This window comes from Bombina bombina, chromosome 8, assembly GCF_027579735.1.
Source record: "Bombina bombina isolate aBomBom1 chromosome 8, aBomBom1.pri, whole genome shotgun sequence".
Classification (NCBI taxonomy): domain Eukaryota; kingdom Metazoa; phylum Chordata; class Amphibia; order Anura; family Bombinatoridae; genus Bombina; species Bombina bombina.
Window position 1 is genome coordinate 245,526,257 of NC_069506.1, and position 144,179 is coordinate 245,670,435.

Here is a 144,179-nt window from a genome sequence, read left to right on the forward strand (position 1 = left end):
TATATGAAACCAGAAGTGGATAAGGCTTTATGATGTAAAATCACTTCCATGAGGTGTAAACATAAAGGTTCTGTAAACATAAAAATATAATTAATGTCTTTAACAGACTGTGCTTAAGGCAGTCTGACAGCAGCACAGCCAATCAGATGATATACCACCACTCTTCAAAAGCATATAGATGTCTCACAACTGGGATAGCTGTTGAACGTTTTAAACATGCACATGGGGGTTAAAAATGTTTTACCGTATATACTTGAGTATAAGCCGACTCGAGTATAAGCCGAGACCCCTAATTTTACCCCAAAAAACCTGGAAAAGTTATTGACTCGAGTATAAGCCGAGGCTGGGAAATGCAGCAGCTCACGGTAAATTTCAAAAATAAAAATACAGGTAGATAACAATAAAATTGCTTTAATTGAGGCATGTGGAAAAGAGGGTCAACAAAAACAATATATTATCAGTATATTCAACAAAAACAATATATAACATTAAAGTACCAAGCTAAAACACAAGCATCAAAATCCTTCAAAACTGGATTCCTCCTCCTCATCTGTATGTCCAAACAGAGCTTCAGCTGTAGCTGGTGTGAGGTTATCATCATATACATTGTCACAGAGTTCGCAGTCATCACTATCACAGCTGTCGTCCTCATACAAAGCACTGTCTTCACTGCCATCCATAGCATTACTTATGGCACATTTCTTGAAGGCGTGCTTCACCATGTCCTCTGGAATGTCTTCCCATGCATCACGAACCCACTTTGCTATCAGTTCTATGTCAGGCTTCATCATATTTCCACCTTTTGTCAGTCGGGCTTGACCAGATGACATCCATTCGCACCACATCTTTCGAACACGGTCTTTGAAAGGTTTATTTAAACACACATCTAAGGGCTGTAATACAGATGTAAGCCCACCTGGAATAACGGCTAAAGTAACTTGAGAAGACTTTGCCAATATTTTTATGTCATCAGATGTGTGGGCTCTGAACATATCCCAAACTAGCAATGATGGTTTTTTTCTTTAAGGCTGCTCCTGGTCGTCCGTTCCAAACTTCTTCCAGCCACTTTTTTATTCCATCTTCATTCATCCAGCCTTTAACATGTGCGCGCACTGTAATTCGTGGTGGGAAATTGACTTTTTAGGCAAGGTCTTTCTTTTAAAAATAATGACAGGCCGCAGCTTAGTTCCATTAGCCAAACATGACAGAACGACTGTAAAATGGTTTTTCTCATTACCTGTGGTTCTGAGTAAAACAGTTTTGTCTCCCAAACTTGCCATGGTTCTGTTGCTTGGAAGATCAAAGTTCATAGGTGTTTCATCCATATTCCCAATATCTCCCAGGTCATAGTAATGGATCTTTCTTTGTTTTATGATGAATGAATGGAATGACATCACTTTTTCATCAAGGTCTTTTGGCAACTTCTGTGAAATCTTTGTTCTTTGCCGCAAACATAGGCCATACCTATTCATGAAGCCAGTACACCATCCTACTGATGCAACAAAATTTTCAATGCCTGGTGCTTTTAATTTGTCATATTTAGCCATTTGAAGGGCACGTAAGCGAATTCCCATGCGTGTTACGCAGTAACCATTTTGACGACACTCCATAACCCATTTATGCAATTCAGTCTCTAGAGCCCCATATGGAGTTGTTAAACCACGTCAAGCTTTTTTTGCCTTTGGAATCTTTTCCAAGTCAGCCTTCATTTTCCGCCACTCTCTCACTTGTTTTTCATCAACACCAAATTCCCTACTTGCAATACTGTTATTGCTTTTTTCTGCTCTTGACAAAACCTTTAGTTTGAAAGCAGCTTCGTATGACCTGCGTTTTTGTTTTGGTGCAGGATTAGAAGTACTGGGATCCATTTCTAACAGGAAAAAAAAAACTTAAAAAAAAAATGCCATACCATAAAATAAAAATATACCGTAAACCCAACTCTAAAAATACTGTAACTAGAGTACAATCAAAATAAAGCTCTATCTGCTCCCCCCCCCCAAAAAAAAATATAATTTGACAATATGTATGTGTATATTATATCATATTTGCAAAGAACTTTTATGTCTGAAGAAAAGAACTGCGGTGTCTTCAAGCAATGCTTTGCAATTGTGACACTACAAAAATAAACAATCATTTATTGTAACTGCTTACCGTATATATTGCTCATTTGCGTCCGGGGTTCATGCTAGTCTTTCATGCTATGAAACAGAGCATGCGCAGGCTCCTTACCTCTAGCGCAAGTCCTCGGTAAGTTCTTTTTTTTTTTGTTCACTGGAGTATAAGCCGAAGTGGATTTTTCTGCCCAAAAAGTGGGCTGAAAAATTTGGCTTATACTCAAGTATATACGGTAACTAATATTTTAAAAGAAATGCTGGCAATAAAGGACTAGCTTACAAGTTGATCGCTATTTTGTACTCCCGCTCATGCAATAACTTCGCTTTTTGCCCGGATTGGGTTGCGCTCGTATTACAAGTTAAAAGTTTTCGTGCAAGCAAAATCCGGTGTATGCAAAAAGATAGATTTTGCAATGTCATGATCACGTTAACGTATTTCGTCATAGACTTCGATGGAGATTGCAAACTGAAAAAAAACACCCATACTCGCATACTAACCCAATCGCATTTATTCAAGTGCGCTAAACCCGACATAAATTCTGAATATTTTACATTCCAATTTTCTTCACATACAGAACAATGTACTTTTTATTCTAAGTACATATATCTATATAAACCTATAACTGTATATAGTATTTTACATTAACATTATATATATATATTTAATAATAAGAAATAAAACAAATTATATATGAAGAACATAGAAATGTAAAATATGCGTAATGCCCATTGTGGTTCGCAATTGCTATATTTAATGCTTGTTATTGAAATATTAAATATAAACTATTAATAAAAATTATTTAAATTATTATACGTACTGTAAAATATTCTAAATAATCCATAGAATATATATATATATATATATATATATATATATATATATATATTTTACAGTATGTATAATAATTTTAAATAATTTGGAATATTTTTTAATAGTTTATATTTACTATTTCAATAACCCGCACTGAAGATAACAATTCTTCTTGTGCGCTAACCTGACCACGTTAGTCTTAAGTTGCGAACCCCAATGAGTGTATTTTACATTACTATGTTCTTCACATAGTAAAAAAGGTACTTTGTATTGTTAAATATTTATTTCTATATATATATCTTATCATGTTCATGTAATATATATATATATATATATATATATACACCTATATATCTATAGCAATAGATATATATCTATAGGTATACATATATACCTGTATATATATTTTTTTTCAAAAGGGGAGGGGGACCAAAAGAATAAAAATGCACCCGCCATAATAATATAAATATAGACAAATAACATACAACATATAGTCACAGTTCTGTAAGTCTAAAGCAAGTATCTATAAAGTCAATTTACTAATTATTTAAAAGCAGAGACTCGTATCTTTATTATGGGTGCATTCAAGTGTGTGATGTTTTATTTTTTTTAAAAGTGGCAGTTTCCTTGCTCTCTCAAATTAATCACGTTTTCCTGTTATCACTATAAAAGTAATGTATAACACTTAAAGGGACAGTTTACTCAAAAATGTTCCCCTCTTTTATGTGTTCCCAATGATCCACTTTACCTACTGGAGTGTATTAAATTGTTTACAAGTATTTCCTTTACCGTTATATTGGTATTTGAAAAAGCTGATTTAGCCTGTGTTATCCCCACCTATTCTGAAAGTTTCTGGCCTTAGGTCCAAGCTATAAATAAGCTGTGTAAGCACAGTCAGCAGAAGAAATTACACAAATTGTACTCACAAAGTATTGGTCTTTGGTTTATGGACAGATATAAGATAAAGAAGCATGTATATGTACACAATGTGATACAGTAATGAGATCTGATTATACCTACAAGCTCAACCCATTTTATTAGGTTGTGGCTTCAAAACACAAAACCAGCTATTAAATATACACAAATAAATCTTTAAAAGTAAATTCTCATACATTTTATACTCTGCAGTTGGTAAAAAAAAGTAATTGGAAACACATTAAGGGAAAAACTATTTTACAGTATACTGTCGCTTTAAGTAATTGAGTTTCACTTTAACAAATGGATAACTAGAGGGTCATATGACTCCTCAATTAAGAGGAGATTCTCCTCTTTACAATGAGGCGTCACTTTGGTATTTAGATTTAATGTTGACCATCAGAGACCTTCAAATGTATTTTTCTAAACTGTTTTTCTAATGGCTAACTCCTATTTTCATATCAAACAATAAGGAGGTGTTGTTTCAAAACTATTCCATATTTATCTTTTTAAACTGTTTACCTACACATTTTCACATCAACCATGCAATATATAGAGGGACAAATGACCACTAAAAAAAAAGAGAAAATTATTATTCATTTTTTCAAATTAAAGGGTTATATGTCCCTCTAAGTTAAGGGCATTTTAACTGCCCAGAAATCAGACTGCATATATGAAAAAGCCAGTGAGAGCATATGGCCCTACCTGCACACCTATGGGCACCCATATTAACAAGCAATGTGTTACAACTCAAACATGAGTGTGTATAAGTGATATCATATTAATGTATGTTTTGAACTGTTATGATATTACCAACAACCAACTGACTATCCATTTAGGTTGTACCATGTCAACTATAATCTTATTTACTGCATGTCATTTTTAGTCTGGGCTTATTTATTGATATCAGTTCTTTAGACAAACAAAAAAAAGTTCATTTCTGTGTACAGTAAAATACCAAAAGGTCACACAAGTTGATGTTTTTTCTTTTGTAACATCGTTTCATAATTTCTAGCAGCTACTTCTGCTTCCCAAGGTTCCTGTAAAACTAACGGGGTCCAGTGACACGCCGACACTCGTGCATCCTGTAAGCACACATGTAAAATATCCCTGCAGAGAGAAAGCAGTGTGATCAGAAGAGCAAACACACTCTACAGGAAAACTTTAACAAGAGTTTTATAGTTTTTTTAAACAATTATTTATTTTATTCAAAGAAGTCTCAGCAACTTCATGCATGACCTAAATACTATCATCAAATCTTAAGTACTCTAAATAACTTTAAGATTAATATATTAAACCAGATCACAATGCAATTACCGTAGGCTAAAAAACACACATAAAAAGCAACATTTGTGAATCAACTTTAATGTAGAAGAGGATTCAACTGTCCTAGATTTTGAAGGATTACCAGTTTGAAAGCTCCATCCAGCTGTCCCTCTCTCTACTGTCAACACCCGTATATTGTCATGAATCCGCCCACACACCACCCATTACTCCAATTTAAAAATAAATAACTTTACAATAACATAACAGCAAGACAAAACCCCAAAGAACAGATCTGATAATGTTCTAACAAGCAGCATTTTTTGTAACAAACAGGGGCCTCGTTTGATTTCAATTGTTAACGTGCAGTGCTTTATGTTGCTTACAGTCTTGCGCAATCAATAACGCTTCATCGGATATTGGTGTTGGTCAAAAAGTTTAACAAAAGAGCATTTTAATGCACCTGGTACATATATAACATGGTCTACTCTTATATAACATGGTCTACTCTCCAATGTGTTCTCATATTACAAGTTGGTGGATAGGTTTTACACTTTCCCACAATCCACTCTTATTTAAAGGGACAGTCTACACCAAAAGTGTTCTTATTTAAAAAGATAGATAATCCCTTTATTACCTATTCCCCGTTTTTGCATAACCAACACTGTTATATTAATATACTTTTTACCTCCGTGATTACCTTGTATCTAAGCCTCTGCAGACAGCCTTCTTATCTAAGTGCTTTTGACAGACATGCAGTGTAGTCAATCAGTGAAGACTCCTAAATAACTTCACGGGAGTGAGCACAATGTTATCTATATGACACACATGAACTAACACTGTCTAACTGTGAAAAACTTTTAAAATGCTCTGAGCTAAGAGGCGGTTTTCAACGGTTTAGAAATCAGTTTGAGCCTAGCTAGGTTTAGCTTTTCAAAAATACCACCAAGGGAACAAAGCAAATTTGATGATAAAAGTAAATTGGAAAGTTGTTTAAAATTGCATGCCCTATCTGAATCATGAAAGTTTAGTCTTGACTTTACTGTCCCTTTAATGCTTTTGAAAACCTAGTGCTTCCAATTCTGCATTCAAATACACCTTAAAATGCTTTAGAAATAAATGAAAAAGTCCACTTCCTGAATAAAACTTTTGCATTTGACCAGCTCTGGCAGACGCATTAACCAAATTACTTTAATGCCATCTCTTATAGGAATCTATTAGGGAGGGAAATAAGGCATCCCAGCTATAGAACTATATTACCACTTCAAAAAAAGCTTCCATATTTTCATTAGAAATCAGTTTTTGCTCGTTACCACCATTATGGAATGAAAAGGGTGACATCACTTTTACCTGATGGAATTATGTATCTGCTCTATCCAAATTGAATACCGAAGCGTGCAGCATACTACAGCTCAAGCGATAAATATTAACCATCCACTTGGTTAAAATACAAGCTGTATGGAGCGTTAACACAGCTGGCACCTAATATGTTGCGCTCCATACAGCTTGCATTTTAACCAAGTGGATGGTTAACATTTATCGCTTGAGCGGTAGTATGCTGCACGCTTCTGTATTCAATTTGGATAGAGCAGATACGTAATTCCATCAGGTAACAGTGATATCAACCTTTTCATTCCATAATGGTGGTAGGATTTTCAACCTTGTCCCAGCAAGGGGTTATATTCTTTGTCCGCAATATTGAATATCCTTTTTATGGGTTATGTTCTTTGTCGGCAAAATAATGCAAGTTAACACACTAGGGGGCATATTTATCAATGTGCGAGCGGACATGATACAAAGTAGCGTATAGTGTCCGCCGCACATCGATAAATGCCGACAGCATATGCAGTCTGCATTTATCATTACTAGGAGGCGGTCCCCTGCAGATTCTCAGCCAATCGGCCGCTAGCAGGGGTGTCAATCAACCCGATCATATTCGATCGTGTTGATTTCTGGCCGCCGCCTCAGAGCAGGCGGACAAGTTATGAAGCCGCGTTCTTTAGACCGCTGCTTCATAACTTCTATTTGTTTCAGGCTCGCCGGAAACAAGGGTCATCAAGCTCAATACGGAGCTTGATAAATATGCCCCTAGGTGAGTTTTAAAATGTTTTGAATGCATTAACACCTTGTTTGGGGCAATTTTCCAAGCCCCACCCACCTCTTGTCTTATTTAGAGCAATCTGGACTTGTTTCTGGAGTAGAAATAGCTCTGCTGAAGCCTACTAGGGACAGATATGGGGTAGTAATAGGCTAGTGAACTCTGTAGTGTACGCTAATAGTTTTCCAAACTGGGAAACTTTAGAATTAAAGGGTCATGAAACCCAACATTTTTCTTCCTATATTCAGATAGAGAATTTCCATTTACTTATGTTATCAAATTTGCTTTGTTCTCATGTTATTCTTCGTTGAAGAGATATCTAGATAGGCAGCGTGCAAATGCCTGAAGTACTACATCACAGGAAATAGTGCTGTCCTCTAGTGCTCTTGCTAATGTATAACATTGTTGCAAACCTGCTGCCATATAGTACTGCAGACACGTGCACACTCCTGAGCATCTTTACTTTTCAACAAAGAATAACAAGAAAACAAAGAAAATATGATAATAAAAAAAAATTAAAAAGTTGTTTAAAATTGTATGCTCTAACTGAATAATGAAATAAAATTTTTGGGTTTTATGTCACTTAAAAGTACAGGAAAAGAGGACAAAATAAATATAAAAATTATTCGGCTAGATTACAAGTTTTGAGCGGCTCGGTGCTAACTTGCAAGTTATTGCCACTGCTCACCTCCCTATAACGCTGCTATTACAGGTTTGCAAAAACCCGGCGTTAGCAGGCAATATGTCAGCGTTGAGCAAAATTGAGCTCCATACCGCACTCAAATACCAGCGCTGCTTTGAGCTGGTTTTACATGCTCGTGCACGATTTCCCCATAGAGATCAATGGGGAGAGACGGCTAAAAAAAAGCCCAAAACCTGCAATAAAGGAGAGTAAAGCTCCGTAACGCAGCCCCATTGATTCCAATGGGGAAAGAAAAAGGAAATTTATGCTTACCTGATAAATTGATTTCTTCTACGATACAACGAGTCCACGGACTTCATCCTTACTTGTGGGATATTATCCTCTTGCTAACAGGAAGTGGAAAAGAGCACCACAGCAGAGCTGTATATATAGCTCCTCCCCTCCCCTCCCCTCCACCTCCAGTAATTCGACCGAAGGTTATAGGAAGAGAAAGAAAAAGCTAATAGGTGCAGAGGTGACTGAAGTTGTAAATAATAAAAACCATAATCTGTTTTAAATTGACAGGGAGGGCCGTGGACTCGTCGTATCGTAGAAGACATCAATTTATCAGGTAAGCATAAATTTCCTTTTCTTCTACAAGATACGACGAGTCCACGGATTTCATCCTTACTTGTGGGATACAATACCAAAGCAACAGGACACGGATGAAAGGAGAAAGGAAGGGACAAGGTAGAGACCTAAACGGAAGGCACCACTGCTTGAAGAACTTTTCTCCCAAAAACAGCCCCAGAAGAAGCAAAAGTATAAAATTTGGAAAATTTGGAAAAAGTATGAAGGGACGACCAAGTCGCAGCCTTACAAATCTGTTCAACAGATGCATCATTTTTAAAGGCCCATGTGGAAGCCACAGCCCTAGTAGAATGAGCCGTAATTCTTTCAGGAGGCTGCTGTCCAGCAGTCTCATATGCCAGACGGATGATACTTCTCAGCCAAAAAGAAAGAGAGGTAGCCATAGCTTTCTGACCCCTACGCGTTCCAGAATAAACAATGAATAATGAAGATGATTAGTTGCCTGTAAGTAAAACTTTAAGGCATGGACCACGTCCAGATTATGCAACATACGCTCCTTCTTAGAAGGATTAGGACACAAGAAGGAACAACAATTTCATGATTAATATTTTTATTCGAAACAACCTTAGGAAGAAATCCAGGTTTGGTACTTAAAACCACCTTATCAGAATGAAAAATGAGATAAGGCGAATCACACTGTAACGCTGAAAGCTCAGAAACTCTTTGAGCAGAAGAAATAGCAACCAAAAACAGAACTTTCCAAGATAACAATTTAATATCTATGGAATGCATAGGTTCAAACGGAACCCCTTGAAGAACACGAAGAACTAAATTCAAACTCCAGGGAGGAGTAATAGGTCTAAATACAGGCTTAATTCTAGATAGAGCCTGACAAAAAGACTGAACATCTGGCACATCTGCCAAACGTTTGTGAAACAAAATTGACAAAGCAGAAATTTGTCCCTTTAAGGAACTTGCTGATAACCCTTTCTCCAATCCTTCTTGGAGAAAAGACAGAATCCTAGGAATCCTAACTTTACTCCATGAGTAACCTTTGGATTCACACCAATAAAGATATTTACGCCATATCTTATGATAGATTTTTCTAGTGACCGGCTTTCTAGCCTGTATCAAAGTATTGATGAACGAATCAGAGAATCCTCGCTTCGATAAAATCAAGTGTTCAATCTCCACGCAGTCAGCTGCAGAGAAATTAGATTTGGATGTTGGAAAGGACCTTGAATGAGAAGGTCCTGTCTCAAAGGAAGTTTCCACGGTGGCAGAGAGGACATGTCCACTAGATCCGCGTACCAAGTCCTGCGTGGCCACGCAGGCGCTATCAGGATTACTGAAGCTCTCTCCTGTTTGATTCGAGCAATCACGCGCGGAAGGAGAGGAAATGGTGGAAACACATAAGCTAGGCTGAACGACCAAGGTACTGCCAAGGCATCTATCAGTTCAGCCTGAGGATCCCTTGACCTGGATCCGTATCTTGGAAGCTTGGCATTCTGTTGAGATGCCATCAGATCCAAGAATCAGATCAGAGAATCAGTGAGGCAAACACCTCTGGGTGGAGTTCCCACTCCCCCGGATGAAATGTCTGTCGACTTAGAAAATCCGCTTCCCAGTTCTCTACTCCTGGGATGTAGATTGCTGACAGATAACAAGAGTGGGCCTCCGCCCATTGGATTATCTTGGATACTTCTATCCTCGCTAAAGAACTCCTTGTTCCCCCCTGATGATTGATATATGCCACAGTCGTGATGTTGTTCGACTGGAATCTGATGAATTTGGCTGAAGCCAACTGAGGCCACGCCTGAAGCGCATTGAATATTGCTCTCAGTTCCCAAATATTGATTGGAAGTAGAGACTCCACCTGAGTACAAACACCCTGAGCCTTCAGGGAATTCCAGACTGCACCCCAGCCCAGAAGGCTGGCGTCCGTTGTCACTATCACCCATGAGGGTCTGCGGAAACAAGTCCCCTGGGACAGATGATTCAGCGACAACCACCAAAGAAGAGAGTCTCTGGTTTCTTGATCTAGATTTATCTGAGGAGATAAATCCACATAATCCCCATTCCACTGTCCGAGCGTGCACAGCTGCAGTGGTCTGAGATGAAAGCGAGCAAACGGAATGATGTCCATTGCCGCTACCATTAATCCAATTACCTCCATACACTGAGCCACTGATGGTTGTGGAATGGACTGACGTGCTCGGCAAGTATTTAGAATCTTTGATTTTCTGACCTCCGTCAGAAATATTTTCATGTCTACCGAGTCTATCAGAGTTCCCAAGAAAGGAACCCTTGTCTGTGGAACTAGTGAACTTTTCTCTATGTTCACCTTCCAACCGTGAGTTCTCAGGAAAGACAACACTGTGTCCGTGTGAGATTTTGTCAGTTGATACTTTGACGCCTGGATCAGAATATCGTCCAGATAAGGTGCCACTGCTATGCCCTGCGGTCTGAGAACAGCCAGAAGAGACCCTAGAACCTTTGTGAAGATTCTGGGTGCTGTGGCCAACCCAAAGGGAAGAGCCACAAACTGATAATGTTTGTCCAGGAAGGCGAACCTTAGAAACTGATGATGATCCTTGTGGATAGGAATATGAAGGTAAGCATCCTTCAAATCCATGGTAGTCATATATTGACCCTCCTGGATCATTGGCAAGATTATTCGTATAGTCTCCATTTTGAACGATGGGATTCTGAGAAATTTGTTTAGACACTTGAAATCTGAAATGAGTCTGAAAGTTCCCTCTTTTTTGGGAACCACAAAAAGATTTGAGTAAAACCCCTGTCCCTGTTCCGGTTTTGGAATGGGACAAATTACTCCCATGGTATAGAGGTATTTTACACAGCATAAGAACGCCTCCCTTTTTATCTGGTCTACAGATAATCATGAAAGATGAAATCTCCCTCTTGGGACAAAGTCCTTGAATTCCAGTTGACACCCGTGGGTCACGATTTCCAGCGCCCAGGGGTCCTGAACATCTCTTGCCCAAGCCTGAGCAAAGAAAGAAAGTCTGCCCCCTACTAGATCCAGTCCCGGATTGGGGGCCGCCCCTTCATGCTGTCTTTGTAGCAGCAGCGGGCTTCTTGGGTTGTTTACCTTTATTCCAAGACTGGTTGGGTTTCCAGACTTGAGCAAAATTCCCTTCCTGCTTTGTGGAGGAAGAGGAAGCAGAGGGTCCTCCTTTAAAATTCCGAAAGGAGCGAAAATTATTTTGTTTACCCCTCATCTTAACAGACTTATCCTGAGGTAGGGCATGGCCTTTGACTCCAGTAATGTCAGAAATGATTTCCTTCAATTCAGGCCCGAAAAGGGTCTTACCTTTAAAGGGAATAGCTAAAAGCTTAGTTTTTGATGACACATCAGCAGACCAAGATTTGAGCTATAACGCTCTACGCATTAGAATAGCAAATCCTGCTTTTTTCGCCACTAATTTAGCAATTTGAAAAGCGGCATCAGTAATGAAAGAATTAGCTAGCTTAAGAGCCTTAATTCTATCCAAAATTTCATCTAACGGAGTCTCATCCTTCAGAGACTCTTCCAGAGCCTCAAACCAAAAAGCTGCTGCAGTAGTTACTGGAACAATGCAAGCCGTAGGTTGTAAAAGAAAACCCTGATTAATAAATAATTTCTTTAGAAGACCCTCTAACTTTTTATCCATAGGGTCTTTGAAAGCACAACTGTCCTCGATGGGTATAGTTGTACGCTTAGCCAGGGTAGATATAGCTCCCTCTACCTTAGGGACCGTTTGCCACGAGTCCCGAATGGTGTCTGATATGGGAAACATTTTCTTAAAATTAGGAGGGGGAGAAAACAGTATACCTGGTCTATCCCATTCCTTTTTTATAATTTCCGAAATTCTTTTAGGAACCGGAAAAACATCAGTGTAAGTAGGCACCTCTAGATATTTGTCCATTTTACACAATTTCTCTGGTGGTATCACAATAGGGTCACAATCATCCAGAGTCTCTAAAACCTCCCGAAGTAACAGGTGGAGGTGTTCAAGCTTAAATTTAAAGGACATAACGTCCGAATCTGTCTGAGGTAACACCTTCCCTGAGTCTGAAAGCTCTCCCTCAGACAGCAATTCCCTGACCCCCAACTCAGAACACTGTGAGGGTACATCGGAAATAGCCAAAAAAAGCATCAGAGGATTCAGTATTTACATTAATACCTGGCCTACTGCGTTTACCCTGTAACACTGGTAATTTAGATAATACCTCTGTAAGGGTAGTTGACATAACTGCAGCCATCTCCTGCAGAGTAAAGGAATTAGACGCACTAGAGGTACTTGGCATCGCTTGTGTGGGCGTTAAAGGTTGTGACACTTCGGGAGAATTGGATGGCATATCCTGATTCTCTTCAGACTGAGAATAATCCTTAGGCACACTTTCTTGACCTAAAATATGGTCTTTACAATGTAAGGCCCTTTCAGTACAAGAGGTACACAATGTAAGAGGGGTTCCACAATAGCTTCTAAACACATAGAACAATGAGATTCCTCAATGTCAGACATGTTGAACAGACTAGTAATAACCACAGAAGTCGTTTAAACACTTTATTTATTGCTTTAAATAAATTTTGGAAAAACGAGTACTGCACCTTTAAGGTATAAAAAGCGCACAATTTTTCCAAAACTGCTTTAAGAATGTTAATTTGCCTTAAAAATTAACTTAAACTTATTAATGGCTCCAAAAATTATTGCACCCCAGGAGTAAGGGGAGAAATGAACCTCTAAAGTTAACTTAAATCATAATAATGTCAATTTTTACAAAAATACCCCCTGCACCTCACCACAGCTCTGCTGTGGCGCCTACCTGCCCCCAGGGTACTTCGAAATGACTCGCCAACACTCCGGACCAGAGAATCACTGTCCAGGAGCAACCGGAGTTACTGCTTGCTGCTTCTTAGCCAGAAGGAAGTGCGCATCTGAGCGCGAGAGAACAAGCCCCGCCCCTTATGGCCGATGCCGGAGTAGGCCTAAAACAACCGCATGGTGAAGCGGTTTTGCAAAAAAAACTAAGTGGAACATAAACACCCCAAAGACATCCCATCAAGCCATACCGTTTATCTGATGTAATAAAAAAAAAAACGATCAACAGTTTTTGCTTCTCCCAGAGTGTCATATAATGCCCATTATAATGTATCAACTTATCAAAATAAAACAAGGTCTCCAGTAACACTCCTCTGTATAATAAGTCTACTGCTTACCACATTCCCTTACAGGGAAATAAATGCCAGCCAGTTCTGATATATCAAGTCTCCACAGAAATAAAAGGCTGCACATACCTCAATGCTGCTTGTAGCATGAAACCGCTCTCCACACTGAAGATGTCTCTTGTGTTACCTTCAGAAGTCTTGTGGGAACCAACATGGATCTTAGATACAGCTGCTAAGATCATTAACCTCAGGGCAGAAATCTTCTTCCATATCCCCCTGAGGAAAATAGTACTCACCGGTACCATTTAAAATAAAAAACTTCCAAGATGGACGCTAAACTGGGAGCTCTGCAATACAGTTTTACATCCTGCCTGTAATCTGCTCACTACACAGCCATCCAGCAAGAATTTCTACCTTAAGATGCAGGGGTCATTTGGCTGAATGGACTGCTATAAAAATTTTATAAAATATAACAGGACTTCCCAGTCTGGACCGCTGCGGGTCCCTGGCAGCTCCTAAGGAGAGGGATCCCAGTTCCCCCCCGGGGAACCGGGTAATCAGAGCATACAGTGACATTCTGCTCATTATGTGCAACATGGAAGAGGACTTTTACGTTAAAATTCAAGCTCTATTTGCTGAGTCTGAGCGGCAGATGCACCGCAGATTTGACCGGCTCATGAAACTAATGGAGGCCCCTGTGACGCAGCCTTGTGATCTCAGAAGAGTGGAAGTGACAGCTCCAAGCACTATGAACGGAGGCCCACTGTGGGATGCCAGCACACTTACCGGAGCCACCGATGTCGGCAACCTGGAAACTCCTGGAGTACTGGACCCGACTAAGATGGAGACAGCTGGGGCGGCAGTGGTTATTAACGCCACGCCAGAAATTGCAGAGGCCCACGAAGGTTGCTCTATTAGAATTACCCAGATGGCTGTCGCTTACCTGGACACAGGGGGGAGACCGGCCGGCTCCCCTGCGAAAGGCCTTTCGGGAGGGCGCTGGTTGCTGGTGGCCCGCTGTTGTCCCGCTGCCTCGGATCTCTATAGAGGTTGCGGCCTGGGGTCATGGCGCATGTTGGAGTGCAAGATGGATCTGATTCCTGAGGTGCCCGGAGGCCTCCCGGGCCTCGGTGTTGTTACAAAAGTCGGGGTCGGGTAAAAGTAAAAGGCAGAATGACATCCGTTGGCCTGACAGGCCTGACCTAACCCCACTTCTCTGAACTTGGAGTTCATATGCTCCATAGCGAACTGACATATCTGATGCCGCAATGTAATTAATACTTGTAATACTGCTGTGTTTCTGGGTTTGATGTGATGGGCCTATATTTATTTATATCTACATATGGATCATTACCCCATGAGATATAGAGAAAGAAGGTTAGCCGAAATAGATTTTGCCCAAACGTCAGATTGATTCATTTGATAGAGACTCTGAATGGAACCTGGGACTCAAGTAGGTGATAACAGTCCTCCTCCCCCCAATTCACATCCACTATACTGCAGGTCCGATAGAGGCCTGCACCCCCCCCCCCCCCATCAAAATGTAGTGCTCATTGAGACTCTGATATAGCTATATTAGAAATAGGGGAAAATGTAATATTTATAAGCTCCTTTTAGATAGCAAAAGTCGCTTTATTTTCGTTCTCCTTTGCTTTTGGGAGAAGTAGTTATTCAGCTCTGTAGATAAGCTATCATAAAAGAAAGTGTACAATTTTCACAGCTCTCTAGTATTTTAAATGTCTTCTGTGTATTATTCACTGTGGGATTGCATATGTGAAACTACTAAGCTATTGTTAGGACAAACATATTTAAAGGAGGCAACATAATTTTATTATACCATTTCTAAATTACCCCACCATTTAGAATTAGCTGTATATCAGCATAATAAGTTTGCGGGGTATTGTGTATTCTACTATTGTATTGTGACAGATTAGCACCCTACACAATACCCATATTTCTACTAATTAAGGTACCCCTAGTTTCTCACATTAGAGGTATGCATAATCTGAGGCTTTTTTAGAAGCCTATAGTATATCATAGGATATAATGGAATGTTACAGTGTATTTCTCTCCTTACAGATGCTTACTTTGTTTATGTTTTTTAATTTGTTGACAGAGATCTGTACTGAAATGTGCATGCTGGTGCTTAAATTTCTTACCTAGTTAAAGGTTCAGCTGAATGATCCATGGACAAACATAAGCCTGCATAATGTTTTATTTTGGTCAATGAGGCTAGGCTTGAACTCAGCTAGACGGTTGGTGTTGTTTTATCTGTCCTATTTCCATGCACTTATGTAAAAACGAGGTAATGCTCATGGCTTGAAGGTGTACAATTGGATTGAGTTAAGTCCAGTACCTTCAGATGTAATGACATGCTTGTTTAATTCATCTTGTAAAATTTCATATTTGTCAAATGGGCATGTTGCCATGATACTGCTTTATGAAGTTTTTTATTTCTGTTTGACACTTTACCTCAATAAAAAATTATTTAAAAAAAAAATAAAAAAAAAAATAAAAAACTTCTTGATTGAAGAAACTAAAACTAACACCTCACTTTACCTCTTCCTAGTATAACACAGGCAAAGAGAATGACTGGGGGTGGAGGGGAGGAGCTATATATACAGCTCTGCTGTGGTGCTCTTTGCCACTTCCTGTTAGCAGGAGGATAATATCCCACAAGTAAGGATGAAATCCGTGGACTCGTTGTATCTTGTAGAAGAAAGTTATGTTTACACCTAACACCCTAACATAAACCCAGAGTCTAAACACCCCTAATCTGCCGCCCCCGACATCGCCGCCATCTACATTACACTTATTAACCCCTAATCTGCCGCCCCCGACATCGCCGCCACCTACATTACACTTATTAACTCCTAATCTTCCGCCCCCAATGTCGTCGCTACCTACCTACACTTATTAAATCCTAATCTGCCGCCCCCAACGTCACCGCCACTATAATAAAGTTATTAACCCCTAAACCTAACCCTAAGTCTAACCCTAACACCCACTAACTTTAATAAAATTAAAATAAATCTAAATAAAACTTACTATCATTAACTAAATAATTACTATTTAAAACTAAATACTTACCTGTAAAAAAAAAACCCTAAGCTAGCTACAATATAACTATTAACTAATAGTTACATTGTATCTATCTTAGGTTTTATTTTTATTTCACAGGCAAGTTTGTATTTATTTTAACTAGGTAGACTAGTTACTAAATAGTTATTAACTATTTACTAACTACCTAGTTAAAATAAATACAAATTTACCTGTAAAATAAAACCTAACCTGTCTTACACTAACACCTAACCTTACACTACAATTAAATAAATTACATTAATTAAATACAATTAACTAAATTACAAAAAAACCCAAACACTAAATTACACAAAATAAAAAAGAAATTATCAAATATTTAAACTAATTAAATCATGCGAGCTCAATCCTATTAGTTGATTTTATCAGCCAATAGGATTGAAGCTCAATCCTATTGGCTGATTGCATCAGAAAATAGGATTTTTTTCAACTTTAATTCCGATTGGCTGATAAAATTCTATCAGCCAATCGGAATTCTAGGGACGCCATCTTGGATGACGTCCCTTAAAGGAACCTTCATTCTTCAGTAGCCGTGGAAAGAAGAGGATGCTCCACGCCGGATGTCTTAAAGATGGAGCCGCTCCACGTCGGAAGGATGAAGATAGAAGATGCCATCTGGATGAAGACTTCTGCCCGTCTGGAGGACCACTTCTTGCAGCTTGGATGAAGACTTCTCCCGGCTTCGTTGAGGACTTCTTGCTGCTTGGATGAAGACTTCTCCCAGCTTCATTGAGGATGGATGTCCGGTCTTCAAAAACTGTAAGTGGATCTTCGGGGGTTAGTGTAAGGTTTTTTAAGGGTTTATTGGGTGGGTTTTATTTTTAGCTTAGGGTTTGGGCTGAAAAAGAGCTAAACGCCCTTTTAAGGGCAATGCCCATCTAAATGCCTTTTTCAGGGCAATGGGGAGCTTAGGTTCTTTATATAGGATTTTATTTGGGGGGGTTGCTTGTGTGGGAGGAGGGTTTTACTGTTGGGGGGTTGTTTGTATTTTTTTTTACAGGTAAAAGAGATGATTTCTTTGGGGCAATGCCCCGCAAAAGGCCCTTTTAAGGGCTATTGGCAGTTTAGTTTAGGCTAGGGTTTTTTTATTGGGGGGGGGGGGGGTTTTTGTTAGGGCTATTAGATATTAGTTTAAATATTTGATAATTTCTTTTTTATTTTGTGTAATTTAGTGTTTGTTTGTTTTTTTGTATTTGTAATTGTAGTGTAAGGTTAGGTGTTAGTGTAAGACAGGTTAGGTTTTATTTTACAAGTAAATTTGTATTTATTTTAACTAGGTAGCTAGTAAATAGTTAATAACTGTTTACTAACTAGTATACCTAGTTAAAATAAATACAAACTTGCCTGTAAAATAAAAATAAACCCTAAGCTAGATACAATGGCCCCTATTTATCAAGCCGTCAACCTCAAATACGCTGGAATTCCCCAGCGTATTTGTGGCGAGGCTGATTCGCCTTAGTTATCAAGCCCTAGACACCGGCAAAAGTAGAATATAGTGACGTAAGCTTCGATCCACCGGACTCAGTCCAACACAGATCGATTCTTACGTCACTCCAGATGTTCCGCACACAAGTTCGGCACTGTGGCACAATCTGACTACTTTTGCTAGTTATCAAAAAACTAGCAGGTACGCTCGGCACTTTTCCGGCCCAGCGTACCTGGTTTTCAAACCGCCGCCCTGGAGGAGGCGGATCCCATAGGAATCAATGGGAGTCTGACCATAGCGAAAGTTCATGTTCGCTGATGCCAGATATCCCATTGATTCCTATGGGAGATGTCTGCATCTAACACCCTAACATGTACCCCGAGTCTAAACACCCCTAATCTGTCCCCCCCTACACTGCTGCAACTAAATAAAGTTATTACCCCCTAAACCACCGCTCCCGGAGCCCACCGCAAGCTATAATAAATATGTTAACCCCTAAATCGCCACTCCCGGTCCCCGCCGCAACTATAATATATGTATTAACCCCTAAACCGCCGCTCCCGGACCCCGCCGCCACCTACATTATACCTATTAACCCCTATCCTGCCCCCCTACACCGCCGCCACTATAATAAATTTATTAACCCCTATCCTGCCCCCCCTACACCGTCGCCACCTATAATAAAGTTATTAACCCCTATCCTGACGATCCCGGACCCCGCCGCAATTAAATAAATTGTTTAACCCCTAAACCACCGCTCCCGGACCCCGCCACAACCTATATTAAACTTATTAACCCCTAATCTGCCTGCCCTACACCGTCGCCACCTATAATAAATTTATTAACCCCTATCCTGCCCCCCCTACACCGCCGCCACTGTAATAAAATTATTAACCCCTAAACCTAAGTCTAACACTAACCCTAACACGCCCCTAACTTAAATATTAATTAAATAAATCTAAATAATATTTCTCTTATTAACTAAATTAATCCTATTTAAAACGAAATACTTACCTTTAAAATAAACCCTAATATAGCTACAATATAAATAATAATTATATTGTAGCTATCTTAGGATTTATTTATATTTTACAGGCAACTTTCAATTTATTTTAACTAGGTACAATAGCTATTAAATAGTTATTAACTATTTAATAGCTACCTAGTTAAAATAAAGATAAATTAACCTGTAAAATAAACCCTAAGATAGCTACAATGTAATTAATAATTACATTGTAGCTATTTTATGATTTATATTTATTTTACAGGTAACTTTGTATTTATTTTAGCTAGTTAGAATAGTTATTAAATAGTTATTAACTATTTAATAACTACCTAGCTAAAAGAAATACAAAATTACCTATAAAATAAATCCTAACCTAAGTTACAATTAAACGTAACACTACACTATCATTAAATTAATTAAATAAATTACCTACAAATAACTACAATTAAATTCAATTAAATAAACTAACTAAAGTACAAAAATTAAAAAAGCTAAGTTACAAAAAATAAAAAAATAAGTTACAAACATTTAAAAAATATTACAACAATTTTAAGCTACTTACACCTAATCTAAGACCCTTAATAAAATAACAAAGCCCCCCAAAATAAAAAAAATTCCCTACCCTATTCTACATTAAAAAGTTACCAGCTCTATTACCTTACCAGCCCTTAAAAGGGCCTTTTGCGGGGCATGCCCCAAAGAAAACAGCTCTTTTGCCTGTGAAATAAAAATACAACCCCCCCAACATTAAAACCCACCACCCACATACCCCTACTCTAACCCAAACCCCCCTTAAATAAACCTAACTCTACCCCCCTGAAGATCATCCTACCTTTAGTCATCATCCAAGGGGCGCTGAAGAAGTCTTCCATCCGATTGAAGTCATCATCCAAGGGGCGCTGAAGAGGTCATCCATCCGATTGAAGTCTTCATCCAAGCGGCGTCTTCAATCTTCATCCATCTGGAGCGGAGTGGAGCCATCTTCAGACGAGCCGACGCGGAGCCATCCTCTTCTTCCCGACGACTAATGACGGTACCTTTAAGTGACGTCATCCAATATGGCGTCCCTTCAATTCCGATTGGCTGATAGGATTCTCACAGCCAACTGGAATTAAGGTAGGAAAAATCTGATTGGCTGATTGAATTAGCCAATCAGATTGAAGTTCAATCCGATTGGCTGATCCAATCAGCCAATCAGATTGAGCTTGCATTCTATTGGCTGATCGGAACAGCCAATAGAATGCAAGCTCAATCTGATTGGCTGATTCAATCAGCCAATCAGATTTTTCCTACCTTAATTCCGATTGGCTGATAGAATCCTATCAGCCAATCGGAATTGAAGGGACGCCATCTTGGATGACGTCCCTTAAAGGAACCTTCATTTGTCGTTAGTCGTTGGGAAGAAGAGGATGGCTCCGCGTTGGCTCGTCTGAAGATGGCTCCGCTCCGCTCCGGATGGATGAAGATTGAAGACGCCGCTTGGATGAAGACTTCAATCGGATGGAAGACCTCTTCAGCGCCCCTTGGATGATGACTTCAATCGGATGGAAGACTTCTTTAGCGCCCCTTGGATGATGACTTCTGCCGCTCCGGATCTCTTCTTCAGTTCCATTGGTGGGTCGGCTGGCTGAAGACGGCTAAAGGTAGGATGATCTTCAGGGGGGTAGTGTTAGGTTTATTTAAGGGGGGTTTGGGTTAGAGTAGGGGTATGTGGGTGGTGGGTTTTAATGTTGGGGGGGTTGTATTTTTATTTTACAGGCAAAAGAGCTGTTTTCTTTGGCCCTTTTAAGGGCTGGTAAGGTAATAGAGCTGGTAACTTTTTAATGTAGAATAGGGTAGGGAATTTTTTTATTTTGGGGGGCTTTGTTATTTTATTAGGGGGCTTAGATTAGGTGTAAGTAGCTTAAAATTGTTGTAATATTTTTTAATATATTTTGTAACTTAGCTTTTTTTATTTTTTGTACTTTAGTTAGTTTAGTTAATTGAATTTAATTGTAGTTATTTGTAGGTAATTTATTTAATTAATTTAATGATAGTGTAGTGTTAGGTTTAATTGTAACTTAGGTTAGGATTTATTTTACAGGTAATTTTGTATTTCTTTTAGCTAGGTAGATATTAAATAGTTAATAACTATTTAATAACTATTCTAACTAGCTAAAATAAATACAAAGTTACCTGTAAAAGTTACCTGTAAAATAAATAAATATAAATCCTAAAATAGCTACAATGTAATTATTAATTACATTGTAGCTATCTTAGGCCTAGATTTAGAGTTGGGCGGTAGCCGTCAAAACCAGCGTTAGAGGCTCCTAACGCTGGTTTTAGGCTACCGCCGGTATTTGGAGTCAGTCAGGAAAGGGTCTAATGCTCACTTTGCAGCCGCAACTTTTCCATACCGCAGATCCCCTTACGTCAATTGCGTATCCTATCTTTTCAATGGGATCTTTCTAACGCCGGTATTTAGAGTCGTGTCTGAAGTGAGCGTTAGAATTCTAACGACAAAACTCCAGCCACAGAAAAAAGTCAGTAGTTAAGAGCTTTCTGGGCTAACGCCGGTTTATAAAGCTCTTAACTACTGTGCTCTAAAGTACACTAACACCCATAAACTATCCATGCACCCCTAAACCGAGGCCCCCCCACATCGCCGCCACTCTATAAAAAATGTTTAACCCCTAATCTTCCGCTCCGTACACTGCCGCCAACTACGTTATCCCTATGTACCCCTAATCTGCTGCCCCTAACACCGCCGACCCCTATATTATATTTATTAACCCCTAATCTGCCCCCCACAATGTCGCCTCCACCTTCCTACACTTATTAACCCCTAATCTGCCGAGCGGACCGCACCGCTATTATAATAAAGTTATTAACCCCTAATCCGCCTCACTCCCGCCTCAATAACCGTATAATAAATAGTATTAACCCCTAATCTGCCCTCCCTAATATCGCCGACACCTAACTACAAGTATTAACCCCTAATCTGCCGATCGGAGCTCACCGCTACTCTAATAATTTTTTTAACCCCTAAAGCTAATTTTAACCCTAACCCTAACACCCCCCTAAGTTAAATATAATTTTATTCTAACGAAATAAATTAACTCTTATTAAATAAATTATTCCTATTTAAATCTAAATACTTACCTTTAAAATAAACCCTAATATAGCTACAATATAAATTATAATTATATTATAGCTATTTTAGGATTAATATTTATTTTACGGGCAACTTTGTATTTATTTTAACCAGGTACAATAGCTATTAAATAGTTAAGAACTATTTAATAGCTAAAATAGTTAAAATAATTACAAAATTACCTGTAAAATAAATCCTAACCTAAATTACAATTAAACCTAACACTACACTAGCAATAAATTAATTAAATACAATACCTACAATTATCTACAATTAAACCTAACACTACACTATCAAAAAATTAATTAAATACAATATCTACAATTATCTACAATTAAACCTAACACTACACTATTAATAAATTATTTAAATAAAATATCTACAAATAAATACAATGAAATAAACTAACTAAAGTACGAAAAATAAAAAAGAACTAAGTTACAAAAAATAAAAAAATATTTACAAACATTAGAAAAATATTGGCTGTTCCGATCAGCCAATAGAATGCGAGCTCAATCTGATTGGCTGATTGGATCAGCCAATCGGATTGAACTTGATTCTGATTGGCTGATTCCATCAGCCAATCAGAATATTCCTACCTTAATTCCGATTGGCTGATAGAATCCTATCAGCCAATCGGAATTCGAGGGATGCCATCTTGGATGACGTCATTTAAAGGAACCATCATTCGGCGAGTAGGCGTCGGTTGAAGAGGTTGGATCCGCGTCGTTTGGAAAGAAGATGGCTCCGCTCCGCTCCAGAAGAAAGAAGATTGAAGATGCGGCTTGATAGAAGACTTCATCCCGATGATGGACTTCCGACTTCAGCCGATGATGGATTTCTTCAGCCGCCGCTTGGATCCAGACTTCAGCCCGAGGATGGACGTCACTCTTCAGCCCCCTGCTTGGGCTTGGATCAAGACATCGGAGGCTCTTCTGGACAGATCGGGACCCGGTGAGGTGAAGACAAGGTAGGGAGATCTTCAGGGGCTTAGTGTTAGGTTTATTTAAGGGGGGTTTGGGTTAGATTAGGGGTATGTGGGTGGTGGGTTGTAATGTTGGGGGGGGGTATTGTATGTGTTTTTTTTAAAGGCAAAAGAGCTGAATTCTTTGGGGCATGCTCCGCAAAGGGCCCTGTTCAGGGCTGGTAAGGTAAAAGATCTTTGAACTTTTTTAATTTAGAATAGGGTAGGGCATTTTTTATTTTGGGGGGCTTTGTTATTTTATTAGGGGGCTTAGAGTAGGTGTAATTAGTTTAAAATTGTTGTAATATTTTTCTAATGTTTGTAAATATTTTTTTATTTTTTGTAACTTAGTTCTTTTTTATTTTTCGTACTTTAGTTAGTTTATTTCATTGTATTTATTTGTAGATATTTTATTTAAATAATTTATTGATAGTGTAGTGTTAGGTTTAATTGTAGATAATTGTAGATATTGTATTTAATTAATTTATAGATAGTGTAGTGTTAGGTTTAATTGTAGATAATTGTAGGTATTGTATTTAATTAATTTATTGCTAGTGTAGTGTTAGGTTTAATTGTAACTTAGGTTAGGATTTATTTTACAGGTAATTTTGCAATTATTTTAACTATTTTAGCTATTAAATAGTTCTTAACTATTTAATAGCTATTGTACCTGGTTAAAATAAATACAAAGTTGCCTGTAAAATAAATATTAATCCTAAAATAGCTATAATATAATTATAATTTATATTGTAGCTATATTAGGGTTTATTTTACAGGTAAGTATTTAGCTTTAAATAGGAATAAGTTATTTAATAAGAGTTAATTTATTTAGTTAGATAAAAATTATATTTAACTTAGGGGGGTGTTAGGGTTAGGGTTAGAATTAGCTTTAGGGGTTAATACATTTATTAGAATAGCGGTGAGCTCCAGTCGGCAGATTAGGCGTTAATGTTTGAAGTTAGGTGTCGGCGATGTTAGGGAGGGCAGATTAGGGGTTAATACTATTTATTATAGGGTTATTGAGGCGGGATTGAGGCGGATTAGGGGTTAATAACTTTATTATAATAGCGGCGCGGTCCGGTCGACAGATTAGGGGTTAATAAGTGTAGGCAGGTGGAGGCGACGTTGTGGGGGGCAGATTAGGGGTTAATTAATATAATATAGGGGTAGGCGGTGTTAGGGGCAGCAGATTAAGGGTACATAGGGATGATGTAAGTAGCGGCGGTTTACGGAGCGGCAGATTAGGGGTTAAAAAAAATATGCAGGTGTCAGCGATAGCGGGGGCGGCAGAATATGGGTTAATAAGTGTAAGGTTAGGGGTGTTTAGACTCGGGGTACATGTTAGACTGTTAGGTGCAGACGTAGGAAGTGTTTCCCCATAGAAAACAATGGGGCTGCGTTAGGAGCTGAACGTGGCTTTTTTGCAGGTGTTAGGTTTTTTTTCAGCTCAAATGGCCCCATTGTTTTCTGGCCGCTTCCGTAAGCACCGCTGGTATCTAGAGTTGCAGTGGCGTTAAATTATGCTCTACGCTCCCTTTTTGGAGCCTAACGCACTGAAAACCCAGTCATTCTGTGAACTCTAAATACCAGTGGTATTTAAAAGGTGCGTGGGAAAAAAAGCATGCATAGCTAACGCGCCCCTTTGGCCGCAGAACTCTAAATCTAGGCGTTAGGGTTTATTTTACAGGTAAGTATTTAGTTTTAAATAGGAATAATTTATTTAAGTATAGTGTAGTGTTAGGTGTAATTGTAACTTAGGTTAGTTTTTATTTTACAGGTAAATTTCTCTTTATTTTAACTAGGTAGCTATTAAATAGTTAATAACTATTTAATAGCTATTGTACCTATTTAAAATAAATTTAAAGTTGCCTGTAAAATATAAATAAATCCTAAGACCTAGATTTGGAGTTTGGCGGTAGCCGTGAAAACCAGCGTTAGAGGCTCCTAACGCTGGTTTTAGGCTACCGCCGGTATTTAGAGTCACTCAAAATAGGGTCTAATGCTCACTTTTCAGCCGCGACTTTTCCATACCGCAGATCCCCTTACGTTAATTGCGTATCCTATCTTTTCAATGGGATCTTCCTAACTCCGGTATTTAGAGTCGTTTCTGAAGTGAGCGTTAGACATCTAACGACAAAACTCCAGCCGCAGGAAAAAAGTCAGTAGTTAAGAGCTTTCTGGGCTAACGCCGGTTCATAAAGCTCTTAACTACTGTGCTTTAAAGTACACTAACACCCATAAACTACCTATGTACCCCTAAACCGAGGTCCCCCCACATCGCCGCCACTCGATTAAATTTTTTTTTTTTTTTTTTTTTTTTTTGGTTTTATAAAACTTTTATTGAAATATAATTGCGATACAATAAAATGCAGATTCTAGAAACAATTGTACAGTTGGTAGGTGGGTGTCAGTGGCCTCACTCTTTGCAAGAGTCCATGGGGTTTAAAGTCCAAGTAGTCCCTGTATTGGGGCATATTAAGTGAGGGGGATCCAATGACAGCCCTCTTAGTTGTGGTAAGTTCCCAGTTTGTTAAGACTGTAGCGCAATTGGAAGATAAGTGAGTCCGTACGTTTCAGCTGCAACGTACATGGCTGTAAACAGTTATTAACAATTGTAAACAGTTATAAACAAATAACAAATGCCTTTCTGTCCTTTAGTATCGCCTTACCTGCCTATGTAACATAAGAGTAATGTATAGTGAAGGGGAAAGAGGGAGGGGAAAGGTAAAAAGAGGGGGGAAGGGAGGGGGGGGGGGGAGAGAGGGAGAGGGGAGAGGAGGGGAAGGGGAGGGGGGGGGGCGGAGGGAGGGGGTTGGTCTGGTCGGAGGCATTGTTCTCTACGGGGTGCCGGGCGGGGTAGAGTGTGACGTCTCTCTCAGGGTATGGGAGAGAGATTCCCAGTAGAACCGGACTTCGTGAAAGAAGGCTAGATTGCCATTCTTGAAGAAGGAATACTCTTCCCCCTCCAAGAGTTCCGAGATGTGGTGGAACCATTCCTGGGTCGTGGGGACAGTTGAGGATTTCCATTTCCGGGAGATGAGTGCCTTCGCACTATTTATAGTAATTTGTAGGAGTTTCCATCTGATCTTGCAGATCTTGCCATATTTGTGGTTCAGGAGGGCAGTGAGGGGTGTTAAGCTAAATGTTGGACCCATGAGCTCTTTAAGGAATCTCTCTACTTTCCTCCAGAAAGGGGAGATCACTGGGCAGTACCACCATATATGGGCCATCGTTCCCACTGCCCCGCACCCCCTCCAGCAAGTGGCGCCTGCTCTTGGGTAAATTTGTTTAATTCTTTCGGGTGTGAGGTACCAACGGAATAGGATCTTATGATTCAGTTCTAAGATTCTAGCTAGGGACGAGGACTTGGAAGTGCTATATAGAATCACCAGCCATTGCTCTTCAGATATTTCTCTTCCTAGTTCTGCCTGCCAGTGGAGCTTGTATGAGGGGGGTATTGCCATAGGGGTATTGTCCAACATTTTCTTTGCTATAGAAAGGGAGCTGCGGGGCGGGGAGCCTGACAGGCACAGCTTTTCAAATGGGGTCGGTTCTCTAGTTAGACTGTCCTTGTGGGGTGAGATTTTCAGGAGGTGTGTCAGTTGGGCATATTTGAGCCAGGAGGAGAAGCTCCCCCCAGCTATGTCTGTCATTTGTGAGCGCGTTTTTAGAGTGTGGTTAGAGACTAGGTTGGCAAATGGGGTTGTGTTAGACATGCCGCTTGGGCAATGCCTCTCCGCCAATAGGCCTCCCAGGAATTCGGCGTTGTGTGATATTGGTGTCATCGGGGAGATAGGGGAAGAAATACCCTTGTCTTTGGCTCGTATTACGTCCCAGGTCTTGAAAAGGTGGGCATAGAGTTGGGATGTCTTTGCGAGGGGTGGTCGGGCTGAGGGGCTGATCCAAGCTAAAGGGCCCAGGTTAGGTGAGGTTAGAAGGAATGAGTCGATAGATGCCCATGCTTTGCTATTTGTGTTGTCATGCCATTCAAGAACTCTCTGCATCACTATTGCCTTATAATATTGCTGGATCGAGGGTACACCCAATCCACCTGCTCCCAGTGGGGACATAATTACTTTTTTGCTAATGCGTGGTTTAATACTGCCCCAGATGAATGAGTTTAGCATTGACTGTATTTGGTGGAGGTATGTGTTTGGTAGGTGTATTGGCACCGCCTGCATTATGTAAAGCAGTCGTGGGAGGGCTGTCATCTTGACCGCCTGTATGCGGCCCCACCACGAAAGTGGCTTGTTTTGCCAGTTGTCTAGCTCTTTCTTGAGTCTGTGCATAATAGGTATGTAGTTATGTTTAAACAGTTTGCCACTATTTGGGGTAAGATAGACACCAAGGTATTTAATTTTGTCGTAGTTTAGTTTGTAGGGGCAACAATTCGCCAAAGCTGCAAACTGCTGCCTTTCAATGTTTATATTTAAAATCTCAGATTTCCTAGCGTTGATGAGGAAGTTGGAATGGGCACTAAATCTATCAAACTCTCCTAATAGGTGAGGTAGTGAGGTACTCGGGTGGGTGAGTAGAAGTAGGACATCGTCCGCGTAGAGTGTTACTTTATATGTGTTAGGACCTAGCTCTAATCCTGTAATGTTGGGGTTATTTCTGATCTGAGAGGCCAGGACTTCCATTGAGATGGCGAAAAGGAGTGGAGACAAGGGGCATCCCTGCCTCGTCCCATTTCTTATCTCGAAGCTGTCAGAGAGAATACCATTGGCCTTAACCCGTGCCGAGGGTTGGGAGTATAGGCTGAGAATTCTTTGGATCATTACCCTTCCTATGCCAAAGGCGGACAGACAAGAATGGAGAAATTCCCAGTCCAGCCGGTCAAAGGCTTTTTCAGCGTCGGTTGATATTACAATTGACGGTGCGTTAGACCGGCTGGACTGTTCTATTAGGTGGAGTACCCGGATGGTATTGTCTCGTGCTTCCCTTCTGGGAATGAACCCTGTTTGGTCTACATGGATGATTTCGGGAAGGATTGTGTTCAGTCGTGTCGCTAATATTTTTGCGTAAAGTTTGATATCAGAATTTAGTAGCGAGATAGGTCTATAATTTTCCACTTTTTGGGGGTCCCTGTCCGCCTTTGGCAAAACAATGATATGGGCTTCTAAGGTGTGTTTGGGCCATGGTACCTGCTTATCTATTGTAGCGAACATGGAGGTTAGGTGTGGGGCTAATAGCTGTCTAAACTGTTTATAGTATATGTTGGTGAACCCATCGGGCCCAGGGCTCTTGCGTAGTGGAAGGGATTTTATTGCTAGGAGTACCTCTGAGGTAGTTATTGGGGCTTCCAGGGTTTCTGATAGCTCTGGGGGGAGTACCGGTAGGGCGGCTTCTCCAATGTACTGTTCCCGCGCCTGTGGGGTGGCCGCGAGTGGGGGGCTCGGTAGGTTGTATAAGTTGTTGTAGAAAGACCTGAATTGGTCCACGATTTGGTGGCTGCTAAGGGCTTGATGGCCGGCAGAGTCGATTAGACTGTGTATGTAGGAGCTGAGTTTTTGTTCCTTGAGAGATTTAGCTAGGGAGGGGCCTATCTTATTGGAGGTAGCTAGGTACATTTTTTTCAGGAAGAATGCCTTCGTTTGAGCTTCTTTATAGATTAGTCTATTTAAGTCATTCCTCGCCTGTCTCAGTTTATCTGTTAAGTTCTTCTCTTGGGGGGACATTTTGTGCTGTAGCTCTATGTCACGAATGCTCTGTGTCGCGGACCTATATGATTCTCGGTATTGTTTAGTCAGCTGTGCTTTGTGTTTAATTATTTCGCCTCTAATTACACATTTGTGGGCCTCCCATAGGGTGTGCGGTGCTATATCTGGTGTATTGTTTAGTTCAAAATATTCTTTTAGTTTCTCTGCCAAGCGTGTGGACAACTCAGGTCTTTTTAGCAGTGATTCATCGAGCCTCCACACATAAGGGGAGAGGGGCCTATCTGACCAGTTTAATATGGTTGACACCATGGCATGATCTGTCCAACTAATGGGTTCTATGTCGGCGTCCCTCACTAGGCTGTAGGTGATCTGGTCAGTGAAAATATAGTCTATACGTGAGTAGCACCTGTGTGGGTTAGAGAAAAACGTGTAGTCGCGTTGGCCTGGATGTTTCACCCGCCAAATGTCTATCAGGGTAAGTTTGTGGGTGGTCGTGGTTATGTCTTGGATGGTTTTGAGGGGTACACTGCCTCGGCCTAGGGAGCAGTCAATGCAAGGGTCAAGGGCTACGTTCAAATCCCCGGCCATGACTAGAGAGCCCTTTTGAACCTGGAGTATCTTATTTGCGACTTTTCTGTCGATTAAATTTTTTTAACCCAATAGAATGCAAGCTCAATCTGATTGGCTGATTGGATCAGCCAATCGGATTGAACTTGATTCTGATTGGCTGATTCCATCAGCCAATCAGAATATTCCTACCTTAATTCCGATTGGCTGATAGAATCCTATCAGCCAATCGGAATTCGAGGGACGCCATCTTGGATGACGTCATTTAAAGGAACCGTCATTCGTCGTTCAGTCGTCGGCCAGGATGGATGTTCCGCGGTGGAGGTCTTCAGGATGCTGCCGCTTCGCTCCGGATGGATGCCGCTTGGATGAAGACTTCAATCGGATGGAAGAACTCTTCTGCCCCGCTTGGATGAAGACTTCAGCCGGATCATGGACCTTTTCAGCCCCCCGCTTGGGCTTGGATCAGGACATCGGAGGAGCTCTTCTGGACCGATCGGTGAACCTGGTATGGTGAAGACAAGGTAGGATGATCTTCAGGGGCTTAGTGTTAGGTTTATTTAAGCGGGGTTTGGGTTAGATTAGGAGTATGTGGGTGGTGGGTTGTAATGTTGGGGGGCTTGGGTATTGTATGTTTTTTTTTACAGGCAAAAGAGCTGTATTTCTTGGGGCATGCCCCGCAAAGGGCCCTGTTCAGGGCTGGTAAGGTAAAAGAGCTTTGAACTGTAGTAATTTAGAGTAGGGTAGGGCATTTTTTTATTTTGGGGGGCTTTGTTATTTTATTAGGGGGCTTAGAGTAGGTGTAATTAGTTTAAAATTGTTGTAATATTTTTATTATGTTTGTAAATATTTTTTTATTTTTTGTAACTTAGTTCTTTTTTATTTTTTGTACTTTAGCTAGTTTATTTAATTGTATTTATTTGTAGCAATTGTATTTAATTAATTTATTGATAGTGTAGTGTTAGGTTAATTGTAGGTAATTGTAGGTAGTTTATTTAATTAATTTATTGATAGTGTAGTGTTAGGTTTATTTGTAACTTAGGTTAGGATTTCTTTTACAGGTAAATTTGTAATTATTTTAACTATTTTAGCTATTAAATAGTTCTTAACTATTTAATAGCTATTGTACCTGGTTAAAATAAATACAAAGTTACCTGTAAAATAAATATAAATCCTAAAATAGCTATAATATAATTATAATTTATATTGTAGCTATATTAGGATTTATTTTACAGGTAAGTATTTAGCTTTAAATAGGAATAATTTATTTAATAAGAGTTAATTAATTTCGTTAGATTTAAATTATATTTAACTTAGGGGGGTGTTAGTATTAGGGTTAGACTTAGCTTTAGGGGTTAATACATTTATTAGAATAGCGGCGAGATTCGGTCGGCAGATTAGGGGTTAATAATTGAAGTTAGGTGTCGGCGATGTTAGGGAGGGCAGATTAGGTGTTAATACTATTTATTATAGGGTTAGTGAGGCGGATTAGGGGTTAATAACTTTATTATAATAGCGGTGCGGTCCGGTCGGCAGATTAGGGGTTAATAAGTGTAGGCAGGTGGAGGCGACGTTGTGGGGGGCAGATTAGGGGTTAATAAATATAATATAGGGGTCGGCGATGTTAGGGCAGCAGATTAGGGGTACATAGGGATAATGTAAGTAGCGGCGGTTTACGGAGCGGCAGATTAGGGGTTAATAATAATATGCAGGGGTCAGCGATAGCGGGGGCGGCAGAATAGGGGTTAATAAGTGTAAGGTTAGGGGTGTTTAGACTCGGGGTACATGTTAGAGTGTTAAGTGCAGACGTCGGAAGGGTTACCGCATAGCAAACAATGGGGCTGCGTTAGGAGCTGAACGCGGCTTTTTTGCAGGTGTTAGGTTTTTTTTCAGCTCAAACAGCCCCATTGTTTCCTATGGGAGAATCGTGCACGAGCACGTTTTTGAGGCTGGCCGCGTCCGTAAGCAACTCTGGTATCGAGAGTTGAAGCTGCGTTAAAAATGCTCTACGCTCCTTTTTTGGAGCCTAACGCAGCCTTTATGTGGACTCTCGATACCAGAGTTATTTTTATGGTGCGGCCAGTAAAACGCGGGCGTTAGTTTTTCGGGTCGTTACCGACAAAACTCCAAATCTAGCCGTAAGATAGCTACAATATAATTATTATTTATATTGTAGCTATATTAGGGTTTATTTTAAAGGTAAGTATTTAGTTTTAAATAGGATTAATTTAGTTAATAAGAGAAATATTATTTAGATTTATTTAATTAATATTTAAGTTAGGGGGGTGTTAGGGTTAGACTTAGGTTTAGGGGTTAATAATTTTATTACAGTGGCGGCGGTGTAGGGGGGGTCAGGATAGGGGTTAATAAATTTATTATAGGTGGCGACGGTTTAGGGGGGCAGATTAGGGGTTAATAAGTTTAATATAGGTTGCGGCGGGGTCCGGGAGCGGCGGTTTTGGGGTTAAACTATTTATTTAGTTGCAGCGGGGTCCGGGATCCGCAGGATAGGGGTTAATAACTTTATTATAGGTGGCGGCGGTATAGGGGGGGCAGGATAGGGGTTACTAGGTATTATGTAGGTGGCGGCGGTGTCCGGGAGTGGCGGTTTAGGGGTTAATACATTTATTATAGTTGCGGCAGGGTCTAGGAGCTGCGGTTTAGGGGTTAATAATTTTATTTAGTTGTGGGGGGCTCCGGGGGTGCCGGTATAGGGGGTAGAACAGTGTAGTTAGTGTGGGTGCTTAGTTACAGCTTGTCAATAAAGCTGTAAAAAAGCCGAAGAGCAGCGAGATCGGATGAGTGATAACTATCACAGTCCGCTGCTCATCGCCCCGTACTTGGTGCGCGGCTTTTTGACAGCTTTATTGATAACTTTGGCGAACGTATTCAGGTCCGCGGCGGCAATGGTAGGCGAGCTTAGGCGGGCGTATTGGGCCGGCGAAGGCAGGTAAAGTAGACGCGTTGATAACTAGAGGCCAATGTAACTATTAGTTATATTGTAGCTAGCTTAGGGTTTATTTTACAGGTGAGTATTTAGTTTTAAATAGGAATTATTATAATATAATAATTATAATAATAGTAATTTTTAGTTAGATCTATTTTAATTATATTAAAGTTAGTGGGTGTTAGGGTTAGACTTAGGGTTAGGTTTAGGGGTTTATAACTTTAGTATAGTGGCGGTAATTTTGGGTGCAGCATATTAGAGGTTAACAACAGTAATGTAGGTTGCGGCGATGTTAGGGACAGCAAATTAGGGGTGAATAATATTTAACTAGTGTTTGCAATGCGGGAGTACTGCAGTTTAGGGGTTAATATGTTTATTATAGTAGCGGCGATGTCGGGAGCGGCAGATTAGGGGTTAATAATTGTATTTTAGTGTTTGCGGGAGGGCCTCGGTTTAGGTTTTAATAGGTAGTTTATGGGTGTTAGTGTACTTTTTAGCACTTTAGTTATGAGTTGTATGCTACAGCTTTGTAGCGTAGCACTCATAACTACTGACTTTCAGTTTACGGTACGGATCTTGACGGTATAGGCTGTACCGCTCACTTTTTAGCCTGCCAGGCAAACTCGTAATACCGGTGCTGTGGAAGTCCCATTGAAAAAGGACTTTTTGAAAGCTGCGGTAGTTACGTTGCGTTACGGCCAAAAAAGTGTGCGGTACAGCTGTACCTGCAAAACTCGTAATACCAGCGGTAGTGAAAAAGAGCCATAACGCTGCTTTTTCCACTCATAACGCAAAACTCGTAATCTAGCCGATTGTTAGGCAATACCAAATAAAAGCTGCATATCGATACTATTTAGATTCAGCTAGTGCTATCTACGGCTTGCTACAGTTATAATAGCAAATGTAGACAAAATTACCTAAATGTAAAAAAAAACAAAGAAAAAATGTCCAAATTGCTCTAGAACTATCCTAAGTTTCCCTCCTGCAGTGAAATTAAAGATTCATGCACATTGTCACACAGGAAGGTCTTACCAGCAAAAAAGGTCATAAGCAAAGCCACCCATCCAAGGATATAGGACCACGAAAAACGCCAGTCACCAATACGCTTCCCCAGGAAATTCACTGTTACGCCAGTATAGATTGCCATGGCCAGCAAGACAAACAGTGCTAGAGTCAGAAACAAGAATATGTGAGAATGAGGAATAAAATATAATTAGGAGTTAAAACGGTTAATATAAGTGATATTTAAGAACATGTTGAATAAAAGAATTAATGCTTTAGAAAATAAGATGTGATAAGAAGTTAATATAAGTATCAGGGACATTTTCTCACAATGAATTGCCCCTTGAAGGAATGATGTGGGCTATTAAGCTAATTGTACGATAAGGTTATAGCAAACTATTGATAAAAACTTTATTTATAACTAATACAGCTGAAAGATGTAAATTTGCATACTGATAAAAACTTTATTTATAACTAATACAGTTGAAAGATGTACATTTGCATACTGATAAAAACTTTATTTCTTTCATGTAATTAACAAGAGTCCATGAGCTAGTGACGTATGGGATATACATTCCTACCAGGAGGGGCAAAGTTTCCCAAACCTTAAAATGCCTATAAATACACCCCTCACCACACCCACAAATCAGTTTTACAAACTTTGCCTCCAAGGGAGGTGGTGAAGTAAGTTTGTGCTAGATTCTACGTTGATATGCGCTTCGCAGCAAGTTGGAGCCCGGTTTTCCTCTCAGCGTGCAGTGAATGTCAGAGGGATGTGAAGAGAGTATTGCCTATTGAATGCAGTGATCTCCTTCTACGGGATCTATTTCATAAGGTTCTCTGTTATCGGTCGTAGAGATTCATCTCTTACCTCCCTTTTCAGATCGACGATATACTCTTATATTTACCATTTCCTCTACTGATTCTCGTTTCAGTACTGGTTTGGCTTTCTACAAACATGTAGATGAGTGTCCTGGGGTAAGTAAGTCTTATTTTCTGTGACACTCTAAGCTATGGTTGGGCACTTTATTTATAAAGTTCTAAATATATGTATTCAAACATTTATTTGCCTTGACTCAGAATGTTCAACTTTCCTTATTTCCAGACAGTCAGTTTCATATTTGGGATTATGCTTTAAATTATCATATTTTTTTCTTACCTCAAAAATTTGACTTTTTTCCCTGTGGGCTGTTAGGCTCGCGGGGGCTGAAAATGCTTCATTTTATTGCGTCATTCTTGGCGCGGACTTTTTTGGCGCAAAAATTCTTTTCCGTTTCCGGCGTCATACGTGTCGCCGGAAGTTGCGTCATTTTTGACGTTATTTTGCGCCAAAAATGTCGGCGTTCCGGATGTGGCGTCATTTTTGGCGCCAAAAGCATTTAGGCGCCAAATAATGTGGGCGTCTTATTTGGCGCCAAAAAATATGGGCGTCGCTTTTGTCTCCACATTATTTCAGTCTCATTTTTCATTTGCTTCTGGTTGCTAGAAGCTTGATGTTTGGCATTTTTTTCCCATTCCTGAAACTGTCTTATAAGGAATTTGATCTATTTTGCTTTATATGTTGTTTTTTCTCTTACATATTGCAAGATGTCTCACGTTGCATCTGAGCCAGAAGATACTACAGGAAAACCACTGCCTGCTGGATCTACCAAAGCTAAGTGTATCTGCTGTAAACTTTTGGTAGCTATTCCTCCAGCTGTTGTTTGTAATAATTGTCATGACAAACTTGTTAAAGCAGATAATATTTCCTTTAGTGATGTACCATTGCCTGTTGCAGTTCCCTCAACATCTAAGGTGCAGAATGTTCCTGATAACATAAGAGATTTTGTTTCTGAATCCATAAAGAAGGCTTTGTCTGTTATTTCTCCTTCTAGTAAACGTAAAAAGTCTTTTAAATCTTCTCTCTCTACAGATGAATTTTTAAATGAACACCATCATTCTGATTCTTTGGACTCTTCTGGTTCAGAGGATTCTATCTCAGAGATTGATGCTGATAAATCTTCATATTTATTTAAGATGGAATTTATTCGCTCTTTACTTAACCCCTTAGTGACCAGAGCACTTTTCCATTTTCTGTCCGTTTGGGACCAAGGCTATTTTTACATTTTTGCGGTGTTTGTGTTTAGCTGTAATTTTCCTCTTACTCATTTACTGTACCCACACATATTATATACCGTTTTTCTCGCCACTAAATGGACTTTCTAAAGATACCATTATTTTCATCATATCTTATAATTTACTATAAAAAAAAATATAAAATATGAGGAAAAATTGAAAAAAACACACTTTTTCTAACTTTGACCCCCAAAATCTGTTACATATCTACAACCACCAAAAAACACCCATGCTAAATAGTTTCTAAATTTTGTCCTGAGTTTAGAAATACCCAATTTTTACATGTTCTTTGCTTTTTGTGCAAGTTATAGGGCCATAAATACAAGTAGCACTTTGCTATTTCCAAACCACTTTTTTCCAAAATTAGCGCTAGTTACATTAGAACACTAATATCTTTCAGGAATCCCTGAATATCCCTTGACATGTATATATTTTTTTTTAGTAGACATCCCAAAGTATTGATCTAGGACAATTTTGGTATATTTCATACCACCATTTCACCGCCAAATGCGATCAAATACAAAAAATCGTTCACTTTTTCACAAATTTTTTCACAAACTTTTGGTTTCTCACTGAAATTATTTACAAACAACTTGTGCAATTATGGCATAAATGGTTGTAAATTCTTCTCTGGGATCCCCTTTGTTCAGAAATAGCAGACATATATGGCTTTGGCGTTGCTTTTTGGTAATTAGAAGGCCGCTAAATGCCACTGCGCACCACAAGTGTATTATGCCCAGCAGTTAAGGGGTTAATTAGGGAGCTTTTAGGGAGCTTGTAGGGTTAATTTTAGCTTTAGTGTAGTATAGTAGACAACCCCAAGTATTGATCTAGGCACATTTTGGTATATTTCATGCCACCATTTCACCGCCAAATGCGATCAAATTGAAAAAAAAGTTAAATTTTTCACAATTTTAGGTTTCTCACTGAAATAATTTACAAACAGCTTGTGCAATTATGGCACAAATGGTTGTAAATACTTGTCTGGGATCCCCTTTGTTCAGAAATAGCAGACATATATGACTTTGGCGTTGCTTTCTGGTAATTAGAAGGCCGCTAAATCCTGCTGCGCCTCACACGTGTATTCTGGCTAGCAGTGAAGGGGTTAATTAGGGAGTTTGTAGGGAGCTTGCAGGATTAATTTTAGCTTTAGTGTAGAGATCAGCCTCCCACCTGACACATCCCACCCCCTGATCCCTCCCAAACAGCTCCCTTCCCTCCCCCACCCCACAATTGTCCCCGCCATCTTAAGTACTGGCAGACTTTCTGCCAGTACTAAAATAAAAGGGTTTTTTAAAAAATAAATAATTTTTTTTTTAGCATATTTACATATGCTAGGGTGTAGGATCCCCCCCTTAGCCCCCAACCTCCCTGATCCCCCCCAAAACCGCTCTCTGACCATCCCCTCTGCCTCATTGGGGGCCATCTTGGGTACTGGCAGCTGTCTGCCAGTACCCAGTTTGCAAAAAAAAAGGGCTTTTTTTATATTTATTTGTCTTTTTTCTGTAGTGTAGCTTCCCCCCCACACAGACAAACCCCCACCACCTTGCTGATCTTTTTTTTTTTTAAAAAATATTAGGGCATTTAAACATTTTTACTAACTCATTTTCTGTAGTGTAGCGGTTCCCACCCGCTCCCTCCCCGTGCACGCGCCCGCCCCCGCCCTCCCGTGCACGCGCACGCGCCCGTGCGCGCCCCCGCTCATCCCCGCCCACGATCCCGCCCCCCCTGCACATAACCAGGGCCATCGATGGCCGCCACCCGCCTCCCGGTCCGGCTCCCACCCACCAACGCCGGGAACCACCGATCTCCGGTGCAGAGAGGGCCACAGAGTGGCTCTCTCTGCACCGGATGGCTTAAAAAAGTTATTGCAGGATGCCTCCATATCGAGGCATCACTGCAATAACCGGAAAGCAGCTGGAAGCGAGCAGGATCGCTTCCAGCTGCTTTCCAAACCGAGGACGTGCAGGGTACGTCCTCAGGCGTTAACTGCCTTTTTTTTGAGGACGTACCCTGCACGTCCTCGGTCGTTAAGGGGTTAAAGAAGTACTAATTGCTTTAGAAATAGAGGATTCTAGTCCTCTTGATACTAATTCTATACGTTTGGATAAGGTTTTTAAAGCTCCTGCGGTTATTCCAGAAGTCTTTCCTGTTCCTAATGCTATTTCTGCAGTAATTTCTAAGGAATGGGATAAATTGGGTAATTCATTTACTCCTTCTAAACGTTTTAAGCAATTATATCCTGTTCCGCCTGACAGGTTAGAATTTTGGGACAAAATCCCTAAAGTTGATGGGGCTATTTCTACCCTTGCTAAGCGTACTACCATTCCTACGTCAGATGGTACCTCGTTTAAGGATCCTCTAGATAGAAAAATTGAATCTTTTCTAAGAAAAGCTTATCTATGTTCAGGTAATCTTCTTAGACCTGCTATATCATTGGCTGATGTTGCTGCAGCTTCAACTTTTTGGTTGGAAACTCTAGCGCAACAAGTAACAAATCGTGATTCTCATGATATTATTATTCTTCTCCAGCATGCTAATAATTTCATCTGTGATGCCATTTTTGATATTATTAGAGTTGATGTTAGGTTTATGTCTCTGGCTATCTTAGCCAGAAGAGCTTTATGGCTTAAGACCTGGAATGCTGATATGGCTTCTAAATCAACTCTACTTTCCATTTCTTTCCAGGGAAACAAATTATTTGGTTCTCAGTTGGATTCTATTATTTCAACTGTTACTGGTGGGAAAGGAACTTTTTTACCACAGGATAAAAAGTCTAAAGGTAAAAACAGGGCTAACAATCGTTTTCGTTCCTTTCGTTTCAACAAAGAACAAAAGCCTGATCCTTCGTCCTCAGGAGCAGTTTCAGTTTGGAAACCATCTCCAGTCTGGAATAAATCCAAGCCTGCTAGAAAGGCAAAGCCTGCTTCTAAGTTCACATGAAGGTACGGCCCTCATTCCAGTTCAGCTGGTAGGGGGCAGGTTACGTTTTTTCAAAGAAATTTGGATCAATTCTGTTCACAATCTTTGGATTCAGAACATTGTTTCAGAAGGGTACAGAATTGGTTTCAAGATGAGACCTCCTGCAAAGAGATTTTTTCTTTCCCATGTCCCAGTAAATCCAGTGAAAGCTCAAGCATTTCTGAATTGTGTTTCAGATCTAGAGTTGGCTGGAGTAATTATGCCAGTTCCAATTCCGGAACAGGGGATGGGGTTTTATTCAAATCTCTTCATTGTACCAAAGAAGGAGAATTCCTTCAGACCAGTTCTGGATCTAAAATTATTGAATCGTTATGTAAGGATACCAACGTTCAAGATGGTAACTGTAAGGACTATATTGCCTTTTGTTCAGCAAGGGAATTATATGTCCACAATAGATTTACAGGATGCATATCTGCATATTCCGATTCATCCAGATCATTATCAGTTCCTGAGATTCTCTTTTCTAGACAAGCATTACCAATTTGTGGCTCTACCGTTTGGCCTTGCTACAGCTCCAAGAATTTTCACAAAGATTCTCGGTGCCCTTCTGTCTGTAATCAGAGAACAGGGTATTGTGGTATTTCCTTATTTGGACGATATCTTGGTACTTGCTCAGTCTTTACATTTAGCAGAGTCTCATACGAATCGACTTGTGTTGTTTCTTCAAGATCATGGTTGGAGGATCAATTTACCAAAAAGTTCTTTGATTCCTCAAACAAGGGTAACCTTTCTGGGTTTCCAGATAGATTCAGTGTCCATGACTCTGTCTTTAACAGACAAGAGACGTCTAAAATTGATTACAGCCTGTCGAAACCTTCAGTCTCAATCATTCCCTTCGGTAGCCTTATGCATGGAAATTCTAGGTCTTATGACTGCTGCATCGGACGCGATCCCCTTTGCTCGTTTTCACATGCGACCTCTTCAGCTTTGTATGCTGAACCAATGGTGCAGGGATTACACGAAGATATATCAATTAATATCTTTAAAACCGATTGTTCGGCACTCTCTAACATGGTGGACAGATCACCTTCGTTTAATTCAGGGGGCTTCTTTTGTTCTTCCGACCTGGACTGTAATTTCAACAGATGCAAGTCTCACAGGTTGGGGAGCTGTGTGGGGATCTCTGACGGCACAAGGAGTTTGGGAATCTCAGGAGGTGAGATTACCGATCAATATCTTGGAACTCCGTGCAGTTTTCAGAGCTCTTCAGTTTTGGCCTCTTCTGAAGAGAGAATCGTTCATTTGTTTTCAGACAGACAATGTCACAACTGTGGCATACATCAATCATCAAGGAGGGACTCACAGTCCTCTGGCTATGAAAGAAGTATCTCGAATTTTGGTTTGGGCAGAATCCAGCTCCTGTCTAATCTCTGCGGTTCATATCCCAGGTGTAGACAATTGGGAAGCGGATTATCTCAGTCGCCAAACGTTGCATCCGGGCGAATGGTCTCTTCACCCAGAGGTATTTCTTCAGATTGTTCAAATGTGGGGGCTCCCAGAGATAGATCTGATGGCCTCTCATCTAAACAAGAAACTTCCCAGGTATCTGTCCAGATCCCGGGATCCTCAGGCGGAGGCAGTGGATGCATTATCACTTCCTTGGAAGTATCATCCTGCCTATATCTTTCCGCCTCTAGTTCTTCTTCCAAGAGTAATCTCCAAGATTCTGAGGGAATGCTCGTTTGTTCTGCTAACAGCTCCGGCATGGCCTCACAGGTTTTGGTATGCGGATCTTGTCCGGATGGCATCTTGCCAACCATGGACTCTTCCGTTAAGACCAGACCTTCTGTCACAAGGTCCTTTTTTCCATCCGGATCTGAAATCCTTAAATTTAAAGGTATGGAGATTGAACGCTTGATTCTTGGTCATAGAGGTTTCTCTGACTCCGTGATTAATACTATGTTACAGGCTCGTAAATCTGTATCTCGAGAGATATATTATAGAGTCTGGAAGACTTATATTTCTTGGTGTCTTTCTCATCATTTTTCTTTTAGAATACCGAGAATTTTACAGTTTCTTCAGGATGGTTTAGATAAGGGTTTGTCCGCAAGTTCTTTGAAAGGACAAATCTCCGCTCTTTCTGTTCTTTTTCACAGAAAGATTGCTATTCTTCCTGATATTCATTGTTTTGTACAAGCTTTGGTTCGTATAAAACCTGTCATTAAGTCAATTTCTCCTCCTTGGAGTTTGAATTTGGTTCTGGGAGCTCTTCAAGCTCCTCCGTTTGAACCTATGCATTCATTGGACATTAAATTACTTTCTTGGAAAGTTTTGTTCCTTTTGGCCATCTCTTCTGCTAGAAGAGTTTCTGAATTATCTGCTCTTTCGTGTGAGTCTCCTTTTCTGATTTTTCATCAGGATAAGGCGGTGTTGCGAACTTCTTTTGAATTTTACCTAAAGTTGTGAATTCCAACAACATTAGTAGAGAAATTGTGGTTCCTTCATTATGTCCTAATCCTAAGAATTCTAAGGAGAAATCATTGCATTCTTTGGATGTTGTTAGAGCTTTGAAATATTATGTTGAAGCTACGAAATCTTTCCGTAAGACTTCTAGTCTATTTGTTATCTTTTCCGGTTCTAGGAAAGGCCAGAAAGCTTCTGCCATTTCTTTGGCATCTTGGTTGAAATCTTTAATTCATCTTGCCTATGTTGAGTCGGGTAAAATTCCGCCTCAGAGAATTACAGCTCATTCTACTAGGTCAGTATCTACTTCCTGGGCGTTTAGGAATGAAGCTTCGGTTGACCAGATCTGCTAAGCAGCAACTTGGTCCTCTTTGCATACTTTTACTAAATTCTACCATTTTGATGTGTTTTCTTCTTCTGAAGCAGTTTTTGGTAGAAAAGTTCTTCAGGCAGCGGTTTCAGTTTGAATCTTCTGCTTATGTTTTTTGTTAAACTTTATTTTGGGTGTGGATTATTTTCAGCAGGAATTGGCTGTCTTTATTTTATCCCTCCCTCTCTAGTGACTCTTGTGTGGAAAGATCCACATCTTGGGTAGTCATTATCCCATACGTCACTAGCTCATGGACTCTTGTTAATTACATGAAAGAAAACATAATTTATGTAAGAACTTACCTGATAAATTCATTTCTTTCATATTAACAAGAGTCCATGAGGCCCACCCTTTTTTGTGGTGGTTATGATTTTTTTGTATAAAGCACAATTATTCCAATTCCTTATTTTATATGCTTCGCACTTTTTTTCTTATCACCCCACTTCTTGGCTATTCGTTAAACTGATTTGTGGGTGTGGTGAGGGGTGTATTTATAGGCATTTTAAGGTTTGGGAAACTTTGCCCCTCCTGGTAGGAATGTATATCCCATACGTCACTAGCTCATGGACTCTTGTTAATATGAAAGAAATGAATTTATCAGGTAAGTTCTTACATAAATTATGTTTTATAACTAATATAGCTGAAAGATGTATATTATTTGCACACTGATAAAAACTTTCGGCTAGATTACGAGTTGTGTGTTAGGTTAAAAAAGCAGCGTTCAGAGGTCCTAATGCTGCTTTTTAATGCCCGCTGGTATTACGAGTCTTGAAGGTACAGGCTCACCGCTCACTTTTTTTGGCCATACTAGGAAATACCACAAATACACTTACTTAAATTGCGTATCCTCTTTTTTCAATGGGACTTGCATAGTGCCGGTATTACGAGTCTGCCAAAAAGTGAGCGGTAGACCCTCTCCTGTCAAGACTGGTACCGCATTTTAAAGTCAGTAGTTAAGAGTTTTACACTACAACGCCGTAGCATAAAACTCTTAACTAAAGGACTAAAAAGTACACTAACACCCATAAACTACCTATTAACCCCTAAACCGAGGCCCTCCCGCATCACAAACACTAAAAAATTATTTGAATCCCTAATCTGCCGAGCCGGACATCGCCGCCACTATAATAAATATATTAACCCCTAAACCGCCGCACTCCTGCCTCGCAAACATTAGTTATATATTATTAACCCCTAATTTGCCGTCCCTAACATCGCCGACACCTACCTACCCTAACATCTGCCGCCCCCAACGCAATCAGCCAATAGGATTGAGCTGGCATTCTATTGGCAGCCAATAGAATGCCAGCTCAATCCTATTGGCTGATTGCATCAGCCAATAGGATTTTTTCTACCTTAATTCCAATTGGCTGATAGAATCCTATCAGCCAATCGGAATTGAAGGGACGCCATCTTGGATGACGTCATTTAAAGGAACCTTCATTCCAGAAGAGCCGTCGGATGAAGAGGATGCTCCGCATCGGATGTCTTGAAGATGGACCCGCTCCGTGCCGGATGGATGAAGATAGAAGATGCCGTCTGGATGAAGACTTCTGCCCGTCTGGAGGACCACTTCGCCCGGCTTGGATGAAGACTTCTCCCGGCTTCGTTGAGGACTTCAGCCCGGTTGAATGAAGACTTCTCCCGGTAAGGTGATCTTCAAGGGGTTAGTATTAGGTTTTTTAAGGGGGTATTGGGTGGGTTTTAGAGTAGGGTTGGTTGTGTGGGTGGTGGGTTTTAATGTTGGGGGGGGATTTGTAATTTGTTTTACAGGTAAAAGAGCTGATTATTTTGGGGCAATGCCCGTCAAAAGGCCCTTTTAAGGGTAATTTGTAATTTAGTGTAGGGTAGGGCTTTTTTTATATTGGGGGGGCTTTTTTATTTTGTTAGGGGGATTAGATTAAGTGTAATTAGTTTAAAAATCTTGTAATTTGTTTATTATTTTCTGTAATTTAGTGTTTGCTTTTTTGTACTTTAGATAATTTTATTTAATTGTATTTAATTGTATTTAATTTATGGAAATAATTTAATTATAGTGTAGTGTTAGGTGTAATTGTAACTTAGGTTGGGTTTTATTTTACAGGTACTTTTGTATTTATTTTATCTAGGTAGTTATTAAATAGTTAATAACTAATAACTATTCTACCTAGTTAAAATAAATACAAACTTGCCTGTAATATAAAATAAACCCTAAGCTAGCTACAATGTAACTCTGCTTAGGGTTTATTTTATAGGTAAGTATTTAGTTTTAAATAGGAGTAATTTAGTTAATGATAGGAATTTTTATTTATTTTAATTATATTTAAGTTAGGGGGTGTTAGGTTTAGGGTTAGACTTAGGTTTAGGGGTTGATAACTTTAATATAGTGGCGGTGACATTGAGGGCAGCAGATTAGGGGTTAATAAATGTAGGTAGGTGTCGGCGATGTTAGGGCCATCAGATTAGGGGTTAATAATATTTAACTAATGTTTGCGAGGCGGGGTGCGGCGGTTTAGGGGTTAATATGTTTATTATAGTGGCGGCGACGTTGGGGGCGGCAGATTAGGGGTTAAAAAGTGTAGGTAGGTTGCGTCGACATTGGGGGCGACAGATTAGGGGTTAATAAATATAATGTAGGTGTCGGCGATGTTGGGGGCAGCAGATTAGGGGTTCATAAGTATAATGTAGGTGGCGGCGGTGTCCGGAGTGGCAGATTAGGGGTTAATAATTATAATGTAGGTGTCGGCGATGTCGGGGGCGGCAGATTAGGGGGTTAATAAGTGTAAGATTAGGGGTTTTTAGACTCGGGGTTCATGTTAGGTGTTTTCATAAAATGTATTTCCCCATAGGAATCAATGGGGCTGCGTTAAGGAGTTTTACACTGCTTTTTTGCAGGTGTTAGATTTTTTTCAGCCGGCTCTCCCTGTTGATTCCTATGGGGAAATCATGCACGAGCACGTTACACCAGCTCACTGCTAACGTAAGCAGCGCTGGTATTGGAGTGCAGTAATGAGCAAAATTTTGCTCAACGCTCACTTCTTGTCTGGTTTGTAAAAACCTGTAATACCAGTGCTGTCTGTAAGTGAGCGGTGAGCATAAACTGCTCATTAGCACCGCACAGCCTCTAACACAAAACTCATAATCTAGGTGTATATTTATAACTAATATAGCAGAAAGATGTACATTTGCATACCGAGAAAAACTTTATTTATAACTAATATAGCTGAAAGATGTACATTTGCATACTGATAAAAAACTTTATGAAATGCATAATGGTTGTGCCTGGTCCACACAGAAGAATACAAAATATAGCTGAACACTTTGGAAGAGCAAATGACAAAATGCATATTTGTGCAGCAACCAATCACCACATAGCTTTCAATAATGTACTGCTGTTTCTGAGCCTAGCTAGGTATGACTTTTTCAATAAATGATACAAAGAGAACAAAGTAAATTTGATAAAATAAGTAAAAGGTAGTTGTTTAAAAATCTATTACATTTGTAAAATTTTCATCTAAAAAATTACTTATGTTATGAATGTCAAAATTGCCATTTTAACAGACTTTTCAATTTACTCCCTATCAAATTTCTTTGTGCTCTTGATGTCGTTTGTTGAAAAGTACACCTAACTTGGCTCAGGAGCACCATATTCACAAATGGGAGCAAATTGGCAATTGGTAGCTATACACATATTCTTCTTGTCACCGGCTTACCAGATATGTCCAGCTAGGTCTTAGTGGTTCACTGCTGCTCTGGAGCTGACTGTAACTATGAATTTACCCCTTTGCAGGGGTTGAACACATAGGGCTTGATCACAATCTATGAGCCTTTATTTTAGTTGGTTTTCAGCCTTCATTTCAGCGCGATTACAAAAGCATATTTACGTCTATTTCCCGGAGTCACGTTCACTTATTTTAACATGGAGCCGAAAAGTTCTCTGCAATCTCAAACCATTTTCCTTATACCTTTCAACAGATTTTCGAGAATATTTTACACTTATCTAATTTGACACCTAAAGGCACATGATAAAGCCCCAAAATTGCTTTTTTGACATCTTTACAAAATTAGGAGACAATTTGAAATCATTCCAGTATGTTGTACATGTGCTAGTCATGCTGAAATGACCACAGGTGACATTTTAGGGGTGCACTTGCAAACATGGTATTGATTCATTAAAGTTCTATTCATCGCTATTGTATAGTCCGTCTGCAGTAGGCAGAGCACACTTTTACATACAGTATGTACAGTATAAGTATTGAGTACATGATATTCTGTACAGCTAAGGGGATCTCAAGTGAAAGTGAGGTCAGGACCCCAAGATCTAGAATTTTTTATATAGTCATTTGTATATAGACATGATGGGCATTTTGGGCATGTTTGCTCAAGTAATATATTGACACTTTTAATTAGTTAAAAAGTATTTGCCTAGATTACGAGTTTTGCGTTATGAGGGGTGCGTTGCTAACTTGCAGTTTTTTCTCACCGTTCACTTTCCTACAGTGCTGGTATTACGGATTTTTATCAACCCGGTGTTAACAGGCAAGAAGTAAGCATAGAGAAAAATTGTGCTCCATACTGCACTCCAATACCAGCACTGCATAAGTGAGCGGTGAGCTGGTTGTACGTGCTCGTGCACGATTTCCCCTAAACATCAATGGGGAGAGTCGGCTGAGAAAAAGTCTAACACCTGCAAAAAAGCAGCGTAAAACTCAGTAACACAGCCCCATTGATTCCTATGGGGAAACTAAAGTTATTTTTACACCTAACACCCTAACATGAACCCTGAGTCTAAACACCCCTAACCTTACACTTATTAACCCCTAATCTGCCGCCCCCGACATCGCCGATACCTGCATTATACTTATTAACCCCTAATCTGCCGCTCCGGACATAGCCGCCACCTACATTATATTTATTAACCCCTAATCTACTGCACCCAACATCGCAGACACCTACATTATATTTATTAACCCCTAATCTGCTGCCCCTAACATCGCCGCAACCTACCTACATTTATTAACCCCTAATCTGCCGCCCTCAACATTACTGCCACTATTCTTAATTTATTAACCCCTAAACCTAAGTCTAACCCTAACACCCCCTAACTTAAATTTAAATAAATCTAAATAAAATTAATATCATTAACTAAATTATTCCTATTTAAAACTAAATACTTACCTATAAAATAAACCCTAAGCTAGATACAATATAACTAATAGTTACATTGTAGCTATCTTAGGGTTTATTTTTATTTTACAGGCAAGTTTGTATTTATTTTAACTAGGTAGAATAGTAACTAAATAGCTATTAACTATTTAATAACTACCTAGCTAAAATAAATACAAATTAACCTGTAAAATAAAAACCTAACCTAAGTTACACTAACACCTAACACTACACTACAATTAAATAACTTACCTAAATTAAATACAATTAAATAAATTAAATACAATTAGCTAAATTGCAAAAAACAAACACTAAATTACAAAAAATAAAAAAATACAAGATTTTTAACTAATTACACCTAATCTAAGAGCCCTATCAAAATAAAAAAGCCCCCCCCCCAAAAAATAAATAAAAACCCTAGCCTAAACTATCAATAGCCCTTAAAAGGGCCTTTTGCGGGGCATTGCCCCAAAGAAATCAGTTCTTTTACCTGACAAAAAAATAAAAACAACCCCCAGTAAAACCCACCACCCACACAATCAATCCCCCAAATAAAACCCTAACTAAAAAAACCTAAGCTCCCCATTGCCATGAAAAGGGCATTTGGATGGGCATTGCCCTTAAAAGGGCATTTAGCTCTATTGCTGTCCAAAGCCCTAATCTAAAAATAAAACCCACCCAATACACCCTTAAAAATCCTAACACTAACCCCCGAAGATTCACTTACCGGGAGAAGTCTTCATCCAAGCGGCAAGATGTCCTCAACGAAGCCGGCAGAAGTGGTCCTCCAGACGGGCAGAAGTCTTCATCCAGACGGCATCTTCTATCTTCATCCTTCTGACGTGGAGCGGTTCCATCTTCAAGACATCCGGCAAAGAGCATCCTCTTCAATCGACGGCTTCTATGGAATGAATGTACCTTTAAGTGACGTCATCCAAGATGGCATCCCTTAGACTCAGATTGGCTGATAGAATTCTATCAGCCAATCGGAATTAAGGTAGAAAAAATCCTATTGACCTTGCATTCTATTGGCCAGATGTCTTGAAGATGGAGCTGCTCCGCATCGGAAGAATGAAGATAGAAGATGTCGTCTGCATGAAGACTTCTGCCCATCTGGAGGACAGTGATGTACAGTCACTAGAGGCAGGTGAGGCAGTGCTTCACCTCTCATATGGGCAAAAATAAATATTTTTTTTTTATTGGCTTTAAAAAAATAAACAAAATTGCTATTTTTTTCCCCCAGCATTTTTTTTTTTCACAACTACATGTTGTGCAATGGAGAGGCACAAGCAGGTCTGTCCACCATTACACAACATGCTGCGCCATCTACTGGATGAAAGTCGTTAAGATCATTGCATGGCCCATTATCTGCTTATTTGAGGCAGTCCCATTTGGGCTGACCCAATCCAGTGAGAGGCATTAGTAAGTGGAATTTAGGGTTGGGGCTGGATGTTAAATCATATAAAACAAAACAAAAACGGAAAAAAAACAACTTTCATTTATTTTATTGCTGTCCTGTGAAGCTGACAGCTTTGCTAAAGTGAAAAAGAGAGTTCTGTTCTTCCCCTCTAAGTGCAGTGGAATGTTCCACTGTCACTTCCTGAATCCTTACAGAGCAGGAAAGGGAAAGAGGCAGAGAGAGCAGTGTTTCAGCCACATTTTATTGTAGTAAGTGCTGAAATGGATTCTGTTAGTGAAAATGATAATTTAATGAATGTGGTTTAGTGTTTTTGTTGAATTGCGTTCAGATACAGCTGATTAACAGGGGGGACAGTAAATAAGCATAACCCAATACTTACAGGAAGTCAAAGGGTCAATTCAAATTTTAATCCATAATTTAAAACCAAGAGTTTGAAGTTAAGTGTGCAGTGTCCACATTATTTAAATTAAAGTTTTTGACATTGAATATTGCTAAGCCTCCCTTTTTCATGGTTATTTGATTTAATTAGGTCCAAACTCCATATATGTTATGTCTGTTCAGTCAGAGGATGCAGTATCTATTTTTATTTTTCTCTGTGTCTCCATTTATTTAAAGACTGCTGTTAACTTGTAATTCACAAATCAATTGGAAGTTGTTGCATTGTGTTTTTAATATGTGCTGCTTTTATACAAGATTATATTAATAAAAAGGAGATAATGAGTCATTTAAAAATATATGTAATTATTGCAGTTAAATGTTTTTAGAAATAATGCCACTGTAAAGTAACTGGTTAAACACATAGTCAAAAGGAGACATTTAAAATTAAACTTTCATGATTGAGGTAGAGCAAGCTATTTTAATAGACTTTTCTAGTTATTTATATTTTGAGAATTAGCATCAACTGTTACTGGCCCCATGTCTGCAAATCAAATTAGTTTTTGAAAGGAACATGAAAGTCATAATTACATTTCCATCATTCAGATAGAAATTGCGCACAAAAAAAAAAATCCAAAAAACTTTCTATTTTACTTTTATTATTATGTACTTCATTCTTTTGGTATCCTTTGGTGTCCTTTGTTAAAGAGCATACCTAAGTGGGATGTGCACGTAAATATGAACACCATATTGCAGCAGCTGTGTTGGCAGTATTGATAACTTTGTGTAAAACTTGCATGGTAAATTATTTCTATTTTTACAATACAGTAGTGAGTAGAGAAGAGATTGTGTATCATTCTAATTGCTTAGTAACTAGCACTGTGCCACAGAACTGTGTGAGTGTGTATGTGAGCAGAGTGTGTGTGGGTGTCAGTGAGCAGAGTATGTGTGCTTTAGTCTACAGGTAATCAATACATTTCCGATGAGCTGGTACTTTAGTGCAGTGTTTCTCAACAATGGTCCTCAAGTACCCCCAACAGGCCAGGTTTTCATTATAGCCAAATCAGTGCACAGGTGAAGTAATCAGCTGATCAGTAACTCAGTGGTTACTAACTTGCTCTCACCCATCACCTGATTATGTCACCTGTGCACTGGTTCAGCTATCATTTAAACCTGCCCTGTTGGGGGTACATGCGGCCCTCTGTACATGTGTTTCTCCGGCGTATCATATCTAGTGCCTCACCAGCCTCTGACCTCACTGCACATCACTGCTGGAGGACCACTTCTGCCCGTCTGGAGGACCACTTCTGCCGGCTGCATTGAGGACATCTTGCCGCTTGGATGAAGACTTCTCCCGGTAAGTGAATCTTCGGGGGTTAGTGTTAGGATTTTTAAGGGTGTATTGGGTGTTTTTTTTTTTAGTTTAGGGCTTTGGGCAGCAATAGAGCTAAATGCCCTTTTAAGGGCAATGCCCATACAAATGCCCTTTTCAGGGCAATGAGGAGCTTAGTTTTTTTTAGTTAGGGTTTTATTTGGGGGGTTCTTTGTGTGGGTGGTGGGTTTTACTGTTGGGGTTTGTTTGTAATTTTTTTTTCAGGTAAAAGAGCTGATTTCTTTGGGGCAATGCCCCGCAAAAGGCAATTTTAAGGGCTATTGATTTAGGCTAGGGTTTTTTTTAATTTTGATAGGGCTCTTAGATTAGGTGTAATTAGTTTAAATATCTTGTAATTTGTTTTTTATTTTCTGTAATTTAGTGTTTGTTTGTTTTTGTAATTTAGCTAATTGTATTTAATTTATTTAATTGTATTTAATTTAGGTAAGTTATTTAATTGTAGTGTAGTGTTAGGTGTTATTGTAACTTAGGTTAGGTTTTATTTTACAGGTCAATTTGTATTTATTTGAGATAGGTAGTTATTAAATAGTTAATAACTATTTAGTAACTATTCTACCTAGTTAAAATAAATACAAACTTGCCTGTAAAATAAAAATAAACCCTAAGCTAGATACGATGTAACTATTAGTTATATTGTAGCTAGCTTAGGGTTTATTTTACAGGTAAGTATTTAGTTTTAAATAGGAATAATTTAGTTAATGATATTAATTTTATTTAGATTTATTTAAATTATATTTAAGTTAGGGGGTGTTAGGGTTAGACTTAGGTTTAAAGGGTTAATACATTTAGAATAGTGGCGGCGACGTTGGGGACGGCAGATCAGGGGTTATTAAGTATAATGTAGGTGGCGACGATGTTAGGGGCGACAGATTAGGGGTTAATAATATTTAACTAGTGTTTGCGATGCGGGAGGGCCTCGGTTTAGGGGTTAATAGGTAGTTTATGGGTGTTAGTGTACTTTTTAGAACTTTAGTTATGAGTTTTATGCAACGGCTTTGTAGTGTAAAACTCATAACTATTGACTTTAAAATGCGTTAGGAATCTTGGCGGTAGAGGGTGTACCGCTCACTTTTTGGCCTCCCAGGACAAACTCGTAATACCGGCGCTATGGAAGTCCCATAGAAAAAAGCCTTTACGAAATTTACGTAAGTAGGTTTGCGGTAAGGCCAAAAAAGTGTGCGGTACACCTATACCTGCAAGACTCGTAATAGCAGCGGACGTAAAAAAGTAGCGTTAGGACCTGTTAAAGCTGCTTTTTACCTTAATGCACAACTCGTAATCTAACCAATTGTTTTTTTTTTTTTCAATTTTAAGAGAACCATTTTCCAGTTTGGCAAGATACAACTCACTGATGCAATTCAAAGGAAATAAAAATAACTTCCCTTTAAGGATAGGACACAGTCTTCCTCATTCATTCCCCTTGCTGAACTCCCAAACTTGTATAAGAACACAGTGGTGCTAGCTTCTCTTCTCCACCTGTGCCTCGATATGGACACCCTCAAAAGGAAAAGAAGCCACAATAGTGTAGTACGTATGGCAAAATGGAGACACTAAAAGGAAGGAACTCACAGATGGCTTAAATGGATATTTGTTTTTTATATTTATCGACGAGGATACATTCTTTACTTCAAATCCCATGATTTCATACAAAATCTCTTTTTAAAATACTCAATCAGATACATACTACACTACTGAAGGTTGTTTTCCCTTTGAAGGTGTCCATATCGAGGCATAGGAGATTATATTGCTTGGTGCCAAGGAGAGGTCAATAGGAGCAAAAATAACGGAAAAAACAGATTGCGCTTTCGTGATTAGGTTTTAAAAAAGACGCGCTTTCATGACCAGGTTTTTAAAAGGATGTGCTTTCATGATGGGGCTTTCAAACGAGATCTTGCCTTTGTGATGTAACGTTAAAGCAGATTCAAGACTATGGCCTCTAGTTATCAAGGTCTGGCGGACCTGATCCAACACTGTGGATCACGTCCGCTAGACCTCGGTGTATACGGCGAGCAATACGCTCTCCGTATTCAGCATTGCACCAGCAGCTCACAAGAGCTGCTGGTGCAACGCCGCCCCCTGCAGACTCGCGGCCAATAGGCCGCCAGCAGGGGGGTGTCAATCAACCCGATCGTATTCGATCGGGTTGATTTCCGGTGATGTGTGTCCGCCTGCTCAGAGCAGGCGGACAGGTTATGAAGCAGCGGTCTTTGTGACCGCTGCTTCATAACTGCTGTTTCTGGCGAGCCTGCAGGCTCGCCAGAAACACGGGGCATCAAGCTCCAATCAGAGCTTGATACATATGCCCCAGTGGGTTTTCCAGTTCTTGTGCCTACATTATTGAACACTCTAACGGGTTTGCCCCTTTGTGACTGGAAGTTCAATAATGTAACTGCAAGAACTCGAAAATTCACTGTTGTCAACATGTTTTGACTTTGCGGTCATGAAGAAGCAATTCCAACCAGTCACGAAAGTATGTTTCTTTTTGAAAACTCAATCACAAAAGCACTGTCTTGTTTGTACATACTTTTTTGACTACAACATTGCCATGGAGCAATTTCATGGTTTATAGTGTGAGAACTGTTGAAATCCCTTATAGAAGATGACATAAGTCCTTCTAATAGAAACCTGTAGTCTTCTTCTTGATTGCAGATATATATCTCAACAAACTGGAAAACATTCTTTTAAAATCAATACATATTTAAAAAAAACAAACATACTTTTAAAACATTAAAAGTGTCAATAATGCTATTAGGCAAACATTCCAGTATACGCATCATGTCTATATGCAAATGGTATTCAACCTGATACGATCGGGTTGATTGACACCCCCTGCTAGCGGCCGATTGGATGCGAATATGCAGGGGGCGGCATTGCACAAGCATTTCACGAGAAATGCTTGTGCAATGATAAATGCCGATAGCGTATGCTGTCAGCATTTATTGATGTGCTGCAGACATGGTCCGCTATAGCGGATCATGTCTGCTCGCACTATGATAATTTGGCCCCCATGTGTTCATCTAGGTTTCAGTAGTGCATTGCATTGTTTAACTATGCGTTAAACCCATTTGCAGGTGCCGAAAAGATAGTTTTAGTGAAATAATAAAATGTTAAGCATTTTTTGGATGTTTATGTTCCTTTAAAGGGACACTGAACCCAATTTTTTTCTTTCATGATTCAGATAGAAGCTGGCCCATTTTTGGTTCACAACCTGGTTTGTGCTTGCTGATTGGTGGCTAAATGCACCAACCATTAAACAAGTGCTATCCAGAGTGCTGAGCCAAAAATTGTCCAGCTTCTAAACTTACATTCTTGCTTTTCAAAGCCTTGGGTGCACTAACTAACATCTGGAGGTTGCACAGCATGGCAGTGCTAAGTCCCTCACATAATAGACTTCTATGTGGCTTGCTGGAAAACTATTCTTTGCACAGGGTCGCAGTATGGATATTGCACCCTGAGCTATCAATAGTGCTCAAGTTGTTATCTATGTTATGTATGTCAATATTTAATATTACAGATTGAAACAGTGCATGTTAATGATATGTATGTCAGCATACAGTAAATTGTACTATTTCTACTGCTTCAAAAATGACATCTAATACTAATCTGGGCCTCCATTACATATGCAGCGTTGCCCGCAAAAGCCGGCAACGCCAGATTTTACGCGATTTTGGTATTATATATACGGCGTAGCATACAAGTTACGCGCATATATTTCACCCTTCGGACATATTTTTTTTAACCATAGACTAACATAGAACAGACGCGCAATTTGGTATCCAATATACAGGGAGTGCAGAATTATTAGGCAAGTTGTATTTTTGAGGATTAATTTTATTATTGAACAACAACCATGTTCTCAATGAACCCAAAAAACTCATTAATATCAAAGCTGAATATTTTTGGAAGTAGTTTTTAGTTTGTTTTTAGTTTTAGCTATTTTAGGGGGATATCTGTGTGTGCAGGTGAATATTACTGTGCATAATTATTAGGCAACTTAACAAAAAACAAATATATACCCATTTCAATTATTTATTTTTACCAGTGAAACCAATATAACATCTCAACATTCACAAATATACATTTCTGACATTCAAAAACAAAACAAAAACAAATCAGTGACCAATATAGCCACCTTTCTTTGCAAGGACACTCAAAAGCCTGCCATCCATGGATTCTGTCAGTGTTTTGATCTGTTCACCATCAACATTGCGTGCAGCAGCAACCACAGCCTCCCAGACACTGTTCAGAGAGGTGTACTGTTTTCCCTCCTTGTAAATCTCACATTTGATGATGGACCACAGGTTCTCAATGGGGTTCAGATCAGGTGAACAAGGAGGCCATGTCATTAGATTTTCTTCTTTTATACCCTTTCTTGCCAGCCACGCTGTGGAGTACTTGGACGCGTGTGATGGAGCATTGTCCTGCATGAAAATCATGTTTTTCTTGAAGGATGCAGACTTCTTCCTGTACCACTGCTTGAAGAAGGTGTCTTCCAGAAACTGGCAGTAGGACTGGGAGTTGAGCTTGACTCCATCCTCAACCCGAAAAGGCCCCACAAGCTCATCTTTGATGATACCAGCCCAAACCAGTACTCCACCTCCACCTTGCTGGCGTCTGAGTCGGACTGGAGCTCTCTGCCCTTTACCAATCCAGCCACGGGCCCATCCATCTGGCCCATCAAGACTCACTCTCATTTCATCAGTCCATAGAACCTTAGAAAAATCAGTCTTGAGATATTTCTTGGCCCAGTCTTGACGTTTCAGCTTGTGTGTCTTGTTCAGTGGTGGTCGTCTTTCAGCCTTTCTTACCTTGGCCATGTCTCTGAGTATTGCACACCTTGTGCTTTTGGGCACTCCAGTGATGTTGCAGCTCTGAAATATGGCCAAACTGGTGGCAAGTGGCATCTTGGCAGCTGCACGCTTGACTTTTCTCAGTTCATGGGCAGTTATTTTGCGCCTTGGTTTTTCCACACGCTTCTTGCGACCCTGTTGACTATTTTGAATGAAACGCTTGATTGTTCGATGATCACGCTTCAGAAGCTTTGCAATTTTAAGAGTGCTGCATCCCTCTGCAAGATATCTCACTATTTTTGACTTTTCTGAGCCTGTCAAGTCCTTCTTTTGACCCATTTTGCCAAAGGAAAGGAAGTTGCCTAATAATTATGCACACCTGATATAGGGTGTTGATGTCATTAGAACACACCCCTTCTCATTACAGAGATGCACATCACCTAATATGCTTTATTGGTAGTAGGCTTTCGAGCCTATACAGCTTGGAGTAAGACAACATGCATAAAGAGGATGATGTGGTCAAAATACTCATTTGCCTAATAATTCTGCACTCCCTGTACAGCGTAAGGACATACGCGCGCAGAATTCAGAAAATCTACTCCATTCTCATCTCGCCACATATTGCAGGCGCAGCAACCCTTGCACTGACTAAAAAAGCAACGTAACTCCCTGGAAGCCTTAACAAACACATACATTTAAGCAGCATCTCAAGGTTAAAGGGACAGTATACTATGATATTGTTTTTTTAAGGTTTATTTGTGTATTTTAAATAGTTTGAAGCCACAACATAATCAAATGGATTGAGCTTGTAGGTACTGTATCACATTGTGGACATATACTTGGGAAATCATAATTGTATTACCTTCATCTCTTTATATATGGGTTTATATATGAATTTTGAATAGCGTAATTATGTGTCGCATTTTTATATGAAATAGCAGTTAATTTTTACGAGTGTTAGCCTAATTTGCATAAAACTACTCTTTATTGACACTTTCCGTGAAGAAAATACTGGCGTAAGTTACTTGCAACGACTAAAATGTGTATTTGCGCACATTTCAGAAGATCGCTAGTTTGTCCTACTTACGCCAGTTTAGCATCTAACGGCGCAGTATATGTAATACCCCGATGTGCGACGTGAAATTACGGGCGGCGCGGGTTCCCACGCTTGCGCCGAAACCTGCGACGTATATGTGATTGCGCCCCTGGTGTCAATTTAGACTGTGCTACAAGTGTGTCTACACTACAGACTTCAAAAAGTAACTAATTCTGTATGCTATTTAAAGAGACACATAAGTCAAAAATAAACTTTCATGATTCAGAAAGAGTATGCAATTTTAAGCAACTTTTCAATTTACTTCCATTAACAAAATGTGCACAGTCTTTTTATATATACACTTTTTGAGTCACCAGCTCTTAAAGGACCAGTCAACACAGTAGATTTGCATAATCAACAAATGCAAGATAACAAGACAATGCAATAGCACATAGTCTGAACTTCAAATGAGTAGTAGATGTTTTTTCTGACAATTTTAAAAGTTATGTCTTTTTCCACTCCCCCTGTACCATGTGATAGCCATCAGCCAATCACAAATGCATAGACGTACCATGTGACAGCCATCAGCCATTCACAAATGCATACACACTTATTCTTGCACATGCTCAGTAGGAGCTGGTGACTCAAAAAGTTTAAATATAAAAAGACTGCGCACATTTTGTTAAATTAAGTAATTTGGAAAGTTTAAAATATCATGCTCTATTTGAATAATGAAAGTTTAATTTTGATTGAGTGTCTCTTTAAAGGGATACTGAACCCAAATTTGTTTCTTTCATGATTCAGATAGAGCATGCAATTTTAAGCAACATTCTAATTTACTCCTCAATTTTTCTTCGTTCTCTTGCTATCTTTATTTGAAAAAGAAGGCATTTAAACTTTTTTCTTGGTTCAGACCTCTGGACAGCACTTTTTTATTGGTGGATGAATTTATCCACCAATCAGCAAGGACAACCCAGGTTGTTCCCCAAAAATGGGCCGGCATCTAAACTTATGTTCTTGCATTTCAAATAAAGATACCAAGAGAATAAAGAAAATGTGATAATAGGAGTGAATTAGAAAGTTGCTTAAAATTTCATGCTCTATCTGAATCATGAAAGAAAAAATTTGGGTTCAGTGTCCCTTTAATGAGCATGTGCAAGTATTCACAAAATACACGTAAATGCATTTGTGATTGGCTGATGGCTGTCACATAATACAAGAGGAATGGAAATATACATAACTGAAATTTGCAAGAAAAAAATCTACTACTCACTTGAAGTTCAGACTAAGAGGCCTATTTATTTAAGCGCGGACGGACATGATACGATGTAGCATATCATGTCCACTGCACATCGATAAATGCTGACAGCATACGCTGTCTGCATTTATCATTACACAAGCAGTTCTTGTGAACAGCTTGTGCAATGCCGCCCCCTGCAGATTCACTGCCAATTGGCCGCTAGCAGGGGGTGTCAATCAGCCCGATCGTATAGGATTGTGCGGATTAAAGACCACAGCCTCAGAGGCAGCGGATATGTTATGGAGCAGCGGTCTTTAGACTGCTGTTTCATAACTACTGTTTCCAGCAAGCCTGAAGGCTCGCGTGGAAACAGGGGCATCAATTCGGCCCAATGTGCCATTGCATTGTCTTTTTATCATGCACTTGTTGATTATACAAAGCTACTGTATTTATTAGTCCTTTAATTACATTTACTGTTAAAATAACAATAAAAAATATTTAAAGGGACATGAAACCCACAGTTTTTTCTTTCATGATTCAGATAGAGAATACAATTTTAAACAACATTCTATTTTACTTCTATTATCTAATTTTCTTCTGTTTCAAATATCCTTTGTTAAAGAAATAGCAATGCACATAGGTGAGCCATTCCCACGAGGCATCTACGTGCAGCCACAAATCAGCAGCTACTGAGTCTACTTAGATGTGTTTTTCAACAAAGGATATCAAGAGAGTGAAGCAGATTAAATAATAGAAGTAAATTGGAAAGTTGTTTAAAATTGTATGCTCTTTCTAAATCACGAAATATTTTTTTGGGTGGTTTCATGTCCCTTTAAAATCTATTACTAATGCAGCTATAACCTTTAACCCCTTAACGACCGAGGACGTGCAGGGTACGTCCTCAAAAAAAAAGGCAGTTAACACCTGAGGACGTACCCTGCACGTCCTCGGTGTGGAAAGCAGCTGGAAGCGATCCTGCTCACTTCCAGCTGCTTTCCGGTTATTGCAGTGATGCCTCAATAATGGAGGCATCCTGCAATAACCTTTGGTAGCCATCCGATGCAGAGAGAGCCACTCTGTGGTCCTCTCTGCACCGGAGATCGGTGGCTTTCCTCGTTGGTGGGTGGGAGGCGGGTGGCGGGCCATCGATGGCCCTGGTCATGTGGAGGGGGGCGGGATCGTGGGCGGGGATGTCCGGGGACGTGCGCGGGAGCGTGCACGTGCACGAGGGTGCGGGCGCGTGCACGGGGAGGGAGCGGGTGGGTGCACGGGGAGGGAGCGGGTGGGAATCGCTACACTACAGAAAAAATGTGTCCCAAAATGAAAAAAAGTGGGCCAAAAACATTGTTAAAAAATGTTAAAAAAGCAATCAGTTAGGTGGTGGGGGTTGGTCTGTTGGGGGGGGGGAAAGCTACACTACAGAAAAAAAAAAAAAAAAAAAAAAAAGAAACATTTTTTTTGCAAACTGTGTACTGGCAGACAGCTGCCAGTACCCAAGATGGCCCCCAATAAGGCAGAGGAGGAGGGTTAGAGAGCTGTTTTGGGGGGGGGATCAGGGAGGTTGGGGGCTAAGGAGGGATCCTACCCAGCAGCATATGTAAATATGCTTTATTTTATTTTTTAAAAACCTTTTATTTTAGTACTGGCAGACTTTCTGCCAGTACTTAAGATGGCGGGGACAATTGTGGGGTGGGGGAGGGAAGGGAGCGGTTTGGGAGGGATCAGGGGGTGGGATGTGTCAGGTGGGAGGCTGATCTCTACACTAAAGCTAAAATTAACCCTGCAAGCTCCCTACAAACTACCTAATTAACCCCCTTCACTGCTAGCCATAATACACGTGTGATGCGCAACAGCATTTAGCGACTTACTAATTACCAAAAAGCAACACCAAAGTCATATATGTCTGCTATTTCTGAACAAAGGGGATCCCAGAGAAGCATTTACAACCGTTTGTGCCATAATTTCAGTGAGAAACCTAAAATTGTGAAAAATTTAAAGTTTTTTTTTTATTTGATCGCATTTGGCGGTGAAATGGTGGCATGAAATATACCAAAATGGGCCTAAATCAATACTTGGGGTTGTCTACTACACTACACTAAAGCTAAAATTAACCCTAGAAGCTCCCTACATGCTCCCTAATTAACCCCTTCACTGCTGGGCATAATACACGTGTTGTGTGCAGTGGCATTTAGCAGCCTTCTAATTACCAAAAAGCAACGCCAAAGCCACATATGTCTGCTATTTCTGAACAAAGAGGATCCCAGAGAAGCATTTACAACCATTTATGCCATAATTGCACAAGTTGTTTGTAAATTATTTCAGTAAGACACCTAAAGTTTGTGAAAAAATTTGTGAAAAAGTGAACAATTTTTTTTATTTGATCGCATTTGGCGGTGAAATGGTGGCATGAAATATACCAAAATGGGCCTAGATCAATACTTTGGGATGTCTACTAAAAAAAAATATATACATGTCAATGGATATTCAGAGATTCCTGAAAGATATCAGTGTTCTAATGTAACTAGCGCTAATTTTGGAAAAAAAAATGGTTTGGAAATAGCAAAGTGCTACTTGTATTTATAGCCCTATAACTTGCAAAAAAAGCAAAGAACATGTAAACATTGGGTATTTCTAAACTCAGGACAAAATTTAGAAACTATTTAGCATGTTGTTTTTTGGTGGTTGTAGATATGTAACAGATTTTGCGGGTCAAAGTTAAAAAAAAGTGTGTTTTTTTCCATTTTTTCCTCATATTTTAAAATTTTTCTTTAGAAAGTCCATTTAATGGCAAGAAAAACGGTATATAATATGTGTTGGTACAGTAAATGAGTAAGAGGAAAATTACAGCTAAACACAAACACCGCAAAAATGTAAAAATAGCCTTGGTCCCAAACGGACAGAAAATGGAAAAGTGCTGTGGTCATTAAAGGGTTAAATGAAGCATTCTTCAAGTTAAAGTATATTGCCACAATGCCTCTAATTGAGAAGTCAATCACAAGCCTTGTCAATTTGTCAAATAAATTATCTACATAAAGTATATACTATTGGTACATTTTGTAGACTATAAAAATGTGATAGATCTGTGAATTACATTTTTTGCCGTACATGGCATCAATATCCCTTTAAATGTGAAATTTTTAGTATTTTGAAGCCCTGTACTTTTATGAAAATATTACATTGGTCCTTTACAATGAATTACCTATTACAATCAGCCTAACACAATGCAAGTATACTGCTGGCATCACATACAGAATAAACCAAGATTTCAGCTATCTAAAGATATTAGCAGAACAATAAAACAGTATAAATCATTAAAGGGACAGTAAAGTCTTGAAACTTTCAAGATTAAGAAAGAACATGCAATTTTAAACAAATCTCCTTTACTTCTGTTATCAAACGTGCTTCATTCTCTTGGTATCTTTTATTGAAGAGTAAATCTAGGTAGGCTCATAAGAGCTCAGGAGTGTGCACGTGTCTTTAATACTCTATGGTAGCAGTGTTTTACAACATTATTTATAGCTTTGTTATACAACATTGCAAAACTCTGCTGCCATAGAGTACTAAAGTCACGTGCACACTCCTGAGCTCTTATGAGCCTACCTAGTTTTACTCGTCAATAAAAGATACCAAGAGAATGAAGCAAGTTTGATAACAGAAGTAAATTGGAATGTTGTTTAAAATAACATGCTCTATCCTAATCATGAATGGTTAATTTTGACTTGACTATCCCTTTAAGCATTAGAAATATCTGCCCTACTGAATGAAATAGCTGTTGCAGGCAAAGTTTTACACACAGTGAAAAATTACTCCTTTTAATGATATAACTCAAAAGTGAGTTAGTTAATATTACTTAGAATATCATACCTAAATAGATTCAGGAGCAGCAATGCTAGTAGCTAGCTAGTGATTGGTGGTTACACAAATATGCCTCTTGTCATTGGTTCAACCCATGGGGCCAATTTATCTAGCCCGAATGCTTCTAATTCCGCGCAAGCCTTCAGGCTTGCCAGAATCAGGCGTTAAGAAGCAGTGGTCATAAGAATGTGCAGGGGGCGGCATTGCATAAGCATTTCACGAGAAATGCTTGTGCAATGATAAATGCAGACAGCGTATGCTGTCAACATTTATCAATGTGCGGCAGACATAATCCGCTACAGCAGATCATATCTGCTCGCACTATAATAATTCAGCCCCCATGTGTTCATCTAGGTTTCAGTAGTGCATTGCATTGTTTAACTATCTGTTTAACTCATTTGCAGGTGACAGAAAGATAGTTTTAGTGCAATAATCAGCATTTTTTGGATGTTTATGTTCCTTTAAAGGGACACTGAACCCAATTTTTTATTTTATAATTCAGATAGAGCGTACAATTTTAAGCAACTTTCTAATTTACTCCTATTATCAATTTTTCTTCATTCTCTTGCTACCTTTATTTAAAAAGCAAGAATGTAAGTTTAGAAGCTGGTCCATTTTTGGTTCACAACCTGGGTTGTGCTTGCTGATTGGTGGCTAAACCATTAAACAAGTGCTGTCCAGAGTCTTGAACCAAAAATTGGCTGGCTTGTTAGCTTTGATGCCTTCTTTTTAAAATAAAAATAGCAAGAGAACGAAGAAAGATTGATAATAGGAGTAAATTAGAAAATTGCTTAAAATGTCATGCTCTATCTGAATCATGAAAGAAAAAAAATGGGTTTAGTATCCCTTTTAACCCCTTAACGACCAAGGACGTGCAGGGTACGTCCTCAAAAGAGAGTCAGTTAACGACCAAGGACATACCCTGCAAGTCCTCGGTCTGGAAAGCAGCTGGAAGTGATCCTGCTCGCTTCCAGCTGCTTTCCGGTTATTGCAGTGATGCCTCGATATCGAGGCATCCTGCAATAACCTTTTTTAGCCATCCGGTGCAGAGAGAGACACTCTGTGACCCTCTCTGCACCGGAGATCGGTGGCTCTTTTAGTTGGTGGGTGGGAGCCGGTATGGGAGGCGGGTGGCGGCTATCGATGGCCCTGCTGATCTGGAGGGGGGCGGGATCGTGGGCGGGGATGGCCGGGGGCACGCACGGACGCGCGCACGTGCACGGGAGGGGCGGGCGCGTGCACGGGGAGGGAGCGGGTGGGAACCGCTGCACTACAGAAAAAAAGTGTACTAAAATGAAAAAATGGGGATAAAAATTATATAAAAAAAACCATCAGTTAGGTGGTGGGGGTTGGTCTGTGGGGGGGCGGAAGCTACACTACAGAAAAAACAGCAAAAAAATAAAAAAATATATATTTTTTTTTGGCAAACTGGGTACTGGTAGACAGATGCCAGTACCCAAGATGGCCCCCAATAAGGCATAGGGGGAGGGTTAGAGAGCTGTTTTGGGGGGAATCGGTGAGGTTGGGGGCTAAGGGGGGGGATCCTACACAGTAGCATATGAAAATATGCTTAAAAAAAACCCATTTATTTTAGTACTGGCAGACTTTCTGCCAGTACTTAAGATGGCAGGGACAATTGTGGGGTGGGGGAGGGAAGGGAGCTGTTTGGGAGGGATCAGGGGTTGGGATGTGTCATGTGGGAGGCTGATCTCTACACTAAAGCTAAAATTAACCCTGCAAGCTCCCTACAAACTACCTAATTAACCCCTTCACTGCTAGCCATAATACACGTGTGATGCGCAGCAGCATTTAGCGGCCTTCTAATTACCAAAAAGCAACGCCAAAGCCATATAAGTCTGCTATTTCTGAACAAATGGGATCCCAGAGAAGCATTTACAACAATTTGTGCCATAATTGCACAAGCTTTTAGTAAATAATTTCAGTGAGAAACCTAAAATTGTGAAAAATTTAACGTTTTTTTTTTTATTTGATTGCATTTGACGGTGAAATGGAGGCATGAAATATACCAAAATGGGCCTAGATCAATACTTGGGGTTGTCTACTACACTACACTAAATCTAAAAATGTAACCCTCTTTGAGAGTCCATGATCTATTGATGTGTGATTGTTGACTCTAACGGTCTCCTAGACGGTATCTGACCCATAAGATATAATCAATTGTTATCTCTTTCTATGGCTCTGTCTAACATATTGTGTTGTGATTTGTTTTTATCTCTTTTTAATGTTTTTATGTCACTTTATTCTTGTCTTGTCTTCAGGGTCCAGGGTCCTGAGTTACACCTAAGGATGGTTCCAATATTATGTATATAATTTAGGGTGTTTGTTTTTTGTATGAGGTATTTGGTTTTTAAACCCTGTAGGGTCATTGGTTTGTTAGTGGATTGACATATTTCATCTACTAGAGGGTGTCTGGCATATGGCTATGCAATCCCAATTAAGATTTGGTCTTAATGAATGCAGACCTCACTCATGTGGTCCCCCACGGGGGTTTCACCCATTTAGTTATTCAATTTTGGGTTATATTATTTATATTTATTTGATTATCTGTATTTATTTTTCGGAAAACATAGTTCTGTTGGTTAATATTCTATTGAAGGTTATAATTCGCCACTCGTAGAGTAGTGATTAATTGGTATCTCACATATCTATATTGTTGGAATATATATATATATATGCTCCAATATGTGGTGTGCTGTTTGGGAAATCCCGGAGCGTCCACTGTGATGTTTAATAATTTGCGAGATAGTTGCGAACATATGACAAGTGATGATGGTTTGGTTTCTCTTTGATTGATTTTAGGTAATCGTGATGACCTTTCGTTTTATGTGTGCCTGTGGGATTTAGTAATTTGCATTGTAAGGTGGGATTGAGAAAAGGGTTGAGCATGTAGTGGAGTTTGTCCCGTTGTGATACATAGTGGGTGGCTCTCCCCTGTACTTGCTAGAGTAGCGTGTTCTTTATTTATTTTTCATTGACAGAGGTGGGTGTTAAGGCACACGGATTGGACAAGACTTAGCATGTGTTAATGGACACCGCCCCGCAGTGGGTGTGATTTGGTAAAATAAACAGATGCGATTATGAGTATGTGCAAATATAACACCCGGATTGCGGTAGGTCTAGTCTTTACATATAGGGCTGTTTACTCAACTGGATTTACAACCGGGTAGGTGAGAGATTCAAACAGAATGTTTTATTTTCCTGATTTTGTTACTTAGCGATTCACTGTTGATAACTAGCGTCTGATGGGCGGAGTATGTCTACATCATACCTTGGAGTGATTGCTATTGGACAATCATGTGGCTATTGTGATTGGACCACGTAAATTGTTTTTAGTGTGTTGGTTTACTTTGTTATTTTGGTTTCACTTTATTTTGCATTTGGAACATTGTTTGGTTCTGTAGCTGGGATTGGGGACCCTGTCGATAAAAAGAATATATTTTATACTTTATCATGAAGCTTTCATGTAACACGTTATTTTCACTTAACCATGTGTTGGCTATCTACCTATCAGATTTTGATATTTGGGGGTGTGTATGTAACAGGACCTTTGATTGGTTTTGAGGTTTTTGGGAGTGTGTTTGGGGCATATATAAGGCTGCTTTTTTCACTGTAACACTGTCAGAGGAAGGGACTGTGCTTGGTCCTGAAATGTCACAGCATGCAATAAAGAAAAAAAATTTTTGTGACTTTGTTGTCTGAAGACCAGTGAGTGCTTACTTCTAATTTTTGATTATATATATATATATATATATATATATATATATATATATATATATATATATATATATATATATATATATATATATATAGACATATATCCATCTTTAGATATTTATATGTATGTATCTATATGTTAAAGTATATTGGCTGCTTTTTTTCACCTTAGACCTCATATCTTTGAGCCCTTATATCTTATTAATTGGTGTTATTATGTAAGTGTACTTTGTTCTGCATTTTTTATGTGTTTTGTGCAAATTTTTATGTTTCACAAAATAGTTAACCAGAGCTCTGAAGTCACGGTAATCATTCTAGTGTATATTGCCATTGCACTCAAGCGATCGCATTAACTTTCAACTTGTAATGCCAGAGGTATCGCAAACCCCTAAGATAAATCCCTCCACTTACAATCTGGCACTACATATTTTGGAAGTCTGTAATGAATGATAGGAGCAGTAGAAAGACAAAGTAAACATTAGAATGAGGCAGTATGGATTGAATAATTCAGTGATAACCTTTCGTCTGCATGTAACCAGATGCTCATACAGCAGTAAGCATTGTGCACACTCATCTTTCACTCACTCATGCTCCGTTTGCCAGTGATGTCATGCAACATGTCATCATCATCAATTGGCGCATGCGCTAGTGTAATTTGCTTGTGAATGCAGCTTATTGGTTTATTGGTAAAAGGTTCTTTGCATGTAAAACATTATCTGGAGTAATAACTTTTAAAGAAACCATTTGTGCAGTTAAAGCATTTTGCATAAATACTTCTAATCAAAACTGTAAGGTTTAAATGTAACCGTTATGCCCCCTTAAAGAAGTCGTAAAGTCAAAATGAAGCTGTTATGATTCAGATAGAGATGTAATTTTTAAAAATATTTCCAATTTACTTCTATTATCAAATTTGCTTTGTTCATTTGGTATCCTTTGTTGAAGTGTAAACCAAGATAGGCTCAGGAGCAGCGATATACTGGGTGAGCCAATGACAAGTTTCATATACGTGCAGCAACCAATCACCAGCTAGCTCCCAGTAGAACATTGCTGCTCCTGAGTCTACCAAGGTATGCTTTTTCAACAAAGGATACCAAGAGAACAAATCAAATTAGATAATGGAAGTAAATAGGAAAGTTGTTTAAAATTCCATGATCTATCTGACTCAAGAAAGTTGAATTTCGACTTTACTAACCTTTTACGTTTCCAATAAAGCTTAGTGGTTCTGAAGGCTCTGTAGGGGATCACATAAAAATGTAGAGTAGATTTGTTTAATGACATCACAAAGGTAGCTCCTTACGTAATGAGGCCTTGGGCAAAACTAACATATAAGGCCCCTTGTCACACACAAAAGACAAAAATGCAACACTTAGCCCCATATATTTATTTGTATAAACAATATTTTTATGCAAAGTAGAATTTTACTTCTAGTTCATAACTTTTTGCATCATTCTACATCTATTTATACAAAAACCCCATTGTCTGGGTCCTAAGAAGTATGTGGCTGACTCCGTATTCTTACTGGCTCCTAAATGTGATATAAATCTGTTATTACAAAAAGTACAAAATAATAATACTGGTGAAGTCATAAAGCAAGGGTGCTTTAAGAGCATTTACATGCAAACTATAGCTATAAAATACTACAATCTGATAAAACAGCTTTTATTTGCCAACCATCACGGGCAACAGATGCAATACAGTAGATCCCAAACTAAAGATCTGCTCCCTTTATGCATCTGCAAACTACAGTGCAGAAGTCCTACTGTATGAAAGGTATATGCCCCAGCAAATCACTGACCAGATGCATTGCCCTACTGTATGACAGGTATATGCCCCAGCAAATTACTGACCAGATGCATTGCCCTACTGTATGACAGGTATATGCCCCAGCAAATTACTGACCAGATGCATTGCCCTACTGTATGACAGGTATATGCCCCAGCAAATCACTGACCAGATGCATTGCCCTACTGTATGCCAGGTATATGCCCCAGCAAATTACTGACCAGATGCATTGCCCTACTGTATGACAGGTATATGCCCCAGCAAATCACTGACCAGATGCATTGCCCTACTGTATGCCAGGTATATGCCCCAGCAAATCACTGACCAGATGCATTGCCCTACTGTATGCCAGGTATATGCCCCAGCAAATCCCTGACCAGATGCATTGCCCTACTGTATGCCAGGTATATGCCCCAGCAAATCACTGACCAGATGCATTGCACACACACTATACTTGGACCAGTCAAACTAGGCATTTATTGAACACAGGGCTTATTGAAGCAGGAGTCCATATAATATAATGTGCCTGGACACTTCTGTCCCCCTGCTCACGCCTATGAATATTAGACTATATGAATGTGTTTGGAGGAAGCCGGTGGGCTTGGCTACTATGCTACCAACAACTGTTTGTTCCAAGAAAAGAAAATGCAGATTTTTTCTATCCCCTGTGCAAGGCCCCTTAATGAGTGAGGCCTTAGGCGATCGCCTATTTGGCCAAATGGTAGAGCATTGAATGCTACAACAAGCATCCATATGTGAGCATCTCACATTGTTCGTTAAATTACTTACTAGAGATAAAGAACATGATCCCAGCAGCAAAGGACCGGTTGAACCTTTGGAAAGTAGAGAAGTGAGCAAAGGACAAAATTCCTGCAATGATTCCAGCAAAACATGACAAGGTAGACAAGATCATGAAGGCGCGTGTAGCATTCCAGTAAGCTAGAAAAGAAAAGAGAATTAAATAACCCATAATTGTGTGAGCCAATGAAAAGAAGCATATATGTGCAGCAACCAATCAGCAGCTATCTCCAGTACTAAATTACTGCTCCGGAGCCTACCTAGGTATAATTTTTCAACAAAGGATACCAACAGAATTATACAAATTTGATGATAGAAGCAAAGGAAAGTTGTTTAAAATAGTGTGTTCTATCCGAATTGAGAATAGTTTTGACTTAACAGTTCCTTTAATTCAAAATGCAACTTTTATGATTCACATAGAGCGTACAATTTAGTTGTATTATCAAATGTGCCCCTTTTTCGTGGTATCCTTTGTTAAAAACAGTTAATTTTTAATGAAGGCATCCTGAGATAGACTCAGGAGTGTGCACGTGTGTGTAGACTAATATAGGCACCATTTATTAACAAATGGTTGGACAAAGTTCCCATCCAGGGATCCTGTCCACTCACATTCAGCACGTGCAACGAGGAATTGTGTCTTGTGCAGCTTGCATGCAGGGCTTGTTGGTCATCCTGGATGAATAAATCCACTTAAGATAAATCCGGTTCCCATGGCCGCCAAGCCGGATTTACCGCACGGCTATTGGCTAAGAGGTGAAAACGTCACCTCTTGGCAAAATTTTTTTTAGCCGTGGGCTGCCATAGCAGCTAAGAACGGTGGTCGATTGAAACAAATAAAGGAGTTTTCTACATGAAGTATCTAATACTTCATGAATGAAAGTCCCCTTTATTTGTTTCAATAGTCAATCCTAGTGTTTGTACAACGCTAGGATTGACTTTCACTTTAAATTGCATGCTCTGAAATTTTAATTTTGGCTTCAATGTTCTTTAAAGCCTTGTGGACTTTAAGCTAAAAATAGAAAACCATTTGTATTTAGCTCTACTTTTTCAATTAACCTAAAAAGACGAGCACACTAATATTTCTTTATATGTGCACCTGTCCATTTATGGGATGCACATCTTGAGAAATCCTAGAGAAAAAAGAGAACACTTTATAAAAGTGTATTCTTAAAACAGACTATCAAATTGTTAGCTTTTCCTTCAGAGAGGGGATTTAAAGGGACATTATAGTCAACTTTACTTTGATTCACCAAAATAACGGCTAGATTACGAGTTGTGCGGTAAGCTTAAAAAGCAGCGTTAACAGGTCCTAACGCTGCTTTTATAGGCCCGCTGCTATTACGAATCTTGCAGGTATAGGGGCACCGAACACTTTTTTGGCCTTACAGCAAATCAACTTACGCAAACTGTGTTTAATCTTTTTTCTATGGGACTTCCATAGCGCCGGTATTACGAGTTTGTCCTGGGAGGCCAAAAAGTGAGCGGTACACCCTACCCCGTCAAGATTCGTACCGCATTTTAAAGTCACTAGTTATGAGTTTTATGTTACAACGCTGTAACATAAAACTCATAACTAAAGTGCTACAAAGTACACTAACACCCATAAACTACCTGTTAACCCCTAAACCGAGGTCCTCCCGCATCGCAAACACTATAATACAATTATTAACCCCTAATCTGCCGCTCCGGACATCGCCGCCACTATAATAAACATATTAACCCCTAAACTGCCGCACTCCCACCTCGCAAACACTAGTTAAATATTATTAATCCCTAATCTGCTGCCCCCAACATCGCCGCCACCTACATTATACTTATTAACCCCTAATCTTCCGCTCCGGACATCGCCGCCACTTACATTATATTTTTTAACCCCTAATCTTCTGCCCCCAACATCGTCGACACCTACCTACATTTATTAAAACCTAATCTGCCGTCCCCAACGTCCCCGCCACTATTCTAAATTTATTAACCCCTAAATCTAAGTCTAACCCTAACACCCCCTAACTTAATTATAATTTAAATAAATCTAAATACAAATTCCTATCATTACCTAAATTATTCCTATTTAAAACTAAATACTTACCTATAAAATAAACCCTAAGCTAGATACAATATAACTAATAGTTACATTGTAGCTAGCTTAGGGTTTATTTTTATTTTACAGACAAGTTTGTATTTATTTTAACTAGGTACAATAGTTACTAAATAGTTATTAACTATTTAATAACTACCTAGCTAAAATAAATACAAATTGACCTGTAAAATAAAACCTAACCTAAGTTACACTAACACCTAACACTACGCTACAATTAAATAAATTCCCTACATTAAATACAATTAAATAAATTAAAGAAAATTAGCTAAATTACCACACAAAAAAAACACTAAATTACAGAAAATAAAAAACAAATTACAAGATCTTTAAACTAATTACACCTAATCTAATAGCCCTATCAAAATAAAAAAGCCCACCCAAAATAAAAAAAACCCTAGCCTAAACTAAACTACCAATAGCCCTTAAAAGGGCCTTTTGCTGGGCATTGCCCCAAAGAAATCAGCTCTTTTACCTGTAAAAAAATACAAACAACCCCCCAACAGTAAAACCCACCACCCACATTACCAACCCCACAAATAAAAGCCTAACTAAAAAAATCTAAGCTCCCCATTGCCCTGAAAAGGGCATTTGGATGGGCATTGCCCTTAAAAGGGCATTTAGCTCTATTGCTGCCCAAAGCCCTAACCTAAAAAGTAAACCCACCCAATACACCCTTAAAAATTCCTAACACTAACCCCTGAAGATTCACTTACCGGGAGAAGTCTTCATCGAAGCGGCAAGATGTCCTCAACAAAGCCGGCAGAAGTGGTCCTCCAGATGGGCAGAAGTGGTCCTCCAGACGGGCAGAAGTCTTCATCCAGACGGCATCTTCTATCTTCATCCTTCCGACGCGGAGCAGCTCCATCTTCAAGATTAGGGCTTTGGGCAGCAATAGAGCTAAATGCCCTTTTAAGGGCAATGCCCATCCAAATGCCCTTTTCAGGGCAATGGGGAGCTTAGGTTTTTTTAGTTAGGCTTTTATTTGGGGGGTTGGTTGTGTGGGTGGTGGGTTTTACTGTTGGGGGGTTGTTTGTATTTTTTTTTACAGGTAAAAGAGCTGATTTATTTGGGGCAATGCCCCGCAAGAGGCCCTTTTAAGGGCTATTGGTAGTTTAGTTTAGGCTAGGGTTTTTTTTTTTTTTTTTGGGGGGCTTTTTTATTTTGGGTGGGCTTTTTTATTTTGATAGGGCTATTAGATTAGGTGTAATTAGTTTAAAGATCTTGTAATTTGATTTTTATTTTCTGTAATTTAGTGTTTGTTTTTTTGGTAATTTAGCTAATTTTATTTAATTTATTTAATAGTATTTAATGTAGGGAATTTATTTAATTGTAGTGTAGTGTTAGGTGTTATTGTAACTTAGGTTAGGTTTTATTTTACAGGTAAATTTGTATTTATTTTAGCTAGGTAGTTATTAAATAGGTAATAACTATTTAGTAACTATTCTACCTAGTTAAAATAAATACAACCTTGCCTGTAAAATAAAAATAAACCCTAAGCTAGCAACAATGTAACTATTAGTTATATTGTAGCTATCGTACGGCTAGATTTAGAGTTTTGTCGGTAACGACCCGCGTAGCTAACGCCGGCTTTTTTCTGGCCGCACCATAAAAATAACTCTGGTATTGAGAGTCCACATAAAGGCTGCGTTAGGCTCCAAAAAAGGAGCGTAGAGCATATTTAACGCAGCTTCAACTCTCGATACCAGAGTTGCTTACGCAAGCGGCCAGCCTCAAAAACGTGCTCGTGCGCGATTCCCCCATAGAAAACAATGGGGCTGTTTGAGCTGAAAAAAAACCTAACACCTGCAAAAAAGCTGCGTTCAGCTCCTAACGCAGCCCCATTGTTTGCTATGCGGAAACACTTCCTACGTCTGCACCTAACACTCTAACATGTACCCCGAGTCTAAACACCCCTAACCTTACACTTATTAACCCCTATTCTGCCGCCCCCGCTATCCCTGACCCCTGCATATTATTATTATTAACCCCTAATCTGCCGCTCCGTAAACCGCCGCTACTTACATTATCCCTATGTACCCCTAATCTGCTGCCCTAACATCGCCGACCCCTATATTATATTTATTAACCCCTAATCTGCCCCCCACAACGTCACCTTTACCTGCCTACACTTATTAACCCCTAATCTGCCGAGCGGACCTGAGCGCTACTATAATAAAGTTATTAACCCCTAATCCGCCTCACTAACCCTATAATAAATAGTATTAACCCCTAATTTGCCCTCCCTAACATCGCCGACACCTAACTTCAATTATTAACCCCTAATCTGCCGACTGGAGCTCACCGCTATTCTAATAAATGTATTAACCCCTAAAGCTAAGTCTAACCCTAACCCTAACACCCCCCTAAGTTAAATATAATTTACATCTAACAAAATTAATTATCTCTTATTAAATAAATTATTCCTATTTAAAGCTAAATACTTACCTGTAAAATAAATCCTAATATAGCTACAATATAAATTATAATTATATTATAGCTATTTTAGGATTAATATTTATTTTACAGGCAACTTTGTAATTATTTTAACCAGGTACAATAGCTATTAAATAGTTAAGAACTATTTAATAGCTACCTAGTTAAAATAATTACAAAATTACCTGTAAAATAAATCCTAACCTAAGTTACAATTAAACCTAACACTATACTATCATTAAATTAATTAAATAAAATACCTATAATTACCTACAATTAAACCTAACACTACACTATCAATACATTAATTAAATACAATATCTACAAATAACTACAATGAAATAAACTAACTAAAGTACAAAAAATAAAAAAGACTTAAGTTACAAAAAATAAAAAAATATTTACAAACATAAGAAAAATATTACAACAATTTTAAACTAATTACACCTACTCTAAGCCCCCTAATAAAATAACAAAGACCCCCAAAATAAAAAATGCCCTACCCTATTCTAAATTACTAAAGTTCAAAGCTCTTTTACCTTACCAGTCCTGAACAGGGCCCTTTGCGGGGCATGCCCCAAGCAGTTCAGCTCTTTTGCTAGTAAAAAAAAAACATACAATACCCCTCCCCAACATTACAACCCAACACCCACATACCCCTAATCTAACCCAAACCCCCCTTAAATAAACCTAACACTAAGCCCCTGAAGATCATCCTACCTTGTCTTCACCTCACCAGGTATCACCGATCCGTCCTGGCTCCAAAATCTTCATCCAACCCAAGCGGGGGCTGGCGATCCATCATCCGGTGGCTGAAGAGGTCCAGAAGAGGCTCCAAAGTCTTCATCCTATCCGGGAAGAAGAGGCGATCCGGACCGGCAACCATCTTGCGGCATCTTCTATCTTCATCCGATGACGACCGGCTCCATCCTGAAGACCTCCACGGCGGACCCATCTTCTTCCGGCGACGTCCAACTGAAGAATGACGGTTCCTTTAAGGGACGTCATCCAAGATGGCTTCCCTCGAATTCCGATTGGCTGATAGGATTCTATCAGCCAATCGGAATTAAGGTAGGAATATTCTGATTGGCTGATGGAATCAGCCAATCAGAATCAAGTTCAATCCGATTGGCTGATCCAATCAGCCAATCAGATTGAGCTCGCATTCTATTGGCTGATCGGAACAGCCAGGTAATTTTGTAATTATTTTAACTAGGTAGCTATTAAATAGTTCTTAACTATTTAATAGCTATTGTACCTGGTTAAAATAATTACAAAGTTGCCTGTAAAATAAATATTAATCCTAAAATTGTATATTATAGCTATATTAGGATTTATTTTACAGGTAAGTATTTAGCTTTAAATAGGAATAATTTATTTAATAAGAGTTAATTAATTTCGTTAGATGTAAATTATATTTAACTTAGGGGGGTGTTAGTGTTAGGGTTAGACTTAGCTTTAGGGGTTAATACATTTATTAGAATAGCGGTGAGCTCCGGTCGGCAGATTAGGGGTTAATAATTGAAGTTAGGTGTCGGCGATGTTAGGGAGGGCAGATTAGGGGTTAATACTATTTATTATAGGGTTAGTGAGGCTGATTAGGGGTTAATAACTTTATTATAGTAGCGGTGCGGTCCGCTCGGCAGATTAGGGGTTAATAAGTGTAGGCAGGTGGAGGCGACGTTGAGGGGGGCAGATTAGGGGTTAATAAATATAATATAGGGGTCGGCGGTGTTAGGGGCAGCAGATTAGGGGTACATAAGGATAACGTAGGTGGCGGCGCTTTGTGGTCGGCAGATTAGGGGTTAATTATTGTAGGTAGCTGGCGGCGACGTTGTGGGGGGCAGATTAGGGGTTAATAAATATAATATAGGGGTCGGCGGTGTTAGGGGCAGCAGATTAGGGGTACATAAGGATAACGTAGTTGGCGGTCGGCAGATTAGGGGATAATTATTGAAGGTAGCTGGCGGCGACGTTGTGGGGGGCAGATTAGGGGTTAATAAATATAATATAGGGGTCGGCGGTGTTAGGGGCAGCAGATTAGGGGTACATAAGGATAACGTAGTTGGCGGTCGGCAGATTAGGGGTTAAAAAAATTTAATCGAGTTGCGGCGATGTGGGGGGACTTCGGTTTAGGGGTACATAGGTAGTTTATGGGTGTTAGTGTACTTTAGAGTACAGTAGTTAAGAGCCTTATAAACCGGCGTTAGCCCAGAAAACTCTTAACTACTGACTTTTTTCCTGCGGCTGGAGTTTTGTCGTTAGAATTCTAACGCTCACTTCAGACATGACTCTAAATACCGGAGTTAGAAAAATCCCATTGAAAAGATAGGATACGCAATTTACGTAAGGGGATCTGCGGTATGGAAAAGTCGCGGCTGAAAAGTGAGCGTTAGACCCTTTTTTGAGTGACTCCAAATACCGGAGGTAGCCTAAAACCAGCGTTAGGAGCCTCTAACGCTGGTTTTCACGGCTAACGCCAAACTCTAAATCTAGGCCGTAGAGTTTATTTTACAGGTAAGTATTTAGTTTTAAATAGGAATAATTTATGTAATGATAGGAATTTGTATTTAGATTTTTTAAAATTATATTTAAGTTAGTGGGTGTTAGGGTTAGACTTAGGTTTAGGGGTTAATACATTTAGGATAGTGGCAGCGACGTTGGGGGCGGCAGATTAGGGGTTAATAAATGTAGGTAGGTTGCGGCGACATTGGGGGAGGGAGATTAGGGGTTAATAAATATAATGTAGGTGGTGGCGATGTCCGGAGCGGCAGATTAGGGGTTAATAAGTATAATGCAGGTGTCGGTGATGTTGTGTGTTTAGACTCGGGGTTCATGTTAGGGTGTTAGGTGTAAACATAACTTTAGTTTCCCCTTAGGAATCAATGGGGCTGCGTTACTGAGTTTTACGCTGCTTTTTTGCAGGTGTTAGACTTTTTCCCAGCCGGCTCTCCCCATTGATGTCTATGGGGAAATCGTGCACGAGCACGTACAACCAGCTCACCGCTGACTTAAGCAGCGCTGGTATTGGAGTGTGGTATGGAGCACAATTTTGCTCTACGCTCACTTCTTGCCTTTTAACGCCGGATTTATAAAACCTGTAATACCAGCGCTGCAGGAAAGTGAGCAGTGAGAAAAAACTGCACGTTAGCACCGCACAGCTCATAACGCAAGACTCGTAATCTAGCCGTAAGTAATTTTAAAATCTTATAAACCAATATCTTCTTCCCATAATTGCAGAGTCATGTCCTTCCTCACCAATATAACAGGTGTCCCTATCATCCAGTGAGATTTAGTAGTAAATAGAAAACCAATGCTGCAGTGCTAACTTCAACTTAAAATGAACAAAGTTTTACTTAAAATATTTTCAAGCAAAAAAAATGTGTGTAAACGATTCTCTTTCATATACTTGACAGGAAATGTTAGACTAGCATGCCCCTTTAATTGATGCCTGTTGCTAATAAGGGAAAGGTACACATACCAATGCTCTCAGTTTGCATGTAGCACTTTCCAGTAATACAATATCTCCAGAGACCCTGATGGGCAAAGGCCCCCGACAGCCGATATTGCATCCAGTAATCTGTTGCTGTAGATACAACCAGCAATATGTTGCCCACACAGGCACAGAACAGTCCTCCACCCATGAAACTGTACATCTTGGCAATGGTGAGGATCTATTGTGGTTTCTGTAGGACAAGAAGTTAAGAGTCAGATAGCAGATGTTAAGTTATACACTTTTATTTGCTTCATTACCATGAACCTATTAATTAACCTCCTAAAACCTGAGTTAAAGGTACATTAAAGTCAAAATTAAACTTTTATGATTCCGTTTAGTTTTAAAATACTATCCCATTTCCTTCCATATAAAAAGAAAAAAATATTTTTTTTAAGCAGCACCAGCTCCTACTAAGCATGTGCAAGAGCAGACAGTATGTGTATGTATGTATATATATATATATATATATATATATATATATAATGAGTCTATGATTGGCTGATGGTTGTCATATGATATGGGGGTTGGCAAATAAAAGGGACATGAAACCCAATTTTTTTCTTTCATGATTCAGATAGAGAATGCAATTTTAAACAACTTTGTAATTTACTTCTATTATCTAATTTGTTTCATTCTCTTTGTATCATTTGTTGAAGGAGCAGCAATGCACTAATGGTTTCTAACTGAACTCATGAGTAAGCCAATCACAATCGAGATTTATATGCAGCCACCAATCAACAGCTAAGACCTAGGTTCTCGTCTGCTTATGAACTTGCCTAGATAAACCTTTCAGCAAAGGATAACAATGAAATGAAGCAAATTAAATAATAGAAGTAAATTGGAAAGTTGTTTAAAATCGTATTCGCTATCTGAATCATGAAAGAAAAAATTTGGGTTTCATGTCCCTTTAAGGGAAATTTTGTAATTTGATAGAAAAATCTATTCCTTATTTAAAATTCAGATTATGCATTTTTTTGATTATTCAGTTCTACTGCATTTAATAGTCCTTTAAAGAAACAAGTTTCCTGATGAAACCATTACAATAATAAAAAATAAACCCTAGGCTTGTTCATAGCTGCATTAGTATTACATAAGTACCAATAAATTAATATTATTCCCCAATCCAATTTATACCAACAAAGTAAAAAAAAAAATAATAATAATAATCCTCAACATTTTCAACCCTAATCCCTGTTCCAGTGTAATCTATGTTCAGCCTTTTATGACAATCAGCAAAGAGTAACGCATGGCCTAGGTCTAACACAGGTTTCCTTTACAGTTTAGGTTTTATCAGATAAATTATAAAGATTGCAGCTGGTGGGATCAATTCTAAGAGAACTGTAGAATATAGACAACACTAGAACAGGGATACAAATGAAAAGATAGTGGTTTGAAAGCTTTTATTTTTGGATAGATCAGAGAGGAATCCTTAGGTATTGGTGGGAGAACCTCATATGTAGAGGGTGTCACATTTCTATATCATGTAGGGGTTCCATTGAGTTAGAGAGGAATTGTGATGAGGGATGCATTGGTGAGCCCATTGGCAACTTTATGGCCTTGATATTATTAAAGATAACTGAGGGGGAGTCTCATAGGGTTAATTGTGATAGAGATAGTCCAATTGGGATTTTTTAAGTGGGGGCTGGATCACACAGAGTTAATGGTGTTTGCAACTAAGTCCCACAGGTAGAATTGCAGTAGGGGTGCGGCAAATGTAGGGTTATTAAATTTCAGATAGGGATAAATATAGTGAGATGATTGGTTGCACACAGATAACTGGGGTTGAGGGGAAGTCACGGTTAGGGTTAATGGACAGTAACACTGATACCTGTCACTATTAAGTAACAAATAAAATGTGCAGTGTTTCTTAATAATAGTGATCTGAGTGTAGTATAGGCACTAAAATGAAGGGAAAAAAACCTGATGCTTGATTTCTTCATAACAGCTTCAATGACTTTCAAAACTTTTATATAAAAAAAAATGTCATGCTAACTTTGACATTTTTATTCTTCTCAAGTAAAATGATACTCAATGGGTAACTTCTCCTCTGTTTAAACCTGTGCTCAGGAACAGTGTTCCTGGCACATCTTAAATCTTTCTTCCCATGAGATTTGATAAATAGACAAATAGATAATAGACAGATATATATATAGATAGATAGATAGATAGATAGATAGATAGATAGAGAAATAGATGATAGACATATAAATGGATAGATAGATAGATAGATAGATAGATAGATAGATAGATAGATGGATGGATGGGTGTATAGTTGGATGGATGGACAGGCAAATGGATGGACAGACAGATGATTAGACAGACAGATGATTAGACAGATAATAGATAGATTAAGAACCCATTGTGTTGCTTGACACTAAATTGATACTCAATACTATATTTTAATACTAAATACATGATAATTGTGTGACAATGTATCTTTTACATTAATGCTATCACCTAAATCTGTTTTATTAGCTACAGCAGAATGTGGATAAAGGAACCAAAAAATTACATATAATGCAGCAAATTCTACTGATTACCTGATACAACCCCGATACAATTAAGATGAATGTTCCTTCTGCTAAATGATTCCTTTTTGACGGCAAACAATATGTATTTCTTACATTTCAGTTTTCAGTATAATTTTAGACCAAAATAATTACTCAACAAAGACATAAAACCCCTTACCTGTGTCAGAGATGTCTCTTCCAAGGCTAGCACAGCTGAAAAGACCTTGAATAGGCTGCTGTCCAAAAACAAAGTCTGCTGCTCAAATTAGAGGCCTCATTTTAGATAGTTTTTGTTGACGCAGGTAAAATCCTTTTTCTCTGGATACCTCCCACCCCACAAACTGTTGGTTAGGGGTCAATAGATCTCCCCCTTCTCTCTCCAGCACTGAGCTGGGTGTGATCCTGATAAATGTATGTGCTTAGCTGGCACTCTCTGCCCATGAATGGTTGTGATGAGAGTGACACATTTTTGTAGAGAATGAGGCCTCCCTGCACAATAACATACACATCATTAACCCCTTAATCACTGACAAGCACATTTGTGCCATGGCCTAAATATCATCTGTTAGATGTTCCTGTGATTTTAAGAGTTTCCTATGTTGTATACAGCTACAGGTAACACTAATTAGTTGCAGTTAATCCACCTTCAGTCAAATTAAATTATTTAATCACTCAATACTTCTTATATTATATTGCTTTACATTTTATGCTGATCAAATCATAATACAATTTAATAGTTTAAAGGGACAGTCTAGTCCAAAATAATCTTTCATGATTCAGATAGAAAATGTAATTTTAAACAATTTTCCAATTTACTTGTATCACCAATTTTTCTTTGTTCTCTTGGTATTCTTAGTTGAAAGCTAAACCTAGGAGGTTCTTGTGCTAATTTCTAAGCCCTTGAAGGCAGCCTCTTCTCTCTGGGCATTTTGACAGTTTTCCACCACTAGAGGGTGTTAGTTCATGTGTGTCATATAGATAACACTGTGCTCACACACGTGGAGTTCCAGTGAGCCAGCTCTGATTGGCTAAAATGGATGTCTGAAATAACTGGGTGCAGTTTGCAGAGGCTTAGATACAAGGTAATCACAGAGGTAAAACCTGTATCATTATAACTGTGTTGGTTATGCAAAACTGGGGAATGGGTAATAAAGGGATTATCTATCTTTTTAAACAATACAAATTCTGGTGTAGACTGTCCCTTTAAACAAATTATATAATTACAGCTATTTCTGCTTTACTAATTTATTGTGAATCTTTTTTTACTATGCAACATAATACTCGTTATACAACATGCACTATTTCATGATCTATGGGTATGCAGCACACTTCTTATTGTATTTACACCCTGCATGCCCTCCTCTTCCTATATAAACCATGTACCACATGCTTTCTTATGCTATATACACCCTGCTTCCCATTCTGTCCTACTCTATATGGAGACTGGAAAATGGTTACATTTAAATTATTTCAGAGAACAAATGTTCTGCCTGACTTTGTTCCGCCATTCAATGGTTTCTTGGGATTTAAGTTTAAAATTCAAATATCAAATGTAACATTCGATTAAAGGGACAGTCTACTCCAGAATTTGTATTTTTTAGTAAGATCGATAATCCCTTTATTACCCATTCTTCAGTTTTGCATAACCAACACAGTTATATTAATATACTTTTTACCTCTGTGATTATCTTGTATCTAAGCCTCTGCAAACTGCCCCTTTATTTCAGTTCTTTTAACAGACTTGAATTTTAGCCAAGCAGTGCCCTTTCATAAGTAACTCCACGGGCGTGAGCACGGTATCTATATAGCACACATGAACCAACACCCTCTAGCTGTAAAAACCCTATCAAATGCATTCATATAAGTGGCGGCCTTCAAGGGCTTAGAAATTAGCATAAGAGCCTACCTAGGTTTAGCTTTTAACTAAGAATACCTTGAGAACAAAGCAAATTTGATGATAAAAGTAAATTGGAAAGTTGTTTAAAATTAAATGCGCTATCTAAATCATGAAAGTTTAATTCTGACTAGACTGTTGCTTTAATGGAATGCAACATTTAAATATTACTTTTGAATGATAATTCTTCCAGAATAGCAGGCGATAAAACTTAATTGGGACATAAAAATCCCAATTTTTTCTTTCATGATTCAGATAGGACATACAATTTTAAACAAATTCCAATTTACTTCTATCATCACATTTTCTTGTTATCCTTTGTTGAAAAGTAGAAAGGTAAATTCAGGAGTGCGCACGTGTCTGCAGCACTATATGGTAGCCGTTTTGCAATAATGTTATACATTAGCAAGAGCACTAGATGGCAGCACTATTTCCTGTCATGTAGTGCTCCAGACGTGTACACGGTACCTACCTAGATATCTCTTCAACAAAGAATAACAAGAGAAAAAAGCAAATTTAATAGAAGTAAAATGGAAACTTTTTAAAATGGTATTCTCTATCTAAATAATGAAATAAACATTTTGTTTCATGCCCTTTTAATGTTTATTATTAAAAATAAGTGTCAAATCTAAAATTCACCAGATGGGACTTTATAAACGGGGACTGTCCCTGAGAAGTCTCTAAAAAACAGGACTGTCCCTGCAAGTTGTAAGGTCTCTCTCCTAGAAGGCAATGGAGTTTTCTGGAAAAAGAAACTTCAGTGGGGAGAGCAGGGGGCACATTTAAAGGGACAGTCTACTCCAGAACTTGTATTGTTTAATAGATAGATAATCACGATATTACCCATTCCCCAGTTGTGCATGACCAACATGTTTGTATTAATACACTTTTTACCTGTGTGATTACCTTGGCCCCTAGTTATCAAGCCATCAACCTCAAATACGCTGGAATTCCGCAGCGTATTTGTGGCAAGGCTGATTCGCCTTAGTTATCAAGCCCTGCTGCCCGGCAAAAGTAGAATTTAGTGACGTAAGCTTCGATCCGCCGGACTCAGTCCGACACAGATCGATTCTTACGTCACTCCAGATGTTCCGAACACAAGTGCGGCACAATCTGACTACTTTTGCTAGTTATCAAAAAACTAGCAGGTACGCTCGGCACTTTTCCGGCCCAGCGTACCTGGTTTTCAATCCGCCGCCCTGTAGGCGGCGGATCCCATAGGAATCAATGGGAGTCAGACCATAGTGAAAGCTCATGTTCGCTGCTGCCCGACATCCCCTTGATTCCTATGGAAAATGTGTACACCTAACACCCTAACATGTACTCCGAGTCTAAACACCCCTAATCTGCCCCCCCCTACACCGCCGCAACTAAATACATTTATTACCCCCTAAACCGCCGCTCCCGGACCCCGCCGCAACCTACATTATACATATTAACCCCTAATCTGCCGCCCCCTATACTGCCGCAACTACCGGACCCCGTCGCAACTACAATAAATATGTTAACCCCTAAACCGCCGCTCCCGGACCCCGCCGCCACCTACATAATACCTATTAACCCCTATCCTGCCCCCCTACACCGCCGCCAACTATAATAAATTTATTAACCCCTATCCTGCCGATCCCGGACCCCACCGCAACTAAATTGTTTAACCCTTAAACTGCCGCTCCCGGACCCCGCCGCCACCTATATTAAACTTATTAACCCCTAATCTGCCCCCCCCTACACCGTCGCCACCTATAATAAATTTATTAACCTCTATCCTGCCCCCCCCTATACCGCCGCAACCTATAATAAATTTATTAACCCCTATCCTGCTCCCCCTACACCGCCGCCACTATAATGAAATTATTAACCCCTAAACCTAAGTCTAACCCTAACACCCACCTAACTTAAATATTAATTAAATACATCTAAATATTATAACTCTTATTAACTAAATTAATCCTATTTAAAACTAAATACTTACCTTTAAAATAAACCCTAATATAGCTACAATATAAATAATAATTATATTGTATCTATCTTAGGATTTATTTTTATTTTACAGGCAAATTTCAATTTATTTTAACTAGGTACAATAGCTATTAAATAGTTAATAACTATTTAATAGCTACCTAGCTAAAATAAAGAGAAATTTACCTGTAAAATAAAAACTAACCTAAGTTACAATTACACCTAACACTACACTATCATTAAATAAATTATTCCTATTTAAAACTAAATACTTACCTGTAAAATAAACCCTAAGATAGCTACAATGTAATTAATAATTACATTGTAGCTATTTTAGGATTTATATTTATTTTACAGGTAACTTTGTATTTCTTTTAGCTAGTTAGAATAGTTATTAAATAGTTATTAACTATTTAATATCTACCTAGCTAAAATAAATACAAAATTACCTGTAAAATAAATCCTAACCTAAGTTACAATTAAACCTAACACTACACTATCATTAAATAAATTTAATTAATTAACTACAAATAACTACAATTAAATACAATTAAATAAACTAACTAAAGTACAAAAAATAAAAAAAACAAACGGCTAGATTTAGAGTTTTGTCGGTAACGACCCGCGTAGCTAACGCTGGCTTTTTTCCCCCCCGCACCTTTTAAATACCGCTGGTATTTAGAGTTCACAGAAGGGCTGCGTTAGGCTCCAAAAAGGGAGCGTATAGCATATTTACCGCCACTGCAACTCTCAATACCAGCGGTGCTTACGGACGCGGCCAGCTTCAAAAACGTGCTCGTGCACGATTCCCCCATAGGAAACAATGGGGCATTTTGAGCTGAAAAAAAACCTAACACCTGCAAAAAAGCAGCGTTCAGCTCCTAACGCAGCCCCATTGTTTTCTATGGGGAAACACTTCCTAAGTCTGCACCTAACACCCTAACATGTACCCCGAGTCTAAACACCCCTAACCTTACACTTATTAACCCCTAATCTGCCGCCCCCGCTATCGCTGACACCTGCATATTTTTTTAACCCCTAATCTGCCGCTCCGTACACCGCCGCAACCTACATTATCCCTATGTACCCCTAATCTGCTGCCCCTAACACCGCCGACCCCTATATTATATTTATTAACCCCTAATCTGCCGCCCCCAACATCGCCTCCACCTACCTACAATTATTAACCCCTAATCTGCCGACCGGACCTCACCGCTACTATAATAAATGTATTAACCCCTAATCCGCCTCACTCCCGCCTCAATAACCCTATAATAAATAGTATTAACCCCTAATCTGCCCTCCCTAACATCGCCGACACCTAACTTCAAGTATTAACCCCTAATCTGCCGACCGGACCTCACCGCTACTATAATAAAGTTATTAACCCCTAAAGCTAAGTCTAACCTTAACACTAACACCCCCCTAAGTTAAATATAATTTAAATCTAACGAAATAAATTAACTCTTATTAAATAAATTATTCCTATTTAAAGCTAAATACTTACCTGTAAAATAAACCCTAATATAGCTACAATATAAATTATAATTATATTGTAGCTATTTTAGGATTAATATTTATTTTACAGGCAAATTTCAATTTATTTTAACTAGGTACAATAGCTATTAAATAGTTATTAACTATGTAATAGTTACCTAGCTAAAATAAAGAGAAATTTACCTGTAAAATAAAAACTAACCTAAGTTACAATTACACCTAACACTACACTATACTTTAATAAATTATTCCTATTTAAAACTAAATACTTACTTGTAAAATAAACCCTAAGATAGCTACAAAATAAAATTAATAATTACATTGTAGCTATTTTAGGATTTATATTTATTTTACAGGTAACTTTGTATTTATTTTAGCTAGTTAGAATAGTTATTAAATAGTTAATAACTATTTAATAACTACCTAGCTAAAAGAAATACAAAATTACCTGTAAAATAAATCCTAACCTAAGTTACAATTAAACCTAACACTACACTATCATTAAATAAATTAAATAAATTAACTACAAATAACTACAATTAAATACAATTACATAAACTAAAGTACAAAAAATAAAAAAGCTAAGTTACAAAAAATAAAAAAAATAAGTTACAAACATTTAAAAAATATTACAACAATTTTAAGCTAATTACACCTAATCTAAGCCCCCTAATAAAATAACAAAGCCCCCCAAAATAAAAAAATGCCCTACCCTATTCTAAATTAAAAAAGTTCAAAGCTCTTTTACCTTACCAGCCCTTAAAAGGGCCTTTTGTAGGGCATGCCCCAAAGAAAACTGCTCTTTTGCCTGTAAAAGAAAAATACAAACCCCCCCAACATTAAAACCCACCACCCACATACCCCTAATCTAACCCAAACCCCCCTTAAAAAAACCTAACACTACCCCCCTGAAGATCATCCTACCTTGAGTCGTCTTCACTCAGCCGAGCCACCGATGGAACTGAACAGGAGATCCGGAGCAGCAGAAGTGATCCTCTAAGGGGCGCTGAAGAAGTCTTCCATCCGATGAAGTGATCCTCCAAGCGGCGCTGAAGAATTCTTCCATCCGGTGAAATGGTGGCATGAAATATACCAAAATGGGCCTAGATCAATACTTGGGGTTGTCTACTACACTACACTAAATCTAAAATTAACCCTAGAAGCTCCCTACATGCTCCATAATTAACCCCTTCACTGCTGGGCATAATATACGTGTAGTGCGCAGTGGCATTTAGCAGCCTTCTAATTACTAAAAAGCAACGCCAAAGCCATATATGTCTGCTATTTCTGAACAAAGGGGATCCCAGAGAAGAATTTACAACCATTTAAGCCATAATTGCACAAGCTGTTTGTAAATAATTTCAGTGAGAAACCAAAAGTTTGTGAAAAAATTTGTAAAAAAGTGAACGATTTTTTGTATTTAATCGCATTTGGCGGTGAAATGGTGGCATGAAATATACCAAAATGGGCCTAGATCAATACTTTGGGATGTCTACTAAAAAAAATTATATACATGTCAATGGATATTCAGAGATTCCTGAAAGATATTAGTGTTCTAATGTAACTAGCGCTAATTTTGAAAAATAATGGTTTGGAAATAGCAAAGTGCAACTTGTATTTATGGCCCTATAACTTACAAAAAAAGCAAAGAAGATGTAAACATTGGGTATTTCTAAACTCAGGACAAAATTTAGAAACTATTTAGCATGGGTGTTTTTTGGTGGTTGTAGATGTGTAACAGATTTTGGGGGTCAAAGTTAGAAAAAGTGTGTTTTTTTCAATTTTTTCCTCATATTTTATAATTTTTTTTATAGTAAATTATAAGATATGATGAAAATAATGGTATCTTTAGAAAGTCCATTTAATGGCGAGAAAAACGGTATATAATATGTGTGGGTACAGTAAATGAGTAAGATGAAAATTACAGCTAAACACAAACACCGCAAAAATGTAAAAATAGCCTTGGTCCCAAACGGACAGAAAATGGAAAAGTGCTGTGGTCATTAAGGGGTTAATTAAATGTATTTAATGATAGTGTAGTGTTAGGTTTAATTGTAACTTAGGTTAGGATTTATTTTACAGGTAATTTTGTATTTCTTTTAGCTAGGTAGATATTAAATAGTTAATAACTATTTAATAACTATTCTAACTAGCTAAAAGAAATACAAAGTTACCTGTAAAATAAATATAAATCCTAAAATAGCTACAATGTAATTATTAATTACATTGTAGCTATCTTAGGGTTTATTTTACAGGTAAGTATTTAGTTTTAAATAGGACTAATTTATTTAATGATAGTGTAGTGTTAGGTGTAATTGTAACTTAGGTTAGTTTTTATTTTACAGGTAAATTTATCTTTATTTTAGCTAGCTAGCTATTTAATAGCTATTGTACCTAGTTAAAATAAATTGAAATTTGCCTGTAAAATAAAAATAAATCCTAAGATAGATATAATATAATTATTATTTATATTGTAGCTATATTAGGGTTTATTTTAAAGGTATTTAGTTTTAAATAGGATTAATTTAGTTAATAAGAGTTATAATATTTAGATGTATTTAATTAATATTTAAGTTAGGTGGGTGTTAGGGTTAGACTTAGGTTTAGGGGTTAACATATTTATTATAGTTGCAGCGGTGTAGGGGGGGCAGAATAGGGGTTAATAAATTTATTATAGGTGGCGACGGTGTAGGGGTGCAGATTAGGGGTTAATAAGTTTAATATAGGTGGCGGCGGGGTCCGGAAGCGGCGGTTTAGGGGTTAAACAATTTATTTCGTTGCGGCGGGGTCCGGGATCGGCAGGATAGGGGTTAATAAATGTATTATAGGTGGTGGCGGTATAGGGGGCAGGATAGGGGTTACTAGGTATAATGTAGGTGGTGGTGGGCTCCGGGAGCGGTGGTTTAGGGGTTAATACATTTATTATAGTTGCGGCGGGGTCTAGGAGCGGTGGTTTAGGGGTTAATAACTTTATTTAGTTGCGGGGGGCTCCGGTATAGGGGGTAGAATAGTGTAGTTTAGTGTGAGTGCTTAGTGACAGGGGTATCAATAAAGCTGGGAAAAAGCCGAAGAGCAGTGAGATCGGATGAGTGATAACTATCACAGTCCACTGCTAATCGCCCCGTACTTGGTGCTCGGATTTTTGACAGCTTTATTGAAAACTTTGGCGAGCGTATTCAGGTTCGCGGCAGCGATGTGAGGCGAGCTTAGGCGGGCGTATTGGGGCCGGCGATGGCAGGTAAGTAGACACGTTGATAACTAGGCCTCCTTGTATTAAAGCCTCTGCAGACTGCAGCCTTATTTCAGTTATTTTGACAGACTTCCATTTTAGTGCCCTCTCATAAATAACTCCACAGGCGCGAGCACAATGTTATCTATAGCACAAATAAACTAACACCATCTAGCTGTTAAAAAAGTAAAATGCATTCAGAAGAGGCGGCCATCAAGGGCTTAGAAATGAACAAATGAACCTACCTAGGTTTAGCTTTCAACTAAGAATACCAAGAGCACAAAGCAAATTTGATGATAAAAGTGAATAGGAATGTTGTTTAAAATTGCATGTCCTTTCTGAATCACGAAGTTAAATTTTGACTAGACAGTCCCTTTATGAATCAATGACTTTATTAATTACAGATAGAGATTAGCATATAGTATCTATGCATGTGGTTTTTCTTTTAGTGTAATAAGTGTTTTGCGTATTTTAACACAATCTCACAACCTTTCAGCTTGCGAGAAAAAATGTTTAGAGAATACACCAGTCGTGATGGAAAACATAGAACGCCCTATTCAAGACATTAGTAGTGGTAGAGACATTTATTTTATAATAAGCAAAACAATATGCTGTTTTAATTTTGTTATAGGTTTCACAAATTTGCCCATTTATGGGCGCGCATTAAATTAGCGCTGCACTTGAAATCTAGACCTAAGTGTGCAAAAGCATTATGTCTAAAACAAATAGACCTTAATTAAAATATACTTTATTGCTTAAAAATGCTAACCATCATCTCAGCCATCAGTGAGTCATCTTTTTGCTGGTGGTGTGTGTGTGTATATATATATATATATATATACAATATATATATATATATATATATATATATATATATATATATATATATATATATATATATATATGTGTATATATTTGTCTATTCATGTGTTTATATGTTGTAAAAATGGTGCCAATAGACTTGCTCGACAGGGGTTACCACAAACCTTCAAATTGTAAACAGAGCAATAAAACGAGGTATGCCTGTATGTATATATGTGTACAAATGTGCGTGCACACATACATATATGAACATATATATACACACATACAAATATTTTAAATAACTTTGTTCTTCACTTAGAAGGAAATGTTTTTAAATATTTATAAATATTTAATATATATATATTCATAAAGATATGTATATTGTCAATATGTGCATAATGTAAATTTCTTTGATCTTGTTCATATACTTTTTCATGCAGTGTTGAATAAACATAGATATTCATTTGGGACACTAAACCCAAAATTTTTTCTTTAATGATTCAGATAGAGCATGCAATTTTAAGCAACTTTTTAATTTACTCCTATTATCAATTTTTCTTCGTTCTCTTGCTATCTTATTTTAAAACGCAGTAATGTAAAGCTTAGGAGCTGGACCATTTTTGGTTTAGAACCTGGTTTACGCTTGCTTATTGGTAGCTAAATGTAGCCACCAATAAGCACTATCCAGGGTGCTGAACCTAAAATGGGGGGTAGGGAAAATTTAACAAGGGTTTTGGAAATAATTATGCCCTCTTCAAAATTAGCACACGAAGATTCAAAAGCTAGGAAAATCTGACAGTGTTTGTGTTCTGTCAGATTTTCCTACTAGCACATGCATAGTACTTGGGTAGTTATATCGGACAGAGGAAGTGCTCTGCTGAAAGCAATTTGCAAGTACATACAAATAATACATTCAAGTTAATATTTTATATAATTAATGATATATATGTTGTACCCTGCATTATTATTATTATCGGTTATTTGTAGAGCGCCAACAGATTCCGCAGAGCTATAAACATAGGCGGAATACAAGGAAACATTTATAGGGATCAGACGAGTAGAGGGCCCTGCCAAGAGTCGCACTGTTGTAGTTAGCTCTAAAGAAGGTGATCTACAAACAACATGGCTCTTAGGCTTACATGCTAAAGGGGTTCAGGGGATAGCAATGGAGGAGAGGAACTGGTATAAAGAAAGGTTAGTGTAGGTTGTATGCATCCCTGAACAGTAGAGTCTTTAGGGAGCGCTTGAAGTTTTCAAAACTAGTGGAGAGTCTTGTGGAGCGAGGCAGAGAGTTCCACAAGATGGGAGCCAGTCTCAAGAAGTCCTGTAAACGGGAGTGTGATGAGGTAACAAGAGAGGAGGAGAGTAGGAGGTCATGAGCAAAGCGAAGGGGACGGGAGGGAGAGTATCTGGAGACAAGGTCTGAGATATAGGGGGGAGCAGTGCAGTTGAGGGCTTTGTATGTCAGAGTGAGAATCTTGTGTTTAATCCTGGAGGCAAGAGGAAGCCAGTGAAGGGATTGGCAGAGAGGTGCAGCAGATGAAGAGCGACGTGTAAGGAAGATGAGCCTGGCAGAGGCATTCATTGTGGATTGTAAAGGATGAGCTTTGTGTGCAAAAAGCTTTTAGCAGAGCGCTTCCTGTCAGATTATCTACCCAAGTACTACGCATGCGCTAGTAGGGAAATCTGACAGAACCCACCGTGTTAGATTTTCCTACATCTTGAGTCCGCATGCGCTAATTACGTCACTACTTTAAAGAGGGAAGCATTCGTAATTATTTCCACAACCTCTATCAAATTTTCCTACCTTGCTAAAGTAGTGCACATGAACATACTGTATGCATGTCAGCAAATTCCACAGAATATCTGTGGAATGCAATTACGTAATATGCACATGTGCATTAGCCGGGGTAGGAAAATTTGATAGGTTGGAAAATTTGATAGAACATTGTCAAATGGAAGAAATTTTAAATTTATCAGATAAAAAGTAAAACTCATGACTTTCAGAATAGGTGCTATTGTGTATTTGTAGCTTGTGCAATTCTATTGTATTTAATGGCTCTTTAACATTTATTAGAAACTGATGCCAGTACTAGAAAAGTAAAAAAAAAACTGTGATGCTGATATTTATAATATGCAATGGCAGTATCATAAAATGTTGCTAGTTTATGAGATAAGGATTTGGTCTAGTGATGGCCCTTCTGTAATACTATAATTTATTTGGCCCCAGCAGGCATCAGAAGACAAGAGGGAAAACTAGGTTACAACATGGTGGTGTTATGTTATGGAGGCTAAAACTTTATACTTATTTCTTCAATATTTAAACAACTAATATAGTTCAAGAAAGTACATGTATATCTTATTCTCAGGCTATTTTAACTTTTATTTAGTGCTTTATATCCCTTTAACCAGTTAGTTCTGATCTGGAGATAAGATATGGTTGACAGGGCATGGATCTGGTCTGAGATTTGTTCTGGACTTACAGTTGACAAGGGCTATAGAGCCATGGGTCTGGTCTGAGATTTGTTCTGGGCTTACAGTTGACAAGGGCTATAGAGCCATGGGTCTAGTCTGAGATTTGTTCTGGGCTTACAGTTGACAAGGGCTATAGAGCCATGGGTCTAATCTGAGATTTGTTCTGGATTTACAGTTGACAAGGGCTATAGAGCCATGGGTCTGGTCTGAGATTTGTTCTGGGCTTACAGTTGACAATGGCTATAGAGCCATGGGTCTGGTCTGAGATTTGTTCTGGGCTTACAGTTGACAAGGGCTATAGAGCCATGGGTCTAGTCTGAGGTTTGTTCTGGGCTTACAGTTGACAAGGGTCTAGTCTGAGATTTCTTCTGGGCTTACAGTTGACAAGCGCTATAGAGCCATGGGTCTAGTCTGAGATTTTTTCTGGGCTTACAGTTGACAAGGGCTATAGAGCTATGGGTCTGGTCTGAGGTTTGTTCTGTGTGGGGGGGATGGGATAGCGCTAATTAAAGCTTAAAAAAGCTTAAATAATTTAATTGGAATAGTTTCTCTTAATAACGTGTTATAACAGTATGGGAAAATTACAGATTTATCTAATATATAGTCTAAAACTAATAATGATATATACGCTTAAAGTTAAATGAATTTTAATAAAATGTTTAAAATCAAATTATAAACAAAAATATCACAGAAAGACAATACATACAAAATGAACTATACAATTAATTTGAACTCAGATGCCGGCATCATATTAATTGTATAGTTCATTTTGTATGTATTGTCTTTCTGTGATATTATTGTTTATAATTTGATTTTAAACATTTTATTAAAATTAATTTAACTTTAAGCGTCTATATCATTATTAGTTTTAGACTATATATTAGATAAATCTGTAATTTTCCCATACTGTTATAACACGTTATTAAGAGAAACTATTCCAATTAAATTATTTAATCTTTTTTAAGATTTAATTAGCGCTATCCCATCCCCCACACACATACAATCTATCCTAGTGATTAGTTTGGAGGTCTAATCACGTTTTTTGGGATTATCTTAAAGGGACATTAAACACTTTGAGATGGTAATATAAAATGATAAATTGTATATATAAAACAACTCTGCAATATACTTTCATTATTTATTTTGGCCTCTTTGCCTGTAATTCCATTCTGAAATGGTGAGCTTTTCAGTTCCTGTTAGAAATGGAAGTGCAGAACACTGTTAAATCCAGCACAACCATTGGCTGCACACTCTAATGACCTATGTATAACTGTCCCTAATTGGCCACAGCAGAGAAGGTAACACAAGTTACAACATGGCAGCTCCCAGTGTTTTATAGACACTAAAACTTTACACTTATTTTGTCACTTTTTAAACAACTAATGAAACTTTAAAAAATACATCTACATGTTAGTCATGGACTAATCTTTTCTTTTAATGCATCATTCTATCTAGCATGTATTTAGTGTTTAATGTCCCTTTAAGAGACACGAGTGTTAGTATCTTTAAATATTCACTTTGTTCACTGAGATTTGTTCTGGCCTTACAGGCGACAAGGGCTATAGAGCCATGGGTCTGGTCTGAGAAATATTTTGGGCTTACAGTTGACAAGGGCTATAGAGCCATGGGTCTAGTCTGAGATTTCTTCTGGGCTTACAGTTGACAAGTGCTTTAGAGACATGGGTCTGCAATTTCATGTGGGCTTACAGCTACCAGAGGCAACAAGGTCATGAGTCTTGTCAAACATTTGTTGTAGGGTTACAAATAACAGGGGCTACAGGTCATTGGAACTGGTCTAATATTTTATATAAGCTTATAGCAGCCAAGAACTACAAAGCCATGGGTCTGGTATTAGGTCTAATATGGACATCGCACTGACAGATACTGCAAGGATTTGACTCTAAATTGAGATTTGATGTGGGAATAGGGCTGAAAAGATTTGCAAGGTCACACGGCCTGATCATAGATCCACAGTTTGCGCTAGCTTGTCATCCAGTTGTACAGCATATTTTCTAGAGTGGTTTTGCAGAAGGATGACTTTGTTAGAGTTAAACAAATAGGAAAAGGATTTTGTTCTAGTATGGACAAGCATTTATAGAAACATAGAATTTGACGGTAGATAAGAACCAAAAAGGCCCATCAAGTCTACCCATATTACATGTTACTTTTTCCTTAGGATAGCTTTATGCATGTCCCAGGCATTTTTAAATTCCTTTACAGTCTTTGTGTTTACCACCTCAAATGGAAGTTTATTCCATGAATCCACCACCCTTTCTGTAAAAAAATGCTTCCTCAAATTTCTGCTGAATCTACTACCCTCTAACTTTAGATTGTGATCCCTTGTTTTGGCATTTATTTTTTTGTGAAAAATGCTTTCAGCTTCTATTTTATTAAGCCCTTCATATATTTGAAGGTTTCTATCATGTCACCTCTTTCCCTTCTATCCTCTAAACTATACATATGTAGATCATAGAGTCTTTCTTTGTACGTTTTATATTTTAGACCATGTACCATTTTAGTAGCCCTCCTTTGGACAGCTTCTAGTTTATTTATATCTTTCTGAAGATATGGTCTCCAGAACTGTACACAGTATTGCATATTTGGTCTAACTAATGATCTGTAAAGTGGCATAAGAACCTTGCTATTTCTGCTACTAAAACCTCTTCCAATGCAACCAAGCATTTGACTGGCCTTGCTGGCTGCACTGTGGCATTGTGTACCAAATTTTAAATCATCTGAAATAATAATTTCAAAATCCCTTTCTTCTTAAATTACAGTCAGTAATGTACAATTGAGACTATAATTGACCTTTGGGTTTTTGGATCCTATATGCATAATTTTGCTCTTGGTAATATTAAATTTCAGATCCCATTTATTTGACCAGTCCTCTAGTTTATTAATATCACAGTTCATTTGATCAACTCCTCCTGGAACATCTACCCTGTTACAAATGTTTGTATCATCAGCAAACAAGCAAACCTTCCCCTTAAGCCCACTTCCAATATCACTTATGAACATGTTAAACAAAACAGGCCCAAGAACTGACCCTTGGGGAACACCACTAGTAACTGATGCCTCATTTGAATGTACTCCATTAATTGAAACCCTCTGTCGTCTATCTTTAAGCCAGCATTCTACCCACTTAACAATCTTAGCATCTATTCCAAGGCAATACATTTTGTGAATAAGTTTGTTGTGTGGGACAGTGTAAAATGCTTTGCTAAAGTCTAGATATGCAACATCTACAGCTCCTCCCTGGTCTATTATTTTAGTTACATGGTCAAAGAAATCAATTAGATTTGTCAGGCATGATCTTCCAGCAGTGAAACCATACTGTCCTTTGTCTTCTAAGTTGTTTGTCTGAATGAAAGATACAAGTCTTTCCTTTAAAAGAGTTTCCATTAATTTCCCTGCAATTGAGGTCAAACTGACTGGCCTATAGTTAGCAGAATCTTCCCTACTACCCTTTTTATGAAGAGGGACTACATTGGCAATTTTCCAGTCTTTTGGAACAACTCCTGTTAGAAGTGACTGATTAAATAAATCAGCTAATGGAGTAGCTATTACGGATAGAAGTTCTCTTAGAACCCTTGGATGAATATTATCTGTTGAAAATGGCAGTACAGTACATACTGACGATCTATCTACCATTTTAGAATGTAGAATGGCCAAGTTAGAAGCACTGTTTCATTTCCTTGTGCAACGTCGTCCCCTGATCTCTCACGGAAGCAGGGCCCGTCAATCACCTCAAACATATATGACCTCTACTTCTTACATTGGGGCAAGTAACCACAATGGCACTAAGGCAGCATTTGCTGCTTAATACATGGAATCCCATACTTATGTAGGCTCAGGAGCATGCAAGTCTGGAGCACTATATAGCAGCAGTTTCACAAAAAATGCTTTCAACATTATACATTGTGCAAGCACTGCTGTGATCTACTGCTCAAAAGTTTATTACAACTGCTACCATATAGTAGACTTTCAAACTGTACACTCAATCAGAACAATTAAATAAAACTGAGCGTTTTGTATCCCTTTAACACACACCACACGTGTTCTGTCTAATTCTGAAAAAAAAAAATATATAAATTAATATTTTAAATAAAAATACACAGCACGGGGGGCGTGTCCAAGTAGCAACTCTGTGCAGTCGCACTTTTCTGAACTACGGGAAAAAATAATATAATCCGCCGATTATTTCTGCAATCCTACAGCTGTTTATCATTAGTGCAAGTGGCGTTGTGCTCCTTTAGATTAACAAGCAATATTATTTCGTAAAGGGCTGTATTCATGATCTTGGAGGCGAAAAAGGACAACTGAGGCCTGGAGTGGCAGCTACTCTACAGGCAGCATTCCCCCCTAGGAAATTCCTAGGGTACTTTGCCAGATTCTATATTACTGCAATACGTTGGTTTCACTAAAGAGACTAACATTTTATTAAAGCAGCTAACTTTCTCCAGCCGGGCAATTGACCAGTGTGAGACGCTTCAAGTGTTGAAAATGGCAGTACAGTACATACTGCCGATCTCTCTACCATTTTAGAATGTAGAATGGCCAAGTTAGAAGCACTGTTTCAGGCTCTGATAGACAAAGCTCCATCTGAACAGAACTTACAATTACTGATAGAACGAACATCAAGTACATTGTTCAAGCCAAACCAACCTCGATATCTACCAGCGGAGGACCATGCGCCTACCCAAAAGCCAGAGGAGACTGGTCTCATCATCATACCTAACGACAACGTGAATATCTACCCAGGTGGCACCCCAGTAATATCGCCCCTGCCGATTTATCAAAGGGACATGCACAGAGTAGAGAACGGTAAACGCTGGTTTGTCCCTCTGGCCGAATATCTTGTTACAGAGCGGGATGTTTCCAGGGAGACCGGCGTTGCAACATTTTCGAAGATGGCGTCTGCCTCTATGCTGAGCGGGTCCTGGGCGCGAGACCTAAACCTGAATAACACCAAGGTCAGCTAAGAAGATAAGGGACTACCTCTCATCTCATTGTATAGCTCCGGGCTAACAAAGAAGCAATTAAATCCTCTATCTACGCTGACAAGTCCGGAGGTCAATCTAACCCTTACACAAGATATTACAATCTCTGCTTTGATGCATGATATAAAAGGGACTTTGAACGTTGTTAATGCACCTCATGCTCCCTAAAGGACTGGATTGCTCAGCTTAACAATAGAAGCTTTACTAAACATTCCAACCTACGCTAACAAGGACAATACTGAAGTGATTGCTCAGCAGGCAATCTTTCATGGCGGATAGCATTTCAGTAAAGCTCCTGTACCTATGGATCTTTTACTTAGAGGTTCAGGTTATTAAACGTTAAATTATGATCAGTTATGTTTTGAGCTAAGCTAGTAGCTTCCTTACCACTTCTGTTATAAGCTAACAATTTAATTAGCCGGGAAGAATAGATAAGTACAACAGTATTAATTTAATATGCAATATTATTTAGACTTATAGCAAACAATCGGCTAGATTTAGAGTTTTGTCGGTAACGACCCGCGTAGCTAACGCTCCTTTTCTTTCCCCCGCACCTTTTAAACAACGCTGGTATTGAGAGTTCTCTGAAGGGCTGCGTTAGGCTCCAAAAAGGGAGCGTAAAGGCATATTTACCGCCACTTCAACTCTCAATACCAGCGTTGTTTACGGTAGCGGCTAGCTGGCAAAACGTGCTCATGCACGATTCCCCCATAGGAAACAATGGGGCAGTTTGTGCTGCAAAAAAACCTAACACCTGCAAAAAAGCAGCGTTAAGCTCCTAACGCAGCCCCATTGTTTCCTATGGGGAAACACTTTCTAAGTCTGCACCTAACACCCTAACATGAACCCCGAGTCTAAACACCCCTAATATTACACATATTAACCCCTAATCTGCCGCCCCCGCTATCGCTGAAACCTGCATTACACAATTAACCCCTAATCTGCCGCTCCGTACACCGCCGCAACCTACATTATCCCTATGTACCCCTAATCTGCTGCCCCTAACACCGCCGACACCTACATAATATTTATTAACCCCTAATCTGCCCCCCCAACGTCGCCGCTACCTACCTACACTTATTAACCCCTAATCTGCTGACCAGAGCTCGCCGCTACTCTAATAAATGTATTAACCCCTAAACTGCCTCACTCCCGCCTCAAAAACCCTATAATAAATAGTATTAACCCCTAATCTGCCCTCCCTAACATCGCCGACACCTAACTTCAAGTATTAACCCCTAATCTGCCGACCGGACCTCGCCGCTACTCTAATAAATGTATTAACCCCTAAAGCTAAATCTAACCCTAAAGCTAACAACCCCCTAAGTTAAATATAATTTTAATCTAACGAAATAAATTAACTCTTATTAACTAAAGTATTCCTATTTAAAGCTAAATACTTACCTGTAAAATAAACCCTAAACTAGCTACAATATAACGAATAATTATATTGTAGCTATTTTAGAATTTATATTTATTTTACAGGCAACTTTGTATTTATTTTAACTAGGTACAATAGCTATTAAATAGTTATTTACTATTTAATAGCTACCTAGTTAAAATATTTACAAAATTACCTGTAAAATAAATCCTAACCTAAGTTACAATTAAACCTAACACTACACTATCAATAAATAAATTAAATCAATTAACTACAAGTACCTACAATTAAATAAACTAAACTAATTTACAAAAAAAAAAACTAACACTAAATTACAAAAAATAAAAAAAGATTACAAGAATTTTAAGCTAATTACACCTACTCTAAGCCCCCTAGTAAAATAACAAAGCCCCCCAAAATAAAAAAATTCCCTACCCTAATCTAAATTAAAAAAGTTAACAGCTCTATTACCTTACCAGCCCTTAAAAGGGCTTTTTGCGGGGCATGCACCTAATAAATCAGCTCTTTTGCCTGTAAAAAAAAACACAATACCACCCCCCAACATTACAACCCACCACCCACATACCCCTACTCTAACCCAAACCCCCCTTCAATAAACCTAACACTACCCCCCTGAAGATCTCCCTACCTTGAGTTGTCTTCACCCAACCGGGCACCGATGGACCAAAATAAGACATCCGGAGCGGCAGAAGTCTTCATCCTATCCGGGCAGAAGAGGACATCCGGACCGGTAGACATCTTCAGCCAAGCGGCATCTTCTAGGAAGATCGGATTGAAAAGATAGGATACGCAATTGGCGTAAGGGGATCTGTGGTATGGAAAAGTCGCGGCTGGAAAGTGAGCGTTAGACCCTTTCCTGCCTGACTCTAAATACCAGCGGGCGGCCAAAAGCAGCGTTAGGAGCCCTTAACGCTGCTTTTGACGGCTAACGCCAAACTCTAAATCTAGGCGAATGTTCATAAAATGTATTGTTTATAATTTTAATGGCGCTCAGACTACAGGTTTATTCTATAGCCTCCCTCGTGGCTGACGGCCGCAGCGGCGTAGGTGAGGAAATATACAGCCCATAATGAATCGGACAGGCCATATTTTACCACAAACTACGAAAATAGCTCATTCTCCACTAGATCTTCTCGCAGACGAGAATGTAATTATTTACACATTGATAAAAATCTATAGTTAGCTTAAAAATATCACTGAGCTATATAATATACTCTTATCGCTTGTGGGGCACAAAGTGCATAATGTCAGAGATGTATGTATTTCAATCTTTACTCAACTATATAGTATTATTCTATGAGCTAGAAACAGTTGCTAAAAACGTTAATCATCTAACACATGTATAACTATTTGTTATAAATTAAAATATTAGCCAAGGTTTTGCTGGAAATTTTGATGTTGTAAAATACTCTGGTATGCAACATGTCCACCTTCCTACAATTTAATTTCTATCTGTATTTTATTTGAACCACAGGGATGTAATTTTTCTTTTCCCTAAAACAAAAAAAAAAAAAAAAGAGGACTGGACTTTCCTTCACATAAGCTATGATTTCAGAAACAATTTAATTACCTGCTATGCTTGTTTAACACTTTGTAAAAGTATACCCCTTGTCATAAAAAAAAAAAAAATACACAGCACATTTTGAAATCTAAATATTTATTAATGAAACATGACTGCAAAACCATATATAATGCTTAAAAAATAACAAATAAACGTTTTCACACTTTTCTATCAAGATGCCCAATTACTGCATGATAAAACACGGTGACAAAGGTCTTAAAACCCCCCCAACAAAAAAAAAAATTACTACTTTTTTGTGTATCTGAGAAAAATAAGATTCTTAAAGGGATAAGGAAAATATTAAATTAATGTAGGCAAATGCAACAGATTAATATTTTTAGTTCCAATGAGGTTTAGTTAAAACATTTATATCCTTAAAGGGACATTAAAAGCATAATAATAATATACTGCTTCTAAGCTATGGCAATGTGTATGGGTTATTCATCTTTGTGAACAAGCCCAAATAATTTTGTAATTACTTTTTTATTATCCCAGTGTTTGTTTTTTCACAGTAGGCTTGTGATCTGCTGTACTGCCCACCCCGCACAGACACCTGGTGCACGTTATTCTTTTTTATAATATTGTGGGCAATGTCGCTTGTGATTGGCTCAATTGCCTATTTTATCAAAGTAAAAAAACACAGGGTAATTTAAAAAAAAAAATAGGACATTTGAACAATGGACAAGCGTTACACACTGCAATCGTAAAATTATAGAGCCCACTTTAGCCTCCTCATTATTAGACTTCAACAAGAGATATAAATATAACACTATTTCTATCATTCCCAAATACCTGTGTATAATGTATGCCTAACAGGAGTATGAACCATCTGACCTGCAGTACTATAATCCTACTCCACCATCTTCTGTAAGCAATTCCTTTCAGAAGAGTCAAACACACATACCAAAATAAGTACACCTTTTGCATAATTGTCTGCATACAGGAGTGTCCTCTCCAGATGTGTACTGGTAAATACAGATCAACTTATTATGGCGGCATAAAGATTTTCACATATAAGCAATTTGTTAAACAATCCCTCACTTTGCTATAATTGTTGTTAGGCAGTAAGAAAACAAAATTGCTAATTAAAAAAAGGAATTTTTGCAAAAAAATTTTTTGTAAGGAAACTTTTTCTTATGCAGAACATATGTTATTAATATTTATGAACCTGGCCCTAACAACAGTTTATCTTCAATAAATTGAAGTACAATACCCATTGCTCTAAGGATTATGAAATTATCTAATTATGGACTAAACAATAAAGAACATCTTAGAAAAGTTAAAAGTGCACTAACCCTAGATAAACGACTCATTTTAAGTGTTTTTTAAGACAACTAAACATTAAACAGCTGTGAGGGTATAATGATAATTTAGTTAACTGTTTATTCTATCCACAAGCTCTAACACAATTTCCTTGTTGTCATCACAGTCTACAGAAAGAACCAAGGTATACACGTCATTTTCTTCTACACTTTTCAGCTCATTTGTTTGTTTGCTCTCTTCTTGATTCAAGGCTTCATTGGCAGGAACAATTAGTGTAGAAGGAAGAACTATTTCTTCAGCATGAATGTTGTTTTCAATGTTTTCTACATCTACCTCATCAGAAATGGGGTCTAAATCCTCCTCGTCATTTTTTGGATTTATGTTTGCATTAAAACCCTCAGAAGGCTTTTCAAAACTAACCCCTTGAGCTGTGTATGAATTGTTTGACAATCTGGGCTCCTCTTGATCACTTAAACTGACTTGTTCTGGATTAGGAACATCACTATTCTCTGTAGATTCCTCCAAGTCATTTGTTGATGAGTTAAACAAAGAGGCACTAGAGCTTATTTGAGGTTGGTCAGAAGGATCTTTGTTTTTTGTCTCAGATGCTTCTTCATTATAATCTGTCTCCCAATCCTCATCTCCCTTATCAGTTTTATCAGGTTCTTCCAAACATTTTTCTTCACCTCCTGAACTGACCATATCTTGTTTGCTTCTAACAGTTGACCACTCAGGCGTATCTACCTGTCGGTTTCTTTGTTGCCAAGAACTAGACCCCCTGCTTCCTTCACTTCTTCCTCTTCCCCTTAACCAATTACCTTGTTTAAAAGATTGGTTAGTGGATAGTGAATTATCTGTGCTTTCCCAGTTTCTTTTCTGAGAGCCAAAATCTCCATTGCGTGTTCTGTCTCCAAATCTCCATTCACTGTCCTGGCTTCTTGTATTACCTCGCCAGCTACGGCCACGAAAGTCACCTCTTCCAGGTGCCCTTCCAAAATCTTTACCCTGATTGCCACCCCAGCTATTTCCATCTGATTTATCTTCATACCTGCCAAAACTTCTCTGCATAGATGTCTGACTTTCACGTTCTGCAGAAATTGAGGTATTCAAAAGAGAATTTGGTTTGTCATTAAATCGTTGTGCCCAGTTATTAGACTCTGGCCGATAACTACCAAAACTGTCTTGTGAAGACTTTGTTTGATTACTATTCCAGATGATTCCACTTTGGGGTGCACATGAAGGCCCTTTGTTCTCAGCTGCTGTTGCATTATTCATAGGTTGCAAATAATTTGAAGACTGAGATTGGCTAAAGCTTGACTGCATGCCTTGCTGGTTAACAAATGGCACACAACCTGGCTGATTTATATAGGGCTGGCTTAAATATGGTAAAGATGTTAATGACTGGTTCGTGTATGAGCCATAAGGTATACAATTAACTGGTGTACAAGGACATGTCTGGCAGACAGCTGGGTGGCACTGACTACCATATAAAGGAGTTTGGGGTAGCACTTTGTAAGCTGCCATAATTGCATTATTAAGAAGATACGACAAGGCATCTAAACGAATAGGTACAGTCATCCCAGAAATAGAGGATCCTGAGCGCCCAAATACAGTTGGCTGAAGATCTATTGTGCCAATACTAGAAGAGGACTGGATGCATTTATCCAAAGAGTGACTTGTTCTTTGGTGAGAAGACCCAGCAGTGGATGACCTTGATGAGGAATGATGAGTCTTTTTTTCAGGGAGTTTTGAACTCTCTGCTGTTTGTATAGTAACATGAGTTTCTGAGCTTTTAATCTCCTTGAGGGTACCCTCTTGTGAAGCAGGTATTTGATCTTCTTCTGTGGTTCTGTAAGTAAAATAATAAGAAATATGATTTATGGCTTAATGCTCATATATCCAAATATGAGATTCAACAAAGAAAAACACTTTACACGTTTACTGAATAGATCTTTTACAAATATTCTATCTCAAACAGCACTATTATGCATACAGTATCTTACAGTAAAATATTTAACACTGCACTAGCATTAGGGAGTTTGAGTTTAAAGGAGACACTGGAATCACAAATGTGAGGAACTGTGGAGGACATTTCCATATCATTACCCCAAAAAACTGTTGCAGTGATAGCTGAGGTTTTCTGAGTAAGGAAAATGTGCAAATGTGCTATACAATGGTCTACTGTGAATTATTATACTCTTACTGGAGGGTTTTTCTCTCTCAATGTTTTACTCAACTTTATATATTCTGAGATTAAAACTTTGAAATCTTTGCAACAGATATCAAAATAGTCCTCCTGGAGACCTCAGCATTCATATACAACACCTTGAGGATACTTTGGGGCCCATTTATCAAGCTCCGAACGGAGCTTGTGGGCCCGTGTTTCTGACGAGTCTTCAGACTCGCCAGAAACACCAGTTATGAAGCAGCGGTCTAAAGACCGCTGCTCCATAACCCTGTCCGTCTGCTCTGATGAGGCAGACAGGAATCTCCGGAAATCAACCCGATGGAGTACGATCGGGTTGATTGACACCTCCCTGCTGGCGGCCGACATTGCTCTTGTGAGCTGCTGGTGCAATGTTAAATGCAGAGAGCGTATTGCTCTCCGCATTCAGCGAGGTCCGCAAGACCTTTAATAAATAGGCCCCTTTGGCTCTTACTTTTATTAAAGGGATACTAAACCCAAAAAATTTTTCTTTCATGATTCAGATAGAGCATGCGATTTTAAGCAACTTTCTAATTTACTTCTATTATCAATTTTTCTTCGTTCTCTTGCTATCTTTATTTGAAAAAGAAGGCATCTAAGCTAAGTAGCCAGACCATTTTTGGTTCAGTACACTGGACAGCACTTGTTTATTTGTGCTGTCCAATCAGCAAGGACAACCCAGGTTGTGAACCAAAAATGGGCCGGTTTCTAAACTTACATTCTTGCTTTTCAAATAAAGATAGCAAGAGAATGAAGAAAAATTGATAATAGGAGTAAATTAGAAAGTTGCTTAAAATTGCATTCTGCTCTATATGAATCATGAAAGAAAAAATGTGGGTTCAGTGTTCCTTTAAAGATTCTAATATTTCACTTATGGATTAAATGTTCTATCATTAGATTAATAATAGAGACACATAAGAATATGACTGAAAATAATAAGACCCCCTAGATGATGTGAACCAGATAATACCAACAAATTTTAAAAATGTTAGTGAATTTGCATTATGCGCCATCTTAGTGCTCTATTGTAAGAATATTTTTGAATTATGCATGTTTATAGGTCTTCATTAAAAATAAATTTGCATTAAAAATAACATGATTCTAGATCTGTTTCAGTTTATTGGTGGAAATGTAATATTTTAAAGATTAGACCACCAAATGATCTTAAAGTGAAAGTTAAGTCAGAGCTTTTGCTATTCATATTTCGAAATATCATTGAAATTGAACGTTAGTTTCATTCATGCTTTTTTAATTCAATTTGTATAAATACATTTTATTACTTGCCGAGTTTGTTCTATCAGCTATCCGTTCCTCCACCCGTGATAAAAAAAAATAATTATTTGGCTGTGACGAAACCTTCGGTATCTAAGCGATTGGTTCCCCCATTGGCGTCTCCAGCATCCAGAATAACGCACACAGCTTCTAATGAGCATGCGGCTAATAGTGAATCCCTTCTGTCTCAGAGAAGCGCGTTCACAGTAGCCGCATGCGCATGAAAGAAGTGAATCCTGTTTACATCACGAAAGCTACGTGAATCTGTGTTACTATGTATCGCATCATATATCGTCCAATTGCGCATGCGCAAACATTTTTCATTGTCGGTTACGAGCGCGCATCTTGACGTAAATTACGTCACGGTCAGTTGAAAATTCAAGCTCGCATAAACCAGGAAGATGGCGAGGGGGCGGAGGAAGGCAATGCTTTATGCGATCAGTAAAAATAAAATTATTTAGTCACACTTTGATTTGTTTAAAAAAATAAGTTAGCGACTTGCTTAATTGAACTGAGGTTTAACTGTAGGTAGATTCATTAGCACAAAAATTTACTTTCACTTTAAGAACTGTTTATTTGATGCCTTAATGGGATATTCTAAAGTAAAAAATAAAATGCACTATTTCATTAGAACATTTGATTTTTAATGGCCCATTAAACTACTGAGTACAACTACAACATAATGGTTACTACTCACCAGTTCTCATTAACCCCTCACAAGTGCCAGTTAGTGAAACTTGACATCTTCATAAAGGGCGTTGCCATTCTTTCACCCTGTGACAGCAACAGTGCACATTCACAGACCTATGACATTGAAGTCTTCCTGACAAGCTATATCATGCACTTCAGTTTAGTGTGCACAATACAGAGTGGGAGATGCACATTTTTTCAGTTGCTACATTGTTCTAAATTATTCCTTTCTATATTTGCTATATAGCTTTTAAACTGTGTAAAAAAAAATGCACAAAATGTGAAGCTTCCGTATTGTGTTAGCTAAACCTATGTGCAATGTACAGCTGTCAAAAACCCGACAATATTACCAATCTGTGAATGCGTCCTGCGTCTGTCACAGTTTGCAAGGATAACTGTGTGCTAAGTGGCAAGTCCAGCATAAAGATACAGTTTCACCAAGTGGTAGTTGTAATGGGTTAAAGGACCAGTCAACACAGTAGATTTTCATAATCAACAAATGCAAGGCCATCAGCCAATCACAAATGCATACATGTACCATGTGACAGCCATCAGCCAATCACAAATACATATACGCTTATTCTGTCAATTCTTGCACATGCAGTAGGAGTTGGTGACTCAAAAAGTTAAAATATAAAAAGACTGTGCATTTTTTTTAATAGAAGTAAATTGGAAAGTTGTTTAAAATTGCATGCTCTCTCTGAATAATGAAAGTTTAATTTTGACTTTAGTGTCCCATTAAAATAAAAGAATTGCTATGAAGAGAGCTGTAGGCACATGAGGAACCCCAAACCGTTCTTTACTATGTATTTAACTTCTCCAAAAGGTTTAAACACATAGTCAAATTTGTGTTGATGGAACACCCCCATTCTTCTCCAGATAAGGATTACAGTCAGTGATTGGAGAATGTATATCTGTTTCTCATTAGCTCGCCAGCTGAAGTGGAACGAAATGTTTTCGCTGAATAAAGAAATTGTATTTTTACACTAGAATGTTTAATTTTGATATTATGGTTTAGAGCTAATTTTATATGACAGTAGAAGTATGTGAGTATTTTATACATAACTGTATGATTGTATACATAATTTGTACATGCATGTGCATTCTGCCAATTTTTGATTAATTATATTATGGTATTAAATATTTTACTTTATTTATATATTTTTGCTTGGTTTAAATACAAGAGTGCTGATGACCATAAAAATTGTAATATATGTATATACAGCTTTTCAGCAGCATGTATATAGCTTGTGCTATATGATTATTGTTGTATTGATTAATAATTATTAGGTTAGATTTGTTTATTGTCATTGTACAGGGTAAAAAAACAGACAACGAAATTGTAGTTGAATATCTAACCTATTAACACTATTCCATTATATTTTTGTGTTATCATTGAAGTACGCAGAATTGTTGTTCCAATATAATTAATGATTTGATGAACATTAAATAAATAATATATATACAAATACCTGATAATAATAATAATATGTAGGGGTCATACATGTAGCCCATAGTGTGGGAAGGATATGGTCTTAATTTATGCAAAAAGTAGAAGACGCTAAAATTGTATCTGGGAAGGATTAAATTGACAATAATTTAAGGAGACTATTGATTAAGATTAGATATATACTGTAAATAACACTAATTACAAAAGATAAAAAAATACATTAAAACATAACTGAATCAATCACAACGTATGACGTCATTTGAAAACAGATCAAGAGATGGACTTACATCTAGTAAATGATTATTTATAGCATTCTAGTCATCTGCCTAAAGGTAGATTTGAGCAAATGAATTCACTGCATTGGGGCCCTGATGCTAATGGATCCCGACCTCAGTCTATAGATAAGGGATAGCACATTGCGCATGTAATAATATAGGAGCAGATGTGTTAACTTTACACGTGGATAACGCGGATCCAAACCAGTACTTGTGATTGTATAACCTGGGATTAAGATTCATAAAAAAACAAGTCAAAGGGAAATCTACTAAATGCGTAAATACAATTACATGTCTACTGCTAACAGCACAAGTGCTACAGAAATACAGGTGTCTGTGTGTATTTTGTTCGCTTATCAATTACCTTTCTTTTGTCGCGTTCTCCATGGCTGATCGTGGCTCCCGCTATTTCGGCTTAGCTTTTTTCCCCCTCTGTGTTGAAACCGCTCCGCACCTTGTGCAACAAGAACCGCAATATTCCCCGGCTATTAAAAATCCTTCCGCTGTAGATGATTTACATATTTCTTAAATACTTCCGCCTATTAAATCGTATCTCTTTTTAATGTAGAAACCCAGAATAATCCGTGGTTGTTTTTACCACGATTTTCTGTGTATCCTAATTTATATTCAGAAGGGCAAACACTGACAAATATGTTGCTCCAACCTCGTTCCTGTACAACTCTATAAAGTGAAACATACTACACACACCCTGATCCATACGAACAGTAAATTATTTTTGTCACAAGTGGACCTTTCAGTCTTTTCAATTTACTGAAACTTTTTTGGCTGATAATTATAGATAATTATGACTGGGTTTGCAGTAGCTATGGTCCTCTGTCTTGTGCAATTTACCACTAGTGCATCAAAAATAAATATAGGATGGTGATGTTAAAATTTATATTAAAATTTACCCTTTTTTTTCAAAACCATAACATATTGAATGATGCTGTATCATAATAATTTCATTTTATGTTTTTATATTTATTAGGTGTACATTACAGGAATGCAAAACCATCTAAATAAAATAAAAATGTGGGCACTATAAATAGGCTTACCAGACATCCCAGTCTGACTGGTATTGTCCCTGTTTGGGGGCGCTGTCCTAGTGTCCCACCTGATTGTTCATTCTGTCCTGGCCGTATGGTTGCCACCCAGATGGTGCCAGAATGAGTAAAATACAGGCAATGCTTACGCTGGTTTTTTTTCATTATAACTGTGCGCAGTCTGCATGTGTCCATGCTGTCTCCTGTCTGCTTCTGATGCGGATGTGCTGCAAGATTTGCTGGTAGGGATACCTTGCTAAGGTTACAGATTTTACTAGCAATGTAACTGTGGTGTCTATGCTTGCCCACCCGTCTTGATCGTGCAGCTGGCAGAGTAGTTTGCTTTTGCAGCGCTTAACTAAGCCATGTTCCCAATGGTACATCAAACTGCCCCCTATTGTGTTGATTGCGTATCTCCTTTAATTATACCCGTGCATCTAGGGTTGCCACCTCAGCCATGTTTTGCTACACACGCAGTGGCGTAGCGTGGGTTGTCAGTGCCCAGGGCAAGACAAGTATTGCGCCCCCCCATCCCCATTTTAGATATGCTGCTTCTTCTTACATTTGGGACAAACCAAGCAAAGACCCAAGCCTGGTAGATCACATAAAGCAAGGGGCAAGGTCTCCTCTCCACAAAATGCTCCCTTAACCATCTTTACTGGATAACTAACAGTTATCGCTGATGATACCCATATCCCAAAAAATATGTCCCTTGTCATAAGCAGCTGCTAATCAGTAGCGCCTTACAAATAAAGCCATGAAAATAATATATTGGCAATACAAGAGGGAGTGGCTGAAGCCTGCAAGCATTATGTGCTATCCCCCTGTGATCAAACCCTGTCTGCAGCTCTCCAGAGCTGGGCAAATATATACAATATTAAATTTTAAGATTTATTCTCGTTTTACACATGGGGGAAAGCCCCCTTAACCCCCATCTGGTGGTGACATGTCCTGAACTGTAAAACTTCATGGTACAGATACTGCAGACCACAGGGTGCACCCACCCCCACATTGCAGCAACCCATATTGTATATGTGGTGCAATAGGTTTTTGGTAAGTCGTTAAAAAGAGGAAAAGGGGACACACAGGTTGGCAGCTGTTACATAAGGTTGTCCCTGCTGGGCAGACTGTCTTTTGGGTGCCAATGACATATAAAAGTGGGGTATATATTCTACCTTAATAAATATAACAATTGTAAGTAATCAATATAAAAGGGGCATGGGACAGACAACCCAGCATTACATACATATATGGGGGGAGGGTGTATGGTATTTAGGGGGGGTGCTGTTAAATTTATTTACTAACACAAATTATAGTTGTTTTTTTTTTACTTTAAATGCAGTAAGGGTGGATTTAATGTAAATAAAAAAGGCAATGAGCACCCAAACCCTACAAATCGGTAAAAGTCCACACCTCAGGAGTCCAGCAAGAAATAAATTCAAGATGGTGAATTCATAGGACTTCTTTGATAGGAGACAAACACAGTGAAATGCCTGGTGAGCAGCACAATCCTGGTGCCAGACAGCACACAAATCCCTAAATCTACTTCTGCCCTAGGAAGATCATGGAGGGGAAAAATCAAATACAGGAAACAAGGTCTCATTTTTGTCAACTGTCACAAATATACTTTTTTTGTGCAAGGACAAGATGGTGTAAGTTGTAATCAGAATCCGGTCAAACATGAAAGTATGGTCTCTGATCACCCCACCATCCCACTAACTAGGTAACTGGGGTTGACAGAAAGGCAGAGCCCAGCCATGCTGCCACCAGTGCCACGGGTTTGAAAGAGATTTATTGCACTTTTTAAGGATTCCTCCCCCCCACCTCTGCTTAGAGATCCTTAAAAAGTGCCCCAGGCAATGCATGGCATTCTGGCTCTGGGTCCTTTGTTGGAAGGGAACTTACTTGTTGGGTAATAATAGAACCGTAATTAAGCTGCATTTTGCGTGTTGCTAGTATCAGGCAAAAACAGGGCTATAAGTAAGTCTGGTCCTGACACCTTACCTTAGTCGCGGCATCACCACATTTCTGACGGGTCGCAGAACAGAGCTGGGGGCCTGTCATTTAGCCTCCCTTCTTCCCTTTGCTAAGTTGAGGCTGGAAGCGCCCCTCAGAATTATGCGCCCGGGGCAACCGCCCCTGTTGCCCCCCCCACGCTACGCCACTGTACACACGTATGAGTTACACATGCTGCAGGGTGTGCAGGGAGAAACATGCATTGTGTTTCTGGACAGCACTATTCATAGTCCTCCCTGTACACCCTGCAGCATGTGTAACTTATAAGTGTTCTGTATTTTAAGGGACGGGTGGCAACCCTACGTGCATCTGTAAATGCATTGCTACTTTTAGTAAGAGCGGTGGGGGCGGTAACTAAAATACAGACAACATTTATCACTCTAGTTCAGTAACTTGTGCAGTGTTGATCAAAGTTTTGAAGTTCTACACTCCAAGATACCTACGTGTGAAATAAACGTCCACTTTACTCATAAAGTGAAAAATGATATACTGTCTGTTATCATTATGGGTATTATTTTAGTTTGCCTCCCTGTTTTCATTTTCATGTCTTGAAGGGATCGGTTTGTTTGACCTGTGTATCTGAAAAGGTCTACCCATTTCCACAAGCATTCTGTTTATTTCTTGGAACATATCAAAGGCATGTTTAACCTTTTAACGTCGTTATGCCATTCTATTCCATCATAATTACACTGGGCTTTAGAGCCGTTATGACGTTCCTAGGGTTATAGGGAAGCCCCCCAAACCCGATCCAATAATTTAAATTTCGCGATCGTATGCACGATCGCGTGATTTCAATTTGTCTGCATCAGAACAGTTGTTCCGATGTAGACACTTTAACCCAGTCACAAAAGGGTTAACAAGTTGGGATGTATTTATCTCTAACTGGAAAATTAGTTCCGGTCGACAATCACCACGCCCCTAACTATAAATATCTATTTATCTAAATTAGAAGACAGTACATTTAGGTATAAAACCCTGATCCATCATTCTCACCTATTAAACTCAAAACCTACTAAATGGGAACCCCCTTTGCTTGGACCCTAAACCTCTTGAAAATTCTAATATAACCTGTTAACCAGGAATGAGACATGAACATTGGGCTGGAAAAAACACCAACATAAACATATTTATTGAACTTTGAAAGCTATAACGCAAGTTTTAAATCTTTGTGAAGGTTGAATGCTAAAATAATGCCCTAACTCTCACAACCACTAAGAGGTCGGTTTTCCTGCACAGTTGATATTAAAAGGACATAAAACAAGTTGGAATAAAGACAAAATATAATAATATGTACTTTAATTACCTGCAAATTTATACTGCAGTGCCTCGCCATTAACCCTTTCTTTTAAGTTTCTGAATTGTACAGCTCTAACTCCCCCCACACAATTCCTTTTATGGCTGTAGCTATATCCATTGTTGTTTTGGCAAAATGCAAACATTAATAGGGATTATCTGCTGGAACATGGCTAGAAGCTGTAAACTCAGTTGAAATACACTAAACACTGATAAGGGGGGTGGAGATGGCTTCTCCAGGCAGCATAGCTATATAATTCATTTTGCTTATTTTTGAAAATTATTTTAAAATATTTGCCGGCAATTTTTAAACTATTTTTTTATGCAAACTATTTTTAATTAATTACCCTTTTTTAGGATATGCACAGATCTCAACCTGTTTTATGTCCCTTTAAGCATTCAAACATGGATTCAAGCAAACCCTGAGGGGAGTCCAGAGATTTAAAGGGACACTGTAGTGCATAAATTGAATCCTCTAATTCGTTACATGGGCTAATTCACAGTTCTCTGTGACTCTAAAGTTGTACTTTAACTATGCGTTTAACCAATTTGCAGGGTTAATCACATAGACATGCAGGATGGTATCCAGAATGTGGAAGGTTAAAAGCTTGTAGCAATGGCCCACTGGTAATGGGACAGGTTATAGGTGGTCCATGGTGTGTGTACAGGAGGTCTGTGGGTTTGTCTGGGTGGGCTTGGGACAGACTCGGTCACTCCCTTAAAACCGGTACACTGAGGGGCTGTGGGCAGAAAGGAGGCCATACTTCTCAACCAATGACAATCCCGCAGGTATGGGCATGATTTCCTGTGAAACCAGGAAAAGTAAATAAAATAAACAATTCAAATGTGCTTAAAAAAAATTAATAATTAAAGTGAAGGTAAAGTTTAGCGCAAGTGAAAGCAGTAGTTTGTTAATTAGTTGATATATACCAAGATCGCTAATTTTTTAACTCATTTTTGTATACATATCAATATAAAATAAATACTTTTTTTCTCCTTGTTCGGCTGCTTATAGCTCCTCCCTCCATCTAGTTCCTGGTTTTTCTTCTGTATTACGTATAGAGCGTTCCCACCCGCTCTATACGTACTGTCTTTGCGCGTTCTCGATTCTCTGAATGTTTGCGCATGCGCACTGTTGCCAAATGTGTGTAAACACACTGCGTTCAGGCGAGTAGCTTGATTGACTGCGATTTGCGCATGCGCTAAGCTGGAACGAGCACGGCTCACAAGACATAAGTGAAACTAACGCATGCGCACAATTTATACTAATGCAGTGACGTCAAATGACGGCCGCCTAATGGCCAGACATATTATTGGGTACTAGAAAAACGTGACCTGGCTCCGAAAAAAAAACAAAAAAAACGGGCAGATTACACAACGAATATTTTCAAGATTAGAAAAGCGGATAAATAGGTAAATATTGAGAAATACGAAAATTGATGACTTAAACTACCATTATTTTTAATGCTATTTACATTTGCAAGCATCAACACAAGCTAACTTTACCTTCACTTTAAACATTTATGGAGAATTACATTTTTATTTTAATTAATGGAAGATATATAGAGATATATATATATATATATATATATAATATTAAATCTGCCCACTTGTACCAGCCACAGATTGGTGCTAACATGGTATAATAATGTCCATAAAAAGAAAACATTCTAAATGGTCTTCTCCTTTGACTGATGATATTTATTAATGTGCACAGTTTGGCTATCAAGGAGCTCAGTTTAATAAATCACTTATGAGGCACTAATGAAAAGTCACCAAAACAAAAATCCTTATTCTGGCTCCAGAAAATTTGCTGAAAATTTAACTTCATAATCTGCCTCAGATAATTTGTACATAACAGAAAAAAACCAATATATTATGCATGTACTATTAAAAAAACACCCAACTGTGGCCAAGAACAATATATATATATATATATATATATATATATTATATATATATACTATAATATATATATATATTATATATAAGATTATATATATATAGTTACCAGTTTGTATGATTATTTAAAGAACAACTAAGTATAGTATAATTAAATATCTGGCAATTGGCAAATACACAATATAAAGAAAATGCAATAGCACCTACTGAATCTGAAATGAGTGGTAGAATATTTTCAATCAAATTTCAAGTTAATCCAGTTCCCGCCATATTATTTGACAGCCGTCAGCCATCACAAAATTGCATATACATACACATTTCCACACACTCAGTAGGAGCTAGAGCCTCAGAAAGTGTGCATTTAAAAACAATGTGCACATTTGGATAACGGAAGTATACTTTTTAAATTGCATGCTTTATCTGAGTCATGAGACTTTAAAGGGATACTGAAATTATTTTTTTTCTTTCACCATTCAGATAAAACATGCAATTTTAAACAACTTTCTAATTTACTCCTATTATCAAATTTTCTTTGTTCTCTTGGTATCTTTATTTGAAAAAGCAGGAATGTAAGCATAGAAGCCGGCCCTTTTTTGGTTCAGCACCCTGGATAGTGCTTGCTGATTTGTGACTACATTTAGCCAACATTGACTTTATTAGCCCTTTAAGTTATTTACGAGTTGTATCAAAATCATAAGTAGGATTACTTCTAACGATATGATAGCAAATGAGCAAATCACCTGTGATTTTAGTGTTAGACTTTATTAGATATTATGCTGGAGGTCTGTGTCTTTATATCTCAGCACTAATCATGTTTCTTAAAAAAACTGCTGTCACGTCAGGTTACATATTTGGCTCATAGTAAACAGAACTGAATAATCCCCATCATCTGGTCCTTGCAGATTGTTGCAAGAGCTCAGCTATTTGACTTTGCAGCTCCTCTGCTCTTTTTTTTTAGATCCTTCTGATTTCCTTTAAGCTCCTCCCTTTTCAGTTCTTACAGTATATTGCGCAGAGCATCTGCATTCTTTGCTGATTCCATCTGCTGTTGATCTGCTTTCAGATCCTGTACCCAGTCCAGGTACGCCTGCAGCAGGCCCATATCACCCACAAAACTGCTTAGAATCATTAGGCCCGGGGTCGGTTAGCTTGGAGTTCCAGCAAGATCTGTCTCCCTTTCTCACTTAGGTTGTTTCCCACGATCCTTTGCATAAAAGAGCAGTACAAATAAATTTGAAAGGCATCCTATACATTTAGATATATCAAATATGGCCCAGATGTGTGTACTACTAATAGTCAAAGGGAGGTCATACCACTGCTGTGTATATATTACTGGCATTCAAATAAGTATATTCATTTATCTGTGTGGTATTGGCATCAAAAGAGATAGAATCAATATACAGTATAATAATATTGTAAAAAGTATATGGGGGTTTAAAGATGTTGACTAAGGTAGAGCATTGGGGTGAGTCCATTATGTCACGCCACTTACTACCCAGGGACCTACAGGTTGTCCCAATATTTTTACAGATGTTGCCTGGCAACCCTAGATATAAGTGTAGGAAGCTTACGGCTAGATTTAGAGTTGGGCGGTAGCCGTCAAAACCAAGCGTTAGAGGCTCCTAACGCTGGTTTTTACCGCCCTCTGGTATTTGGAGTCAGGTCAGGAAAGGGTTCTAACGCTCACTTTCCAGCCGCGACTTTTCCATACCGCAGATCCCCTTACGTCAATTGCATATCCTATCTTTTCAATGTGATCTTTCTAACGCCGGTATTTAGAGTCGTTGGCTGGAAGTGGAGCGTTAGAAATCTAACGACAAAACTCCAGCCGCAGAAAAAAGTCAGTAGTTAAGAGCTTTCTGGGCTAACGCCGGTTTATAAAGCTCTTAACTACTGTGCTCTAAAGTACACTAACACCCATAAACTACCTATGTACCCCTAAAAACCGAGGTCCCCCCCACATTGCCGCCACTCTATTAAATTTTTTTACCCCTAATCTGCCGACCACACACCGCTGCCACCTACATTATCCCTATGAACCCCTAATATCTGCTGCCCCTAACACCGCCGACCCCTATATTATATTTATTAACCCCATAATCTGCCGCCCCCGCTATCCGCTGACCCCTGCATATTATTATTACCCCTAATCTGCCGCTCCGTACACCACTGCCACCTACATTATAGCTATGTACCCCTAATCTGCTGCGCCTAACACCGCCGACCCCTATATTATATTTATTAACCCCTAATCTGCCCCCCTCAACGTCGCCTCCACCTGCCTACACTTATTAACCCCTAATCTGCCCGAGCGGACCGCACCGCTACTATAATAAAGTTATTAACCCCTAATCCGCCTCACTCCCGCCTCAATAACCCTATAATAAATAGTATTAACCCCTAATCTGCCCTCCCTAACATCGCCAACACCTAACTTCAAGTATTAACCCCTAATCTGCCGATCGGAGCTCACCACTACTCTAATAAATTTTTTAACCCCTAAAGCTAATTCTAACCCTAACCCTAACCACCCCCCCTAAGTTAAATATAATTTTATTCTAACGAAATAAATGAACTCTTATTAAATAAATTATTCCTATTTAAATCTAAATACTTACCTGTAAAATAAACCCTAATATAGCTACAATATAAATAATAATTATATTGTAGCTATTTTAGGATTAATATTTATTTTACAGGCAACTTTGTATTTATTTTAACCAGGTACAATAGCTATTAAATAGTTAATCAACAATTTAATAGTTTACCTAGTTAAAATAATTACCAAATTACCTGTAAAATAAATCCTAACCTAAGTTACAATTAAACTAACGACTACACTATTCATAAATTAATTAATAAATACCTACAATTATCTACAATTAAACCTAACACTACACTATCAATAAATTAATTAAATAAAATACCTACAAATAAATACAATTAAATACACTAACTAAAGTACAAAAAATAAAAAAGAACTAAGTTTCAAAAAAATAAAAAAATATTACAAACATTAGAAAAATATTACAACAATTTTAAACTAATTACACCTACTCTAAGCCCCCTAATAAAATAACAAAGCCCCCCAAAATAAAAAAATGCCCTACCCTATTCTAAATTAAAAAGTCAAAGCTCTTTTACCTTACCAGCCCTGAACAGGGCCCTTTGCGGGGCATGCCCCAAAGAATTCAGCTCTTTTGCCTGTAAAAAAAAACACATACAATACCCCCCCCAACATTACAACCCACCACCCACATACCCCTAAACTAACCCAAACTCCCCTTAAATAAACTAACACTAAGGCCCCTGAAGATCTTCCTACCTTATCTTCACCATGCCAGGTTCACCGATCCGTCCTCGGAAGTCTTGATCCAAGCCTCGGAAGTGTTTGATCCAAGCCCAAGCAGGGGGCTGAAGAGTGACGTCCATCCTCGGGCTGAAGTCTGGATCCAAGCGGCGGCTGAAGAAATCCATCATCGGGCTGAAGTCGGAAGTCCATCATCGGGATAAAGTCTTCTATCAAGCAGCATCTTCAATCTTCTTTCTTCCGGAGCGGAGCGGAGCCATCTTCTTCCCAGCCGACGCGGATCCATCCTCTTCTAACGACGCCTACTAGCGAATGACGGTTCCTTTAAATGACGTCATCCAAGATGGCGTCAGTCGAATTCCGATTGGCTGATAGGATTCTATCAGCCAATTGGAATTAAGGTAGGAAAATTCTGATTGGCTGATGGAATCAGCCAATCAGATTCAAGTTCAATCCGATTGGCTGATCCTATCAGCCAATCAGATTGATCTTGCATTCTATTGGCTTTTCCGATCAGCCAATAGAATGCGAGCTCAATCTGATTGGTTGATTCCATCAGCCAATCAGAATTTTCCTACCTTAATTCCGATTGGCTGATAGAACCTATCAGCCAATCGGAATTCGACGGACGCCATCTTGGATGACGTAATTAAAGGAACCGTCATTCGGCTAGTAGGCGTCGTTAGAAGAGGATGGATCCGCGTCGGCTGGGAAGAAAGATGGCTTCCGCTCCGGAAGAAAGAAGATTGAAGATGCTGCTTGATAGAAGACTTCATCCCGATGATGGGACTTCGACTTCAGCCCGATGATCGGATTTCTTCAGCCGCCGCTTGGATCCAGACTTCAGCCCGAGTATGGACGTCACTCTTCAGCCCCCCGCTTGGGCTTGGATCAAACACTTCCGAGGCTTGGATCAAGACTTCCGAGGACGGATCGGTGAACCCTGGCATGGTGAAGATAAGGTAGGGAAGATCTTCAGTGGCTTAGTGTTAGGTTTATTTAAGGGGGGTTTGGATTAGATTAGGGGTATGTGGGTGGTGGGTTGTAATGTTGGGGGGGGTATTGTATGTGTTTTTTTTTACAGGCAAAAGAGCTGAATTCTTTGGGGCATGCCCCGCAAAGGGCCATGTTCAGGGCTGGTAAGGTAAAAGAGCTTTGAACTTTTTTATTTAGAATAGGGGTATGGCATTTTTTTATTTGGGGGGGGCTTTGGTTATTTTATTAGGGGGCTTAGAGTAGGTGTAATTAGTTTAAAATTGTTGGTAATATTTTTCTAAATGTTTGTAAATATTTTTTCATTTTTTGTAACTTAGTTCTTTTTTATTTTTTGTACTTTAGTTAGTGTATTTAATTGTATTTATTTGTAGGTATTTTATTTAAGTTAATTATTGATAGTGTAGTGTTAGGTTTAATTGTAGATAATTGTAGGTATTTTTATTTTAATTAATTTATTGATAGTGTAGTGTTAGGTTTAATTGTAACTTAGGTTAGGATTTATTTTACAGGTAATTTTGTAATTATTTTAACTATTTTAGCTATTAAATAGTTCTTAACTATTTAATAGCTATTGTACCTGGTTAAAATAAATACAAAGTTACCTGTAAAAATAAATATTAATCCTAAAATAGCTATAATATAATTATAATTTATATTGTAGCTATATTAGGGTTTATTTTACAGGTAAGTATTTAGCTTTAAATAGGAATAATTTATTTAATAAGAGTTACATTATTTCGTTAGATTTAAATTATATTTAATTTAGGGGGGTGTTAGTGTTAGGGTTAGACTTTAGCTTTAGGGGTTAATCCATTTATTACAGTAGCGGCGAGATTCGGTCGGCAGATTAGGGGTTTAATAAGTGAAGTTAGGTGTCGGCGATGTTAGGGAGGGCAGATTAGGGGGTAATACTATTTATTATAGGTGTATTGAGGCGTGAGTGAGGCGATTAGGGGTTAATAAGTGTAGTGCAGGTGGAGGCGACGTTGAGGGGGGCAGATTAGGGGTTAATAAATATAATATAGGGGTCGGCGGTGTTAGGGGCAGCAGATTAGGGGTACATAGCTATAATGTAGGTGGCAGCGGTGTACGGAGCGGCAGATTAGGGGTTTAATAATAATATGCAGGGGTCAACGATAGCGGGGGCGGCAGATTAGGGGTTAATAAGTGTAAGGGTTAGGTGTGTTTAGAACTCGGGGTTCTTGTAGGGGTGGTTAAGTGCAGACATAGGGAAGTGTTTCCGCATAGCAACAATTGGGGCTGCGTTAGGAAGCTTAACGCTGCTTTTTTGCAGGTGTTAGGGTTTTTTTTTCAGCTCAAACAGCCCCATTGTTTTCTATGGGGGAAATCGTCGCACGAGCACGATTTTTGAAGCTGGGCCGCGTCCGTAAGCAATGCTGGTATCTATAGAGTTGCAGTGGCGGTAATATGCCTGTACGCTCCCTTTTGGAGCCTAACGCAGCCATTCTGTGAACTCTAAATACCAGCGGTATTTAAAGAGGTGGCGGGAGAAAAAAAGCACGCGTAGCTAACGCACCCCTTTGGCCGCAGAACTCTAAATCTAGCCGTTAGCTTCTATAAACGTAGGTTTTCTTTTTATCTCTCTCTCTCCTACTGAGACAATTGGGAGCAGATATAAAACAGATAATAAAAGAGAGTTTGTAAACAAGGCTGTGTGGAAACCCTGTTAGATAATTCTTTTAACAATCCTATGTTCTAAATCTACACAGCCTTGTTTGCACATTCTCTTTTATTGCCTGTTTTATATCTGTCCCTAATTGTTCTCAACAGGAGAGAGAGATTAATCGAGAGCCTAGGATCAAACAGAGTCGTGTCCATTACTTTATAGAAACTCTGTGTAATTTGGAAAAACAACAATTTTTCCAGAGTTATATTACAGAAGGGGACAAAATAATGAAAAAATATTGCAAATAGTTTTTTTTAACTACACATAAATAAAGGGACAAGTCTACTTCAAAAATGTTGTTGTTTAAAAAGATAAATAATCCCTTTATTAACCATTCCCCAGTTTTGCACAGCCAACATGGTTATATTAATATAGTTTTTACCTCTGTGATTACCTTGTATCTAAGCCTCTTCTGGACAGCCCCCTGATCACATTGTTTATTTATTTATTTATTTATTTATTATCTATTGACCTGAATTTTAGCCAGTAAGTGCAGTGTCATGCGCAACTCCACAGGAGAGAGCACAGTGTTATCTATATTGCCCACATGAATAAGCAGTCTCTTGTGAAAAGCTAATAAAGAAAACATGTGATAAGAGGCTGTCTGTAGTAGCTTAGAAACAGGCAAAAACTAATTATTATTATTATTATTATTATTATTAAATGTTATAAAGTATATTAATATAACAATGTTGGTTGTGCAAAGCTGGGGAATGGGTAGTAAAGGCGTTAAATATCTTTTTAAACAATAATAATTATGGTGTAGACTGTCCCTTTAATGTTATAATACAATCTTACATTAATTAATTTCCCTTTAGTGTTAGTAAATAATGGTATGTACGGCTCATGTATAGTTAGTCTGTAATTAAGTGCATTTTAGACCATGGGGCCGATTTATCAAGCTCCGTATGGAGCTTGATGCCCCTGTTTTCCGCACGAGCCTTCAGGCTCGCCGGAAACAGAAGTTATGAAGCAGCGATCTAAAGACCTCTGCTCCATAACTTGTCCGCCTGCTCTGAGGCCGCAGACAGAAATCAACCCGATCACATACAATTGGGTTGATTGACAACCCCAAAATTGATAAGTCAAGCTTATCAGCGTCAATATGGGCATACGCAAGAGGATAGCATCTTCAATACCTCAGTTAAAAACAATTAAAAAATTGTCCATACTATATACAACAAGGTAAAATAAGATACATATCTGGATTAATGATAAGTGGGAGGACATACGAAAAATTATGAAACGCTATTAGTATATACTCCAAAGTGATTCTAAACTTAACCAAGTTTTAAACTCCCAACCTCTCATGATAGCACGTAGGGGCACCAAACCTACGTGATAATCTAGTGCATATTCATTTTATAAGACCTAAAACTGAGTCAAATTGGCTTAGACAAACTAGTATGGAACCTGATTGTTATTCCTGTAAACAATGTAAGGCTTGCAACTATATTGAGAAATACGATTTTTCTCTGATAATAAAGGCAAGGTCTATAAGATCAGATCCAAAATCACTTGTCGAACAGAAGGTTTGGTGTATTTGGCAAAGTGTAGTTGTCCCCTATACTATGTGGGTAAAACCACAAGGGCCCTCTGTGGTAGGACCCCTTGAGCATATAAGAGATATTGAGCAGGAAAAGGACACATCAAGTATTGCCAAACACTTTATGGAGCATCATAATTCCTTACCCACGTGATTTTAGAATAATAGGGATTGACAGGGTTAATTTGGGATCTCGTGGTGGCAATATGGATAGAATATTGCTGCAACGTGAGTAGTAAGTGGATTTTTAATCTAGGAACACTTACTCCAAATGGCCTGAATGAGGAAAATAATTTGGGCCATTTTTTGTAAATTCGATATAAAGTGCAAGTCATTTTTGATGTTTGTGCTATTGTTAAGGGTATGATTTCTAATATAAAATCTATATAACTTTAAGTTATCTTAAGAGCATACTTAGGTATGACAGTTGCTGTTGCTTTAAGTAAGCCTCTCTTTGTAAATATATGCATCTACATATAATATAATATCAAATAATTTTGTGAATGATTAATATGTGTATCAATATCAGTATATGTTGTATAAAGTGTTAACAGATTACTATCATTATTGAGAGGAACCTATATTCACAGGCTCAAAATCCGGAGGCGGTTAAACATTTGCGCTGCCTTTAAAAAGGATGCTAATACGAGCTAGTAACATACAACCCCGGAAGAAGCCAATCAGCAGGTGAAACGTACGTCGGCGAACTGTTTGGAGGAACACAATCACGCAGCTGATGCAGGAGGTGTCAGTGCTAACAAGGATAACTCGGTGGTTCTGAGCCCTAAGATCTGCGGTGTGAGTGTGTAGAAGGAGGAGTGTCGGGACGCAGACACGGGATCCCTCCGTGGTGTATTAGCACTGGGAACGCCTGGTGTGTTGCCGCGTAGAGGTAGAACTCCTTCCAGGATCACCTCCACCAAGTTTTTGCAAATCAGTAACTTAATCAAGAAAGGTTGCGTTTGAAGCAAACTGATCTTATTGGCATCGGCCATTTGTTGTGGATTACAAATAATTTTCTTGCCGGAAGGTTTATTGTTGGACTCACAGGACTGACAACGTCTGAATTTTACGATGAGTATTAGCTGTTTACTTTCAGCATAAGCTTTATCAATGTTACTCCTTGTTTCCAGCATTAGTATAGTTTGTGTTCTCCATTTTGTATCCTTAGGGGATTGTTTTGGTGCATATAAGCTATATTTATCATACTATATTTATTATCTATGTAATAGCTATGTATAACGCTATACTATATTCATTATCTATGTAATAGCTATGTATACTGTGCACAGTAATAGGGTTATTGTGTAAAAGCGCAATTTTTCTCAGTAAACAAATTATTTGACTAAGAGTGCTGTTATAGAGGTATCTTTTTTTCTTTATATTTATTATATTATCTATGACTACTACCTTAGCACCGATATGATTGTATAATCTATTGTCATAAATTCTTATAGACCTGAGCTAAGTGAAAATTTAAGTTTATTATTGACACCCCTTGTTAGCGGCTGCAAATCTGCAGGGGGCGGCATTGCACAAGCAGTTCACAATAACTGCTGGTACAATGATAAATGCTGTCGTCATTTCACTGTGCGGCGAACAGGATACGCTAGATCGTATCATGTCCGCTCACACTATATAAATCTACCTCCTATATCTATATACTTTGTTAATAACACTCACAAAGACATTCAATTTAGAATATATGCCTGCAATGCTCCATGTTACTATTGTTTCCATAATTATCTCTACCATTGATTGGCAAATGATTATGTAATACTCACGTATAAAGTCATAACGTTTTGTTGTTTATTAGACAAATTAGTAAATTGTCTAGGTCACTGTCTGTAATGCCTGTAATATCCACATATAACTCCTCTAATGTCCTGGTCCACAGCTTAAAGGGACAGTTTACTTAAAAATGTTCTCCCCTTTAAATTGTTCCCAATGATCCACTTTACCCGCTGGAGTGTATTAAATTGTTTATTGTAATTGTATATTATAAGTATTTCCTTTTACCCTCATATTGGGATTTGAAATATTTATTTAGACTGTGGTATCCCCACCCATCCTGAAAGTTTTTGGCCTTGAGGGCCAAGCTGTGTTAGACACAGCCAGTAGAGAGGGATTTACACTCCCAGTGGGCTTATAGAAGATATAAGGTAATAAAATGTTAATTTTCAATTGTTCTCTCCAAGTATTGGTGATTTGGTGTTATGAGAAATATAAGATAAAGAAGCATGTATATGTACACAATGTGATAAAGTAATGATCTGATTATACCTACAAGCTCAACCCATTTTATTAGGGTTTGTGGCTTCAAAACACAAAATCAGCTAATTCAAATACACAAAATAAGCCTTAAAAGAGCAAATTTCATGCATTTATACTCTGCAGCTGGTAAAAAAAGTTATTTGAAACACATTAAGGGAGAAACAATTTTATAGTTGTACTGTCCCTTTAATGCGTCCCATAGGTTTCTCACACCTTCAGAACCAATTGTGGTTTCCACACATCCTTAGAACAAGGAAAGGTTAATGAATATCAAGTAAGATTGTCTAAGAGTTTAAACTGGGTGAAAAAATGAAAACGAGGAAGCAAAATAAGATTTAAAGGGACAGTCTAGTCAAAATTAAACTTTCATAATGCCAATAGGTCATGACATTTTAAACAACTTTCCATTTTACTTATCATTAAATTTGCTTTGCTCTTTTGGTATTCTTTGTGAAAAGCTAAACCTTGAAGGTTATATGCTAATTTCTAAGACGTTGAACTGCCTCTTATCTCAGTGCATTTTGAACAGTTAGACACTGTTAGTTCATGTGTGTCATATAGATAACATTGTGCTTACTCCCACAGAGTTATTTAAGAGTCAGCACTGATAGCTAAAATGCTGTTTTATCAAAAGAAGAAAAGGTGGGCAGTCTGTTGAGGCTTAGAAACACAGTAATCACACTGGTAAAAAGTGTATTAATATAACAGTGTTGGTTATGCAAAACTGGGGTTGGTAATAAGAGGATTAACTATCTTTTTAAACAATAAAAATTGTGTAGTAGACTGCCCTTTAATATTCAGTATGTTAATGATCATCTAAAAAAATAGATTGAAACTATAAGAAAAAACACATTTACTATGTACAGTAACGTGGCTGATATCAGAACTTACAGTAGGTTCTTAACTTGACAGGTTGGAGATTTTAACATTTCTGCTTCCATGATGGCAGCTTCTTTGTCTAAAAGAGTTGTAGCGTAAGCTATAAAAAAATAAAAAAAGGAGGTCAGTTTTTGTTTTATTCAAAATATCTACTGGATCACAAATACTAAATATTATGGGGCTGATTTATCATTGTCTGTCCGACATAATACGCTGTAGTGTATCATGTCCGACAGACATCGCTGAATGCCGACAGCATACGCTGTCGGCATTTAACATGCTTGTGCAATGCCGCCCCCTCAGATTCACAGGCCAATCGGACCGCTAGCAGGGGGTGTCAATCAACCCGATCGTATAGGATCGGGCGGATTGCAGATCGCAGCCTCAGAGACAGCAGCCTGAAGGCTCGTGTGGAAACAGGGGCATCAGGGGCCATTCGGCCCTTGATAAATCGGCCCCTATATTTCGTTCAGATATTACTTTAACCTTAAAGGGGAGATAAAACATTCTGTTTCATTGTTGTAATTAAAAAATACTCAGCAGTGGGTTATACTTAATAGAAATAATTGCAATGTGTATTAATTATCATTTTTACCTTTTATGTTTTTAACTTAATTTGTACAGGGTCCATTACTTCCTTTCCCAGACTCACAATGGGGCTAGGGTCTCTACAGGAAGCTATATATAGCTTGAACTAATACATATTTGAGTGCAACTAGAGCTGGCTTATGTTCAGTGAATACTAGAGAAACTGGAATCCAGCTTCTTGCCCATGCTCAGAAGAAGCAGAATGCAACTTAAGTTCTCTGCATTTCATGTCCCTTATGTCACTGTAGGCAGTGGCTACACTGAGATTTTTTTAAGTGCTCATTTTGCAAGAAAACAAGTAAGTTGTTTGCTGTTTAACACAATCTTTTCTTTTTAACTTTGATTTAACATATATACATATATAAGGCTAGATTACAAGTGAGGCCTAAATGGATTTGCGCAAGCAATATCATCTTTACGCAAGCATTTTGTATTTACTGTAAATATTTTACATTTGCTAATGCGAATATGCTATGTTGTTTGCGCTATGGTTGGTAGTTTTTTTTTTCTCCTTTTTTTCCTGCATTGATTTCTATGGGGGAATACATGCACGCGCACTCGAAAATTTAAGTTAGGATTTTTGCGCTAGTCGTGTTACCCCGCTTGCGCAAAATAAGTTTTTTTTAACTTGTAATACGAACGCAACCTGACTAGCTTGCTCTAGCAGAGTTTTTGCGATTGCAGGTGAAAAAAATACTGCTCCACCTTGTAATACTAGCCCATATTTGTTTACTACTAAAAGGGCATTAATTGGTATTCCTTTTGAGAGAAAGGCAGTAAGGCTTTATTATTTGCAAAATTATTTGTGCTGTTATGTTAAAGGGACAGTCAACCATAGAATTGTTATTGTTTTTAAAAGATAGATAATCCCTTTATTACTCATTCCCCAGTTTTGCATAACCAACACAGTTATATTAATGTACTTTTTACCTTTGTGATTACCTTGTATCTAGGAACCTTCTTACAGCCCCCTGATCACATGACTGTGACTGTTTATTATCTATTGTCTTAAATTTAGCATTGTTTTGTGCTAGATCTTAAATAACCCCCTGTGCCTGAACACAGTGTTAATCTATATAGCCCACGTGTACTTTCTGTCTCTTTGTGTTGAAAAGAGATTTAAAAATCATGTGATAAGAGGCAGCCCTCAAAGGCTTAGAAATTAGCATATGAGCCTACCTATGTTTAGTTTAAACTAAGAATACCAAGAGAAAAAAGCAAATTTGATGATAAAAGTAAATTGGAAAGTCGATTAAAATTAAAAGTCCTATCTGAATAATGAAAGTTTAATTTATACTTGACTGTCCTTTAAAGGAACAGTCTAGTCAAAATGAAACTTTCATGATTAAGACAGGGCATGCAATTTTAAACTTTCCAATTTATGTTTATCATTAAATTTGCTTTGTTCTCTTGGTATTCTTAATTGACAGCTAAATCTATTCGCATATGCTAATTTCTAAGCCCTTGAAGGCCACCTCTGATCTGAATTCATTTGACAGTTTTTCACAGCTAGAGGGCATTAGTTCATGTGCGCCATATTGATAACATTGTGTTTACGCCCGTGGAGTTACATAGGGGTCAGCTCTGATTGGCTAATATGCAAGTCTGCTAAAAGTACTGAAATAAGTAGGTAGTCGACAGAGGCTTAGATACAAGGTAATCAATCAAAGAGGTAAAAAAATATAAATATTACCGTGTTGGTTATGCAAAAATGAGGAATGGGTAATAATAAAACGATTATCTTTTTAAACAAAAACAATTCTGGATTATAATGTCCCTGTAATATTCTGATACTATTCCCATGATTCAGCCTATTTTTTGTACTGCTACCCTGGGAGCTAGTTGTTGATAGGTGGCTGCATAAATATGTTTCTTGCTAACGGCTTTCTTGATGTGTTTAGCTAACTCCCAGTAGTGCATTGCTGCTCCTTCAAACAAAGGATAATAAGAAAATGAAGCAAAATTGACAAAAGTGAATTGGAAAGTTGTTTAAAAATATATTCTGCATATGAATTATGAAATAAATTTTGGGGGTTTTATGTCCCTTTAACTCATATACATTTCTCACAACTATTTACTTATTTAGGGCCCTCTCCAGCTTTAAAGGGACAGTCAATTTAAAATATGTTACATAGTGCAGAATTATATAACATTATCTTAGCAACAGCTTTCTAAATCAAATGATTTGTAGCCCGCTCCCGCTCTGGTCTGGTAGCGGAAGCGTGCTATCATTCAGTTCAATAGCGCGATCGGGGCGCTATGTGATTACCCACATAGCCATTTTGACAAAATAAGACCTAATCAGAAGATCATGGAAAGGAGAACAGATAAGTGCAACTTTGACAGCTAAAATCTCTAAAATCATTTGATTTTGAAGGTGGTCACTATGATAAGGTTATATAATTCTGCACTATGTGCAGAATTATATAACATTAATTTTTAAGTTTACTCTCCCTTTAATGTGCTAGAAGCAAGTTTTTTGCCCTTGTTGGGTTGCATTATGGTTCTTGTGTTATGGGTTATGAGTTGAAAGTAAATTGCACAATAAACTATTCCCCCATAGAAGTCAATGGAGCAAAAAAGTGTGAAAAAAATCTAACACCCTACTAGCGTGCAAACCTGGCAATCGCATATTGTCATGTGCACTAACCAGACATCAAAATATGATTATTTCACATTCAAATGTTCTTCACATTGCAGAATATGTTCTATGTATTTATAAATACTTTATATATATATACACACAAAAAACAACAAAAAAGTATTGGTGTACATCCAACCACTTAACCACTTAAGTACTTACATAGTTCAAATAAGATTGGGATAAACATATCACAATAATATTGACTTATATTTATGCTGCAAAAAATGCCTGTTAAATATGCTTTTAAATTTAAATAAAAACTATTGTCTGCTAAATATACTTACATAGTTCAAATAAGATTGGGATAAACATCTCACAATAATATTGACTTATATTTATGCTGTAAACAATTGCCTGTTTAAATTTAAATTAGAATAGGGATCTTAGTCACACAATATGATCATATTCTGCTAAGCCAGTCACCACTTACAAGGTGTCCCACAATAGACTGGTCCTAACACTAATCATTTTCCACACTGCAGCAAATCATGTCTACACAGAGTGAAACTCCCCAGCTTTATATGTATACCACAGTTATATTGTCTGGAACACACCTGGCCTGGGTGGTGTGCATTAACCAAAAAGGGGGAGGGGGATTTGGTCAACACCCTATTCAGAAAGATACAACAAGGTTTTTTTTTTGGTTAAGCACACACAAAAGGACTGTTTAAAATTAACACACATATTGTGTGAGTGCTACCAAAGTGACGAAAACAATTACAAAACAACAAAAGTTTCAAATAAGATTGGGATAAACAACAGTCATTTTATGGTGTGCTTAACCAAAAAAAACCTTGTTTATATAATATATAGTATATATATATATATATATATATATATATATATATATATAAACAGATCTATATAGAGGAACATCTATTTAGAAATACATAGAACATAGTCTGCTATGCACCCAACATTGGAAAAGTGAAATATTTACAGTAAATACATAGTAAAACACTATATTGAACATGATTTTTGCATAAATATGTTTTTTACATGTTTTCAATGCACTTTCTATAAATGTCTATATGTTTATATGTGTATATATGTCTGTAAATACATGTACACTTTCTATAAATGTCTATATGTTTATATGTGTATATATGTCTGTAAATACATTCATACACATATAAATATATATATGTACATTTTAGTTTCACGAAACAGTTAACCAGAGCTCTGAGGATACAGAAATCATTCTAGCGTAAATTTTGATTGAGCTAAAGCGGTCGCATTTACTTTCAACTCGTAGTACCAGTGGAGCTCAAACACCCACGATAAACCCCTTATCGCTAGCACGCAAACATTTGCGCTCTACTCGTAATCTAGCCCTTACCCTTTCCTGTCTGGATTTTTTTTTATATTAGATCATATCATTTTTGCATTACATGACCCCTTTAATGTTGACAGATATTTGGAAATTCTAGACAAAATTTCATATGTGCAGTAACTGCTTAATATATTGTATTAGAATGCCATGGTTGAAGTGTTATCCACGATTATATTTCTTTAAACGTTTTGATGTACATCTTAATCATTTCCAAATGAGTGGCAACATTATAGCTATTATGGTTATAATAAATCAGATTAAAATAGTCAAGAATAGTTATCGATACATGCTTAACACATCAGTAGAATATTTTGTTAAGAAGCAGTAATTGCAGAGTATATCATTTTTTTTTTTTGGGGGGGGGGGCAGAATGTGTCTTCCTTCACCTGTGGTAGCAAAAAAACCTAGTGCAAGCACTGCTTTGGGCTATCTTATATTACCATCTGTGCTTCCTTCTGTACATAAAGAAATGTGGTTACAGAGGAGAAGACGCACTTTTATATGTGGATCTGTTAAATGTGGGACTTCGTCAATGCCTGGATAGTATAAAATGGTTGCCTTTGTAACAGTTATCAACACAAGTCTAAAGCAGCTAGGTTAATTTGATGAAGATGGTGAGGGAGTAAGGTACCACAGTGTAAGTATTTTTATATTTTTGTAAGTACTGAGAGGGGGAAATTAAAGGAGGAGTAAAATATACAGTATCACTGCTCTTGAGAGAAAGAGAGAGAAAGATTTGCAATTTATCTACCAATTTGCTAACATATGATGGGGTACTCATTTAAACTTCTTGGTTGAGGAGGCAGAAGGATAGTGAGAGAAACTTAAGATAAATAGTTTTATTCATACAATATGACTAAAACGTGGTCAATGGTCTGACAAAATTCTTAGAGCAGGTGTGAGAGTAAATATAATGTCTAACTTGAAAATAAGACAGCCAATTAAGGAATGGGCATAAGCGAAGCACTCTGTATATGTGTTACAACTGATTGTTGCCATCATTTTAAGATTTTTTTCAATAAATGATTGATTTTTATTATATTGAAGCTGATACTATTTTCTTTCACACCTCAGATGTTTAGAGGTGTGCGGAATTTATGTTTGTTTTTTTGGATTGCTCCTTGTATGTTTTGGGCAGCGGCACCTTAACTGGCAACTTTTTGATGTCATCATAACGGACCAGCTAGATTGTGTGCCATGCTGAAGCGATGTCTGGGCCAAGACAGAGCCAACAGGTAAGCGCACCAGCTTTTTTTAACTTTAATCTGCCGGACATGGCTGGTAAGTAAAACCAACATGCTACTCATATGCTAAATCACTTGAAAGTGATACAGAATATCTGTAAAATGCTGACTAGAAAAATATCTCATCAATAAGTAAAAATGAAGAAATTTTTACCCTCAAAATGTTCTCAGTAGCCAGCATGCCATTGTAAAGGAACTATAAACATTGAATGCGATGTCCATCCCAAAACCTACAAGGGAGCCTGCATCTGGAATGTGCAGGCAGTTAATTTTTTGAACACCCAAGACATATTGTCTGAAAGAAGCCCAAAATGTTTTTTGTTTTTTTCCCTAGAGGTTAAGCCTTTTAAAATCATTTAAGCAGGTGAAAGGCATAACCTACCACCATTTTCACGGAACACTAAGTTAAAATTAAAACTTTCATGATTCAGATAGAGCAGGCAAAAAAATTATAAAATTTTTGCATACTCTTTTTATATTCACAGTTTCTGAGGCACTCCCTCTTAAAAAGCATGTGCAAGAGTTCACGGCATATACGTATATGCATTTTGTGATTGGCTGATGGCTGTCACATGATACACAGGGTAGAAAATGTAAGCAAAATTTCAAATTTGTCAGAAAAAAATCTACTGCTTATTTGAAATTGATTGCATTGTGTTTTTATTATGCTTTTGCTGATTATGCTATTTTGTTGCATTTAATGGTTCAGTAACTCTAAGAAAATTAGCATCTCAGAGTATGTTGCTTAGCATCAGTAACCTGATCATGAAAAGGAAATTATTTATTCTATTATTCAGATAAAACCATACAATTTTAAACATCTTTCCAATATACTTCTATTATCTAATTTGCTTTGTTTACTTTGAATCCTTTGTTGAAAAGTTAATAGGTAGGGTTTGCTGCAGCAATGCACTAGTTGTGAGCTAGCTGTCAATTGGTGGTTGCACATATATGCTTCTTGTTATTGGATCACCTGATGTGTTCAGCTATCTACCAATAGTGCTGTGTTGCTCCTTCAACAAAGGATACCAAAAAACTAAAGCACATTTCATAATATAAATAAACTGGAACGTTTTATTTAAATTGTATGCAATTGTCTGAATCATGAAAGAAAACTGTGGATTTAATTTTCCTTTAAAAGTCAACATAACTAAGATCCCCTTCAGAGATCTGAAAGAAGTTCAATCTATGATTAATACATTTTTATGAAACAACAAAAAAACAAGAATATCACAGAACATACTCACTAAACATAGACGACTGGGAGGCCTGGGAATACCCAATCTAAAACACTATTATCAGCCTGCTAGACTGGCACAGACGGTTCTAGTAACCAATAAGGAGGAAAGGATAAGATGTGGGTTAAGATGGAAACAGATATCAATGGTCTCAGTATCCCAGAAATGGTAATCTGGGGTAATCACAGGGGGACTACTAAAATACATACAACATCACCAGTAACGACACACAATGGGCTAAAGTAATGAAAACCTTGTCTCTTCTTCCCGCTAATTACCTCCATACGCCACTAAATTGTGTAATAACAGTTATTCCACCCTCTGTATTATCTAAATGTGAGAATAAAGACCTGTAAAGGATAGCAGACATACTAGAAAAAGGGAAAATCATGCCATATGCCAAGCTACAAGAAAAAATTAACCCACTTAAATTATACTGATACCAATATTTACAATTATCATCCAACACACGCACATTCTTGTCAAAGTCAATAGATGGGACTTCGACACAATTAGAAAATTTTTGTAGACTAGGCAAGAGGCCAAAAAAAGCAATATCACAACTCTAATTATTCAAAGGGCAAATAGAATTGATCCATCATTGTATAATAAATGGGAATTGGACTTAGAAATGGAAATAAATGGAGAGGAGTGGAACCAATTATTATATAACTCATGTAGGAGACTCTTAAGTGCTGACATGATAGAAAATTGCTACAAAACTATATCAAGATGGTACCTAACACCGGTTATTACATCACATACAGTAATCAATGGCTCCAGCCTTTGCTATAGAGGTTATGGAGCAGTAGGTACTATGTGGTGGGACTGTCCCCACTCTAGGGAGGTTTGGGAAGATCTCTCTAGCCTTCTTAGCTCCATCTTAGAGGAACCAATACGTTGGACACTACCTCAGGCACTACTCCATGAATATAACAAGACATTTAATAAACATATAAATAAATTTATAAGAATAGTTTGTACAGCAGCGAGTATATGTATTGCACGTCAATGGAAAGTAGGATCCGCCCACGAAAAGAAGAGATTGTTAATAAGATCAGATACTTGTATAATGTAATGTATGAAAAAGCAGCTCACATACAGGACACGCAGACAACTTTTTCAATAAACAAGGTTTTATTGGATAATGTACAAGACAAACGAGTGACGGTGGAACATTGGGGGTCTAGACTTGAGGGGGGGGGGGAAAGGCGGAAGCTTGTTTGACAGTGACAGAGATAAGGACGAGGATCCGGTGGTCTGGCCAGAAGAACCCTAAAGACAAAAGAAACAATAAGATAAGGCATCTATCTTAATCTTATCTATTTCTTACCCACCTTTTATTCAAATTTTCATTTTTTTCCCTCTTACTTATATTACTTTCCTCACTATTTCAGTTTTTTCTATTATTTGGAGAGGAATCTGAACACAGTGAAATTATTTCTTCAGATTTTTGGTCAGGTAATGATGAGTGTTACAATGTTTGTATAGGAGACTACAATAATTAGTATAGCATTTGTGCATGACATACCTGTGTAATTATTGATTCAGTGTGATCGTATTCTTCCCTAATAAAAATTATTTCATCATAAAGTCAACATAACTGGTAAATATGTATTTGTTTTTATTGAATACTAGGCGATAAGCCTGCCCAGAGGGCAGTCTATTTTTTTTAAAGTGAGGTCCATCTATCCCTATCAATCTATCCCTCTATCCCTATCCCTCTGTCCCTATCACTCTATCCCTATCCCTATTCCTCTGTCCCAGTCCCTCTATCCCTATCCCTCTATCCCCTTGCCCCTGTCCATTTCCCTCTGTCCCTGTACCTATCCCTCTGTTCCCTCTCCTTCTATCCCTATCCCTCTGTCCCTATCCCTATCCCTCTGTCCCTATCCCTCTATCCCTGTCCCTCTATCCCCTTGTCTCGGTCCCTACCACTCTGTCCCTGTCTCTCTGTCCCTATCCCTCTATCCCTATTCCTCTGTCCCTATCCCTATGTCCCTGTCCCTCTGTCCCTATCTCTTCCCTATCCCTCTGTCCCTATCCCCTCTGTCCCTGTCCCTATCCCTCTGTCCCTTTAACCTCTGGTCCCTTTTCCTTCCATACCCCTCTGTCCCTGTCCATCTGTCCCTGTCCCTCTGTCCCTATCCCTCGTGTCCCTGTCCCTCTGTCCCTATCCCTCTCTCCCTTTTCCTTCTGTCCCTATCCCTCTGTCCCTATCCCTCTGTCCCTATCTCTCTTTCGCTATCCCTCTGTTCCCATCCCTCTGTCCCTGTCCCTCTGTCCCTATCCCTCTGTCCCTGTCCCTCTGTCCCTATCCTTCTGTCCCTCTGTCCCTATTCCTGTCTCTATCCCTCTATCCCTATCCTTCTGTCCCTCTGTTCCTGTCCCTCTGTCCCTATCCCTCTGTCCCTGTCCCTATCCCTGTCTCTATCCCTCTGTCCCTATACTTCTGTCCCTGTCCCTATCCCTCTATCCCTATCCTTCTGTCCCTCTGTTCCTGTCCCTCTGTCCCTATCCCTCTGTCCCTATCCCTCTATCCCTCTGTTCCCTCTCCTTCCTATCCCTATCCCTCTGTCCCTACCCTCTATCCCTATCCCTCTGTCCCTATCCCTCTATCCCTGTCCCTCTATCCCCTTGTCTCGGTCCCATACCACTCTGTCCCTGTCTCTCTGTCCCTATCCCTCTATCCGTATTCCTCTGTCCCTATTCCTATGTCCCTGTCCCTCTGTCCCTATCTCTTCCCTATCCCTCTGTCCCTATCCCTCTGTCCCTGTCCCTATCCCTCTGTCCCTTTACCTCTGTCCCTATTCCTTCCCTACCCCTCTGTCCCTGCCCCTCTGTCCCTGTCCCTCTGTCCCTATCCCTCTGTCCCTGTCCATCTGTCCCTATCCCTCTCTCCCTGTCCTTCTGTCCCTAATCCCTCTGTCCCTATCCCTCTGTCCCTATCTCTCTTTCGCTATCCCTCTGTTTCCCATCCCTCTGTCCCCTGTCCCTCTGTCCCTATACCCTCTGTCCCTGTCCCTCTGTCTCTATCCTCTGTCCCTATCCTTCTGTCCCTCTGTCCCCTATCCCGTCTCTATCCCTCGTATCCCTATCCTTCTGTCCCTCTGTTCCTGTCCCTCTGTCCCTATCCCTCTGTCCCTGTCCCTATCCCTGTCTCTATCCCTCTGTCCCTATCCCTGTATCCCTATCCTTCTGTCCCTCTGTTCCTGTCCCTCTGTCCCTATCCCTCTGTCCCTGTCCCCTATCCCTGTCCGCTATCCCTGTCCCCTATACTTCTGTCCCTGTCCCTATCCCTGTTCTTATCCCTCTGTCCCTTTCCTTCTGTCCCTCTGTCCCGTCCCTCTGTCCCTATCCCTCTGTCCCTGTCCCTATCCCTCTGTCCCTGTCCCTATCCCTCTGTCCCTGTCCCTCTGTCCCTATCCCTTCCCTATCCCTCTGTCTCTGTCCCTCTCCCTAACCCTCTGTCCCTTTACCTCTGTCCCTATCCCTTCCCTACCCCTCTGTTCCTATCCCTCTGTCCCTATCCCTCTGTCCCTATCCCTCTGTCCCTATCTCACTTTCACTATCCCTCTGTTCCCATCCCTCTGTCCCTGTCCCTCTGTCCCTATCCCTCTGTCCCTGTCCCTCTGTCTCTATCCCTCTGTCCCTATCCTTCTGTCCCTCTGTCCCTATCCCTGTCTCTATCCCTCTATCCCTATCCTTCTGTCCCTCTGTTCCTGTCCCTCTGTCCCTATCCCTCTGTCCCTGCCCCTATCCCTGTCTCTATCCCTCTGTCCCTATACTTCTGTCCCTGTCCCTATCCCTCTATCCCTATCCTTCTGTACCTCTGTTCCTGTCCCTCTGTCCCTGTCCCTATCCCTGTCTCTATCCCTCTGTCCCTATACTTCTGTCCCTGTCCCTATCCCTGTTCTTATCCCTCTGTCCCTATCCTTCTGTCCCTGTCCCTCTGTCCCTATCCCTCTGTCCCTGTCCCTATCCCTGTCTCTATCCCTCTGTCCCTGTCCCTATCCCTCTTTCCCTGTCCCTCTGTCCCTATCCCTTCCCTATCCCTCTGTCCCTGCCCCTATCCCCTGTCTCTATTCCCTCTGTCCCTATACTTCTGTCCCTGTCCCTATCCCTCTATCCCTATCCTTCTGTACCTCTGTTCCTGTCCCTCTGTCCCTATCCCTCTGTCCCTGTCCCTATCCCTGTCTCTATCCCTCTGTCCCTATACTTCTGTCCATGTCCCTATCCCTGTTCTTATCCCTCTGTCCCTATCCTTCTGTCCCTGTCCCTCTGTCCCTATCCCTCTGTCCCTGTCCCTATCCCTGTCTCTATCCCTCTGTCCCTGTCCTATCCCTCTTTCCCTGTCCCCTCCTGTCCCTGTCCCTATCCCTCTGTCCCTTTACCTCTGTCCTATCCCTTCCCTACCCCTCTGTCCCTGTCCCTCTGTCCCGTATCCCTCTGTCCCTATTCCCCCTGTCCCTCTGACCCTATCCCTCTGTCCCTGTCACTCTGTCCCTATCCCTCTGTCCTGTCCCTATCCCTCTCTCCCTGTCCTTCTGTCCCTATCCCTCTGTCCCTATCCCTCTGTCCCTATCTCTCTTTCGCTATCCCTCTGTCCCCATCCCTCTGTCCCTGTCCCTCTGTCCCTATCCCTCTGTCCCTGTCCCTCTGTCTCTATCCCTCTGTCCCTATCCTTCTGTCCCTCTGTCCCTATCCCTCTGTCCCTATCCCTGTCTCTATCCCTCTGTCCCTGTCCCTCTGTCCGTATCCCTCTGTCCATGTCCCTATCCCTGTCTCTATCCCTCTGTCCCTATCCTTCTGTCCCTGTCCCTATCCCTGTCCTTATCCCTCTGTCCCTATCCTTCTGTCCCTCTGTCCCTGTCCCTCTGTCCTTGTCCCTCTGTCCCTTTCCCTGTCTCTATCCTTGTCCCTTCTGTCCATGTCCCTATCCCTGTTCTTATCCCTCTGTCCCTATCCTTCTGTCCCTGTCCCTCTGTCCCTATCCCTCTGTCCCTGTCCCTATCCCTGTCTCTATCCCTCTGTCCCTGTCCCTATCCCTCTTTCTCTGTCCCTCTGTCCCTGTCCCTATCCCTCTGTCCCTTTACCTCTGTCCCTATCCCTTCCCTACCCCTCTGTCCCTGTCCTCTGTCCCTATCCCTCTGTCCATATCCCCCTGTCCCTCTGTCCCTATCCCTCTGTCCCCTGTCCCTCTGTCCCTATCCCTCTGTCCCTGTCCCTATCCCTCTCTCCCTGTCCTTCTGTCCCTATCCCTCTGTCCCTATCCCTCTGTCCCTATCTCTCTTTCGCTATCCCTCTGTCCCCATCCCTCTGTCCCTGTCCCTCTGTCCCTATCCCTGTCTCTATCCCTCTGTCCCTATCCTTCTGTCCCTCTGTCCCTATCCCTCTGTCCCTATCCCTGTCTCTATCCCTCTGTCCCTGTCCCTCTGTCCCTATCCCTCTGTCCCCCTGTCCTATCCCTGTCTCTATCCCCTCAGTCCTATCCTTCTGTCCCTGTCCCTATCCCTGTCCTTATCCCTCTGTCCCTATCCTTCTGTCCCTCTGTCCCTGTCCCTCTGTCCTTGTCCCTCTGTCCCTGTCCCTATCCCTCTGTCCCTGTCCCTTTCCCTGTCTCTATCCATCTGTCCCTGTCCCTTTATCCCTCTGTCCATATCCCTCTGTCCCTGTCCCTCTATCCCTGTCCCTCTATCCCCTTGTCCCTATCCCTCTGTCCCTATCCCTCTATCCCTATCCCTCTATCCCTGTCCCTCTATCCCCTTGTCCCTATCCCTCTGTCCCTGTCCCTCTGTCCCTATCCCTCTGTCCCTGTCCTTCTGTCCCTATGCCTCTGTCCCTTTGTCCCTATCCCTCTGCCCCTCTGTCCCTTTGTCGCTATCCCTCTGTCCCTATCCCTCTTTCCCCCTGTCCTATCCCTCTGTCCTATCCCTCTGTCCCTCTGTCCTATCCCTCTGTCCCTATCCCCAAATTTGCCCGTTTATGGGTGTGATAAATAAACACTCCACTTGTAATCTAGCCCATAATGTTCTACCCATCTCAAACTTTGTTTCATAGATATTAAACCCAGAATATGATAAATGTAACTTGTTAGTTGTATTTTTTTTTTTTTTTTTTTTTAAGTTTTATTATACATAAAATAACAAATACAAACATGTCAGGGCATTCCCGACATCATGAAAACAAAATAAACAATTCGCCATACAAGGCAATCATCACATTCTTGTTGCAAATATAATTTTCATGCTTCAATTTTGCATACATAGTTACCGTTATATACAATCAACAAAGAAAAAGAGGGCGAAAGAAGGAGAGAGAGAAAAAAAAAAAAAAAAAAAAAAACCACCCCACAACTGGAAAAGAGAGGGGAGGGACCCCCCAGAGCTAATTCAAATTGGGAAATTCCTCTCTAGCAATCGCATTGAGCAATGTTACTGACTCCTGAAAAGGGTATATTAACCGCTTCTGTTCCGTTTCCGGGAAAGCCTGTATAAATCTCTTCCACTTATCAAGGAAGCGTTTTATCTGCGTTTCCGAATTAACTGTCGTATCAAATTGCTCCACTATTAGTTGTCCCTTAATTTTGTTAATACATTCTGTTAAACTGGGGGCTTTCATGGACTTCCAATATTTCAGGATTAATGACCTTCCTATTAATATTACTGTATTCACAAATTTAAAATTAATCTGTTGTCTGGGAGTTTGGTACATAAAGATTATATCCTCTTTTTCTAATTTAATCTTTTTCTCGTTAATTCTATTCAACCAGAAATTCAACCTACTCCAAAATTTTTTAATCTTTGGGCAGGACCACAGACAATGGGTCAAATCCGCTAGAGGGAAGCTACATCTAGTACATTTATTTTCGCTATTTTTATCCCATTTAGCTTTTACGGCAGGTGTAATATATACCTTATTTATCACTTTCATATGCGACTCTCTCCAACCTATTGCTAGTGTTGCTTTGTCTACTAAATTGAAACTTTTTTGTAGTCTCATGACTGGCTGTCGCCAGCTTGCTGCTAAAGCCCCTATTCTTGTTGTTTCTTGAGACTTTTTGATTATCTTATACCAAAAGGAAATGGAGTAGTTTCCTTGACTATACATATTCACTACCATATTCATCTTTTCGCCTAAACCCTCTCGTATAGATTCTTTGTTAAAAGTTTCTAGAAAATGCCGTATTTGCAGGTACGCGTAAAATTCATTATTTGGGATTCCAAACTCACTTCTTAGATCCTGAAACGTTCTACAAGTTTTAGTGTCCCTGTCTTGCAATTGTTGTATGAAAGTTAGACCCTTCCTCTTCCATCTATGAAAGACTTTTGACTCAATTGCTGGTATAAAATTGGGGTTCCCCACTATAGTCAAATATTTTGAATATTCCGGGCTAGCTCGTAACAATTTCAGCAACTTATGCCATGCGATAATTATATTCTTAACAGTGGATAATTTTTTAACTTTGTCTGGCAACTTCCCTTTGTAGTGTAGTAAAGCTTTTAAGCCATATGGGGCCACTAAGAATTCTTCTATGTCATTTGTGGCAACGTAATTTGCCTCTGTTAGCCATTCTAATGCGAATTTGCCTATACATAATAGATTATATAGCTCTATGTCTGGAAAAGATAAACCACCCCCTGTTTTAAATAGTGACAAATTATGTAATGCAATCGCTTTACGTTTGTTGCCCCATAAAAATTTTAAAACATCCCGCTTGAATGATGTTATATCTTTACGATTAATAAATATGGGTACATTTTGTAGTAGGTACAGGATTTTAGGAAATAGGACCATTTTAATTAAGTTTATTTTACCCGACAGAGTCAGTGGGAAATTGGCCCATCTGGCCATATCCTTAGACAATTTTGCCCAGATTTGAGGGTAGTTTAATGCATACCAGTTTTCAGGGTCTCTAGATAATACAATGCCTAGATATTTTAATTTACCATTTGCATTTTTAAATGGCGCATTCTTATAGCTATCTCCTTTTTCTTTTAACCAGAAAATCTCTGATTTATTGATATTTACTTTATAACCTGCAAACTTACCGAATTCATCTAGAATTTGAATTAACAGAGGAATATTTTTTTGAGTATCTCTTAAGAAGACCAGTAAATCATCAGCGTATAATAAAAGCGTAGTTCTTCTCTTCCCTAGCCAAATCCCATCTATTTCCTTTCTCAGGAGTATCGCTAGAGGTTCAATCGCTAAGTTGAATAAATAAGGGGATAACGGACACCCTTGTCTGGTTCCTTTCTGTAAAGTAAAGTTTTGTGTTATATTTCCATTTATCAAGATATTTGCCTGAGGCTCTTTATATATCAATTGTATCAATCTGAGGAAAGAGCCTGTGATTCCAAAATTACTAATTGTTGTGAATAGATGATCCCATGTAATCATATCGAAAGCTTTTTCAGCATCTATAGATGTAATAGCCATATCTGTTTGGCTTCCCATTCCCTTTTTTTTAATCTGGTTCCAGTAGTAATCTATTATCAATTGAACTTTCCTCAGATTGGTTGTGGAAGTCCTATTAGGCATAAAGCCAACTTGATCTTTATGTATTAGTGGTGCCATCATTTTTTTTAATCTTTGGGCAATTATACTCATAAGCAGTTTATAGTCGTTATTTAACAGTGAAATGGGTCTATAAGAACCCAACTCTTCCGGGTTCTTACCTTTTTTCAAAACTAATGAAATTGTTGAAGTTGTAAAAAATTTAGACTGCATATTGTTATTGATATATATTTTATTGAAAAGGCCTTCTAACGTTGGGATTATTTCTTCCTGCAAGATTTTATATAATTCTATCGGGATCTGATCTGGACCGGGGGCCTTGTTACTCGCTGTTTTATTTATTGCTATTCTTATTTCTTCTTGAGATATAGGTCTATTTAGCTCATCTAGGTCTTGTTTATCTAACTTTGGTAATCTGATTTTATCCCAGAACTTTGTTTTAGCTTCCAAATTAATCTTATCCTTTGTATATAAATTTTGATAGAATTCATATACATACTCGTTTATTTCTTTAATATTGGTCAATCTCTCTGCTCCCTTTCTAATCGTCTCTATAGCCCGTTTCTTCTTCTTAGCTTTTACTAGATTTGCCAAAAATTTACCAGCCCTGCCACTATGTCTGTAAAAGAACACCCTTGTCCTAATATCTTCTTGTCTTGATTTTTGCATAAGAAAAGTGTCTCTTCCTGTTTTGGCCCTTATATATTTGTCCCAGCGTGTCCCTGATCTATCACTTAGAAACGCATTATAACAATTGCGTACTTGATCTGCTAGCTGTAACTCTTTCTGTTGTGCTATCCGCTTATTTTTAACTAAGTACGCCTTGATTTCCCCTCTAATGAATGCTTTACAGGCCTCCCAAAAAATTTCGTAATTATTTTCATATTCCTTATTGTAGTAAAAATATTCCTGCCATTTTCTTTTTAACCAGCCCTTAAATTGAACATTTGTGCTTAAGTATGTAGGAAAAAAAAACTTTCCTGGGTCTCTTTTAGCCCCCTTGAATTTAAAGTTTAAAACGACAATCGCATGGTCTGATATTACCACTTCTTTGATATCTGTTGATATTTCTGTACCTAATAAATTTTCCGAAATCAAGAAAGCATCTATCCTGGACATAGTTTTATGACTGTGTGATATACAAGAAAAACATTTTACATCTGGGTTCTGGATTCTCCAGATATCTTTAAGTCTTAAATTCTTACATAAATTCTTAAGTAGTTTGGTTTCTGCTCGGCTATTACTATTCATAGAGGGTTTCAACCTATCCAATGTTGGATACATCACCATGTTTAGATCGCCTCCCAGTATTATGTTCTGTGTACCATATTTCATTAATTTGACTTGAATCTTATTCCAGAAAGTTTTGTCTAGGCTATTTGGGCCATAAATATTGCATAGGATCAGAGGTCTATCATATGCTATAATATGTAAGATTGCAAACCTTCCTTCTGAATCTAATTCCTTCTCCATAATTTTGTACTCTAATTTTTTATTTAATATAATTGCTACACCTCTTTTTCTTGTCGTGCAAGGCGTTGCAATCACCTCCTCTACCCATCCTACTTTAAGTTTGTCTAGTTCCTGTTGTTTTAGGTGTGTCTCTTGAAGCATAATTATATCTGCATTATTTTTTTTACATTGTTTCAGGATATTTTTCCGTTTCCATAAAGAGGAAATCCCTCCCACATTCCATGATATTACCTTTACTTGTTCAGCCATCAAATAATAATCAAATATACTTGTTCAGCCATCAAATAATAATCAAATATTCTAGTGTACCCAGTCGCGCATTGCTAGAGAGGAAGAAAAAAAAAAAAAAAAGGGGGGAAAGTAGAGAGGGGGGTCCATAGGTAAGAGAAAGGAAGAGACAGGGAAATAATAAACAACATAGAACAAAATAAACAAGAAACCATACATAATATAAAAACCCGGTACAGAGAAAACCTTCTCCGTATCGCCCCAAAGTGCTGAGAACACCTTTGCTCAGCTAAAACTGTAAGCATAACTTCTCTTGGAGGTTCTAACCTATTAGCCATGACATCAACACTATTCATCCTCGTCATCTTTATTCTTATTTAGAACCTGGTTAGTATCCTTTTAAGGGTACTTCCTACTGTGCTCTATTACTGAGAAATCTGTCTAGAATATAGGAAATCTTTCGCTTCTTCGTAATTATTCAGTAGAACGTTTCCTTGTTCGTTAAAAATTTAGATTTTGGCTGGATATATAATTGAGGCTTTCAGGCCTAATTTAATTAAGCTTGTACAAATAGGTACCATTTCCTTACGTTTTTTAGACGTTTCTACTGAAAAATCTTGGAAAAGCAAAATGTTATACTCTCCTATCTTTACTGGGAATTTTTTCCTATATTGACTCATAATCATGGCTTTATCTTGAAAGTTCAAATACTTGACAATAACTGGTCTAATCTTAGCCCTACCATCCGTATAAGTTCTGGCGCTACCTACTCTGTGCGCTCTTTCAACCTGTATCCCTTGTGGGGGAATTTGCATACCTAATCCTAGGGGTAGCTGTATTGCCGTAAAGTGTATTAAGTCTTGAAATTCCTCTGTCTCTGGGAGTCCTATAATTCTGACATTACTTCGTCTAGCTCGGTCCTCTAATTCCTCGACCTTGTTTTGGAGCATATGAATTTGGCTAGATTGTTCCGCTAATTTAGATTCATGTTTAACATTCGTGTCTTCTATGTCAGATATTCTAATTTCTGCTTCTTGTAACCTCTCTGAAAACTGTTTAACTTCTGCCCTAAATTCTGAAATGTCCCTCTTTACCTGGTCGAATTGGGGCAACATAATATCTGATAGTTGCTTTACTAGATCCTGGGACTCCATTGTCTGCATATTTGATGTTTCTAACAAGCTACTATTCTCTGTATCTAAGCTGTTTCTTTTTGGCGTTTTTTTTTCTTTCCCTTTTGGTGGCATTGCCAGTGATTTATTTTTAATGGTGACAAATCTTTCCATATGTGTGTGTATGGGTATTTTAAACTGAGCAGGGCCTAGTGGTGGCCTAAACAATCCACGTGGGTGGACAGACAGAGGGTGGAAAAAAAGGGGAAAAAGGACAAAGGGAGGAAGTGATTGGAATGTGAAGGGTAAATTATAAAGGTGTGTTAACACTCTATTCGTATGAAGTGTGACTGACTGTGGTAATGCCTAATTCTGCATCGAGAAACAGTTGTCTGTATTTTTAGAAACAATCATTTATCTATGGATATCAATATAATTCTTTTTCATTATATACCCAATGTCTGACAAGTTTACAAGCAGGTCTTTATAAACTATTATTGAGTATATTCTTTCAACGGTTTTATCTGACCACAGTTAGACATTTGACTTTCCTAGCATTTTCTTAACTTATTGCATTTATACAGCATTAAAATCTTAGCCTATTACAATACTATGAGAACCTAGCGCTTCATATCTTGCCACAGAAAAATTGGGTATAACTTAATTTGTAGCTCTTAAAGTGCTCTGAGTAGATCAATTCTTTACAAATAATTCTTATAGTTAGTTTTCAGCAGTCTCTATAAAGAGCCTTTCTGATAATAGGCGCGGCAAGCTGCAGGTGTTTCTCTTTATCCGTTATAACTGCCTCTTTTCTTTTTTTTTTTTTTTTTTTTTTTTTTTTTTTTGCTATAGGCTCCTGCCTGGACAGATAATAAAACCTTGGACTGGTAGCATTCAACAGCTCTTATAGTCTTATATAGCCCCTCTTCCACTAGACCAGTAACAAAGTCTTAGACTGGCAGTATTCAATAACGTTCATAAGCCTATATGGCACCTCTTCCACTCGTCAGTTATTTTTACTTCAGCAGAATTTATAACCGCCTGAGTATAAGCCAAGATCAATGTAGCCCTTATCCATTAACCCAGAGAAACAACGGGTATAAAATAGAAGGATTATATTCCTCACTTTCCTGCTCCGCCAGGGCTTCACCCACCTTGCGGTACCTGGCTGGCAACAGCTATAGTGAACAACTTTTCTTACTCCCAGCGCTACTGCTGCAGCACTGCTTCGCTTAAGCAATAAGCACCTTGATACCATATGCAAACAATACGACTGTTAAATCTCTCCTTGTCGCCTTAAATTGTATATGTTGCTCTTCGTGGGGGGGACACTGCTTGTATCAATATGTTGTTACATATAGAGGGGGCTTATTACGCTGATTGTCCATACATAGACAGGCCTTGTCTTATTTGGGACCTCCAACCTTGACCAGTGTTCCAACAATTCGTTTCCTATTCCCCAGTACGCATTATCACAAGTGCATATCTGACCTTGACCTTGTCTTGTCTCCCTTATTCTTCATTCCCCCCACACCGGATCTTCCAGATAATAAACAGAAAAAGTACCTTACTTTGGAATTGCTTGTTGGCTCTCCGGTTTTGTAGGCATACTTATCTCTTTGCCGCTTATAGTCGTCTCTCCACTCAGGAGCACTGTTCCTCCAAGAGGTGACCCGGGTCGTGGGTCGGCTGTTGCGCCTGTTAAGTGGCGGCCGTTTTGCTCACCCTCCGTCGGGATCCAAGCTTCTCGCTATTGTTGCGGGTACCAGGCAGCTCGCCTAAAGGTCCGGCTTGTCGAGTCGAATCCTCGGAGCACTCGGGGCTTGTTACGCGCTCACTCCCAACCAGAGCGCTACCACACGCAGCGTCCGTGCAGCTCCGCCCCTTCCGGCCCTCACTGAACACTGACAACTTGTTAGTTGTATTACTATTTTTGTGTGTGCACAGAATTTTGAGTAAACTTTTTTTATTACTGTGTAATTGTGATAAAACTCTACACACTCACACACATTATAAATTAAGCTTCATGTATGAAGATATACAGCCTCAGATAGATCTATACTTTGCATCTTCCATAATTTGAATCTTATTTTTCTGGATGTCCCCCTCACTCAATGTTTAACTTAGTAGGGGACCTAACTCAACATAGGACCTTGGTGTAAAAAACTTTATTTTGCTCCCCTCCAATGGCAACTCAGTAGTAAGCAATAATAATAATAATTTACATACTGCTCTGTATAATGATTTTGAGGATAGACAGACAGATAGACAGAGATTTGATAGATAGATAAATAGATGATAGATATAAAGATAGACTAATAAAATGCTGCCATTGCACTTGCTGCACCAATGATAGTTCCTCCCCTGGTATAACTTTTTTTAGAAGCATTATAGCAGTGTCTCCAGTTTAAAAGGACAGTAAACACCTTATAATTACAATACATTTCTGTTATGCTGGTAAAGAATTACATATCAGCAGAGTCTAAAACAAATTAACAACATTAACATCCTTTTTTTCCTGCAATTATTTTTCAAGAGCCAAACTCCTCGCTCATTTTGCCTTATTTGGAGGAGACAATCTTTAAAGGGACAGTATACTGTAAAATAGTTTTTCCCTTAATGTGTTTACAATTGCTTTTTTTACCAACTGCAGAGTAAAAAATGTATGAAAATTAGCTTTTTAAGGCTTATTTGTGTATATTAAAGCTCTGATTTTGTGTTTTGAAGCCACAACCTAATAAAATGGGTTGAGCTTGTAGGTATAATCAGATCTCATTACTGTATCACATTGTGCACATATACCTGCTTCTTTATCTTATATCTGTCCTTAAAACAATCACCAGTACTTTGAGAGAACAATGGAAAATCAACATTGTATTACCTTATCTCTGCTATAACTGACTGGGAGTGTAATTTCTTCTGCTGGCTGTGTTTACAAAGCTTATCTATAGCTGGAACGCGCGGCCACAAACTTTCAGAATAGGTGGGGATACCACATGCTAAATCAACAATTTCAAATGCCAATACAAGGGTAAAGGAGCTACTTGTAAACAATTTAATACACTCCAGCAGGTAAAGTGGATCATTGGGAACAAATTAAAGGGGAGAAAATTTTTGAGTAAACTGTCCCTTTAATCAGCAGACTACCAGACTATCTACGGCAATAAAGTTAGTATAAAGTGCATTTATTTGCAGATGTTATCAGTTTAAGCCAATTAGGGACATATATATCAAGCAGCGTTAAAGGGACACTGAACCCAATTTTTTTCTTTTGTGATTCAGATAGAGCATGCAATTTTAAGCAACGAATGGGCCGGCATCTAAACTTACATTCTTCATTTCAAATAAAGATATCAAGAGAATGAAAAAAATTTGATAATAGGAGTAAATTAGAAAGTTGCTTACAATTTAATGCTCTATCTGAATCTTGAAAGAAAAAAATATGGGTTCAGTGTCTCTTTAACCTTGAGAAGTCAGCAGGTGGATTTCAAAATTTGAGTATTAGATTTCAATTTTCAGAGCCAAATTACATGAAAAGGGGGCAAATTAAATAATACAAATGTGTTGCAAAATAGTTTCATTATGCTTAAAACGTCTTTTATTCAAATCTCAAGTTGTTTACTGTCCCTATAATGAAAAAAAAGCATGAAGAAGCTGTAAGGAGGTTGATCAGATGTTGCAATAAACAATACTTGACTTCTACTCAACAGTTAAAAACCAGATCCAACTCAGCTACATGACAACTTGTGGTAAGTACTGATTATGCAATATCTTTGTTTATTAGCTTTTTTAAAGGGAAGTGAACTAAAAATGTGTATTGTTTAAAAAGATAGATAATCCCTTTATTACCCATTCCCCAGTTTTGCATAACCAACACAGTTATATTAATATACTTTTTACCTCTTTGATTACCTTGTATCTAAGCCTCTTCTGACAGCCCCCTGATCACATGACTTTTTATTTATTATCTATTATTATTATTTTAGCCAATTAGTGCAGTGTTGTGCACAACTTCATGGGTATGAGCACAATGTTATCTATTTGGCCCACACAAACTAGTAGTCTCCTGTTGTGAAAAGCTAATAAAAAGCATGTGATAAGAGGCTGTCTGTAGTGGCTTAGAAACAGGCAGAAATTTAGAGGTTTAAATGTTATAAAGTGTATAGATGTAACAATGTTGGTTGTGCAAAACTGGGGGATGGGTAGTAAAGGTGATATCTTTCTTTTTAAACAATAACAATTTTGGTGTTGACTGTCCCACATATAAATATGCCTAGTGGGTATGTTCAGAACTATTAAACATTAAAGATGAGGGTGCTCCCAATTTTTGTTTCTTTCATGATTCTGATAGATCATGTGATTTTAAAAAACTTTTCAATTTACTTCTATTATCTAATTTGTTTTGTTGTCTTAGTATCCTTTGTGGAAATGGATACCTAGGTAGGCTTTGGAGCTGCTGCTTAGTGGCTGCACATATATGTCTCATGTTATTGGTTCACCAATGCATTT

The 144,179-nt window shown here is 38.6% G+C and overlaps 1 protein-coding gene across 1 annotated transcript; it reads right to left on the bottom strand.

Moving 5' to 3' along the window:
* Nucleotides 1-4,888: 4,888 nt before the first annotated feature.
* LIM2 (lens intrinsic membrane protein 2) lies at nt 4,889-75,017 on the bottom strand. Its single transcript, XM_053690019.1, has 4 exons — nt 74,843-75,017; nt 66,822-66,971; nt 33,422-33,556; nt 4,889-4,950 (listed from the first exon to the last, which is right to left on the bottom strand). Exons 1-4 carry the CDS (start codon nt 75,015-75,017, stop codon nt 4,889-4,891), a joined length of 522 nt encoding a protein of 173 aa, XP_053545994.1.
* Nucleotides 75,018-144,179: the final 69,162 nt, after the last annotated feature.

Bases quoted from the DNA above. Each gene is read 5' to 3' on its own strand.
- LIM2 (XM_053690019.1), bottom strand. From the start codon at position 75,017: ATGTACAGTTTCATGGGTGGAGGACTGTTCTGTGCCTGTGTGGGCAAC. The intron at 66,972-74,842 runs GTATGTGTACCT...TTTCTTTTCTAG, and splicing joins CATGCAAACTGAGAGCATTG to CTTACTGGAATGCTACACGC. The intron at 33,557-66,821 runs GTAAGTAATTTA...TTCTGACTCTAG, and splicing joins GATCATGTTCTTTATCTCTA to CACTGTTTGTCTTGCTGGCC.